This window comes from Narcine bancroftii, chromosome 10 (assembly GCF_036971445.1).
Source record: "Narcine bancroftii isolate sNarBan1 chromosome 10, sNarBan1.hap1, whole genome shotgun sequence".
Classification (NCBI taxonomy): Eukaryota; Metazoa; Chordata; class Chondrichthyes; order Torpediniformes; family Narcinidae; genus Narcine; species Narcine bancroftii.
In genome coordinates this window covers 23,641,252-23,785,430 of record NC_091478.1, presented here as the reverse complement: position 1 = coordinate 23,785,430, position 144,179 = coordinate 23,641,252, and the positions used below count along the sequence as shown (strand labels likewise).

Here is a 144,179-nt window from a genome sequence, read left to right as displayed (position 1 = left end):
CACAGGGACCGTTCCCTCTGTGACTCCCTCGTACACTCATGCTTCCCCACCAATTCTTCCCTCCACCTCTCCCCCCACCCTTGGAACCTTCCCCTGAGGCTACAGGAGGTCCACACTTGCGCCCACACCTCTTTCCTCACTAAATACGGGGCCCCAAATAGGCCTTTCAAATGAAGCAGCACCGTATTTGAGTTTCTGCAGGATTGATTTACTGCATCTAGTGCTCCGTTTGTGGCCTTCTCTACATCGGAGAAACTGGATGCAGACTGGGAGATCTCTTTGTTGAGTACCTTAGCTCTGTCTGCACCCAGTAGCCAACCATTTTAGTTCTGCATCACACTCCCATACTCACATGTCTGCCCAAGACCTGATGTACTATCCCACCTGCAATTTGGAGGTACATCACCTGATTTTCCATCTGGGCACTCTCCAGTCAGATGACATTACTGTAGACTTTTCCGGTTTCTGCTAACCTGCTCACCTCTCCATCACTTCCCTCCCCCCTTCCCTCACTATTCACTTAGTCATCCCTCCTCCCCTTGCTTGCTGCTGTCCCCTCCCTCCCTTCTTCACCTATTACTTCCTGCCTTTGCGTCCACACCATCCCCTAATCTTTCATTTAGACGCTTGCCGACATTTTTCGGGCTCAAGCCCGAAGCATCAGTTATGTATTTTCGCCTGTTTGTCTTGCTGAGTTTTTACTTCAACCACAGTATCTACAGATTTTTGTGTTTTTCTTCAGAGGTAGGGCTTTTCTCTTTGCAGTAATGAAGGATGAGAGGTGTATAAGATCATGAGGGGCTTAGATAGGTGGACAGCCTTTTCCTGTGCCGACAGTAGCAAGTACTAGGACATATGTTTAAAGTGAGTGGGGGAAAGTTTAGGGGAGATGTTAGAGGTAACTTTTCCACGCAGAGAGTGGTTGGTGCATGGAATGCGTTGCCAGGGGTGGCAATGGAGGCTGGTACAATAGGGACATTTAAAAGACTCAGACAGTACATGGATGGGAACAAAATAGAGGGTTAAGGGTGTGAGGTACGAAAGGATTAGATTGTTGTGGAGTGGGTTTACATAGGTCAGCACAACATCATAGGCCGAAAGGCCTGTATACTGTGCTGGAATGTTCTATGTTCTAACATCCACTTTTTGAGAACTGGTTGACAGAGAAAAGAGAATATGAAAGAATGATTCATTTCCATGGCAGCAGGTGGTACCACAGGGATTGGTGCTCGAGCCTCAGTTATTCATATTTATCGGTGATTTGGAAGAAAACCCAAAATGTGTAATTTCAAAGTTTGCCAACAACAGTGAACTGGGTGGGATTGTGAATTGTGAGAAGAGGCTTCAAGGCAACTTCAACTGAGCCAGAGGTGCTAAACTTATAACCATATAACCACTTACAGCACAGAACAGGCCAGTTCAGCCCTACTAGTCCATGCCGTAACAAATCCCCACCCTCCTAGTCCCACTGACCAGCACCCGGTCCATACCCCTCCAGTCCTCTCCTATCCATGTAACCATCTAGTCTTTCCTTAAATGTAACCAATGATCCCGCCTCGACCACGTCTGTCAGAAGCTCATTCCACATCTCCACCACCCTTTGCGTAAAGAAATTTCCCCTCATGTTCCCCTTATAATTTTTCCCCTTCAATCTTAAACCATGCCCTCTAGTTTGAATCTCCCCCACTCTTAATTGAAAAAGCCTATCCACGTTTACTCTGTCTGTCCCTTTTAAAATCTTAAACACCTCTATCAAGTCCCCTCTCAATCTTCTACGCTCCAGAGAAAAAAGCCCCAGTCTGCACAACCTTTCCCTGTAACTCAAACCTTGAAATCCTGTCAACATTCTTGTGAACCTTCTCTGCACTCTCTCTATTTTGTTTATATCTTTCCTATAATTTGGTGACCAAAACTGTACACAGTACTCCAAATTTGGCCTCACCAATGCCTTGTACAATTTCATCATAACCTCCCTACTCTTGAATTCAATACTCCGATTTATGAAGGCCAACATTCCAAATGCCTTCTTCACCACACCATCTACCTGAGTATCAGCCTTGAGGGTATTATTTACCACAACTCCTAAATCCCTCTGTTGCTCTGCACATCTCAATAGCCTACCATTTAATACATATGTCCTATTTAGATTTGCCTTTCCAAAATGTAACACCTCACACTTATCTGTATTAAATTCCATCAGCCATTTCTCAGCCCACACCTCCAGCCTTCCTAAATCACCTTTTAATCTACGGTAATCTTCCTCACTGTCCACAACACCACCAATCTTTGTATCATCCGCAAACTTGCTTATCCAATTCTCCAAACAATAGTGGACCGAGGACCGATCCCTGAGGAACTCCACTAGTCACCGGCCTCCAATTGGACAAACAATTTTCAACCACTACTCTCTGACACCTCCCATCCAACCATTGCTGAATCCATTTCACTACCTCCTCATTTATACCTAATGCCTCCACTTTTTTTCCTAACCTCCTGTGGGGAACTTTGTCAAATAGCGTGGATCTCCCAGTGGCCACCCATTTCAATTCCCCATCCCATTCCCTTGCCAACATATCTATGGTCTCATGCACTGCCAGACTGAGATCACTCGCAATCTGGAGGAACAACACCTCATCTTCTGACTGGGCACCCTCCAACTTGATGCCATGGATATGACTTCTCTGGCTTTCATTAAAACCCCCCCCCTCACTTCTTCCCCCCCCCCGCACCCCCCATCGCCTTCCCCAGCTCTGTCTCTCCTTTCCCTGCCTGCTTTTGTATAGACATGATAAATTCTTACCTTTTCCCTTATCATATCCAATTAACACCTTTGATTCGTCTGGATTTCTCCCCCAGCACATTGTCTGAATTCTGAGATTTTCTGAGATTTCCTACCTCTGGCTCATTCTGCTTATTCCTTGAAGAAGGCCTCAGGCCTGATGGATCAGCAATATATCTGCTTTTTTATGGACACAGAAAAGAGTGCCTGGAGACCTTCTTGTCTCACTTATTAAGAGTGACAATCACAGAGCTTTTGCAGTCATTTCAAGAATATTTTTCACTCTATTATGTGGTACTGCCATTGTGAAAGATGGGCTGTGCTCAGAATAGAGCAGAGAGCTGAAAACTGAACATCTACAGTAATTGCAGTATTCTGCATAACAATACATAACCAATCCTTCTGTCTACGATGATAATTAATCCAGGGGAATCATCCAAGCTGAGTGAGGGAGAGAATGCTTGCATGGTTCGGAATATCTTTCAATCCGTTATGGTAATCAAATAAGGGAATCAATCCAAGTCAGTGATGGAGTGCCGAGGATTGTGTTGGGAGCAGTACCAGATGTAATTAAAATGACATCCCAAACTAGTCAAGCTTACACACAGGATCACATTACAGCCGAACAAGAAAAAGCACCAATCAATTGAGAAAGTCAAGTGATCCCACAACCCAGTGTGGCAACAGCAGTGGTGATCAACTGGATGGACAGCAAGAGAATTGAGGTTCAGACAACATTCTTATCCTCGGGGCCAGCATGTGAGCATCAGAGAGAGTGCTGGATCCTTTACATCAACCTTCAGCTTGTCGTGGCCAGCAGGTGATCTGCGACGCTCTGACAGTGCCAGTGATCTGGCTTTGAATCTGCCGCTCTCCATAAGGAGTTTGCACGTGGATTTCCTCCGGGTCTGCATGGGTTTCCTCCGGGTGCTCTGGTTTCCTCCCACCCTCCAAAATGGAATGGGGTTGTAGTTAAATGGTGCAATGGGGTGGCACAGGTTTCATGGAGTGGATGGGACTTCTATTGTGCTGTATCATTTTAAAAAATGCTGCTGAGATTCCTGCCTTTACAGAAGTCAATCTTAAGCCATTTCAATTTGCTCCACCTGCTATTAAGAAGAGAACACAGGATACAAACAAAGACTGTGACAGCTCCTTGGCTGAAGTACAGAAGATTACCATTCCATAGCCAGCTGCATCTCCAGCCAAACGATTCCAATGCAGAAGCAATACAGGCCTCGTGCGGCAAGGTGGGAAATCACCCTGGTATAGCAATCCCAGAAATAGCAAGTTAAATCCAATTCACTGCACAAAAGTGCTGGAGACACTCAGCAGATCACGCAGCATTAATAGGAAGTAAAGGGTAGGTGATACCTTGTTGAAGGGCTCTGGCCCGAAACATTGGTCATCCTTTACTTCCTATCGATGCCGCGTGACCTGCTGTTTCTCCAGCACCTTTTTGTATTGCACTCAACCCCAGCGTATGCATGTTTCCTTGTTTAACTCTAAGTCCAATCAGTTCATTACTGCCCTATCAGTCTTCTCTTAATCAGCATCAAAGAAAGCAGAACTTACCAATAATCTGCTCACTTACACCCGGTTTTGGGGTTAAAAGGACTATGAAGATCTAAACCTCTTCAGAATTTTGCATGATAAAATGGAACTGAAGAGGTGTAATCTGGAAGGCAGTTCTTATGGAGCGTGATACCAAGTGACACTGATAAAACTGGTTAACGGCAATCAAGGGGAAAATATTCCAATGATTAGAATTATAATTTGCGTAATGAGTATGGTTGTTGAAGTTCATCCGTTACTGTCCCTTGCACTGGAGAGGGTGCAGAGGATGCTGCCTAGATTGAAGCATTTCAGTTATGAAGAGAAATTGGATGGGCTGATGGTGGGAAGGTCATTGAGGAGCGGGCTGATAGAGGTGAACAAGATTATGTGGGAATAGATTTTGTGGGCGGCCCAGTTAGCGTAGCAGTTAGCACAATGCTGTTACAGCACCAGCGATCAGGACTTGGGTTCAAATCCTGCGCTGTCTGTAATTGGTGACAGGGCTGTAAAGGGCTGTATGTCTAAATTTAAGATTTTAAAATTAAAAATTTAAATTTAAAGTTAGATAGTACAGACAGTAAGAAGCTTTTTCCCTTGGTCTGGGTGTCTAAAACTGGAGGACAGCGGTATGAGGAGAGAGTTTGGAGGCTTAGTGGGGATCTGAGGGTTTTTCCCCACACAGACTGGTTGATATGTGCTGACTTATGTAAACCACAACAATTTAATCCTTTCCCATCTCACACGCACAACCCCCTACTCCTCTTACATCTATGTGCCTAAGAGTCATCTCAACGTCCCTATGTACCACTCCACCACCACCCTGGCAATGCAATCCAGGCACCCAACACTCACTGCGTAAAACAATCACCACTGACTTTCCTCCACTCATCTTAAACTGGTATCCTCTGGTATTTGCTGTCGGTGTCCCAGATCTCAAAAATGGCAGTGCTTGTTGGAGGATTGTTTTTAAGAAAATTAATTTCTTTTTTTTAATCAACTTAGGGTAAAATTTGGAATTTCAGCAAATTCTTTACTTGTGTATTATCAAGTTAGAGCATTAGTGAAAGATAATTTTGAAAGAGAAATGAAAATTCCCAAGTTAACAAAATTTGAATTTTTGATTTCTCATTCATCAAATAAGGGTTTTATTTCAGATATGGACACATTGTTGTAAGACATTATGGATAAATAAATTTGGATAAATCTAGGATTAAATGGGAAGGAGATTTCATTTGTGATATTGATCAGGATGATTGGGAGATTATGTGCAATGATGGAGTGACTAAATTGCTTAATGCAAGATATAGTATGGTTCATTATAATTTTTTACATCAGTTGTATCTGACCCCTGAGAAAATGAAGAAATATGGATTTAGTAATTCGGAGATGTGTTTTAGATGTGGATGTTGTATAGGAACATTTTTACATTCAGTTTGGCTTTGTGATAGGGTTCAACCATTTTGGCAAAAAATTAGAGAATTTCTTCAAAAGCTGTTTAAGATTAAATTTTTATTCGATCTGAAAATTTTTTTTGTTGGGTTATATTGTTCTATTTAATGATCTGGGGTTGGATAAGTTTCTTTGCTTAGCATTGGCTGTAGTGCGTAAATGTGTGGTGATTTCTTGGAAGGATGATGTTGAAGTGAATATAGTTCGTTGGCAATATAATGAATTGAGATCCTGTATTTATATGGAAAATAAATATACTTTGTATGATCATTATAATATTTTTTCAGGTGAGGTGGCCTTATTTGAAATGTATGGGTTTAGTAATACCTTAAATCATTGTGTTTTTTACTATGTTTTTTTTATGCTGCCCTTGCGGGGTTTGTTGAGGGTGGGGGTTGGGTGGGTTGGGGTTATTTTTAGTTCCTTTTTGATTTTTATTCTATGTACTTTTTGATACGTATTTTGAAAAATTTTAAATAAAGTTTGAAGAAAAAAAGAATGGCAGCGCTATAATAGCAGCACTGCCACTGGTACAGACCCGCTGAGAGCGGACACCGGAGACATAGCGCCCTCCAGCAGGGCTCAATCGTCCAGTCTGACTGCCAGCGGCTCTGCACAGGTTTTAAATGGCCTGTTAAATGAGCCGACGGTGGTTTTATTTAAAATCTTGCAGCCACGGGGTCTGCACCCAAGATGGGGGCACCTATCATCGGTATCAGCCACGAGAGGCTGCAGACTCCGGGGAAGCAGAGCACTGGCACTGGGCACCAAAAAATGGAGAGACCACTCCCTTCCCCATTTGAGAAGAAGCGGAGTTCGGGAAGCTGATGGTTTGGCCTGGAGTCTGTGTGGCTGCAGAGGCTGAGAGAGTATTGGAGGCGAATTCAGGGACACTCAGTGACTCTGGGGGGAATCTCTTTTGGTTCTCTTTCTCTGACTGTGAGGGGCACCGGGCAATTTTGTGTAGTATTACTCTGTTTTTATTACATGACAATGAAGGAATCTTGAATCTTGGAGAAGGTGCTGGCTCTCTGACAGACTTACAGCCCGCAAAATGAATGTAGAAGACTGGCTGAGCCAGGGGTGACTCTTTTGGGTGATGTCACTGAAGTGAAAAGTAGGATGATGCTAATTTGTGATCCAAAGCCCATCTTGGGGTTTAATATGGCCACGTTTGTGGTTCTAACTTAGGCATCTTCAACAGCACTCCATCCTTCAACTCTGGACGGATCTGCCTAGCATTTCCCGTAAAGATTTGGATAAAGTCACACTGCAAAAGCAGCATGTGAGCATTGACAGGAAGGGTAGCATTGCCTGCAACTTTACTGGGCTTAGCATTCCAAAGATCTGCATTCATGAGTTCAAATCCCATCAAGGCAACTGGGGAATTTAAATTCTTTGGATAATATAAATAATAGCGACCATAAAACTGCTGGATTATCTTGAAAGCCCGTCTGGGGCACTAATGGCCTTCAGGGAAAGAAATCTGTTGCTCTTACCCAGAATGCCACAGTAATGTGGTTAACCTTTAAATGACTTTTGAAATGGCCCAGCATGCTGGACTATTCAAGGGCAGAGAGGGATGGGCAATGAATGCTGGCCTGAGATTTCTCATGGTTACCTTGAAGAAGAGCTCAGGCCTGAAATGTTTTTGCCTCCTATGGATGCTGTGAGACCTGCTAAGCTCCTTCATTATTCCTGTGCTTTTATTTTAATAAATGCTGGCCTTGCCAGCAACAACCACAAGTTTGTGAATGAACACCGCACACGGAAAGAAATCCAGATCCTGTTTAGCAAATGAATGAAGCATCTCCCCTGTATAACATCCCATCAAACCACTCCTTGAGATTGTTTCCACAAAAGGTCAACATCAAGAGGATCAACATCTACTGCTTTGGGGGCAGTGGGAACTGAGTGCACATGGGGACAAGGCTTTGTGTATTTTCCACAAGCCGATTTTCACATTGGACTCTGCATGGTGCCCATGTGACTTGTTTAGTCTACACCTTCGACACAATTTGATGTGATAAGTGAGACTGATTGCTAAAGTAATGTAGCAGTGAACGTCCATTTCAGCTGCTGTTTATCTGCTGTTTTGACATGTAGTTTACTCAAGCATTAACTTTAACAATAACCGCAAAGCTAATGCAGCATTTTGGTCCATTTTGTTTTGCCTCCAATTCCTTCTCCCAGGAAAGAGTCGGGCCACCCTATTAATTGTTTGTAAAGGTGAGAAGCAATGTCAATTGATGGAGTTTTGGACCACCAACTTGCTTGTGGTTACAAATGCTCTTTCTCCATTTCTTCTGACTTTCTCTTTTAACCAAGTCTTACGTTAATGCATTCTACTATAGAAGTAGAAAATAGTTTCCGACCACAAAGACCATTTAGCCAATCAAGTCTCTTCCTGTGAACTCACCAGTTCCAATTCCCTTCCCCCTTCTCCCAATAATTTTTTTCTGTCGTCTTGCAAGGTTTTCCTCACTATTTATATTATCCAATTTCCTCTTGAAGGCCACAATGGAACCTGCCTCCATCCACCTGCAGGCAGTGAATAAAAAGGTGTTACTTCACCTCGTTTTTAATTCTCTTTTGTTGTTGTCAGCTCTCAGCTTTGACCCTTCCACCAGCAGGAACAGCCTCCCACTTTCTTCTCTCTCTCTACCCTTCATCAGTTGATAACGCTGGACAACAATTTTTTTACAAAAAGGTTTGCTTCCTGAAAAAAAATGGGGATTATGATGGACAACTTCAAACTGAACGTAAAGATAATTTCAGATTTGCTGTATCATGTAGGAAATTGGAGAAACATTAAATTTACTTCTATTGAATTTAGCATGTTTAATCGTATAATGATACTGACACATTGCATTAATTCGACTGACATGAAAATATTTGTACTCAGCATCTGATGCCTCTCATGTCAGTGTCTCATAATAGTCAGCCAGGCTTGATGGATTCCAGTTGCCTTGATACCACTTTTCCATCATCACAAATGTTACAGAATGTATTGTAGCTGTTGCAACATTGATGAGACATTTCTGCTGCATTGAATCTTCCTGAAGACAATAAATGCTATTGTTAAGTACACTCATTGTGCTATTACCTGAAGAACATGTGCATCAACAGGTATTCAATCTATATCAATGTAATACACAGCATCTGCACATGAGCTGCATTTATAGCCTGTCTGCGTCTATTCTGACTAAGCATGCCCAGACCTAAGATCACATTTGCATTGCACCTACACTGAGTGCATGTCCAGGCTTGCTTGGATTGACCTAAACAGCTTGCTTTCTGGGTAATATATTAGTAGACTCAAAATATGATAGGGAATCACAAAAACAGGTTATAGATAAAAAACAGTATGTGGTAGGAATATTTCAAGGTGATTTTCATGATCAGCAGCCTAAAAGCCATAAAATACACCCAAAAATATACAAGAAACAAAATCTTTGATGTCCATTGTAATGAGTTTATTCTCATAAACAATGCACAATATACATTAAAATTCTGACAAACAAAAAAACACCCACAAAACAATTAAAAATAACTACATACTAAATTCTTCAATGAGTTAAAAGATAAGACTGCACAAACAAGATAGATAATAAATATGCAGGGTTATCCAAATGCAAAAAAAGTGACAGCAATAGTGCTGACTTTGGAGTGGTCTCTGATAAGGGAAGCAATAAGTTACCTCCTATGGATGCTCCAAGACCAGCTGAGTTCCTCCAGCATTTCGATGTGTTTTTAGTACAATCACAGACAGCATCTGCAGACTTTCATGTTTCAGCAATAAGTTCGAGTTTGATATGTTATACATCTGATCATTTTCTACACTTCTATCAAATCTCCACCCCCCCCCCCCACATCATTCTCCTCTCCAATAAAAAATCAGTCCCAGCCTCTCTCACCCATCATATGTATTGTCATGTACACAAGTACAATGTACAGATGTCTTACTTGCGGCAGTTTCCCAGAAATGTAAAACACTCTAAAAATGTAAGCATATTTAACTCATAGAATGTCACATATAAAAAATAATGATAATAAATACTGCATCATTTATGGAATATGATATTGTTTTGTTTGCTAAGATATTTTAGTCTTAAAGTAATAGAGTCAGAGATAACACACACACAGATACATATACAATACGATCACACATATAAATAAATAAATAGTAGAGCCTTGGAAGGTTTGTATGAGCAGTTTATTGTCATACACGCAAGTACACAGAAATTCTCACTTAAGCACCTCTGTAAACAAAAGATCTACAATAGTATACATTAAATTACCCCAATACAGAAATAGATAATGAATATAAAAGATAGATATATATACACTTTTCCATGAAGAAAAAGAGGTTATGACCAGTGTGATGGAGGTCCTTTATTATGTGGGCAGCCTTCTTAAGCCAGTGCCTCACATCGATGTCGTCAGTGGATGACAGGCACTGCAGAAGTGGATTCAATTAATGTTGTGATTTGTTGTCTGATCCAATAGAGTAGGTCACAAAAGTTGCTAGATTGTTGTGCAAACTGGTTCATGAAATGATTTACAGAGTGAGAAGTCAACTCCTTCTCCCATCCCAGTTTAGAGTGCATATAACTCCAGTGGCACACTGGTTAACACCTATTCCCTCTGTGGCCAAGAACTTGAGTGGTACAAAAATGTGACACATACATACATACATACAGAAATTCAGCATGGTCACAGTCCCTTTCGGCCCTCCAGCCAGTGTTACCCAATTGATCTACAACCCCCGGTACATTTTGAATGGTGGGAGGAAATTGGAGCTCCTGGAGGAGACCCACGCAGACAAACTCCTTACAGATAGTGTGGGATTCAAATGTTGGTCCCAGTCACTGGTGCTGTAACAGCATTAATGCTAATCTCTATTCCAACCGTGCCTCCCTAATTTGAACATTTAATTCCCTCCAAGCTGAACTGAACCCCACTGCATGAAGGGCAGGGTTATAAATCAGCAAGTCCTTTCAAAACAACTCTCACTTACTTCCTGGAGAGTGGTTTCTGCACTCTGTAACTCAGTTGAAACTTGCAAAACCACGTGGAGATCAAAGAAAGTCCAAAACAAGCACTTCGTGGCAGACCCTACATAGAAAGACCTTGGCTTTGCCCTTCTGCAAAGCTCATGGCAACTCCAAACTATACCTACCCAAACCACACTGGATGTGGTGGCTTGATGTACAAATGAAAAGGTAAACATTTTCCAATGTGTGACAGTTATCACCCAGAAAAGATGCACAGAACAACTGAATGTCCAATCCAGTAACAAGAGAGATGCACTCTACCAGACACCTTGTCTGATTCAATCACCTGAATGGTTATAGCTAAAACACAATGCTGGAGAAACTCAACAGGTCAGACACGTCATCAGGTATGGTTAGAATATGAATGTTTGCACCATGACGCTGCCGCAAAACACTGAACTTCATGTCAATAAATTCTGATTTTGATTCTGATTCTGGACAAAAAGTGGGCAGGCATCTGAACAAAGTGATGGGGGGCTGGTGGGTAGGGGAGAAGTTTGGGCCTACAGGAAGGAGGGAATAGGTGGATAAGGGAGGGAGGCCAAAACAATAAATGGGGGGAGAGGGAATGGCTCTGTGAATGGGAAAGGGAGGGGGTGGACATCTTGAGGAAAGGAGACAGACACATAGGGAAAGAGGGAGAATGGGAAGTTGGCTAGCAGAAACCGGAGTGGTGAGGTTGAAAGGGTTGCAAAGGAGATTCACTGTCAGGACTGGCAGGCTTGAGTTATCGGGAGAGGTCTTTATTCCCTAAAGCAGCATTCTCAATGGGGGCCCTATGCCCCTCCCTGGGGGCCTCAGCACATTTAAGTAAAAGCCTTGTTTTCTTTTCACTTCGCATAGCATAAATGTTTTTTATATGTAGTTGGTAGAAGTACGGTAGAAACCAAAACTTGACTGCTTCACGGGGAAAGGGGCCCATAAACTTTGAGCAAATTCCCAAGGAGGCCACAGCCAAATAAAAGTTGAAAATGGCTGCCCTAGAGTGTAGGAGGCTGAGGAGAGACTTTGCAGATATTTATAAAATCAGGGGGAGCATAAACAAAGTGAATGCTTACAGTAATTCTCCCAGGGAAGATAGTTCTGGAACCAGGGGCAAAAGTTTCAGTTGAGAGAGGAGAGGTTTAAGAGGGACCGGGCAGGTAACTTGTTTACACAGAGTGGAATCCACATCCGCAATGAGCTGCTTGAAGAAGCTATAGAAGTGGGTATAATTATGGCATTCAAGGAGCATTTGGACAGATTTTAGATAGGAAGGATTTCGAAGGGTAAGGACCAAATGCAGGGTAATGGGACTAGACCAGAATGTCAACCTGGTCAGCATGAATGAGTTGGGTCGCCCATTTACACCCAATTAACCCACCAATTCCATACATTTTGAAGGGTGGTTTTCGAGAGTAGAGGGAAACTGGAGCACCTGGAGAAGGTGGAGAACCCATGTGGAGAACCCATGCAAGGTCATGGGGATTCCAACCCGAGTCACTGATATTTTAATAGCGTTATGATAACCGCTACAGTCGTATGACTCTATAACTGGCAGCTGAGATTTGGACTATTGATCCTGAGACATGACTTCAAATCCCAACAGAGCGGCTCGCAAATTTAATTAATCTGTAAAAATGTAAAAAAGGACATTTCATGGTAACCGTGAAACCAATGAGATGTTGCAAAAACCTATCTGGTGGGCTAATGCCCATCACAGAAAGAAACCTCTTTCAGCATTCTGAATACAAATGACTCCAGACTAACTGGCATGGTAGACGCTTCAATGCCACCTAAAATCAGGGGAAATGAGGGACAAAGCTGCCCATTGGTTGTTAATAAAATGAAGAGGATGAACTCTGTCTTCAGGAGAAGAAGCAGAGTTCACAGCCCTGACCATTAATATGGCGCTGAACTCGAAATAGGAAATAGCTTTGAGTGCTTAGGAATCAACGTTTCCAATGACCAGACCTGGGACAAGTACCTTGATGTGACAGTCAAGAAAACACACCAATGCCTCTGCTTTCTTCAAAGACTGAAGGAGTTCGCATGTCCTCCTTGTCACTCAACAATTCCTACTGGTGCCTCATCGAAAGCAGGCTTGCTTCATGCATCATGGCATGGGTCAGGAGCTGCTCAATTCAAGATTGAAAGAAGGGTGTAGAAGGTAGTGAATGCAGCTCAGAACATTGCATAAACCTCCCTCCCCTCCATGGACTCCACTTATATCTCCTACTGCATAGAAAAGGCAGCCAACACACTGAAGGACCCATCACACCCCTGTCAAAATCCTTTCTCCCTCCTCTCATCGGGGAGAAGGCTTGAGAGTGTAACATGGCTATATCAACATTAGAGATAACCTTTTAAACTGTTTGCAAAGGATCCTTCTCTCTGCATGAGGTATTTTGTGACCAACAAATTTCAACTTGTAAAAGAAGATTGGTGTCCAAAGCAGGAAATATTAGAGCTCCACTTCAGATATCCATTTGCACCTTATGGTGGCTGAGGTGAGGTCAACCATTTTGTCTTCTCCTTGAGGTCACTGACACAGGGACTGCTGGCAAGGATCATTGACCAACCAGTATTGAATGCCTCCTCTCCACACTGTGGTCCACAGAACTCTCCAGAGTTTCCTTTTGGATGTACGTTCTAAATCTGAAATAGCATTGAGTCAGGGCCCTCCTGATCAGATGCACACATTTTTTGGCCTGGAGGAAAGTAACCCTCATGTTGAGTCAATGAAAGATCAGATGGAAGCCCAATGAGCTGGCACTATCACTGCAACAGTAATGTTACTTTCTTACAAGAACACGTTAAATCAGATAAACATCATCAAGATTTTAATCCGGTTTTTAGACAATAATCAGGGTTCTCAACACTGGCAGATGGTACTGACAGAACAATGGGTTCATTGTTATGAGAAATCCACTGGACATGACCTGGATTGCTGTGGAGTAGTTTGGCAATTGACAATAAAAATGGAAATTCTGGAGAGGGATATTTAGATGAGATCATGGTGGTGGCTATGAGATAAATATTGGCCAAGCCATTGCTGGAAACACCACTGCACTGCTTCATGGGACTGTGGAATCTTCTATGTCAATATGAGAGGGTACATGAGGAGGGGGTGTAATGAGGATAGTCAGGGTCACGTGACTTCTCCATCTGAAACCTGGAAAGTCACATCACCAGTCAATCAAGGTTGGACTCCATCCACTCATTAGTGCATACCTGGTCATTGGCCCCTTTTATTACCCAGTGATTACCTGGGCCAGACTCTCCAGCTCACTATACTATGAAGTCCACCACGTGCAGTAGTGCTTCCTCTTTTGCTCTTTGGAACTGAGACAAATCCTGTTCCACTCCAGGTTGCGAACTGTGGACAACGCTGAAGGAGTTGTTGGGAAGGTGTGCACTACATTGGGATCAGGGCTGTTGAACATTAGTGCTGTAGGTAGCATTGGAGCCGTTCCCACGTTAGACAAATAACGGTGGGTAGCATATTGTAATACTTGGCTGCTGTAAGTCTATACACAGTTGCTAGTATCAGTAGTGTTAAGTCCAATGTGACTGATTATACTGTGTTGTGAGATTGGGAGTACGTGTGTGTGTTATCCCTGCCCCAATCCCCTTGCCTGTGTTTTAATAAAGATGTTCAGCCTGTGTCCAGACTCATTGCTCTTTGAACCCACCTAACTTTTCCATTCCCATACAAGGGTGGGGGGTGGGATCAATTTTAATAGGAAGTCTGAATGAGGACAACTCCAGAAGTGGGTGAGCCACTAATATTCTACTATGGAATGATTCCCCGAAAGAAAACTCTCCTTGAACTATTACCACCCTCCCTGGCTTCACTGAATGTGAATTTGTGGGATAGAAAGAGAGAGGTTACAGTCTTAAACTAGGCTTAAGGTGCTCCAGACACCTTGATTTTCATGTGATTTGATACACTTGATTTAGGATGGAGATGAGGAGGAACTTCTTTTCCCAGAAGGTGGTGAATCTAAGGAATTCAATGCCCATTGAAGCAGTGGAGGCCACTTCAGTAAATATATTTAATACAAGGTCGGATAGATTTTTACATAGTGAGGAAATTAAGAGATAAGGGGGAAAGGCGGTAGGTGGAAATGAGCCTATCATCAGATCAGACATGATCACATTGAAGGCAGAGCAGGTTCAATGGGCCGGATGGCCAACTCCTGCTCCTATTCCTTATGTGAACTGCACACAGGGCAGTGTCAAGGTTGAAAGATCAGGACAAATGTAAGATGCAAATGAACCAGACAACATCATGGAAACTGGATGCAGCACAAAGCCATTTGACCCATCAGGTCTGTGCCAGCTCTTCCAAAGAAAAATCCAGTCAATTCCACTCCTGGCTCTTATATTTTGCTTGCAATTTTTCCTACCATTTTAATCTATTCCAACCAAGGATACTGACTGGTTGCATCCCCATCTGGTTTGGATGTTTCCCAAGGTAGAGGATTCAAGGACAAGAGGGCATAACTTCAGGATAAAAGGGTGTCAATTTAAAACAGAGATATGGAAAAATCCTTGATGAAAAGCTCAAGCCTGAAATGTTAATTATGTATATTTATCTTTGTTTTATAAAAGACACTGTTTGACCTGCTGAGTTTCTCCAGCTTTGTGTTTTAACTTCAACCACAGAGTCTGCAGATTTTCATGTTATACTTCATGCCGAAAAATTTCTTTAGTCAGAGGGTCATGAGTCTGTGGAATTTGTTGCCACATGTGGCTGTGGAAGAGAGGTCATTGTATTTAATGCAGAGATTGATAGGTTTTTGATTAGTCAGTGTGTCAAGGATTACGGGGAGAAAGCCGGGGAGTGGGGCTGAGTGGGAGGATGGATCAGCTATGATTAGACTCGATGGGTCAATGGGCCCACTTATGCTCCTAGATCTTGTAGTTATCGTCATCACCCCATATGGAAGTGAAAGAACCTCTCAATGTGTAAAGAAGATCTGCTTCATTCTACCTTGCCCACCACCCCCGCCCCCCACAATATCTCCACAAATCAGTGAAAACCTGGGCCTTTGATATTGACATTTCAGTCAATGGTAAGACTTTCCCCTTATTTACGTTTCTAAAAAAACCTGTAACATATAAAACAAGGTTGAAAATTTGACAGCAAAATAAATTAAAATTCTTAAAAAATGTTCCCACTGAAACACAAGTCCAGTTAGTGGTCTGGGAAGGGGCGGTAAGGAACGTATGAAAAAATTTGGGTTGTGTTCTGTGGAGCATTAAGCCTGAGGGTCATCATGATTGAAGTTTATACAATTATGAGAAGATTTGATATGGTAGACAATCAGAATCTTTTTTCCAGGGTAAAAATGTCACATGGTCAAGGATATTCATTTAAGGTGGGGTGGGGGAGGGAGAAATTCAAGGGAGGTGTATGGGGCGATTTTTTTCACAGAGGGTGGTGGGTGCCTGGAACAGGTTACCAAGGGTTGTGGTGGAAGTTGATACTGTAGTAGCTTTTTAGAGTGTAACATGAAAGTCTGCAGATGCTGTGATTGTTGTAAAAACACACAGTAAATGCTGGAGGAACTCAGCTGGTCTCATAGCTTCCATCAGAGGTAAAGCTAAATTACTGTCATTTATGGCCTGAGCCTTCTTCAAGGTATAAGCAAAAAGCAGGCATGTGTCTAGGGAGAGAAAGGGGGAATAATGGGAGGGGGTGGAGTCCGGACCAACAGACAAAAGGTATTAAAAGAGGCCTCTAGATCAGCCATTCTCAACAGGGGCCAATCTGGGGGGGGGGGTGCCCACAGAATGAAATCATAAAATATTTTTCATGTAGTCAGTAGAAGAGAAGTACTGATGAAGCCAACTAAAAGACTGCTTCCCAAGGTAGGGGGCCCATAAACTATGAGCAGAATCCTAAGAGGAGGGCATAGCCAAAAAAGGATGAAAATGGCTACTCTAGATAGACACATGAATATGCAAGGATTAGAGGGGTTGGAAACATGTGCAAACAGATTTAGTTTACCTTGGGTGTCATGTTTGGCATGGATATGTGGGTGAAGGACCTGCTCCTGTACTGTACTGTTCTGCCTTCTATGTTCCAGCTTGTCTGCAACCCCAGTAGTGGTCCGAGGGTTTGTTATATGTGATCCGCAGTGAGTAGGCAATGCTTAAGGCTTCTCTTGGCTCTTCTCTGAGACGCTATGACTCAAATAGGAATGGCAGGTATTTCAACTCAGGACAAAACGTGGGTGAGCTTCATCCCACGAATCACCACCACCCCTCCCTCCCCCCCCCCCCCATGGAATCCTTGGTGGGATTGTGCGCAGGTTTCTGCTGATGTGTCAACAGGGGCTCAGTGGGACTAATGGGCACTGAAATAAATTAATCTATCAAGAAGCTAAGCACTGAAGCAACGTCACAAGTAAATTGTGTTTTCAAGTAATTTCAGTTATTTGAGATCAGGTTACTCACAAGTGGTTTGGCTGCACACAATAAATAAAAGTTAAACAGGAAAGTCTGCAGATGCTGTGATCGAAGTGAAGTATACAGAAGTGCCGGAAAAACTTGGCAGGTCATGCAGTGTGTTAAAGGGCTCAGGCCTGAAATGCTGCATGACCTGGTGAGGTCTAGCACCTTTGTGTATTGCACAAAAATTAGAGGGGGGGGGGGTGTAATATCATAAGCAAGGTCAAATTAAACCAGATTCTTAGAAGGGCCACGGAATATTACTTTCAATAACTTTAAATATCAATTGCAGATATTTTTTCACTTAAGTTAGTGTTTAGCTTGCCCATATCCAAATCAATGCCAGCAGAAACCTGAGCGAAATAAAAGCACCTTAAAACAGTGCAATTTATTCCTGGGTCACTGATCGTACTTGGTTGAAATTCTGGGACGACATGCTTCGAATTCAGTGCGATGGGTGGCGTTGAGGGCGAGTCCCATACCTGTACAGGCAGGGTTTTACCCAGGATTAGATGGGGCTATGTCTACACAAAGAGAAGGTAACTGTCCAAGTGAAGAGGGCAAGTAAGGGCTCACCACACGGCTTTGAAAGCACACTGCCTGAGCGGAGAGGAGGAACAGATTCAACCGTGATTTTCAAAGGAGAACAGGTGTACATGCTTTAAAGATAATCCTTCAGATCTGCGGCACAAGCTTAATAAACCTAATGGCTTCCTACGGAGCAATAAAAACCTTTGATTCCATGTTTAATTTCCCCAATAATTTTGCCTGATCTTTTGTTCAGCAAAAAAAAAAGAACTCTGCTGGAGGTACTCAAGGGTGAAGATCTCTCCTTGGGCCTCCATTCAAGAAGAAGCCTCACCAGCGACTATACTTCATAAGGAGTTTGAGGAGATTTGGCATTTCACCAAAGGCTCTTGCAAATTTCTACAGGTGTACCGTGGAGAGCACTCTGACTGATTGCATCACTGTCTGGTAGGAAGTGCCAAAGCACAGGACAGGTAAAGACGACAGAGTTGTGAACTCAGCTGGCACCATACTGAGCACCAGCCTTCTCTCTAAATGCCTTTTCAACAATACTCCTTATGGATGCGGGTTGTCCTGCTGAGTTTCTCCAGCACTTTATGTGCATTTCACTCGAATCCAGCATGTGTAGACTTCCTGGTGCTGCAGGGTTGCCTGCTTATGAGGTACATTTGATTGCTGAGATGAGATTAAGGCTTTTCTTGCCCCCCTCACCTAGCAATGTCACAGAAGCATCCTCCTCTCCCGGTTTTTCCCCAAAGAAGTTGTCACTTAGGAAATATGAACCTACTGGCGGTAGCTGTCAAATCAAAATGAGTTTGTCTTAAGGGGGTGCAAAGGGATTAAAATCAGTGTCAGGCTATTATCAACCCTCCCTCGCCACCTATCAAATCTTCAAATTGACATTCCTCTCGCCCACAAAGACATGCATCAGTGAAGAGTTGTCAACATCATTTCCGCAGGGTTTTTTTTATTGCAAACCCAGTGATCAAGCCCCCAGCACACCTTTCACTATCCCATTCCCTTTTGAGAACTAACAAAGAAAGCCCAGAGGTAAAACAAATGAGTTTTAAAAATAAAAATAAAAACAGACGTAGTTCCCGGTGTACATTAAACTTGCTGTTCTCCCTTTGAGCTAGTGGTTTGGATGCTTTGATTACAACAGAATTCTTCCCTGTCTTCTCTCCCGTTCACGAGCTACGGAAACGAAAGGAGACACGAAGGTGACTTTCTGCAGCCAAGCTATCCACCTCAGCTCTCAGCAGTGGCTGTCAGGCAAAGAAAGGCTTCGGTTTATGAATACAGTGACATTGGAGTTCAGTTCACCCCAAGACTGTATCAGAATCAGAATTTACAGTCATGAACACGTCACGAAATATGTTGTTTTGCAACAGCAACATCAGTGAAAATATTGCTATAACATTTTTTTAAAATAAATAAATTAGTGGTGAGTAGCACAGGTTAGCGTAGCGGTCAGCACAATGCTATTTCACCGCCGGCCACCCGGGTTTCAATCCGGTGCTGTCTGTAAGGAGTTTGTACATTCTCCCCATGTCTGTGTGGGTTTCTCTGGTGCTCCAGTTTCCTCCCACCCTTCAAAATGTACTGGGGTTGCTGGTTAATTGGGATATTTAGGTGGCATGGGTTTGTGAGCTAGAAGGGCCTATTAATGTGCTGTTTGTCTAAATTTAACATTTTAAATTTAGTGCAAAAAGAGGAGGAAGATAGGTAATGTCTGTGATTCATTTTCCATTCAGAAATCTGGTGACGGAGGGGAAAAAGCTGCCCTTGTGCCACTAGATGTTCGTCTTCAGGCTCCTGTACTTCCTTCCTGATGGGAGCAGCATGAAGAGGACATGACCTGGGTGGTGAGGATCCTTACGGATAGAGGCACTGTCTCAGATAAATGTCCTTAATAGAATGAAGACTAATGCCCATGATGGCACTGCTTGAGTTTACAACCCTCTGTAACCTATTCCTGTTGGCATCTCCATACCAGACAGTGATGCAACCAGTCAGAATGCTCTCCAAGGTACAGCTGCATAAATTTGCAAGAGCCTTTGGTGACATACCAAATCTCCTCAAACTCACAAGATCACAAGAAAAAGATACAGAAGCAGGTCATTTGGCCCATCGAATCTGCTCTGTGAAACCTCCCTGAGCTAAAATGTTCTTGCATCTAGTTCCAAGTTCCGGCCTTGTCCCCATATTCCATGATACCCTGACTAATTAGATACCTATCAATTTCCTCCTTAAACTCCCCCAATTATCCTGCCTCAACAGCTATATGTGGCAAAGAATTCCACAAATCCACGACCCTCTGGCTAAAGAAATTTCTCCTCATCTCTGTTGTAAATTAGTACTTTTTAATTCTAAAGTCCATGCCCTCTTGTTCTGGAATCACCCAACAGGGGAAACATCTTATTAACATCTACTCTGTCCAATCCATTCATTATTCAAAATGTTTCTATGAGATCCCCTCTCATTCTATATTCTAATGAATAGAGTCCAAGAGCCACTAAGTGTTCCTCATATGTTAGCCTTCTCATTCCAGGAATCATTTTGGTAAACCTCCTCTGTACTCTCTCCTCATGAAGTATTACTGCTCTGCTCCACCATGGCTAACCTGCAACCCAACTCCAGATATCTGCTTCCTCTCTCAATACATCTATCAACATTAGACTTAAAATGATCGATATTATTTTCCTTTAGTAGAGGAGAGTTACAAATTTCTTCCCTACTCTGCATGCAATATATATGAAAATATGAGGGGCATAGATAAGATCATAGTCTTTTCCCCAGGGTTTTGGGAGCATAAACTGGAGGGGTTGATTTAACATGAGGGTAAAGATTTAAAAGGGACTTGTCAGGCAACATTTTCACTGAGGGTGGTAGGTGTATGGAACAAGCTGCCAGAGGAAGTGGTAGAGACGAGGACTTCTGTATTGTTGAAAAGGCATTTAGATGGGTACATGGAAAGGAAAGATTTGGAGGGCTGTCGGCCAAATGTAGGCATATGGGAGCAACTACGGGAGACCACTTGGTCAGCATGGAGGAGTTGGGCCAGTTGCTCAGCTCAAGTTCTGATGAATCTACAGAAGGTGGTGAATGCAGTTCAGAGCATTGTGCAGACCTCCCTCCCCTCCTTAGACTCCATCTGCCTCTCCCATTGCTTAGGAAAGGTTGCCGACATATTGAAAGATACACCACACCCTGGACACACGCTCTTCTCCCTCCGCTCATGCTGAAAGTATCCACCGACAGGCTTAAAGATAGTTTCTGCCCTGCAGCCATCAGGCTCTTGAATGAACTTCATAACTGTGATCTCATGCTGGATTTGCTTGGTGGTAATTAATCTTCCTTTTCATTGTAATCCTATACTCACTAAATAGAACTCTTTAGATAGGTGTATGAATGTTAGAGAAGCACCCTTCTCACAAAATTAGGTTTTTGGTGACAAATAAACTTAAACTGTTTCCATGCTGATCAACTCTGTGACTATGAGAAGTGCCTCCTTACCACGTTCCTGAAATAAAAGTGGCTCTAATTTTTCAGGTAAGACATTGGTCTTCAAAGTGTATACCAGCCACTTAATGAACTATCCTCGGTGCAGTGTGGGAAAGACCACCATTCATTTATGCTCAAGGTTGTAAAGAAACCAAGATCTGAGAATGGCTATGAGGTTCAATGTTGCCCAGCCAATGAGTGGATGGCCTACACATTGTACTGGCTAAACAAGAAAGTCTGCAGATGCTGGGGTTGAGTGCTATACATAAATATGCTGGAGAAACTCAGCAGGTTACACAACATCTATAGGAAGTAAAGGGCCCAGGCCCTAAACGTTGGTTCCCTATACTTCCTATAGATGTTGCATGACCTGCTGAGCTTTTCCAGCATGTGGGAGTGCTGTCCATTGAATAGTTGCCTCTCTTTCAAGATCCAAGCCACTCCACCAGCCCTCCATGAAAGATAAGGAGGCTTCACTGAAATTGCTGTTAATTGCTCCTTACAACTTCTGGAGACTGCAACATCATAGAAATGTCTGCACAGAAATAGACCACTGAGCTCATAGGGCCAAGGATGGCTCTTCTACCGACAGATCTATTCTAATCCCATTTCCCTCAGGAATGATAATCATTACAGCACAGAAAGAGAACAATTAACTATGCCTATATATTAAAGCTGTTAACTTCAAACATGACAAACCTTTCAAGTTCCTCTTGGAGCTGTCTTTTCTGATGACAAGAATACTTCCCAGGATTGATGAATTAAGTTACAATAATATTTTTTCCCTCCAAGACAGCATTTTCCTTGGAAGATCTTTAAATACTCCTCCTGGACTTAATTAAGTTATGAGCTCCTTCAGGGCTTTTCCTTTGCATGAATCCACCGCATGTGTCTCGACAAGAATGCTTATTTTTTGAAATTATTTAAGTTCTGTTTATTGCATTTCTCCGCTACAAAACATGGTCATCTATGTCCTGTCCAATGTTCATAGGACTGTGAGGTTAAGCCAAATTTTTATATACTCACTTAAGGAAGGATGAAAGATCGTGAGATTGCTTTTCTCAAGCAGAGCAGGGAAGCTCTTCTTGCATCCTAGTATACCTAATATATTTCAAATTTGTTGTTAGATTACATACAACCCTGAGATTATTCTTCCTGTAGACAAGGCAGAATTTCCATTTATTGGTAGTGCAAGAAAAACTGTACACGATTGTACACGTAAACAATTAAAGAAATGTAACCAAACTGACTGTGTAAAACAGGAAGGAAAGAAACAATAATGTGCAAAAAGGGTCCTTAAGTAAGTCCCTGATTGAATTTGTCATTGAGGAATCTGATGGTGGAGGGTTAGCAGCTGTTCCTGAACCTGGTGGTACAAGTCTTGTGGCACCTATACCTCTTTCCTGATGGCAGCAGAGTGTGCTGGGTGGTGTGGAACCTTGATGATTGGTGATGCCCTCTTATTCCTTGTAGATATTCTTGTTAATGGGGAATGTTTTGCCTGTGATGTCCTGGGTTGTGTCCACTACCTTTTGCAGGGCTTTCTGCTCGGGGGTATTGGTGACCCCATACCAGACCATGTTGTAGCTGGTCAGCACACCTTCCACCACACATCCATAGAATTTGCCAAGTATGTACTATACCTGATTAAATGTTGGTTAGTCTTTACTTCTTATGGATGCTGCATGACCTGCTGAGTTTCTTCAGCACCTTTGTGTACTGCACTCAGCCCCTACGACTGCAGACTTCCTTGTTTAACTCTAGTATCCCAGGGTCAATATTTATTAGCGAAACAATATCACTGACATTGGCATGGACAAGTTGGGATGAAAGTCCTGTTCCGTGTTGTATGACTTTATGGTCCTAAGAGGAGCTCACTAAAATGGATGATACAAGACCACGAGTGGACATGTTGCTATGGTTGCGGTGTCTCCATTTCGAAGGCACTTTGTTGTGAAATTATTTAGGGCATCTGAGATTATGAAGGGTGCTATAGAAATGCACCTTTATCAAAGTTGTAAATTAATACAGCAAGGAAACAGGTCTTTCAGCCCACCATGTTCATGCTGGCCTTCAGCCACCATTTTGCAGCAATTACCCCACCACCTTCAATGCCAGGAATTCCACACTTAGATGCTGTGAGTGTGCCTGCCTCCCCACCCAAATCAGGCAGTGCATTCCAGGTTGCAAACTCCCACTGGTTGCAAAAATTCTTTCTCAAGTCCCCTCTAAATCTCCCAGCCCTTACCTTAAAGCCATGCTCTCTGGTTAGAGAATAGTGCTGCAAAGGGCAATCATTTTGCTCTATCTCCCCCTCCATCATTTTGCATACCTCAGTTGCATTGATAACTAGATAGATTCAGGGGGGAGGGGAGGGGAGGGGTGGGTGGGAGGCTGCGAAAGCTCTTCTACCTTTACTGACGTAGTGCTATTCCACACTCCACCATGCCACACCAGCCTCTCAGAGGAAGACCATCCCAAAGACCACAAATGGCATGACCCAGGGGGAACTTGCCCATAATTTCATAGCTTCGTAAAACCTGCCTCATTCTTTCACTTTGCAAAATTTTATGTGTAGGTTTGTGTAGATTGATCTTTAACGATACTGGCCTAACATTGGACAATAGTTCAGTGTTGCTAAAAAAGTAAACACACAGGCAAAAAGGTCCAGGTGTGGTTAGTTTTGGTGGAGCCTCACAAGATGATGGTAAATGTAACAAAATCATAATAATTTCTCTTTCCTTCTGAGTACAGGGTTAATAGTTGGATACTTAACAGTGTGGGGTTCAAATACATATAGTACATCTCTCAAGTTTGCTGTGCAGGTTGATAGGATAGTTAAGAAGGCCTATGAGATGCTGGGCTTCATTAATAGGGAGATTGAGTTCAAAAGTCAAGAGGTCATGTTGCAATTTTACAAATCTCTGCTGAGACCACATTTTGTATTGTGTTCAGTTCTGATCACCTCATTATAGGAAGGATGTGAAAGCTGTGGAGAAGGTGCAGAGGAGATTTACCAGGATGTTGCCTGGATTGGAAAATAAATCTTATGAGGCAAGGATAGCAGAGCTAGGGCTTTTCTCTTTGGAGTGAAGAAGGATGAGAGGAGGCTTGATAGAGGTCTACAAGATTCTGAGAGGCATAGATAAGGTGGACATCCAGTGCCCTTTTCCCAGGGCAGGAATAGCAAACACCAGAGGATGTGTGTACAAAGTGAAGGGAGGGAAGTTTAGGGGAAGCATTGAGAGTAAGTTGTTTTACACAAAGGAATGGGTGCCTGGAATGCCTTGCCAGGGGTGGTGGTGGTGGAGACTGAAAGATTTAAAGGAAAATAGAGGGTTACAAGGAATTTTTTTTTGGTAGGAATAAATAGGTCAGCACAACATCAAAGGATGCAGTGCTGTAGTGTTCTATGTTCTCACCTCCCCCACTGCCATCTGATCATTAATTTCAACAAATGTCTGGGGGGGTTTTGCAAGTATGAGTTCCTCCTATTTCAAGTCCAGGGGCAAATGCATGCATGTAAACTCCAAGCCACCACACAAAAAGAAAATCTTGCCATAAATTCACAGTGCAATTCTCATGTTTCCTAAACCTTAAAGATCCTGTGGGCACAAAGAACAGACTTTTCCAAACATTCAAGCCCACAGGCACAAATAGGATTGGGTTGCTTGAGCTTTGATGGCCAGACTGACAGGTCACAGACCTGTGCTTTGGACACCCTTGCATTGTAGTGTTGTTAATCAAATCTTTGAGCAGCTGTATATCCCGCACACCAACCCCCACCCCCCCCCCACCCCCCCCCCCCCCACCCACCCCACCACTTATTCTCTTGCAAGTGTTCCCCTCCCCTTACACCTGTCAGTCGAATTTATGCTGCACTCCCGTTCCCCAGTGTCAAGACCTCTGGTCTGCTCTGTTTTCCACCTTGCAAAATGATCATTGTTTCTCAACCTGGATTAAAGCATTTTACACCTTAAAGTCTCCCCTGAGAGTCAATTAACTGAAGGTCCTTGTGCCTTCATCACTTCTCTGCATAGTTTACCAGATACAAGGAGAGAATGCATTACATGTTCCTGCTATTTTCTAGATTCCTGCTGTAAGCTCCCACCTGCCAGCGCACAACTCTCACTTACTGTAATTACTAAAATACACACCATTCCACAATATAATCCACATCTCTCATATTACAAGTTGTAATATCCAAATACTGATGCAGGAAAAGGCATGGTGGTTATGTTACTGTATTGGCAGTGCAGAGATTCAGTTCTGAACATGACAGCTGAGGAGAGTTTAAAATCAATAAACTCTGGAATTAGTGTCAGTTGTGCTGGGCATAAAACAGCCCAATTTCCCAAATACACTAATCCTGAACAGAAGAGTGGTCCAGTTAGTGAAGTCATGGCCTCACAGCACCAGAGACTTGAGTTCAAACCTGGCCTTGCTCAGCCAGTCTCGCAGCATCCATAGAAGTTAAAGATATATTACCGACGTTTATGGCCTGAGACTTTCTTCAAGATAAAAGTGGAAACAAAGACAGGCATCTGAAATAAAGATACAAAGAAAGGGGGAAGAATGTGGTGGAGGGGGGAGGGGAGTACAGGGCAATAGACAAAAGGTGTTAATTGGATATGATAAGAGGAAAAAATTGATTTTGGCTCTATGAAAGGAAACAGAGAATAAAAAGAGAGGGAGAGAGATAGACAGACAGAGATCGAGGAAAGGAGGCAGGGGAAGAAGATGGGGAGGGAAGGGATTTCTAATGGAAACTGGAGAAGTCAAAGTAAATGCCATCTGGTGTGGCCACCCATTTCAATTCCCCATCCCATTCCCTTGCTGACATATCTGCCCATGGTCTCATGCACTGCCAGACTGAAACCGCCCACAAATTGGGGGAGACAACACCTCATTTTCTGTCTGGGCACTCTACAACTGGATGGCATTAACATCAACTTCTCCAGTTTCCATTAAACCACCCCCTTCTTCTTCCCCGTCCCCTTTCCGCCAGCTCTCTCTCTCTCTCTTCATCACTCTCTCTCTCCTTTCATAGTCAAAATCAATTCTCACCTTTCCTCTGATCATATCTGGACTCCTCCCTCCGCCAGTCTTCAGTCTTTATTCTGATGCCTTCCCGTTCTTTGCTTATTCCTTGAAGAAGGACTCAGGCCTGAAATGTCATAAATATATCTTTTTTACCTCCTATAGATGCTACGAGACCTGCTGAGTTCCTCCAGCACTTTTGTGTGTTTTTATTAAATGCAATAAACTCTTGGATCTGTGTCCATTGTGTTCTCCATAAAACTGCCCAATTTCCCTAATACCCTAATCCTGAATGGTGAAGTGGTGCTATTAGTAGAGACAGAGCCTCACAGTGCCAAAGACATGGGTTCAATCCTGACTTTGGGCACTGTCGATATGAAGTTGCTTGTTCTGCCTTTGAAGAAGTGGGCTTACTGTTTGACCTCCGGTTTCCTCCAACATCCAAAGTGCACAGTTTTATAAGTTAATTGCCCATTGTAAATTGTCCCCTGGTGTGTTAGTATGTGGTAGATCTGGGAGAAATCAATGGGATTGTAGGGAGAATGTAAGATGTGATTAAAGCAGGATTAGTATAAATAAGAGGTTGATGTTCAGCACTGTCTTGATGGGCTGAAGGGCCTGGTGATACAAGGCTGTGTGACTTCTTTAAAGAAGGCAATGACCAGTTGCATCACAACCTGGTATGGGGACACCAAGACCCCTGAGCGTAAAGCCCTCCAAAAGGTAGTGGACACAGCCCAGGACATCACAGGCAAAACTCTCCCCACTATTGAGTACATCTACAGGGAACGCTGCCGTCAGAGAGCAGCAGCAATCATCAAGGATCCACACCACCCAGCACACGCTCTATTCTCGCTGCTGTCATTAGGAAAGAGGTATAGCTGCGGCAAGACTCGCACCACCAGAACAGCTGCTACCCCTCTACCATCAGACTCCTCAACAATAAACTCAATCGGAGGAGTCACGTGATGGAGTAGTGGCCGGACGGTGAACTCCAGCCCTCTCCAGAAAAGTCGGGAAAAACAAAGGAAAACACAAAGGCACAGAAATAAAAGTTACAGAAAAGTGAGTATAAAGGTGGAAAGAAGATGGTGACAAAAAAAGAAAAATCGAAAGCAACGGTAAGAAGAGAGGAAGAGAAGACAAAGGAGGAAAAAGGTGAAGGCCTTACCTGTCCGAAGAGGCCCGCTGCGGAGAGAGAAACCCGCTCCCTCAGGTCGGTAAATAAGGGACTACAAAAATGGCTCGCAGAGCCGAGTAAAAGTGCGCGATGCGAATGAAAAAAAACACACCGACGGGAGGGGGGACCAGCTGGGGAGTCGATCTCCACAGCCGGCAATGACAGCTGCAGAACACCTGCAGCAAGAAGAGACCACAGAAGACAATAGAAACAAGAAAGAAGAGGAGGAAAGGGCATCAAAGAAACAACAGATGGCCAACCCAGAGGAAGAAGAAGAGGAAGAGGAAGAGGACAGAGAAATGGAAGAAGAAAAGAAAGGCAAGATAAAGGATATACTTTCTCTTATTAAAGGATACATGGAGTCATTTAAAGAATGGCAAACACAGGAATTTAAGGATTTAAGAAAAAGAATAAACAACACAGAAGAGAAAATAAATAAAATAGAGATGACCTTAACAGAAATGGGAAAGAAAATGGACAAGATGGAAGAGCGGGCAGTAGCAGCAGAAATGGAGGTAGAAGACTTAAAAAAGAAATTGGAGGAATCTAATAAAAAAACTAAAGAGACACAAGAACTACTAGCTCAAAAAATAGATACAATGGAAAACCATAACAGAAGAAATAACATAAAGATAGTGGGCCTTAAGGAAGATGAAGAAGGCAAGAATATGAGGGAGTTTATAAAAGAGTGGATCCCTAAGACCCTAGGATGTCCAGAACTACAGCAAGAAATGGAAATAGAAGGGGCACATAGAGTATTGGCCTCTAAACCACAACCACAACAAAAACCAAGATCTATTGTAGTAAAATTCCTAAGATATACTACAAGAAAAAAGGTACTGGAGAAGACAATGGAAAAAGTAAGAGAGGGCAACAAACCACTGGAGTATAAAGGGCAAAAAATCTTCATTTATCCAGATATAAGTTTTGAACTCCTAAAGAAGAGAAAAGAGTTCAATACAGCAAAGGCGATTTTATGGAAGAAAGGGTATAAATTTATACTAAAGCATCCAGCGGTATTGAAAATATTTATTCCAGGACAACAAAACAGACTATTCTTGGATCCAGAAGAAGCACGAAAATTTGCAGAACAATTACAAAAATAGACTGAGGGAGGAAGACGGGTAATGAGAGTTAAAATGATCACGATTGATATGTATGTGGGTAAAGACAAAAATAGACTGAGGGATGAAGACGGGTAATGAGAGTAAAAATGATCACGATTGATATGTATGCGGGTAAAGAGGTATAAGAGTGAATAGAGACAATGTGCATACGTGAATGTATCTGTACTTAGAGGAAAATATAGGTAGTATAGACAAGAATTAATAAGGGAAGGTAATGGAATAGAGAGAATAAGGAGGGAATTAAAAGAGTGACCTTTGTGACATATGAAAAGTGAAATCTTTTCTGGGGGGGGCGGGGTGGGGGGAAATAGCGGTCACTGCAAAATCAGTTGACGCTTGCGAGTGGATTCGCAAATCCAAATGGAGAGGGGAGATGTGGTTGTCCGACAAGGGATAAAGGACAACTCAGGAGGGGAAGGGGAGATTGGGGATAAATAAGATAGAAATAGGAGAATAAGGAAAATGTTGGATGTTGTAGGAATGTTGTCTTATAAAGAGTTGAAAATAAGAAAACAGAAATGGAAAAGGAGGAAAGGTAATGATGGAAAAACGGAAAGAGAAGATAAACAAAATATAAAAGGGCTACGCTGAACTATATGACTTTAAATATTAATGGAATACATAACCAAATTAAAAGGAAGAAACTACTAAATTTAAATGAATAAATGTATTCCATTAGAAAAAAAATAACATATAGGTTAAGAAATAATATTGAAATATTCGAACAAGTATAGGAGCCTTACATTAAATACAATAGCGAAAACCTACCGGGGACAAACATTACCTAAGTTGATGGAAGGAGAAGGAAAGAAAAGAATGGACTCAGTAGAATTTCTGGTGTATTTTTGTTGAATGACAACATTGTCTGACTGGCTTAATGCAACCTAGATTGTACACCCAAAATGGATGAGAGGGGGGGGTGGGGGGGTGGCTTGGGAGGAGGGGGGGGAGAAAAAGTCACTGTATATGTGTGAAAAAGAAATAGTGTATATCATGGCTAATGTGATTTATGGTGTGGAAAAAAAAACAAAAAAAAAACAATAAACTCAATCAGGGACTCATTTAAGGACTTTTACTTTTGCACTTGATTCATTTTTTTCTTCTCTGTATTGCACAGTCAGTTTGTTTACATTTATTTATTTGTTTACAATAAGTAGTAATTCTGCTTCAGCCACAGATAAAAGAATCTCAGGCTTGTATGTGATGTCATGTGTGTACCCTGCCAATAAATCTGAATCTGAAAAATCTGAAATCTGAATTTTATCTGCTTCATCTGAAATCCATTCCAAACATGGAATAATTCGGTTGATTGCAGGCTGCCCCAACATAATCTCACCACGTTCAAGGCGTAAGGCACTTCAACGTTCAAAGTTCAGATTTATTGACAGAGTACATACTCATTTGAAGAAGACTGCAGAGCCCACCTCACTGACAAAAGACAAAGGAGGAAAAACCCAACACCCAACCCCAACCAACCAATTTTCCCTTGCAACCGCTGCAACCGTGCCTGCCTGTCCCGCATCAGACTTGTCAGCCACCAACGAGCCTGCAGCAGACGTGGACATATCTCTCCATAAATCTTCGTCCACGAAGCCAAGCCAAAGAAAGAAAAGAAAAGTACATACATGACATCACATACAAGCCTGAGATTTTTTTCCCTCCGGGTCAGGCAGAATGTCTACTTATTGGTAGTGCAAAACAAAAACTGTACTCAAGAACAGTTATATAGTCAAAAGAGAGAAATGTAAACAAGAAGGAAGAGTAAACAAATTGTGCAATACAGAAAATAATTATTCAATGATAAATTATGTGCCAAGTCAGAGTCTTTAAGTGAGACTCTGAGTAAATCTATTGTTTAGGAGTCTGATGGTGGAGGGTAGCAACTGTTCCTGTGTGCCCTGTGGGAGAGTGCAGTAGAGAAAACACACAAATCCAAGTCGCTGGGTGTTATGGTGGTGGTTGTGATGAGTGGGGGAATGGGAGGACATTCAAGAGCTGTTGGAGAAGTGTCCTGTGGTAAGGGGAGAAGCATTCTATTGTCATGGGTGAAGCAGTGTCAGAGCGGTGTATCAGGAAGGCACTGGGGTTGGGGGGACGTGGAGAATCAGCATCCAGCTGTTAGGGTTAGGGTCAGGGTCACATTCAAATTGCAGAGCATCTACTCAAGTCCAGTTCCTTGCACCAGATTCCATAGGCTGGGACTGACTCCATCAAGTTTCTTTTGTCGAGAAGGCCTGTATGATCCACGGGCAGGTGAATTCTGTAGAAATAGCACCAGGCGTGTGTTGCATCCCAATGGATGTCACTGTGCTGTCAAAGGCATGACACGTACAGGTCACCCGGAAACCAAACTGTTAGCAAAATGGTCTCTCTCTTTCCCTCATCCCTTCATCCAGCTCCCCAACGCTTTCCCTTCCTTCTCCTACCAGAGAGCTATCTCTCCTGGCCCTCTGCCCTCTCCCCCAATCACAACTCAGCTTCTTTCTCTTCTACCCTCCCACCTTTTACCTCTGACCTGTTAGCCTGTGCTCCTCCCTCTTCTCCTCTCCTCCCCCACCTTTTTATTCAGGTGACTACTTGAATTACGAAACTCACAAAAAAAAGGCTTAGGCCCAAAACATTGACTGCCTATTACATCCCACAGATGCTGTATGACCTGCCGAGTTTCTCCACACAGTTGTGTACTGATCTGTTTTGGTGTAACAGGGTTGGCTCTCAAATGAAATGTTATTGCATAAATATTGTGGCATTTAGATTGTTGATGTTGTAGCCAGACCGTCCAGCTTACTGTACTACAAAGTTCACCATGTGCAGTAGCTCTTCAGTCTTGAGACGAACCCTGCACCACTCCAGGTCGCTGCTGGAGGAGTTGTTAGTCAGGTGCGCACTACATCGGGATCAGGGCTGTTAGATAGCATTAGAGCTGTGCCCATGTTAAACAAGGAATGGAGCGCAATGTATTGTAATCCTTGATTGTTATAAGTCTGTACACAGTTGCTAGCATCGGTATTGTTAAGTCTGATGGAACTGGGTTGCACTGTGTTTGTATGAGTGTAAGCAAGATTCAAGATTCATTGTCATGTAATTAAAAACAGTGTCATAATACATGAAATTGCCTTTTGATTTCTTTAAGGCAGACAGATTCACCATCAGCACAAAGTTCCTGAAGTGCCTCTTACAGTCAGAGAAGTTACAGCATTTGTAACTATTGGTGGTGTTAAGTTCGGTGTGACTCATAATACTGTGTTGTGTGATCGAGAACACTAGTGTGTGTTATCCCTGTTGCAATCCCCTTACATGGGTTTTAATAAAGAGCTTTCCTGTGTTCAGCCTGTGTCCAGACTTGTTGATCTTTGAATTTTTCCCTTCCCATACAACAGGGAGCTATCATGAGTTTGACGGGCCAAATGGTCCTTTCCTGTGTCATTGTGAGCTAAACTCAAAAACGGGAGATTGGCCAGCTTGTGCTGATCCTCCCACACGCTGTCAAAGCTTTATAGATTACACGCCTTTCTGCTGCATCTGTTCTGCTTTTTAATCCACCAGGAAGGTTCTCGCAGATTGTCTGTTGATAATCACATTCTCTCAGTACCGCCGCCCTTCATCTATTCCAGGCACCCTGCAGTCTCTCCTGCTGGCTCACGGTATGTTAATAATCAATAACCCTTTCAGCATTCCCCAACACTTGTCAGGCTTCTGCAGGCGATAACATCTACCACTATAAACACCAGCATGGGCATTTCATATAGAGAAGTTCAGACAAGAAAATGTTGACCAAAAAGTGCCTTAACTCTTTACAGACTATAAAAAAAGGAAGAAAACGTGAACTAAATATCAGGGAATGAAATACCTGGTCAATATTATTGGCATATGGACAGATATATCCCAATTTCGGTATCTGTAAAACATTATTAGGTGTCTACTCTCTCTCTTTCTCCCATTATCAAATACACACACATACAATTTCTCTCTCTCTCACATTCACATGCATATAATTTCTCTCTCTTTCTCTCTCTCTCTCACACCCCTCCCTCTCTCTTGCTTGCTCTCTCTTCTCCCCTACACCCCCCCCCCAAACCACATTCCACCACGCACCCCTTCCCAGACCACTGTGATAAAAGGCTGTGACTTCAAGACCTGCTCAAGGGACTTGACTCTGAAAATCTAGTGACTCACAGATACTTTGGGACACAGGCCTGGATCAGCTTTGAGGCTCAGATTTGGATAGGTTTATCCAAATGAAGATCCAAGATGGTGGAATTTGCATTCAATTAATGTTTAATTCATATCCACCCAGAATCGTAGGTATGTTCAAACCAGCCAAGTGTTGAGCAAAACAGAATCTATTTACAAACCATTTTCTGTTCAGTCCAATAAATCTCTCCTTTTTTAACACATACGGAATTTTGGCTGGCGATTTATTTTGTGTATGAGACACAATTTGGCTTCAAATAATATTTTAGCCTTTATCAATCCTGAAATTCAATTGAAATCAGGTCCATTCTATTCACCATCTCATCGTTGATATTAAAATATTTACTGCTTACAAAGTTAAATTGATATTTAGTTATTAAAACAACACAGGTTTTCTATTCCCACTTCCACTAATCCACACTGTGCATTAGATCTTTATGAGGGATTTGAGAATCAGTCTTTATGGGTTTCCAAGCCAAGCTTCTGAAAAATCTAATCAGAATTTCTGTTTGTGTGTCCAACTGTGCCCATTATCTCCACCAGTATCCCAGCCCACAAAGCCTCAGTATTACCAATCTACAGGTTATCTTGTGTGAACACTCATTCAGTGAGTTTTCAAATAGACTGATAAAAGATTTCAACACTATTAAACATACATAGGCTGTCAATGGAGTTTAATTTTCCCTCTCTCCCTCTAGCAGAACCAGGCTCCAGAAAATCACAACACTCGGGGTCCTTTTTACCTATCCAGGGTTCAAAACTTTGGGGATAGCGGAAGAGTGATGAGAGAGATTTTATTTTATTTTAGATAGAGCACAGTAAAAGGCACTTCTGCACTCGAGCCTTCAGACCCAATTACACCCATGTGACCAATTAACTAACTGACCCACGTACATTTTGGAGGGTGGGAGGAAACCAAAGAACTAGGAAAAATCTCACATGGTCATGGGGAGAATGTACAAAGTCCTTATTGACAGCACGGGATTCGAACGCGGGTCGCTGGTTCTGCAAGGTGTCGCAGTAACCACTACGCTAACTGTGCTGCCCTTGATTCCTCGTTCTTTGCTATTGATACCAGGGGCCGAGGGAATGCAATGGAGATCAGGTCTCACGCCATGCCACAGGCAGCCACAGTCTCTGACACCTTCGGATAATTGGGACTAGGTATTGAAGGGGTGCGATGGGAAGCAGGAAGCCAGATTCAAGGAAGCGGCTATATCAAAGGAGGTGGTGAGTTTATTTCTTTTTCTCCTTCATCTTTTCACAAAATGGTGCAAGAGAGCAGAGACCCTTTGGCAATCTTTGAACATGAAAATTTTCATTGTACACACGAAAATAATAAATAAATCAAAATCTATCATCACACTTACAGTTTTGCAGAGGTCTCTTAATCTGCTGGTCGATACATCAGCCTTCTGACTTGGTGGATAGGTCTGAGATCTTCTTCTAACCTGGACCAAACCCTCGAGAAAGAACTATGACAAGAAGTGGGAAAGCAAAGTATTACATATTTTGGAAATCAGATATAAAAGCGCAACATTCCTGAACACTCAGCAAGTCGGACAGCAACTGAAGGGTGAGAAAATGTCAACGTTTTTGATCAATTACCTTTGACTAATCTGAAACATTAATCCAACTTCTCTACAGACGTTGCTTGGGCTGTTGAGTTTTTCCTGCATTATCTGTCAGTTTCAGTTTTGAAAGGTTTACAGTCTGCTGGCTTATGGAGGTCTTGTCAATATGTCGATCTTGTTTCATGGATGTCATCTTGGCCATTATACAGATCTCAACATCACTTAAAGTGGCCACTCCCCTCCCCATTCAGCCAGATCCTTCATATTTTGATCTTTAATTGATGTTAATGAATTATGAGAGTAAATTGTCATATGCACCAGAATTCTTACTTGCTGCAGCCACACAAGTGAGATAGACCAAAAGTCAATTCAAGTTCAAATTTATTGTCAGAGAACATACATTGCATCACATACATCCTCGAGATTCTATTTCCTGTGGACCAGGAAGAATTTTTGCTTATCAGTAACTGTAAACTGTACTCAAATAAAAGATGTGTATACAAGAGAAAGAAATGTAAACAAACTGGCTGTGCGGTTTATTGTATTGTATATGTTGAACGTTTAATGGGTTTGTTGGGGGTGGGAAGGAAGGAGGGAAGGGAGGTGGAAAAAGGGGAGAAAATGACACTGTGTATATTCAAGAGGGAAATGTTTGTGTGTATTTTGGTTAATATGGTTCATAGTGTGAAATTTTTTTTTAATTTTTTAAAAAACAAACTGACTGTGCAAATACATAAAATCATCCTTGATGATTGCTGCTGCTCTCTGACTAAAGTGTTCCAATGTAGATTTTCTCAATGTAGGGAGGGTTTTGCCTGTGATGTACTAAGCTATATCCACTACCTTTTGCAGGACTTCCTGCTCAGAGGTATTGGTGTCCCCATATCAAGCTGTGATGTAACCAGTTAGCACACTTTCCACTACATATCAGTAGGAGGTTTCTGATGTCATACCAAACATCTGCAAACTCTTGAGGAAGTAGAGGTGCTGACGTGCTTTCTTCCCAGTGACATTTCAATGTTGGATCCAAGGAAGGTCCTTCTCCACCTTTGATCCCCCAATGATCAATTGGTGAAATGGTCAAGACCAAAACATTGGGTATGTATCTGTATCTTTGATATATAAAGTACACTCTTTGACCTATTGAGTTTCTCCATCATTGTGTTTTCATTGGATCATACATCTCTGGTTTTTCCTTCCTATAGTCTAAAATCAGTTCTTTGGTTTTGATGGCATTGAGTGAGAAGATGTTAGCACAACAACCGTATAAACTACATAATTATCGTATGCCATGAGACGGAAAAAGAGATAATAAATTTACAAGGATGGAGAAATAAATATTCATAGATGCAATTCCTTTCATGGATTCGTTTGATCAAAAGATAGCAAAACAGGGAAATGAGATGAGATTGTTTTTTGCGGTGAATGGCCTCTTTTATGCTGTGATATTTATGAATCTATAACTGCTAATTGATGTTTACCTATATACTTCTGTCATTTAGGTAAAACAACGAATTGTTTATGCTTGAATTATTACATGGGGTGGCATAGCGCCAGCGATCGGGACCAGGGTTCAAATCTCACACTGTCTGTAAGGAGTTTGTACGCTCTCCCTGTATCTGCATGGATTTTCCCTGGGGGCTCCGGTTTCCTCCCACCGATCGAAACGTACACAGGGGTGTAGGTTAATTGTGGGCCGGAAGGGCCTGTTATTATGCTATATGTCTAATTTTTTAAATGTAACAAAAAGTAACAAGAAACAGGAACATTGGAAGTCTTAATTCCACCTCATTGGGGTACTAAACCTTTTATAAGCTGTTTTGAGGCAGAGAAGATCGTCCTGGCTTTAACGTCCAGCTGAAATGTGACAATAAAGCAATTATACAATCTGTTGACTTCAGAAACATTCCTTGCATATTTGTTTTATTTTTCTCTCTATGACTTCATGTTTATTTATTTTTCTTTGCCATGGTGTTGGCTCCAAGACCCGCTGTTGGCATCGTGTCAACTGTCCAACATTAATCTCTTCCCAGTGTGTGAGATGTGTGTGTTATTTAAACAAAATCGTTTTTAAACCCTCATTCATATTTACACAATGTGCGTGAATGCACCATGAAAGGATTGTATCATTCAAGAGTCTCCTTGGATTTCAAGTCGTGTGTCTTAATCGCCATTTGGGGTGTGGTGAGTGTCAAAATTTGGTTGCTAATGCTCGTGGGAAGCCCCTTGAGATGTTTTACTCTGTTCATTGTGCTTGTTGGGCCTTGTATTTTGAATGGGTCCCAACATGTGGTGGCTGATCTGGAGATTTTGAGAACTACTCTATTTCTCTTCAGCGGATTAAAAGCCCCTGGGCTTATACAGTGATAAGTATTTGCAATATAAAACTGATTGAGACTTTTAAAATAATGAGGGATTACACTGTGTCCAGAGAAATGACTATCTGAATCATTAAGTAAACATGAAATTGTGTGTTAACCAAACATTAAACTTGGTTATATGTCAGGTTGTACTGCTTTAGCAGAAGACCCTTAATCCATGATGGAAGAACAATTCTTCCTTTTGCGTTGATCAATGAGGTCAAGATCCAACTTTTCATACAACAGCAATAGAGAAAAAAATCAACTCCTTGATAGTGACCGAATTCTGCTTCGTGAGGCCCTTTTATAGAGGAAAAAAAGGCGAATGTAAAGACAGAAATTCTCCGTCTTTACATTGCTGCACCTACTTCTATAAAAGGTCCAAAGGTGGATGGACTGCTGGAATACGCTCCAGCTTCCATCCATCTAAGAGGATGCACTTAAAGGTGGTGTAGTCGCTCCACCTTCTTCATAAAAGGAATGCCACTAAAAACGCTGTAAAGGGCAGGCTGATGATACCATCAGCCTGCGATCCAAGTGCTAATTTTAAAGTGCTCAGTGTGTTCAGATACAGGGCAATAGCAACCACAATTTGGTTCTAAAGGATCATTACTCATACGAGTGATGGATAATGTTTTTTGTTCTTTTGGGTGGGAGGGAATATCTTATTAATTTTTCATTTGCTGGCATGTATGTTTGAGGTCACCGTGACAGGCGGCGCTACTGCACCACTTGCCTCGCCTCCCTCAGCTCCGATAGGCGGCTCCCGAGTTTACTCTCCATAAAGGCAACACTGGATCCACATTATAGGCCTTCACCATAAAAGGTAAATTCCTTTTTTTGCCTTTGAGCCGGCTTTAATTCGGAGTTGCACCATAAAAAGGCTTATGCATGATAGGACCAAAGTGGTTCGTATTTAAAACATCCTTAGCCACAGATGAATAGCTGGAGGATGACTAATATTGTTCCAATGTTTAAGAGAGGCCCTAAGAATAATATGGAAAATTATAGGCCAGAGACCCACTAGAATTACGTGGATGACAGGGACTGACTTGAGACCAAATTTGAAGTATTGGGTGCAGTTTTGATCACCTACCTACAGGAAAGAAATCAATAAGGTGAAAAGAGTATAGAGAAAATTCACAAGGATGTTCACTTGAGGAGCTGAATTATAGGGAAAAGGTGACCAGGTTAGGACTTTATTCCTTGGAGCATCTGAGAATTAGGGGAGATTTGATGGAAGTATACAAAATTATGAGGGGTGTAGATAGGATAAAAGCAAACAGGCTTTTGCAACTGAGGTTGGGTGAGACATAAGTTAAGGGTGAAAGGTGAAATATTTAAGGGGAACGTTAGGGAGAACTTCTTCACTCTGAAGGTGTTGAGTGTGAAACAAGCTGCCAGAGGAGGTGGTTATTCAATTTTGACATTTAAAAGATTCAATGGGTACATAGGTTTGAGGGGGTATGGAGGGCTATGGTTGTATATGTCATTGGGAGAAGGTGGCATGAACTAGATGGGTTGAAGGGCTTGTTTCTCTGATGTGTGATTCTATGAGAACTGGAGCCGAGTAGTCCTGGTAAAGATAAACTGATAATTGGTAAACAGGTTAGCATTAAGCAAGCGAGAACCATAAAAATTGCAGTTGCTGAAATCTTGATCAAAGAACTGCTGGAGGAACTCCGCAGGTCAGACAGCATCTGTAGGTAGAAATGGTCAGTCATCGTTTCAGGTTGGGACCCTTTGTCAAGACTAAGATAGAACAGGTGAAATTACATGTATAAAGAGGGGCAAGAAGCTGGGGAGGGGCCCAGAGGTGATAGAGTATGGTGCAGGGGTGGGAAGTTGGTGGAGACAGCTTTGCACCTACATTATCAACATTGAATTCTCTAGTTTTAATCATGTCCTACCCAGGCTAATTCCACTATTCCCATCTCTTCTTTACCTACTCTTGTACTTATTTATTTTCTCTCTCTAACTGTTCTTCCTTCACCCTCTCTCCTCATGGTTTCTCCTTCTATCTGTCTCTCCACTTTTCACAACTGTCCTGCACTCTGGGCTCCTTCACCAGCTTCTACATTTAATTTCACCCAATCCATATTGGTCTCAATAAAGGTTTCAAAGCTGAAATGTTGACTATTTCTACTCATGCATTCTGTCTGACGTGCTAAGTTCCTCCAGCAATTCTTTGTTTGATCATTAAGTATGTGCATCCTGTAACACCATTTGTCACCTTGGTGGTTATTGTGTGTGAATTGATTGGCCAGTGATTAGATTGGAGTTGTATGGTTCAGTGTCCACAGGACATACCGGGACAACCTTCTCTCCACTGATTCTGTTTGACCAACCAAATTCTTCCAGATACTTTTTGTTGCTCCTGATTCCAGCATCTGCTTCCTTTTCTGTCTTCATCAATTGTATAGGGCTGCGGGCTGCTGGAGAATGGTTCATGGGAACTAGGTATCAGAGCTGGGATTCATGAAAGTGTGAGGGCGACAAGGGCTCCTGAAGGGCCTTGGGCACTGAAGGCTTCCTGATGGTGTCAGAGGTTTGGATGTTGAGCTCAGGATGTTGATGGATCGAACAGGAGTCTGTGCGGTTGCAGAGGCTGTAGGAGTGCTGGAAGCGAACCCACGGACACTCAGTGATTCTGACAGGTTGGGAAGATCACCCCCACCCCGACTGAGAAGGTGAAGCGGAAGATACAACCCACAGGACTGTGACCACGGAGGTGGACCAGTGAGGAGGATCTGTGACTGAGGGACCAATGCAAACAGTGGCTGCTGGTAACTCAAGGCGAGGAACCCACGGAAGCTGCGGACTGCTGGAGACCACTGTCGGGGGACTCGCGCAGATTGTTAGAGACTGGCTGGTGGAGTACCAGGTAGCGGAATCAGGATGCGAGGAGGAGCCAAGGGTGCCGAAGGGTCCTTGAAGTTCAGATCTGGAGCTTGGGTTGCCAATGGTTTGGACTAGACTCTGGGTGGTTGCGGAGACTGCGGAAGCGCTGGAGGCAAATCCATGGGCACTTGGTGATACTGCAGGGACTCCCTTTTGCTTCTCTTTCTCTGACTGTAAGAGGTGCTTAAGCAATTTCTGCCAGTGGCAAAATGTCTGCCTTGTACCAGGCAAAAAAGAATTTCATGTATTAGGAGCCTGTTTTAATAGTATGACAACAAATAGTATGACAGCATGACAATAAACTCTCTTTATCATCACTTGAATGACACTGGCATTCTTCACTCCTGCCTTTATTGACTTGCAGCCTGAACTCTGCCATGTCTTTTCCCAAATTCCTCACACCCTTTTTGACCTGGAGATCAACCAACTCTCTGCTCTTCTGAATCCAGTTCACCTATCACCATTACTGCTTCATAATTAATTTCAGATTCAGATCAAATTTATTGTCAGAGTACATACATGACATCATATACAACACTGAGATTCTTTTTCCTGTGAGGGCAAAATTATCACTTATTGACTGTGCAAAAAAAACTGACTCGACATGTAAACAAATAAATAAATGTAAACTAACTGACAGTGCAATACTGAGACAGAGAAAAAAAATGAAAAAAGTTCAAAAGGATCCAGAAATAAGTTCCTGATTGAGTTTTGGATGATGGTGGAGGGGCAGTAACAGTTCCTGAACCTGGTGGTGCAAGTCCTGTGACACCTATACCTCTTTCCTGATGGCAGCAGTGAGAACAGAGCATGTGCCGGGTGGTATGGATTCTTAATAAGTGCTGTTGCTCTCCCACAGCAATGTACCCTGTAGATGATCTCAATGGTGGGGAGAGTTTTACCCATGATGTCCTGGGCTGAAGATGGCGCCAGTGAGCCACAGTAACTTTCTGTTGGCTGCAGAATCGCTGACTAAAATTAAAACTCACATCTGTGACTTTAAAATCAGGACTGCCAGGCTGGGGAATAGCTTCATCCTGCAGGCTCTGAGATTGATAAATAGTATCCTGTGACTTTGGGTTTCTTATAAATGAAACTGAGTAAATTAGGTATACCTATTTATTTTGTATTGTATTGTTATGCATGTATGTGCAACGTGGTCTGGTGAAGTATAGCTTCGTCTGGTTTTATGTTTACAGCTAGAATTGATCAGGTAAGAATGCCAGATAAAATATATAATTCTCGACTTTCCACTACATTCTGCCACCATTTGGTGAAATCACTGCATTCAATTTAAAATCTTCCATGACCTTTTTCCTTCCCAGACTTGGGCACCACCGTGATCCTTTCAACCCTCCAAGTATTATGAGCTCCTCCAGTTCTGTCTGCTTCCACATTCTCAGTTTTCCTCACTCTTCCTCTGCTCACTCCCAGAGTTCCAAGAGCAGGAATTCCTTCCTAAACCCCTTCACCAGTGTCTTCCCTTTTAGAACTCCTTAGATCCATCCTCTGTGACTGATCACCTCGTTTGATGACCCGGCGTTAAATTTTCCTTAGTAAATTTCCTTGGAACATTGAAAATGTTATATAAATATCAGTCAAGATGGGAGAGACCAACCTGAGTGATACTGTGAGCATTGAAATTCCACCTGTTGTAAGCCTCACATTCTTCTGAATATCTCCGAGTCCATGTGGCAAGCTTACAGAGTTGAAAAAAACCTCAGAAGACTAAACTGTTTACAGGCAAGGCCAGTCAGTGCCAAGGCCCTCGACAATAACCTCTGTATCAAGTGTAGGGAGAAAATATGAAAGAAGGAAGTGGGCAACACTGCAGCAAACCACCCAAAGACTCATGGAAAACTGAAATTTATCTTTGCTATATTGATCATTGTCTAACCCCTCTCATATCTCTCTCCCTCTTAAAGATCTTTGGGAACTCGGTGGGTGGGTGGTAGAGAGGGATGAGGATGCAGAATATCCCTCCAAATGCCTGCATTTTAATTGTCACTTACACTGGACAACTAACATTTTTCCTGAACACTTTAGGTTGCATTTTATGGAAAATCACCTTAAAATTTTCCTATCATGTACCTTTTTTTTTAGTTATAACCTATTACTGCAATTTCCTGTCAAATTTTAAGTCTACTTCAATCGTACAAAAGGATGAAGTGCAACATCCCATTGAAAATTCATTTTCTGCATTTGCACTTGGACCTTCCCTGCTGATCTTGATGCAGTCAGTGACGAACATAGTGAGGACATTGCAACCATGGAAAAGCAGTATCATGGCAAATGGAATTCATCAATGCTGGCCGGCTATTATTGAACATTGACATGAGAGGCATCAGATGCTGAGTGCAAACGAAAATCAGCAGCAAAACATTTTTAGATCAGTGTCAGTATTATCATGCGATTAAACAGGCTAAATAAAAGTTCATTAAATATTTCTCCAACTTCCCACATGATTCAAGAAATCTGAATTTTTTTCTGTGTTCAGTTTGAAGTTGTCTATCCTAATCCACAAGTTTTTTTTCAAAACAAAAACCTTTTGGAAAAAAATTGTTGTCCAGTGTAATTGTTGTTACTAGAATGGTGATTTAGGATGGCATTAACATTGAATTCCCCAGTTTCTGCCAACCTACTCTCCCTTCCCTTTCCCTTTTTTCTTCCAGCTTTCCACCCCTTCCCTCTGTATTCCCAGAGCCATACCTCCTCCCCGCTTGCTGATGTGCCCTCCCGCTCTTATCCACCTGCTACCTCCTGCCTTTGGGACCTTACTCCTCCCCCATCCCATTTTGTTCAGGCACCTGCCAACATTTTTCCATACCTTAATGAAGGGGTCAAGCCCAAAACATTGGGCTATATTGCTATATAAAGGGCACTGTTTGATCGGCTGAATTTCTCCAGCATTGTGTTTTCACTTCAACCACAGTGTCTGCAGACTTCCATGTTTTCCTTAGAGTTAAGTCTTTTTAAAGTGATTCATACCCTTTATTGAAGGAAATTACTTTTAATTCAACCATTCAGTCCATTGTACTGAGCTAATTATAATATTGTTGTCATTCAGCTCTCTCTCTTTCTGGAAGAGCATTCTCACTGAAATTATGGAGGGAGCAATTGCAGAGAGAGTGAGAAAAAGGCAGAAGATTGCCAGGTATTTCAGACTAATTTTTAATAACGAGTCCCCACCCAAAACACTGACTGACAATTTCTACCCTTGGATGCTGAGTCCCTCCAGCTCCTCACTGCTTGCTCAAGATTCCAGTATCAGGAGATTTTTTTTTCCTCCCAAGAGGTTTTTTTTTGTCATGTCTGGGTTTTAGATACTGCATACAGAGGAAATGTTGTTTGAAGGAAGTGGAGGTCATGACTAAGCTGGTGATAAATTGTACACAAAAGCAATGTGGGGAATATGTAACAGCATTGACAGCATCCATATGAAGTGAAACATGGAAGTCTGCAGCCACTGTGATTGTAGTAAAAACACACACAGTAAATGCTGGAGGAACTCAGACGGTCCCCCAGTGTCCATAGGAGAAAATGATGTATAACCGATATTTCGGACCCGAGCCCTTTTTCAAGGAATAAGTAAAGAATAGGAAGGCATCAGAATAAAGACAAGGCTGGCTGGGAAGAAGGGAAGAAGGGGGGGGGGCTATATGGAGCATAACACATCTTCTTCATGAATGTAGACTCTTTGAAAGAATAAATCAATAGATAAGGCCCTGAGATGTTCCACTGTGATAAATGTTACCTCTTCATTTTTACAATGCTGCTATTAACTGTTATATCTTTTACTCTCTTGTTTTAAAGCCCCCAAACATAAGCTTCATCACAATCCCTGTGTGCTGAAATTGAGAATTGCTGGTGCATTGCATCTTGTAAACAGGAAATCATAAGACCAGAAAACTTAGGAGTAGCATTAGGCCAGTCAGCCCAACAAGTCTGCTCCACCATTCAAATCATGGCTGATGTTTCTTTTTAAACCTTTCAACCCCTTTTTCCTGCCCTTTGACGTCCTTACTAATCAAGAACCTACCAACCACTACTTTAAACATGCCCAATGACAAGCCTGTGTCTGACTGAAGATGTTTCTCCTCATTTCTGTCCTAAAGGGGCACCTTTTTATTCTGAGGCTGTGCCCACTGGTCCAAGACTCTCACACTTCTGAAGACCTCTTCTCCACATCTACTCCATCTAGTCCTTTCAATATTTGGAATATTTCATTGAGATCCCCCACCTCCCACCCCTCTAATCTCCAGCGAGTAGAGGCCCAGGGCCATCAAAAGCTCCTCAATAACTGTGGGATTATTTATGTAATTTTTTTTTAAATTTAGACATTCTGCACAGTAACAGGCCATTTTGGCCCTTGAGTCTGTGCCACCCAATTTACACCCTATTAACCTACAACCCAGGTATATTTTGAACAATGGGAAGAAACTGGAGTCCACGGGGAAAACCCACACAGACATGGGGAGAATGTACAAACTCCATACAAACCGTGCAGGATTTAAACTCTGGACCCAATCACTGGCACTGTTAAGGCATTGCGCTAACCACTATGCCCATTGTGCTGCTCTTCTCAAAACCCTCAACACCAGCATGTCCTTCCTTAAATACGTGGGTCAAAACTGCTTGCAATACACCAAATATGGTCTGACCATGTAAAGCCTCAGCATTACATCTTTGCTTTTATATTCCAGTCCTCATGAACTGAGAGTTAGCATTGCACTTGCCTTCTTTACTACCAACTCAACATGCAGGTTAATCTTTAAGGAATCCTGCACTATGATTCCCAAGTCCCTCTGCTTTCTTAATTCTCTTCCCATTTAAAAAATTTCCTTTATTCTTCCTTCCAAAGTACATGACCATACATTTTCCCACACTTCATTCCATCTACCAGTTATTTGCCCATTCTCCCAAACCATCTAAGTCACTCTTGCAGACTCCTTGCTACCTCTACATTAACCATCCCTCCACTTATCATTGGTATCATCCGCAAACTTGGCCACAAAGTGATGAATTTTGTCCTCTAAATCAGCCATTCCCAACTTCTTTTTGGCTATTTCCCCCTGAAGACTCTACTCAAAGTTTATGAGCCCCCTTCCCTGGGAGGCAGTCACATTTCGCTGGTTTCTTCCCTACTTCTCTCCGACCAACTACATTTAAAAAAATTTTAAATAGTTTAAGATTTCAGTCTTCCCTTAAATATTTTATGATTTTGGTCCATGGCCTCCCTTAAATGTACTGTGGCCCCCAGGCAGGCTTTACGGCCCCATTGAGAATAGCTGCACCAAATAATTTACTATGTAAAAAGCAGCAGACCCAATACAGTGCAGTGCAGGTCACTGGAAGCCAGCCAAAAAAGGCCCCCCTTTAATCCCACTTATGAACAGGTGGGGAATAGAGGGATCCAGACCATGTGTAGACAGATAGGATTAGTGAGACAGACATGGTGGTTGGTGCAGGCCTGTTCCTGGGCTATCATACTCAATGGCCTGTCTAGGGGGGGCGGGAGTGCTGTCACATTAAGCAAGGATCCAAGGCTCCTTTTGTGTAATCCCTGCTTGCAATGAAGAGCAGCATGGGATACAACTCAATCAACAACATACATGGGCCTTGATCATGAAGAGCTCTCGCCTGAAATGTTGGTTAAGATTCTTTATCTTTGCTATATAAAATACATTGTTTGACCTGCTGAGTTTCTCCAGCATTGTTTTTACTCTCCAGGGCTTTCTTTGCACAAATTGGCTGCTGCTTTTCCAACAGCAACTTAAGTTCAAAGCAACTCATTTGCCTTTGAAGTGTCCATGGAAGGTGTTCCTTTCTCTTTGTTGACATTTGTGGTCTTGAATGCATGGAGAGGGGGTGAGAAGAGCGGGTGTGTGTGGCATGGTGAATCATTTTCTTTTCCAACCGCACATTCCTCATGGGCAGAGGAATCGCCTCAGCCATTCAGTCAATGAGCCTCTCCTAGGAAGACCACCAAGGAAGATTGGCTGTCCACTCCGTCTGTGCCAGCCTTGATCAGATTTTATTCCTGACGCTGATGGAACACCTCCTCCTCCTCAGGTGCGGAGGTAAGAGGAAAGTGGTGTGGAGAGAGTGAATAACCGGGTGCTTCAGGGATGACATCTCCCAAGCTGCTTGCCTCAGGCAACAACTTCTGTTGCCAGCAGTCGACCACAGAAGGCGCACAGTGTCTCCAAACGCCCTGCAGAAATCAGTCAGCGCTGCGCCAAATGCGCAGCTGTGAAGTGCAGTGCCTATTTCGCCTGTCTTTCACTGGCGAGTGAAGAAAAGTGCCTATTAGACATGTACTCTGCGCACTGTAAATAAACCAAAAGCATGTCATTTTCATAAGGAAGTAATATTGACTGTCATCTGCCCTAAACATTGCTCGGTGGGGTGGACGGACAGTGTGTGCTTTTTTTGGCACGCTCCTTTGTGGATATTGCAGAACCCACAAAAACTCCACCAGAGAAACACAAATAATCGAGTTCAAGATGTAGCCTTTGTGCTCAGCTGCCGGCCGACTTGCAGTCTAACACACTGTTTTCTACATTGCAAGAACGCAACACAAAGCCATCTCTTTTCCCCACCCTGAGTTTGTTTGAACAGGTGCACAGCCTCCGTCTGTAATGCAAGGACTCATACCTACAAATTCCCAGTAAAATATCAGTGGCCTGAGACTGACTTTTTTTTTAAACTGAAAGGGGCTGCTTACTTCAACAATAATGAAGGGTTCAAGCCCAAAATGTTGGTTATGTACCTTTATCTTTGCTACATAAAGTACACTGATTGACCAGCTGAGTATCGCCAGCATTGTGTTTTAACTTTGATGTTCCTCAAGCTCAGGTAGGCAAATTTCTTGGTGGTTTCTCTTTGCAAGTTTTATTGAGTTCCAACCTTTGGACCTGAATAAAAGCAAGCCTTCAAGCTGAGCAACCGTTAGCAATCACCCTGTGTCCAAGTGAGCTCCTTGCAAGGAGAGGTCTGTTAATGAGACCTACACGGTCACTTTATTTAGCAACTCCCATACCAGGGCATACAAAGGCAACAACTGTCCACATAAATGATCACACTGTGCGGAGAGCACCTTGCCGCAATAAAAAAAAAGTTGCAGAGGAGATTTGATGGGAGGGTGGGGGTGGAGATCAGGTGCTTCCATTAGTTTAGGCAATGATCCCATACACAATCATGCTGGGGAAACTCAGCCAGTCACGTAGCATCCAATGGAAAGTAAAGGGTAACCAAAGTTTGGGGCTTGGGCCCTTCGTCTTGGCGGCTGCTCATTTACACTGTGGAGCAAGTTCAACTCCGTGCCTTGGATTCAGAATGTTTCAACAAGAACACATTTGCAGGATGCTCCAGCAGGCTGAACCAGTGCCTTGAGGTGATCAAGTCAAGTTCATTGCCATCTGATTGAACAAGTATAACCTGACCATGCTGCATTTTCTGGTCCTCAGTGCAAACCATGCAGACGCAACACACAGAGACAAACAATACATATGAAGGACAAATAAATAATTAAACAAACAATGTTTCACGTATACGAATCTTGGATGGTTGGTGTGAGCTGTTCCTTTGGTCGTTCAACATTCTCACTGCCCATGGGAAGAAGCTGTTCCTCAGCCTGGTGGTGCTGGCTCTGACATTCCTGTATCTCTTCCCTGACGGGAGCAGCAAAGAGATGCTGTGTGAAGGGTGAAAGGGTCTTCAATGATTTTCCATGCCTCTTCAGACAACAATCCCAGTAGATCACGTCGATGGGGATAGGGAGAATTCTGTGATGCTCTCTGCCATTTTTATGGTCCTGTGGATTGACCTCCAATCCATTTCTCTGCAATAACTGTACCATACTATGATGCAACTGGCCAAAATGTCTCGCTAGAGCTCCTGTAGAAGGTTGACATGATGGAGGCCGGGAGGCTTGCCCGCTTCAGTCTTCTCAGGAAGTGCAGTCGCTGTTGCGCCTTCCGACAAGTGATGCAGAATCTCTTCGTCGCTTACTGTCTTATGACTGGAAAGATGATTCATGGCAACAGCTTAGTTGCTAGGACTTGGTAGCTTCCTATCTGTAACAGGTGGTTCCCCTAACCATTGTTCATAGGGATAGGTCTCTTCTTGGCACCCCTATCCCTTTACACACTTTAATTTATAACTTCCTAAAATGCAAAACTTATCCTTCATCCAAGGCCACCACAGATCTTACAAGTACTTGGTGCAACCCCTCAGCATTGTTGAGACCAATGTAAGATTCCATTTGGCTGTCAGGATTACACTCTATCAGAAGAGACTCTATCATACTGGATCGTTGATTTTATTCAATTAAAATTGAGTGACAGCTTTCCCAAACACCTAAGTTCTGTTTGGGGGTCTTCCTGTAGCCAATCACTGCAATTCCTTCCTATTCCTATACACATACCTCTGTCCTTGGCTTCATCCATTACCAGGGTGAGTCTAAATTAAACATGAGGAACATCACATCATTTGCCTCATGGGAAGGGTATGGAAAGATAAGGACTGGGCACAGGTCAGAGGGGCTAGGCATACTGATAGTTTGGCATAGACTAGAAGGGCCAAAGGGCCTATTCTATTGCATGAACAGCCTAATGGCATCAACATAGATTTTGTTAAACCAATTTTAGACAACCCTCAATCTCACCAAACTGGTCCCACTGTTTCCATTTTTTTTTTAAAAATCTCCTCCTGTATTTACTTTTCTCCCTTCCCAGTGATTCTCCTTCCTCCAGTCTTTCCACCCCTCACTGCCTCAGAGCTGCCTCAATGACTACCAGATGCTGGTTGTTGTGGGTGTCTGGAATACATTGCCAGGGGTGGTGGTGGAGGCTGAAACATTAGAGGCATTTAAGAGGCTCATGGATGAAAGAAAGAGGATTACAGGGTAGGAAGGGTTTAATTTTTTTTTGGTAGGAATATATAGGTTGACACAACATCGAAGGCCAAAGGGCCTGTACTGTTGTCTAATGTTTTATGTTCTATGGACTAAAGTCTGGAACTTATAGCTTCAAGAATGGGCAGCCAGCACTCTTTAGCTGAGTCAACAATAGCAAATTCCAAAGGACATCTGTTTAAGGTGAGGGGAGAAAAGTTTTGGGGAGATGTCAGAAGTTTAAAAAAAGTGGTGGGTACTTGAAATGCATTGCCTGGGGTAGTGGTAAAAAGACTCTCAGATAATCACATGGAAGCAAGAAAGAGGGTTATGTATGTAAGGTAGGAAAAAAAAGACTGTTGTGGACTAGTTTACATAGGAGAGCACAACATAGTGGGCTGAAGGGTCTGTAATGTTCTATTCTCTAGGAGCAATTAATCCCCAACAGCCATCAGACTATTGAACGTTTGTGCACTCTCCTAAATCTAATATCACTCCAAGACCAACAAAAGCTCTATCTGCACAAGTAAAATTACAATGTCTTTGCTCTGTACCAACTGATATCACTTTGTGCCTCTGCAGTATTTTATTGCGTCAAATTTGAACTGTGGAGGAGATCCCCCACTGCTGCTTGCAAAACCTCTCGTCACTGCATCTTTAGAACAAGTGACAATAAACTTGAAACACTTTTTTTTAATATACATACAGCAAATCCAGCCACAAATATGTATTTATCTTTCATTCTTATTTTCTTTTTTGCAATGTGGCAGAGAGTGGTGGTTTAATTTATACTATTATTGTTGTTACATTAAGGTGTTGCACTTTGGAAGGACAAAATAAGGCAGAATAGACTCAGTAAATGGTAGGGCACTGAGGAGTGCTGTAGGACAGAGGTATCTGCAAATACAGATGCATAATTCCCTGAAATGGTGTCACAGGTGGATAGGGTTGTTAACAGAGTTTTTGGCATATTGGCCTTCATAAATCAAAGTATTAAGTACAGGAGTTGGAATGTTATGGTAATTGTTCAAGGCATTGTACAAGGAGCATTGTGTTCAGCTTTGGTCACCCTATCTACTGGAAAGATATTAATAAGATTGGAAGAGTGCAGAGATTTACTAGGATGTTGCCCAGACTTCAAGAACTGAGTTACAGGAAAAGATGAAACAGGTTAAGACTTGGAGCATAGAAGAATGAGGGGAGATTTGATCAAGGTATTCAAAATTACATTGGGTATAGATGGAGCAAATGCAAGTAGGCTTTTTCCACTGAGGTAAAGTGAGATTATAAACCAGAGGACATGGGTAAAAGGTTTAGGGGGAGCTTCACACAGAGTACTGGGAGTGTGAAATGAGCTGCCAGCTGAAGGGGTGAATATGGGCTCAATTTTAACATACAGGAAAAATTTGGACAGGTATGTGGCTGGGAGAGGTATCAGAATCAGAATTTATTGTCATGAGCAAGTCATGAAATTCATTGTTTTGCTGCAGCATCACAAAAATTCATATAAATCACCTTATATAAATAATTTTTTTTAAATGCACAAAAAGGAAGTGTTTGGTTCATTGATTATTCAGGAATCAGATGACAGTGGGGAAGATGCTGTTCTTGTGCCTCTGAGTGCTCGTCTTTAGGCTCCTATACATTTTTCCTGATGGTGGCTCCTATACATTTTTCCTGATGGTGGCTCCTATACATTTTTCCTGATGGTGGCTCCTATACATTTTTCCTGATGGTGGCTCCTATACATTTTTCCTGATGGTGGCTCCTATACATTTTTCCTGATGGTGGCTCCTATACATTTTTCCTGATGGTGGCTCCTATACATTTTTCCTGATGGTGGCTCCTATACATTTTTCCTGATGGTGGCTCCTATACATTTTTCCTGATGGTGGCTCCTATACATTTTTCCTGATGGTGGCTCCTATACATTTTTCCTGATGGTGGCTCCTATACATTTTTCCTGATGGTGGCTCCTATACATTTTTCCTGATGGTGGCTCCTATACATTTTTCCTGATGGTGGCTCCTATACATTTTTCCTGATGGTGGCTCCTATACATTTTTCCTGATGGTGGCTCCTATACATTTTTCCTGATGGTGGCTCCTATACATTTTTCCTGATGGTGGCTCCTATACATTTTTCCTGATGGTGGCTCCTATACATTTTTCCTGATGGTGGCTCCTATACATTTTTCCTGATGGTGGCTCCTATACATTTTTCCTGATGGTGGCTCCTATACATTTTTCCTGATGGTGGCTCCTATACATTTTTCCTGATGGTGGCTCCTATACATTTTTCCTGATGGTGGCTCCTATACATTTTTCCTGATGGTGGCTCCTATACATTTTTCCTGATGGTGGCTCCTATACATTTTTCCTGATGGTGGCTCCTATACATTTTTCCTGATGGTGGCTCCTATACATTTTTCCTGATGGTGGCTCCTATACATTTTTCCTGATGGTGGCTCCTATACATTTTTCCTGATGGTGGCTCCTATACATTTTTCCTGATGGTGGCTCCTATACATTTTTCCTGATGGTGGCTCCTATACATTTTTCCTGATGGTGGCTCCTATACATTTTTCCTGATGGTGGCTCCTATACATTTTTCCTGATGGTGGCTCCTATACATTTTTCCTGATGGTGGCTCCTATACATTTTTCCTGATGGTGGCTCCTATACATTTTTCCTGATGGTGGCTCCTATACATTTTTCCTGATGGTGGCTCCTATACATTTTTCCTGATGGTGGCTCCTATACATTTTTCCTGATGGTGGCTCCTATACATTTTTCCTGATGGTGGCTCCTATACATTTTTCCTGATGGTGGCTCCTATACATTTTTCCTGATGGTGGCTCCTATACATTTTTCCTGATGGTGGCTCCTATACATTTTTCCTGATGGTGGCTCCTATACATTTTTCCTGATGGTGGCTCCTATACATTTTTCCTGATGGTGGCTCCTATACATTTTTCCTGATGGTGGCTCCTATACATTTTTCCTGATGGTGGCTCCTATACATTTTTCCTGATGGTGGCTCCTATACATTTTTCCTGATGGTGGCTCCTATACATTTTTCCTGATGGTGGCTCCTATACATTTTTCCTGATGGTGGCTCCTATACATTTTTCCTGATGGTGGCTCCTATACATTTTTCCTGATGGTGGCTCCTATACATTTTTCCTGATGGTGGCTCCTATACATTTTTCCTGATGGTGGCTCCTATACATTTTTCCTGATGGTGGCTCCTATACATTTTTCCTGATGGTGGCTCCTATACATTTTTCCTGATGGTGGCTCCTATACATTTTTCCTGATGGTGGCTCCTATACATTTTTCCTGATGGTGGCTCCTATACATTTTTCCTGATGGTGGCTCCTATACATTTTTCCTGATGGTGGCTCCTATACATTTTTCCTGATGGTGGCTCCTATACATTTTTCCTGATGGTAGCTCCATACATTTTTCCTGATGGTGGCTCCTATACATTTTTCCTGATGGTAGCTCCTATACATTTTTCCTGATGGTAGCTCCATACATTTTTCCTGATGGTAGCTCCATACATTTTTCCTGATGGTAGCTCCTATACATTTTTCCTGATGGTAGCTCCTATACATTTTTCCTGATGGTAGCTCCTATACATTTTTCCTGATGGTAGCTCCTATACATTTTTCCTGATGGTAGCTCCTATACATTTTTCCTGATGGTAGCTCCTATACATTTTTCCTGATGGTAGCTCCTATACATTTTTCCTGATGGTAGCTCCTATACATTTTTCCTGATGGTAGCTCCTATACATTTTTCCTGATGGTAGCTCCTATACATTTTTCCTGATGGTAGCTCCTATACATTTTTCCTGATGGTAGCTCCTATACATTTTTCCTGATGGTAGCTCCTATACATTTTTCCTGATGGTAGCTCCTATACATTTTTCCTGATGGTAGCTCCTATACATTTTTCCTGATGGTAGCTCCTATACATTTTTCCTGATGGTAGCTCCTATACATTTTTCCTGATGGTAGCTCCTATACATTTTTCCTGATGGTAGCTCCTATACATTTTTCCTGATGGTAGCTCCTATACATTTTTCCTGATGGTAGCTCCTATACATTTTTCCTGATGGTAGCTCCTATACATTTTTCCTGATGGTAGCTCCTATACATTTTTCCTGATGGTAGCTCCTATACATTTTTCCTGATGGTAGCTCCTATACATTTTTCCTGATGGTAGCTCCTATACATTTTTCCTGATGGTAGCTCCTATACATTTTTCCTGATGGTAGCTCCTATACATTTTTCCTGATGGTAGCTCCTATACATTTTTCCTGATGGTAGCTCCTATACATTTTTCCTGATGGTAGCTCCTATACATTTTTCCTGATGGTAGCTCCTATACATTTTTCCTGATGGTAGCTCCTATACATTTTTCCTGATGGTAGCTCCTATACATTTTTCCTGATGGTAGCTCCTATACTTTTTTCCTGATGGTAGCTCCTATACTTTTTTCCTGATGGTAGCTCCTATACATTTTTCCTGATGGTAGCTCCTATACATTTTTCCTGATGGTAGCTCCTATACATTTTTCCTGATGGTAGCTCCTATACATTTTTCCTGATGGTAGCTCCTATACATTTTTCCTGATGGTAGCTCCTATACATTTTTCCTGATGGTAGCTCCTATACATTTTTCCTGATGGTAGCTCCTATACATTTTTCCTGATGGTAGCTCCTATACATTTTTCCTGATGGTAGCTCCTATACATTTTTCCTGATGGTAGCTCCTATACATTTTTCCTGATGGTAGCTCCTATACATTTTTCCTGATGGTAGCTCCTATACATTTTTCCTGATGGTAGCTCCTATACATTTTTCCTGATGGTAGCTCCTATACATTTTTCCTGATGGTAGCTCCTATACATTTTTCCTGATGGTAGCTCCTATACATTTTTCCTGATGGTAGCTCCTATACATTTTTCCTGATGGTAGCTCCTATACATTTTTCCTGATGGTAGCTCCTATACATTTTTCCTGATGGTAGCTCCTATACATTTTTCCTGATGGTAGCTCCTATACATTTTTCCTGATGGTAGCTCCTATACATTTTTCCTGATGGTAGCTCCTATACATTTTTCCTGATGGTAGCTCCTATACATTTTTCCTGATGGTAGCTCCTATACATTTTTCCTGATGGTAGCTCCTATACATTTTTCCTGATGGTAGCTCCTATACATTTTTCCTGATGGTAGCTCCTATACATTTTTGCTGATGGTAGCTCCTATACATTTTTCCTGATGGTAGCTCCTATACATTTTTGCTGATGGTAGCTCCTATACATTTTTCCTGATGGTAGCTCCTATACATTTTTCCTGATGGTAGCTCCTATACATTTTTCCTGATGGTAGCTCCTATACATTTTTCCTGATGGTAGCTCCTATACATTTTTCCTGATGGTAGCTCCTATACATTTTTCCTGATGGTAGCTCCTATACATTTTTCCTGATGGTAGCTCCTATACATTTTTCCTGATGGTAGCTCCTATACATTTTTCCTGATGGTAGCTCCTATACATTTTTCCTGATGGTGGCTCCTATACATTTTTCCTGATGGTAGCTCCTATACATTTTTCCTGATGGTAGCTCCTATACATTTTTGCTGATGGTAGCTCCTATACATTTTTCCTGATGGTAGCTCCTATACATTTTTCCTGATGGTAGCTCCTATACATTTTTCCTGATGGTAGCTCCTATACATTTTTCCTGATGGTAGCTCCTATACATTTTTCCTGATGGTAGCTCCTATACATTTTTCCTGATGGTAGCTCCTATACATTTTTCCTGATGGTAGCTCCTATACATTTTTCCTGATGGTAGCTCCTATACATTTTTCCTGATGGTAGCTCCTATACATTTTTCCTGATGGTAGCTCCTATACATTTTTCCTGATGGTAGCTCCTATACATTTTTCCTGATGGTAGCTCCTATACATTTTTCCTGATGGTAGCTCCTATACATTTTTCCTGATGGTAGCAGAGTGAAGAGGTGGTAGGGTCCTTGAGGATAGAAGCTGCTTTCTTAAGACACCACTTCTTATTGATATCTTAAATGGAGTGAAGACTGGTGACTGTGATGTCACAGTCAAGTTAACAACCCTCTGGAGTTTTCTTGTCCTGAGCGTTGGCACCTCCATACCAGATAGTGATGCAACCAGCCATAATCTTCTCTACAGTCCACCTATAGAAGTTTGAGAGTCTTCGGTTACATACCAAATCTCCTCAAGACACCTCACAAAGTTTAGCTGCTGGCGAGCCTTCTTTGTGATTGCATCAACATGGAGCTCCAGGACAGATCCTCGGAGATGTTGACATCCAGGAATTTGAAGGTCTTGACCCTCTCCACTACTGATCCCTCAATGAGGACTGAGTCAAGTTCCCCTGACTTCCTCCTGAAGTCCACAATCACTTCCCTTGGCTTTGCTAATGTTGACTGCAAGGTTGTTGGCGTGACACCACTCAACAAGCTGATCTATATCCCTCCTGTACATTTCCTCATTGCCGCTTGTGATTCTGCTAACAACTGTGCTATCATGGCCACATTTGTATTTAGCGTTGGAATTGTGCCTGACCACACAGTCAAGAGTATATAATGAGCAGAGCAGTGGACTAAGCACACATCCTTGAGGTGCTCCTGTGTTGATAATCAGTGAGGAAGAGACATTGTTTCCAAATCATACTGACTGTGGTCTTCCAATGAGGAAGTCAAGAATCCAGTTGCAGCAGTCCAGGGTTTGTAGCTTCTTGACCAGCACTGAGGGAATAACAGTGTTGAAGGCTGAACTGTAGTCAATGAAGAGGTGATCCAGAGCTGAGTGGAAAGCCAGCTATATTGTGTCTGCTGTGAAGTGATTGTGACGATAGGAGACTTGCAATAGGTCCAAACCTTTGGTTAGGTACATGTTAATCCTGGCCATGATCAGCCTCTCAAAGCATTTTTAATCACAGTAGATGTTAGTGCCGAGTTAAGGAAATGGAGCTGAAGTGGGATGAACTCCAGATCATTCAGGAGGCAGAGAGGGTGATAGACAGGAGTTACAGGGACACTATCACACCTAGGAGGCAGGAAGAAAGTAGATAGGTGACAGTCAGGAGAGGGAAAGGGTACAGGCAGGCAGTGTAGGGCACCCCTGTGGCCATCCCCCTCAATAACAATTATACCATTTTGGATACTGTTGAAGGGGAACAACCTACCAGGGACAAGCCATGGAAATCAGATGCTCTCACTAAGGGAAGGGAGGAGAAGAGGTGAGCTATAGTAATAGGGGATGCCATAGTTAGGGGGACAGATAAGAGGTTTTGTGGAAGAGATTGAGTATCCCAGATGGTATGTTGCCTCCATTGATCTAGGGTCCAAGATATCTCAGATGGAGTTAACGGCATTCTCAGGAGGGAGTGTGAGAAACCAGATGATGTGGTCCATGTAGGGACCAATGACGAGGGTAGGAAGGGTGAGGAGGTCCTGCAGGAATAGTTCAGGGAGTTAGGCTCTAGGGTGAAGGACAGGACCTCCAGGGTAGCAATCTCAGGATTGCTTTCCATGCCAGATGCTAATGAGGTTAGAAATAGGAAGATAATGCAGATCGACATATGGCTAAAACATGGTGCAGGAGGGAGGGATTCAGGTTTCTGGATCATGGGTCTCTCTTCCAGGGAAGGTGGGACCTGTTCCGACAGGACTGTTTGCACCTAAACTGGAAGGGGACTAATATCCTTATGTGAAGGTTTGCTAATGCTGCTCTGGTGGGTTTAAACTATATTTGCAGGGGGAGGGGAACATAAGTGGAAGAAGGAAAATGTTAAAATTGTATTCACTGTTAGAAGTCAACAGGTTGAATATGGTGGAAATGTTCTCAGGTGCATCTTTTTTAATGCAAAGAGTATTGCAGGAAAGGCAGACAACCTTAGAGCATGGATTGACAATTAGAATTAAGACATTGTGGCCATTAGTGAAATTTGGTTGCAGCAAGGACAGGACTAGCAGCTCGATGTTCAGCCTTCCGTTGCTTTAGACATGATAGAATTTGGGGGGGGGGGGGGGGGGGGAGGGGCTGGAAGAGGAGGAGATGAAAGAGGGAGGTGTGACATTGCTTGTCAAGGAAAATATCACAGGTGTGCTCAGGCAGGACAGATCAGAGGGCTCGTTTACTGAAGCTATATGGGTAGAGCTGAGGAACAGGAAAGGTATGACCACACTCATGAGGTTGTATTATAGACTGCCCAATAATCAGCCAGAATTGGAGGAGCAAAACTGTAGAGATAGCAGACAACTGCAGGAAACACAAGGTTGTAATAGTAGGATTTTAACTTTCCACATATTGACTGGGACTCTCAATTTTTTTTAAAAAAGGCTGGATGGCTTAAAGTTTGTCAAATGTGTTCAGGGAAGTTTTTTTTTAAAATATCTTATTTATGATTTTCCAGTCTTAAACTCTAACAGTTATCAATATTGTCAATGTTAACATTAACAATATCAATGCCAGTTGCAATTTACAATTGTGTTCAGGAAAGTTTTCTAAATCAATATATAGAGGTATCAACTAGAGAGAGTGCAATACTGGATCTCCTATTTGGTAAAGAGACAGGAGAGCTGACAGAAGAATGTGTAGGGTAACATGTTGGGTCCAGTGATTATTATGCCATTAGTTTCAAGTTAATTATGGATAAAGATAGGTCTGGGCCTTGGGTTGAGATTCTAAATTGGAAGAAGACCAATTTTGAGGAAATGAGAAAGGATCTAAAATGCATGGATTGGGATAAATGGTTTTCGGGCAAGGATGTGTGATGCAAGTGGAGGACAAGGATGTGTGATGCAAGTGGAGGACCTTCAAAGGTGAAAATCTGAGAATACAGAGTTTGTATGTTCCAGTTAGGATCAAAGGCAAGGTTAGAAGGCATAGGGAACCTTGGTTTTTAAGGGATATTGAGGATCTGGTTCAGAAGGAGAGAAATACAACAGGTATAGGCAACAGAGAGCAAATGCAGAGTATAAAAAATGCAAGAAAAATCTCGAGAAAGAAATCAGGAAAGTTAAAAGACACAAGGTTGCTTTGGCAGAAAATGTGAAGGAAAAATCCTATGGGTTTCTACAGGTATATTAAGAGCAAAAGGATAGTAAGGGACAAAATTGGTCCCCTTGAAGATCAGTGGTCAGCTTTGCATTGAGCCAAAAGAGATGGGAGAGGTTGAATTTTTTTTTAATCATCAGTATTCACTCAGGAAAATGGCACAGAATTGTGAGAAGAAAGGAAAATAAGTAGTGAGGTTGTGGAACCTATACAGATTAAAGAGGAGGGTAAATAAGGGTGGATAAATCCCCAGAGCCTGACAAGATATTCCCTCGGTCCTTGAGGGAGGCTAGTGTAGAAATTGCAGGGGGTCTGGCAGAAATATTTAAAATGTTCTCAGCCATGGGCGTGGTGGTAGAGGATTGGAAGGAAGCTCACATTGTTCTGTTGTTTTAAAAAGGTTCCAAAAATCACCCTGGAAACTACAGACCGGTGACCTGATGTCAGTAATAGGTAAATTATTTGAAGGTGTTCTAAGAGATTGGATATACAATTATTTGGCTAGCCATGGTCTGATTAGTGATAGTCAACATGACTGTGCATGGTAGGTCATGTTTAACCAATCTTGTAGAGTTTTGAGGAGGTTACAGGAAAGTTGACAAAGACTGTGGATGATATCTACCTGGACTTTAGTAAGGCCTTTGACAAGGTCCTGCATGGGAGGTTAGTCAGGAAGGTTCAGACACTAGGTATTCATGGTGAAATAGTGAAATGGATTCGACAATGGCTGGATGGGAGAAGACAGAGAGTAGTAGTGGATGATTGCTTCTCAGACTGAAGACCCATGACTAGTGCCTCAGGGCTCAGTGCTGAAACCATTATTTTCCATCTACATCAATGATTTTGTATGATAATTGGATCAGCAAGTTTATAGATGACACTAATACTGGGGGAGTTGAGGACAGTGAAGGTTTTCAAAGCTTGCAGAGGGATCTGGAGCAGCTGGAAAAATGGTCTTTAAAATAGCAGATGGAATTTATTGCAGACAAGTGTGAGGTGCTGCATTTCGGAAGGAGAAACCAAGAAAGGACAATCACAGTAAATGGTAGGGCACTATGGGGTGCGGTAGAACAGAGGGATCTGGGATTAAAGATACTCAATTCCCTAAAAGTGGCATCACAGGTGGATAGGATTGAAGAGCACTTTTGGCACATTGCCCTTCATAAATCAAAGTATTGAGTATATGATTTGGGATGTGATGTTAAAGTTGTATAAGACATTAGTGAGGCCAAATTTCGAGTATTGTGTGCAGCTTTGGTCACCTGACTTCAGGAAAGATCAATAAGATAGAAAGAGTGCAGCAAAGATTTACTAGGATGTTGCTCTGACTTCAGGAACAGAGTTACAGGGAATGGATAAATAGGTTAAGACTATTCCCTGGAGCATAGAAAAATAAAGCAAGATTTTATGGAGGTATTTTTTTAAAAATCGAGGGGGATAGAGAAAGTAAATGTAGATGGGCATTTTCCATTGAGGCTAGATGAAATACAAAGCAGAGGACATGGGTTGAGTGAAAGGGGAAAAGTTTTGGGGATCCTCTTCATAAAGAGTGATGGGAGTGTGGAAAAAGCTTCCAGCTGAAGTGGTGAATGTGGGCTCAATATTAACATTAAAGAATTTGGCCAGGTTCATGGATGGGAGAGGTATGGAGGGCTGTGGACTGGGTGCAGGTCAGCAAGACAAGGCAAAGAAAAATGGTTCGGCATGGACTAGAAAGGCCGGAGGCCTGTTACTGTGTATAATGTTTTATGGTTCTAAAGGAGACAGAGGGAAAAGGGAGAGAGCACGCTCACTGGAGGAAAGGACATCAGGTGTCAGCAATGGGGGCAGGGTTTGAACAGAAACCAGAGTGGTCACTGTTAATGTCATCTGGTTGGAAGGTGCCCAGACAGAATTTGTAGATGGTCTCAGCCTGGCAGTGCATTAGACCATGCACAAATGTTATCATGGCAATGGGGAATTGAAATGAATGGCCACTGGGAGATCCACGCTATGGCGGCACTGTTGTAAATTACTAACATTTGTCATCAAAATGTTAGAATTATTTATTTCTAAATAAAGAGTCCAATCACCTACCTGGCATTAAATGGCATTATAATTGCTATGCGCCGCCCCCCCCCCCCCCATACATGGACCGGAAACTCAACTCCGCCAATCCATAAATAACATTGCTAAAAGATCAGATCATACAATTAAGTATTCTACAAAGAACTCACAATTTCCCAAGGCCTTCCCACCACCTAGAAAATAATTCTGGTAAAGAGGATACTCTCAATTTGTCTGGATCAATGCAGCACCAACAATTCTCAACATCTAGGATAAAACCGCTGCTTAAGTGGCTCCTAAACACTCATCCTGCCCACCACCAATAGACAGTGGCTAATGTCCACAAAATGCACCGCACTCACCCAGGTTTCACCCACAGCACCTCTAAAACCCATGACACCAAGGGCAAGGACAGCAGCTGCATGGGAAACATACCACTATCTGCAGGTTCCTCCAATTTGTTTGCCATATTGATTTGAAAATGTATACTGGCCTTTTGTCAGTGCTGTGTCTAAATCCCTGAACTCCCTACTCAAGAGGAGTACCCTCATCAGAAGAACTGGCACCATTTCAAGGAGGTGGCTCATCACCTCTATCATGGCAACATCCAGATCCTGAGAATAATTTTTTTTAATTCCTTGCATGAATTTCCACTCCCCAAATAGCATTTACACAGAATTCATTTTGTTATGGACTCTTTGTTGATCCTGAGAATGCAATTTAAATACACATCCTCCTTTATCACTGACTGACAATGAAAGATGCATAGCAGTTAAGGAAATCCAAAGAATCAAACTGTGTGGACAAGATGAAAATGTGTCTACAGCAGAGTGTCTGTTGCCTGTCCGAATACACTGTCAGGAGGGCTGTCAGTGCTCAGTAATGAGTGGCATTCATTCCCAGCTTATTATATGACTGAGGCCAGAGGTTACACATGCACCTGTACCAGGGACCAAACAATGCCACTCTCACTAGAGATCAAACAAGTTGAAAATTAAACACTCAACAAGGCGAAATGCCCATAAACATGCTTTACTTTGCTTGCAGGATCAAGCACAAATATTCCTTTTGAAATCATTCTCTGGCAATCCAGCCAGCTGGCTCTTAACTTCACCTTTTCTAACACCCATGTGAGGTTTGTTTTCTCCAACTACACAGTAGGCAATCTGAAGCTGCTTGAGTTACACCATACGGGTCACCAGAAGGAGGTATCTGCAATCTGTAAGCGCCATCTCCTGTCTGATAGCTTCATGTGCTTTTGATTCAAATAGGTGAGGCAGGATACACAGGTATTTTTAAAATTTATTTTTAAATTTAGACATACAGCACAGCAACAGGCCATTTTGGTCCATGAGCCCATGTCATCTAAAGAACCTAAAATTCTTGGTAAGATTTGAATAGTGGGAGGAAACTGGAGCACCCAAAGGAAACCCATGCAGGCACAGGGAGAATGTACAAACTCCTTACAGACAGCAAGGGATTCAAACCTTGGTCCCCATTGCTGCCGCTCTGTACAGTGTAAAATAATTCTAGATAACATTCTCCCCCAACCTGAAAAAAAATTAGGATTAAGAAAGACAAGACAGAGATTTCAGATTTGCTGCATCTCATAGGAAGTTGGAGAAACATCAAATTAACATTTATTGAATGTAGTGTTTAATTTATTGATGCTGACACATTGCATTAGTTCAGCTGACCTAAAAATGTCTTGCCGCTGATTTGCACTTGTAGTCAGTATCTAATGACTCTCATGTAAATGCCCAAAAATAGTTGGCCAGCAATGATGGATTCCAGTTGCCTTGATACTACTTTTCCATGTTCATATCCTGGTTAAATCTTTCATCATTTTTGACACTGACTACACCAAGATCAGCAGGGAAGAAGTCCAAGTGCAAATGCAGAAAATGAATTTTCAATAACATGTTGAAATTCATGGTTTTTGTATGCTTGAAGACTTAGTGTCAGGAAATCACAATAGGTTATATCTTAAAAAAAAGGTAAGTGATGGGAAAAGTTGTGATATTTGTGAACAGCCAAAAATCTATAAAATACCCCCAACAGTGTTCAGGAAGCAAAATCTTAAGTGCCCAGTGTAATTGGACCAATGGGATCTCCATTTTCCTTATGGAGTTCACATTAAAGATTTTAAAAGCAATAGAAAATGAGGCAATCGTTTCTAGTGACACCTGGGTAGTGGCTGGAAGAGAAAGATCCAAAGACACTCTGGTGACAAGAGTCCTCCAAAGTGTCCTGATCAATTCTCCCTCAAGTTTATTTCTGATATCTCAATCACTTGAGGGACCTTGCTCTTCAAATAGTCTTGCAGAGGCATTTTAAAAAGTCGGATTTAATTATTTTCCAATGAATGAAGATTAGTTAAAAAGGTGTGTACTTGTTCTTACCAAAAGTGAGATTGGATATAAAACACCAAAATGTTGAAGGAACTCAGCTGGTCTTTTCAGCATCTATACAAGACAGATATATTGCCAATGTTTTAGGCCTCAGCCTTCTTTTTAAAAAAAGGCTCAGACCAAAAGATCAGCAAAAAAAATTTTCTTTATCTCGCATAGATGCTGAGTTCCTCCTGTAGCGAGCTGCACTGATCTGGAAGCAAACCAGGATCCAGAGGTGCAGGCTCGCACTGGGCTGACATCACAGGGGGGGGGGGGGGGGGAGGAGAGACGACACGACAAAGGATCATGGGATTGTGCTGATAATCTCTCAGAGTCAGCTCACTTAGCGCTTCCATGTCGATTTTCTTTCAATCGCTGCGCAGCACACCAACCACAGTCCAGCATTTCTGTGTTTACTACAATCACAGCGTCTGCAGCCTATCGTGTTTCAAACTGGATATAAAGCAGAGGCACTTCAGAAACAATACCAACTGATTAAAAAAAAGCATTCATTTCAAGAGGAATAGAATACAAGAGCAGGGATGCAATGTTGAGGCTTTGTAAGGCACTGTTGATGACTCAGGAAGTATTGAGTTTTGGGCTCCTCATTTAAGAAAGGATATGCTGTTTGAGTGCTCAGAAGGGGTTCACAAAGATGAATCCAGGAATGAAAGGGTCATCACTCGAGGAGCATTTGACGGCTCTGGGCCTGTACTCACCTGAATTTAGCAGGATGAGGGGGATCTCATGGAAACGTTTTGAATGTTGAAAGGCAAGAATGGAGTATAGAATGTTTCCCATGGTGGGAGAGTCTAGGACAAGTGTGCACAACTCCAAGAATGTAGGGTTTTCAATTAGAAGAATTTCTTTCGCCAGCCTCAGTGAAAAAAGCTCAATTTCATTTACCCTCAATTTTGCATACCTCCACCAAATCTCAACTTTATTCCAACAAAGGAATAAAGTCCTAACCTATTCTACTTTCCCATATAATTCAGATAGCATCATCCTGCAATTTTTCTCTGCAGTCCTTCAACCTTATTGACATCTTTCCTTTTCTTATAGAACTGTAACATATCCCCTCCTATATTTAATATTTTGATTTATGAAGCCAAAGTGTCAAAATTTCTTTTACATTATCTGCCTGTTATGCCATTTTCAAGGAATTGTGTACCAGATCCCTCCGTTCTTCCACTTAGTGGCACATTCTATCCTGGTTTGTCCTCCCAAACACCTGGACGCATTAACTCCCATCTGCCATTCTGCAGCCCTTTTTTTTGCTAGTCTAGATCTCAATACACTTTGAAAGCTTTCCTTGCTATCCACTACATCCCCAATCTTAGTGTCATCTCCAAATGTGCTGATCTAATTTACCACATTCCTATGCCCATCTGATTCAAGTTCCAGCTGCAATCTTTGGCAACTGACTATCTACAATACAGACATTTTAGTGTCATCCATAAGTTTGCAAATTCTGCATGTAAATCCTTTCAGCTAAATCTCTATTGACAACAAACAATGGCCAACTAGTCACAGGACTTCAGTCTGAAAAACAACCTCTAATCATCACCCTCTGTTTTCTACCATGAAGCCAATTTTCCATCCATTCTGCTATTGCATTTTGAATGTTGATATAGATGACAAACAATGGTCTTAGGTACATCATGAATCACATGCCTCCAGTTAGAGAGGCAATCATCTACTACCACTCTCGGACTTCTCCCACAAAGCTAATGCTCAATCCAATAACTACCTCATCTGAATATTGACCAACAGAACCTTCTTGACCAATCTCCTATGTGGGACCCTATCAAAATGCTTACTAAAGTCCTCGTTGATAACATCCACTCCATTTCTTTATCAATTTTCTTGGTAACCTCAAAAAATTGGTTAGACATGACCCATTATGCAAAGACACATTGACTATCCCAAATCAGTCTATAAAGTGTCAAGAGTACCTTCCAATAACTTACTCATCAATGATGATAGGTTCATTGGCCTATAATTTCCTGATTATTCTTGCATCCTTTCTCCACAGAAATTTTGCTATCCACCCATTTTCATGCATCTCATCTCTGGCCAAGGACATTTTTAAATACTTCTGCTAGAGCCCTTGCAATTCTGCACTAGCTTCACTTAAACTGTAAGGGAACATCTTGTCAACCCTTGGGACATATCCACCCTTACTTGACTGAAGACAGGAAGCATCTCCTCTGTTATCAGTGCAGGATCCATGACCTTAGTGTTGTTTGGCCTCACTTTTATAAACTCTGCATCCTTCTCCAGAGTAAATACAGGTGCAAACAAAAAATCCATTTAAGATTTTCCTCATCACTTTGCAATGGGTACTTTGTGCACTTTGGGTCACATTAAAATAAAAATAGGTCATTTCATCAGAAAGTGCATGTAGATTAAGGATGATGCTGCCAGGACTGTATAAATTCAACAGTGAGCAAAAATTGAATTATGAGAGGTTGTTTTCTTAGTAATAACGGAGTATGAGAAGTTAAACTTAAGTGCATATTGCTGAGATCAAAAGCAGGAAGTAGAAAGGAACAATTTCTCTTAGAGGATTCAAAATCAATGGAGCATAGTTTTGAAGTAGTTTATACAATTAGAAGCAAAATGAGGGATTTTTTCCCACCATACCAAAATGGTTGGGGGTGAACACACTTTTAGTATGGTGTGCCTTTAAATTTCAATATGCAGGAGCGCAGACCTACAGGTGAAATGCTGGGATTGGGCTACTTTACATCATTCTTGGGTTGCACAGGTACAACCACCCAAATGGCTTCATTTTATGGTGCAAATTTTCAGTGAATTTTCATGAGCATGAGGGGCAGGGAAAGAACTGCTTACCCCAAAATATATTTCATCACTTATTTCCCCATGGTGATTAAACATCGAGCAACCCAGTATAATTCTTGCTCTGTGCCCTATTGACTATTAAGAGAGGAATTAGGAAACTATTAATTTACTTCAGAAATAAATATGCCCAACAGTCTCCAGGATCAACTTGTAACAATGGAAGGTGACAAATGTTGTGCCTCAATTCAAGAAAGGCTGCAGGGAAAAACCTGGAAACTACAGGACAGCCCAGCATCTGTGGTTGGAAAGTTACTGGAGTGTATTCTGAGGAAGATATACATAGGTTTGGATTGACATGGGATAATCAGAAAGATTTTATAACTGGGAGATCATGTCCCACAAATCTAAGGGTGTGACCAAGGTTGATGAGGGCAGAGTTGTATGTATGGATTTCAGCAAGAAATTCAATAAGGTTCTGCACAATAGGTTGCTCTGGAAGAACAGATCAACATTAAACTTGCAATAGCAGAATGGATGGAAAATTGGCTTCATGGTAGAAAACGGTGATGATTGGAGGTTGTTTTTCAGACTGAAGTTGTGACTAGTGGGTTAATTGGGGCCATTGTTCGTTGTCAATAAAGATTTAGATGAAAATATACACACAGAATTAGTAAACTTATGGATGACACTAAAGTGTCTGTATTGCAGATAGTTGCCAAAGATTGCAGCAAAATCTTGAATCAGTTGGGCATAGAAATGTTTGATGGAATTTAATGGAAAAATGTGACATGTTCCATTTTTGGAGGTCACGTCTCCAGAATGGAGGACCATCGCCTTCCCAAGATCGTGTTATATGGCGAGCTCTCCACTGGCCACCGTGACAGAGGTGCACCAAAGAAAAGGTACAAGGACTGCCTAAAGAAATCTCTTGGTGCCTGCCACATTGACCACTGCCAGTGGGCTGACATCGCCTCAAACCGTGCATCTTGGCGCCTCACAGTTCGGCGGGCAGCAACCTCCTTTGAAGAAGACCGCAGAGCCCACCTCACTGACAAAAGGCAAAGGAGGAAAAACCCAACACCCAACCCCAACCAACCAATTTTCCCCTGCAACCGCGTCTGCCTGTCCCGCATCGGACTTGTCAGCTACAAACGAGCCTGCAGCTGATGTGGACATTTACCCCCTCCATAAATCTTCGTCCGCGAAGCCAAGCCAAAGAAGAAAGAACATGCAAAATCTACACAGTGAATGTTAGGATCTGAGGGATATTGTAGAGCAAAGGGATCTTGCAGTTCATGTACATAGTACCTTGAAAGTGATGCCACAGCTGGACAGGATGGTCAAAAAGACTTGACACATTGCCCTTCATCAGCTAATATTGAATGCAGTTGATATATTATAGGAAAGAGGTCAATAAACTGCAAAGAGTGCAGAGGTTTATGAGGATGTTGACAGGGCTTGGGGACCTGAGCTATAGTTGAGGTTGATAAGGCTGGGTCTTTATTCCTTGGAGCACATGATGAGGGGTGTACAAAAATAATGACAGGAATATATCAGGTGAAATCTTTTGCCCCCAACAGGAAATTGGTGGTTTTGACTAGTTGGTGAGACTAGAATTAGAGGACAGACCTCAAAATTCAGGGAGTATTTTTTTTATTAAATGTATTCATTTTATTAAATTTAGACATTTTGGCTCAAGAGTCCGTGCTGCCCAATTAATGTTTCAAATGGTGGGAGGAAAGTGGAGTCCCTGGGGAGAACCCATGCAGACATGGAGAATGTACAAACTCCTTACAGACAGCAAGGGATTTGAACCCCAGTCCTGATCGCTGATAAAGGGAATGTTATCATTTTAATGGGTTGAATATGATTGACATTAAGCCAAGATATTGAGTTGTTGATTTACTGTACCAGCATTTTTACATCTGTTGCCTTAGTCCTTCATTTTAATGGGGACAATATGCTTCAAAGGAATGTTAAACAAGCTTCTGCATTTGCTGCAATACATTTTATAAAGGGTGGACCCTCCAGTCCACAAGTGAATACTTCATGTAGGGCCTCAATCTTTTGAGTTTGTGTTTTGGAACCATATTCATCATGAAGAAGAATACCTTGTTGGAGATGGATATTGTGTACGATTTGGGTATTTCAGATCTTGAACCCAGAAAGTATAGGCTGCTTCAATGTAAGGAAAATAGTATGTATTTGAACACTAAAACAAGTGAACCTCCTGTCTCCAACATGAAAAGGCAGATTACAAGTGCTACCTGGTAAAACTCCTGCAACATTAGGTTGACACTGAAATGATTGAGTTCCAACAATCAATCTTTCCCATCTATGAATCCAGCCAAATGAGACATTTCCTTCAATGGCTTTCATTTTAATAAGTCTCGTAGATGCTACATTCAGTGCAATAGTCCTGAAGTCAAGAAAAGTCATTTTAACTTCATGGTTGAAATGCTGGTTATTTGGCCAAGCATAGACTATAGCCATAACATGGGCAGGTTTGAAGCAGTAAACATCAACTATTCTTAGCATGTTATCAATAATCAAGTACGACTTATGTATTAGCTTTATTGGACTTAACTTTTGCAAGAACATGCTTGAAGAACAATATTGCTGGGTAGAAACTGGGCTTTACTGGCAAGATAACAAGGTAATTTCAAGTTCTAGACACCATTTAACATGAAAATTAAGGAAAGTAAAATATGGCGACAAATGACGATGAGACAATTAAGATTTCAAGTCAAAGAACAAAAAGAATTAGAAAAATAAAACATTAAGGTACAGCGAGCAGAAAGGTGTAAAGCTCAAAGGTCAGAAGTTATGAAATGAGATAAAGGTTGATGACACATTTTCTGTAGTTATTCAATCCAATTGGTTTGATGCAAAATATTTTAGGAAAGTTAGCATCTCCACTTCAATGACCCAGGTTCAATTTTGACATATCATGGTGTGTTTTGAGTTTGCACATTCTCAATGTCACCATGTGGGTTTCTTTTAAGTACCCCAGTTTTCTGACATTGTGAAGATGAGTGAACTAGTAACTGTAAATTGCTCTGAGCCTATGGGGGAGTGTAGATTTTGGGCGCAGATGTGGTGGGCTGATGGGCATAATCCATACTGTATGTTTAAATTGTAACCTAGAGCTTTCAAGTCTCCCTCATTGTAATTTCTGCAACAAATGTAGGCTGTCTATCTGCACAGTAGTAATAATTGCACTATTCCAGGTGAAATATACAATATATACCCATGTACTGGTTTCCATGTCAAGATGTGAAACATCTAGACCAAAATCTATTGCTCATTATCAATCTGAAGAATGGATGGACCTTCTATTACATCACTTAGATGATAATGACAACTACATTGTATGGAGAAGGATGTACATGTAGACAGAGATGGGTAGAAGTCACCTTTCCTTCATAGCATTATAAAGACGTAATCAATCATTCAATGTTATTTTTCCATCCACCACCCCTCCTCCTCCCTCCTCTCCCCCCCCCCCCCCATAATTACAAATATCTCGTTATAACACGTAGAAAATGAAAGGCGAGATTTGAATTTACAATTTTACAATGGTGGCAAAGCTTTCTTTGGGGAAATGAGGAACACCATTTTGTTCAAATGTTATTAACAAATCTGGATTTCATGTATCAAAAAAAACTATCATTTTTTCCAGTCTGGTTTGAGCATAATAATCTTTGACTAGTATGCTCATTCCTGATAAACTGGTCTTTAAGTTATAGACTGAATAAATATGTGACGAAAAAATTTGCCTTCAGAACATACAGATGAAATGGAGAACTGAAAAAAAAATTACCTTAAACAACACTTACCCATCTATAGCACCTTTGAATATCTCTAATGGCTTCACTGGTTGCAAGATCTTTTGATTTGCTCTGTCATCCTACAAGTGTGTAAAATCCAAGCTTAAATTGATCTTTGAACCACATTCTAAAATAACCTGTCATATATTCATTTAAATTTTAAAAGCACAAGTATACTTCACTACCAGTAAAACTGATAATCCACACACTTGGGAGTCAGATGGTACCAGATTTTGAGGTACCAGACTATTCTTACTATCCAAACCCATTTTTAATTTACTTCTTAATGGATGTTGCAGCACAATATATTTTCCAGTGAACTTCAGGGGAATCAGAGAAACCACGGTGAACCAGTGCCGATTGAGGTTTCTAAACAGCAGATTATCAAAGCATTTTATTGGGGGGGGGGGGGGGGAAATCACCTTTCGGATCAAATCTTTCAATGGTTTAACCTTGGGATTTCTGCAAGAGTTGAGAATGTTAAAAGAGAATTCTTGGCACTGTTGTTGCACCATTCAATTTCATTGCACACGAGTAAATAAAATTCCAAAATTAAGGCACCAAATGGTGAACACGCAAGGACTTCATGATCAAAAATGTGAGTTTCACAATAGACCTTCCACAAATTCACGAAAGGAAACATTTCGAAACGAATGAGAAATGACAACAATGCAACGTTTATCTTATTGTTTAATCATCTTCCTTGTGAAAACCCTTTTCTACAACAGCAAATAAATTTGCTGGATAAAGTAACTCCAGAATAATATTCCAGTGAATATAAAGGGCTCCATTTCAATTATTTAGCTGTGTTGCTGATGCAAATGTAGGCATGAAAAAGCTTGATGTAGTACAAAGAGTGCAGTGAAATACAGTTGAAAAACAGTATTTGCCTTCTATGCTAAGCTGTCTGGATGCCTACCTTGACAGTAGTTTACATACTCTGTACTACCTTGATACAGTACACCTACACTGGTGCAACACTTGGCTAAACATGTAAACCTGTATGTGCTTTTATTTTAAAAAATCTTTTAAACCAGCCCAGCAAACTGGAGGGAAAAAAGTACCCAAAAGGAAAAATCTTAAAACAATGGCCAACACCTTCATTTTGTGTGCCAGCAGCAAATACCTGTGCGTTTTACTTAGCGACAACAGCCAAGTCTACCTGGGCTTCTTCAGGTGTTACAACAAATACACAAACTTTGGTTTGACATTATTTGTCAGGAGACAATGGTTATAGTTTTACTCAATTAAAGAGTGCGACTTGGATCAGATTTACTGCCAGTTTCCTTCAGTAGCAAGGATGTAACAGTGGAAAATAGTAGTATTGTTTTTTGTGGCATCAGCGCTGGCTTTATTGGACTTCAGTAAGTTGACCTCCTTTCACGGTGATGTTTACTAATGAAATACTTGAAAAACTCGTACACAGACCAGGCAATAGCTGTCGATGGCATCTGGTAGATAACCCTGGCCTGAACTCCCTTAAAATATGCTGGGATACCACCCAGACGGTAAACCGTCCTGAAGGCATTTGCCATGCCGGAAAGATGTCCGCTGATGTTGAGGGAGTTCAGAGCCAAGGATTCCTGTGTGTTTAGTAGTGTTTTGCAAACGTCCAGTGGTGTCGTTACTGCTGCTGATACAGCCCCTGCCATCGCACCAGAGAGAACGTGCGAGGAGGGGTTATACTGTCTATGAGGATTCAACTTTTCCTGCAAGAACTCGTAAGTCATGAAATGAACAGCTTGGAAGGGGATGTTCATAGTCAGTTGGGTAGTGTAGCTCCGGTAGAATGCTCCAGCCCCTTCATTTTTCCACACTGTCCTCATACAGTCCAACACGTGCTTGTAGGGAGAGTTGTACATCTGCATCCTCTGCTTCACTACTGCACAGGTTAACACGGAGGTTCCAGTCCAAAGGAAAGGGAAGTGGAGACAGGGTTTCCAGGCCATTCCAGGTCACAAGTGCAGGTCATGTCAAAGAGAGATGGGTTAGAGCAACAAAAATAAAACATTAAATGGGAGAGAACAGGAAACAAGTTAGTGAAACTGTCGGCAACTTCCCAACTCAGTGAAATTATTTCATTTCCCCAGCAGAAGACTACATTTGCTTTAACCAAAAGCAAAACATTGTCACCCTGGCAAACCACTATGTGTACTCCAAGTAGGCTATATTCGAAAGCTTGAAATTTCTGACCAACTGCTTTAAAATCTGTGCTTAACAGGCACAAGGTCAAAATCAAATTCCCAATAGTTCAATAGCAACTCACAAGTTGATCAAAGAAAATGTGTGAAGAGTGAAAATTTCACTGTTCTTAACATGAAAATTTTGCATCCAAATTGCACACTTCTTGCAAATCCAAACATTTTCCATCTCTATCTTCCCCACCATATATACACAAGTTTCAATACTGCAATGTCACATATAAAGTTGTACCTTTCCCTTTTTGTCCTTCTTGATTAACTTGAACCTTTGTGTAGGCTTCAGGAAAAATGAACTGAATAAAATTTTCCAACTGAAATAATGACAGTCAATACCTTACTGCCAACTTTGGTCAGAATGAAAATAAAGGTCTGAAAAGAAAATAAAATCAACCTTGCTTGGGTGATGACTGGATCATCTGTTTTAGTTACAGATAAGCAACATAAGTTATAGATAAGTACATTGAAAGCTTATTCGTTGAAATAATTCACCCACTCAAAAGAGACTGATCAATTATTGAATCCTACCCAAAATAGGATTCCTTTTAAAAAAAGCAAAGATATGCTGGTTAATTGTGAACAAAAGGCTGAAAAATCTTATGGATTTTGAAAAAGTTCCAGGGGAGGGGAGAGATAGAACAAACTGAATACATGCTCAGTTTCTGAAAAACCAAGTAGTAGACTTTACTCATATTGCCAAAAGAATGAGTAGCTTGTCATCCACTTCCACCCCATTTGTCTCTAGGCCATGCAACTGAAATTATCTTTTAAATTCTACGACATCCCTAAAACAGAAAGTTAGCTGAAATACAAGGTTTGCCAAATTAAGTGAGAAGGAGAGGAATCCTGGACAAGATTTAATACCTCAAAATCCAAATGAAGCCTGAACTTTCTGAAAAAAGTCCAGGTTGGTAAGGGAATGCCAGCCTCAAAATCCAAATGAAGGTGAACTTTCTGAAAAAAGTCCAGGTTGGTAAGGGAATGCCAGCTATCCATACAAACTAAAAGGATTTCAGCACCTTCAAAAGCAACAAACAGTTGATTCACTTGGAGTTGAGTCTCTGGTGTTTTGCATTCCTATGGAATAATTTATCCAATTACTTATTTTTAAACATGAAGTGCCTAGACTTCCATACAATTTAAAGCAAGTGCTGAAATTCTAACATTTGCCTCAACACATAGCTGACCAAGTACTGCTGGATTCACAAGCCGAACAGATGAGTGTTTATAAACAAACTATTTCAGCAAGGAATTTGACCATGAGGCTTCCCACCAAAGCCCAATTTCTAGTTTTACCACTACTTCTAACACTTTCCAAATAATTACTTTAAAAACAACCAGATTTTTTTTAAAAATTCTTTTAACCCCACTCACCAACCAATATACTGAGGCCACTTAGAATGATATTTAAAATTAAGTTATCTACATAAACTTCAAACGCTGGCAATTAAAACAAGCAGTAATGTGACAAAAATGGACTAATTCCTCACTGAAAACATTAGCGGTCTTAACCCAATTCTATTTTAAAATGTAAAATTCTAGTTGTAAAGTTATTTTCCAAAATGCATCATATCCACAGCAATGTTTTAGCATAATTAAATCCATGTTCCTGTTAAATTGTTTGGTTAGCATCTGAATGGGGTGCCATTTGTTGACCTGATTGGACTACAAATCTAAAGCAGATTTTTCTTGCATCCATGTGCCTGTCCAAGAGCCTTTTAATGTCCTATTGGACCAGTCTCCACCACCATCCATACAAAAAAAAAACCCCACTCCTGACATCTCCTCTGAACTTTCCTCCCCTCTCCTTATGCAGATGTCCTCTGGTATTTGCTACTGTCACCCTGTGGAAAAAGAAGCTGTCTGTCCCTATGCTCTTGCAGCCCTCTATTCAGGCATCTCTCCTCTTTCATCACTCCAAAGAGAAAAGCCTCAACAATCTCTAGTGCAACATCCTGGTGAATCTCCTGTGTGCCCTCTCCAAAGCTTCTACATCCTTCCTTTAATGATGTTACTCGAACTGAACACACGATTTCAAGTCTTACCTAACAAAGAGTTTTATAGAGCTGAACTCTTGAACTCAATCCCCCAACTACTGAAGGCCAGCACACCATAAGCCTTCTTAAATACCCTATCAACCTACACAGCAAACTTAAGATCTCGGAGATATTATCTCTCCTTCACATTAGTCTATGTCTAATCTTTCCTTGGCACTAATGTTATATTCCATACTGCCCAGATATTGCTCCATGCAGGCATAGATTTTCCTCCTGGGTAGATCATTACAGATGGAATGATCCAATAAGAAATCATCTCCATAACCTCGTTTCAATATTTTGCATTACATTACACCACACCTAATGAAAGATGAAGAAACATTTCAAAACCAAAAGTTTTAAAAGTAAGCCACAAACTAGTCCAACATAATTAATTCACAAATAAGAGCAGTTACTACAGCAGTGAATCGTGAATATATACATTTAGCGCTTCCAGTCAAACCACTAAGATAAAAATTGTAAATGCCTGTTCCAGTGGGTCAGAACTTGGGCTTATTTTAAATAATTTACTTTCATTGTCATTATACAATGAGCAAAGATCCGTGTCCACATTCCTGAAAAATAAATTTGAGGAAGAAACACTGGAACAACAGATATTTCCGATGTCAAGGTAGATGTGTGCCAAACTAAATCTCTTCTGCCTGCCCAATTCACTTCCACCCTGGACTGAATACTCAAGACTAACTCTCCAACATTTAGTCAACATGTACAAAATTGATGATTGAAGGGGTTATTGGGAAGATGGGGTGTGAGGGGAGAGCAAGCAGTGCAAAAAAGTGTTGAGGGTAAATTAACAAAAGTGGGGGGAAACCCAAAGCAATACATGCAACCAAAATTAATAGCCTTCAACATTTGAAACATGGCAGCTGCAATTATTCTGTTTGCCTATCAAGAGAATATTGCTGATAAATGTGGGAATAGTCGTTATTTTGGCAATATGGGCAATGAAAGTAAACGCAATAGAAAATATGTAGATCCTGGGAAACCAGTCAACTCTCACTGCACCTGCTGGATACCAGAAGCTGCCTTCCTCATCCTTGAAAACAATGCTTCAAATGCCCTCAAACTCATGACCTTGCTTTTCCCAGTTGCATATTCCCTTCAGAAGGTGACACTAATTAAGCTATTAAAAAGACAGTTTTCCTTTTTCCAGAAAGCTTTGTAACCTTCTGCTACTTATCAATCATCAATTGCAATGTTGTTTGAAGAGCTCCTGTTTATTTCCTTGAACTTCTACATTTCATCATTTTGAACCCAAACAAATAAATTCATTTAAGAAATTGAAAAAGCTGAAGGTTGAAATGCAGCAAAGATTCAAGATGCTCAGGTCAAGAGTGTTGTCTGCTTGAATACAACTACACTATTTGGATGAGATATCAGGTTTTAGACTGCGTGCACTTCTGAACTGTAGAGGCAGAGAATCAAGCAGTCATACAAAATCCATCAACTAAATTCTCCTGGCATGAGGTCAGAAACTCAAACTATTTGTCAATTTGGTGGAGAGCTGAACATTGGAAAAAAAGGCAAAGCAAGCACAACTCTGCATTCAAATTCCAATGATGCACTCTAATTATCAATTCTTGTGCACTTGATCTCACTTTTCCAAAGCAAAGACCAACATTTAAGCTTTAACATGCAGAGTCTAAAATCTATACTGTCACAATTAAATCCATATTGAGCAAGTCTGCTCATGATTACATTATTGCTGCACAAAGCCTGCTTTCAATTTTTTGGGGTTGTCACTTACAAGTAGAGCACAAACTGATTTATTGAAGCCCACTACTTCAGAGAAAAAGAGGAATTAAAGAGACTTTTTTTCTTAAGTTCCAGTTCTTCTGAGACACAGAACTAGAGGGTCTACAAAATACAATTAGTCAAATTTTCTTCTGCCAAAACAGGAACTAAGTTGCCAAGTTAAAATTTACCTCAAGCTCTATTGACATGTCAGGGGAAGAGGGAATAAAACAACTTCTTCCAACTTTGGAAAGCAGCTATCCTCACAAAACCACAGGCGTTACATTCAGATTAGCATGGAGCAAGATTGAAATAGCTCAATGTTAAACACTATTACATGAAGCGGCCAATACACATTAATAAGTACATTTCACAATACTTACACTAGGCATGACGACAAAAGCTAAAATACAACTATTTGAACCTCAGGGTGCTGAAATAATGCAAATGTGGGGGAAGCAATGAGAGTCATTCTTTGAATGAAAGAAATATTCATTCTTTTCTCTTCCACCAAAAACTGCAAATATTCAAAAAGTCATGGTATTTCTCAAAATGTGTACCAAAGAATCCACGAGTATGGTTCATAAAGCAAATACCAGATGCTATACACAATTTGATTAGCTTCGATTAAAATTTCATAAAATGACAAGAGCATAAAAACAATAAAACTCAATAACAGTGATCAGATTTCAGACTTATTGTTAGAGTATATACATGTCATCACATACAACCTTTAGATTTTATTTTCCTGCGGGCGAGGCAAATTACCACCTCAATCAGAGATGGGGTTTAATTTGAGGGGACACTAATCAAACATTGTAATGCTTGAAACTAAATTACATGTGCTCACCACAGAGCTAATGGGGGCAGGGATTACAGAATCAAAATAAATCATCAAGAAAAATTCAATTCACCCATGTTAAGCAGAATAGATTTGCTGGAAATATTTTGCAGATAAGCCATGAAATTATTGAATAGTGGAGCAAGTTAGACAATGCTTCCATTTCTTAGGTTCCTATAAATGGAGAAGGGATGGGGATGGTGGGAAGGTTGGAGAGAAATTAAAGCTACAAAAACAAAAAAAGCAAAGATGTCATTAAGCTGAAGGGGGGCAAAAAAGATTCACAAAGATGTTATTACAAGATTGAAGCTTTTGAGTTAAAAGGAGAAGCTGGATAGGCTAAGACTCGTCAAGTATAGTAGGCTGAAATGTGACCTTGTAGAGGTAGGTATACATCATCATGAGTGACATAGATAAGATAAATAGTAACAGCCTTTTTGTCCTCAGGCTGGGGAAGAGGTCATAGATTTAAGGTGAGAAGGAAAAGATTTAAAAAGAGACCAAAAGGGGAAACTTATTCAGATACAAGGTAGTAGGTATATGGAAGGAACTGCCGGAGTTACAATTGCAATGTTCAAAATACATTTTGACAAAAACATGGATAGGGATGATTTAGAGGGAAATGGGCCAAATGCAGGTAAATGGGACAAGCTTGGTAGACAACGGTTGGCATGGACAAGTGGGACCAAAGGACCTGTTCTGCGTCATAAAGCGCTCAACTCTAAACACTCAACTCTCAACAGGTCAGCTCACCTCTGGAACAAGAATTTTAGTTTGGAAACCATCGTCAGAACTGAAAATTAGACAAAAAGGTCATAAAGCTGTAGGTAGGGATGTCTGATGGGGTAAAAACAGGCAAACTTAAGCTGTTAACACAATTAACAATTGTCAATGAGTGAATGGGGGATGCGAAAGTTGTGAAATGCAGAGCAGAGTACAAGCCCAGCCATGTTCAACATAGCCTCCATTCCAAGATCACAGGTTTGCCATGTGATCACCCTGGTTTTACCCAGAGACAACCCTTCTCCTCCAGCATCACTGCAGCTTTACAGGTTGCTTTTGTCTTATTTTTAGTTCTGAAATGACTTGATTTTCCCACAATATTTCTGGCATTTTCTGTTTTTGTCATAGATTTCCAGTACCTGCATTTTTTGAGTTTACAGAAAGAGGGAAAATTTTGAAATTAAAAATCTGAACCACTATCATTATGAACAAAGGAATAAAAATGCATCAATTTCACATTTCAACAGTAAACAACCACACATTTGTTTCAATGGTTTGACATGGGAGATGAAAGTGAAGGGAATGCAAGAACATGGTTTTTTTTTTTTAAAAAAACTTCTGATACCATTCCCAAGTTTTGAAGTGCTAAGCATTTTACAAGTAGGTAATGAGAAAGCAGGCAATTCCTGGGACATGTTATTCTTTTCGTATGTACTCTGACAATAAATCTGAAATCTAAAATCTAATTGTAAAAAAGGATATCATAATCTAAATTACAGATGCTCCTCAACTTGTATGCAAACCCATCAAAAAAAATTTAATTGTTACTTTGAAGAATACACCTACCATGTTTAATAATTAAATTTTGAATACCTTTATACAACACTAAAAAAACCCTTAACATATGCAGCTGAAAGCACACTGAGCATCAATGTTTGAAGCACTGAACTAAAATTAATTGCTGGATGGTGAGGATGCTGAAGCAACAGGGTTATCAATTTAACTCTCTTCTGATGATGCTCGTAGAATGCACTGGGTTGTTTAAATACAGTGCATTCATTCGTATGATCACTACAGGACTGCGAGTGTGGTTGAGTCAGCATCACGAAAGAGTACGCTGTACAATATTTTCGTGCAATGCTACCATCGCCCAGCATCGTGAGAGAATAGTGTACCGCACATCACAAGCAGGGGAACAGATTGGAATTCAAAATTGAAAGCACTGATTTGAACCATTGAACCAAAGTAGGGGAGCACCTGTAATTTACATTGGCAAATAATGTTCAGAGCAACTTTAAATAAATTTGCCTTGAACAGGACAAAGTGCTACACATTAATACCAGCCAACTAGTTAAATTGTGAATTAATTTTCTCAGTGATGGGAGTATTATTAACCAGTCTTTCGTTAAAATATATTCAAATGAGGTCAAATACAAATTCTTCAATACAGTAATGATAAAGGCCTCCAGATTACAATTTGCTCTATTTGAAAATATAAAAATTCCATTTAGTATATTACTTCGATACAAATGACTTTCGCTTGTATACTATTGATCATTCTAAAGCATTTTTTTCTGTTAAGATTTTTTAATGTGTAATTGCTCCTGTATGAAATGTATTATCCAATTCTCTTTTAAATACCAGGTCATTATTACATTCTTTGAGAGCAGAGGAATTTTTATTTTTATTTTTTTTTAAAGATCACTGGGATAACTATTTTTGAGGAAAGGCAATTTTTAAAGTCAGAAAATGTCAGAGCAAGCTGCCCAGTCCTGCGTCACAAGTTCACTGAAATGCCAACAGATGGCAATAGTTTTAAGGAAAATTTACAAAAAAAGTTCCAAAATGAAAACAAGAGTAAGGTTGAACAAATACTCCAATAACATCCATGATTCAGGAGCAGAACAGTCAAATATATTAGAGACCAGGAATCACATGCTCTTCAAAAGAGCAGAGCAGATCCAAATTTATAGGCCAAATATAGTGGTCCCCGCCATATCTGCGGTTTCGCTTTCCATGGTTTCAGTTACCAGTGGTCCAAGGTATGCCCTGCTTAACATCCATTCAGGCATATACATCCATGGTTCCATAATTATTCAGTTACCATGAGCAAGTCTGCAGCAATTTAGAAAAAGTGATCGCTAGCTATATAGGAAATTGTACACCCAAACTGTGCCCACAGCCCCATTCTCTCCCCCCACAGCCCCGTGTCAGTTCCCATACTAATCTCTACTTACAAATAAAAGTTAAGCTGGGGTGGCCAACCTTTTAATTTTTAATTTAGACTCCCACAAGTACATACCAGGGGTGTGGTTCTTTGGGCGGCACAGATTCATGGGTCGAAATGGCCTGTCACCATGCTGTATGTCTAAATTAAAAGGTTGGCTACCCCTGGTTTACAGGTACACTAAATAAACCCATGTGTTCACACATCATCCAAATCGATTAACGCCCAATTTCACAGAAAGTATCATGGACATTAAGCAGTACATTCCTGTATTCTGATTGACTGTTGCAGTATAACAGTGCTAATGTTCAAGTATTTTTTTTTTTTTTTTAAATATTGTTATAATTGTTCCATTTTATAATTTTTGTTAATTTCTTATTGTGCCTAATTTATAAATTAAACTTTATTGTGGGTGTCAGTACAATCTGCTGTTTCAGGCATCCACTGGAGGTCTTGGAACATATCCTCGCAGATAAGAGGGGGCAAACTACTGTTCTTTGTTTTGGTTACTTACACATTTTCAAGCACAACAATTATTAAAAAAAGGGCAGCTACCATATTTTTATGCATATAACATGCATAATTTGCGTATTTACAAACCAGGTTTTCTGCCTCCCGCCCCCCCCACCCCCACCACCACCAGTGCATTATTTGAAAATATTTTTTACATATTGAAAGAACGCATACAATTTATAGCGGTCGTGGGAAATTCGTACTGGCAATTTATAGCAAGCATGGAATGTAATAGTGAGCGCAAGTATGTACTAGTTGCATTGAAAGAACATACACATCCAATCTATAGTGGGCATGGGAAATTTTTATCTCGGGAATATTTTAGGCCTGAGTGCCATGGCATTCTGAGAAATAGGATATTCTGGATAGGGAACTGCACCTTATCACTGTTAATTGCCCAAACCTGTCCTCTGAGGGAGGAGATTAACATGCCTGTTAATCTCTGTTCTGAAACAACATTAGGATGATTCTGTCCGATGGCATCAGTTTAATCATCCTCATTAATCAAACCTTGAAGTGCTAATTGCACACTATTTTAAACAAGATAGGTTTTAAAGAAAGGCTTTTTAAATCATGACAGAATTAAAATTCCACTCAACTCTGAAGCATGTCTTCAATCTATTTAATTGATTCCTCTCCAAAGCTTGTTAAATGTGTTGCAGAAGGATATCATCTATATAATGGATAATTGACACCTCTGGGGGAAGGTGAATGGGTGTTAATTATGGGAGATTAACTGTGGCATATACTGAAAAAATGGTATGTATATTATCTCATGTCCCAATTAAATGCAAATTGCTTTTGTCAGTCGGAATTTAGAATACCTGCGCAGTATGTGTGTGCGCGTTATACAATTTTTTTAAAAAAAAATACAATTTATGATTTTCTGTGCATTATATGCATGTACGAATGAGTGAAAATATGGTAAATCCTTAACACAATTAACATTACCTTCAGCAGGGTTCATGGCTGCATCATGAAACAAAGTCGCCACACATCCTGCTGCACCTGCAAAAGAAACTCCATACATGAATATAGGTAACTATCCAGAGCTACCAATTCTACTGAGGTAACTATCCCCAAAGTCAAGAGTTCAAAATATCTATAACGTTAACTGTAATGATCCAAAAGCAGAGCATTCAGAGTTCAATGCAGATAGCCTGAGGAATTAGCACAATTTTCATCAGACTGGCCATATCATTTTGTTTTGATAACCATCCATTTATGAAGATTGTGTTACAAATTAATTCCTGTGAAGTTGGCCCACACATCTATCTTGGTAGATGAAACAGAAGCCCAAAAAAAACTGGTTAAAAAGTTGGCTTCATTTCATAGCTGCCTTTACATTACAATACACTCTATCAAGCAAAGCAACATGAACTCTGGCTTGCCAAAGTCTGCTGAGGTTAGAATACAAAAACAAGATGGAATTAAGCCCAAACTGAAGACTTAAAAACCAGGAAGGTGTCAAATGTAATCATCAGACTAAGCAATTGGCTACTTTCACCCATGTGCCAAACTGCAGTGCCTGCAGTGTTTGTTTGAGAGATGGTTGTGGGGAGATGGAGAAACAGAAATAGATATACCAAAGACTAGAATGGTCCCAGTCACTGTCCATCAACTTTTGGGCATACGTTAAGTGTGAACAGGATCAGCTTATCTTGTATGTAAAACAGCCAAAATTAATATCATGACACTCAACACCCATGATAACTTTCAACAGAGTTAGCCAAGCATTGAGATGAGAAGAGAGAAAGATGATATCTGCATCTATGGTTTAAAAGATTTAGTATCTTGTTTAGATTTGCAACATAGCATTCAAAATAAATGTTACAATGTTTTGTAAAGCATTACACTTTTCAACATTAGAATTTTTGCTTCTGAGGTAGATTCCAACCCAGATCATTCACTCTCAACATTTGTTAATGGCCCCCAAGTACATTAATTCTGTCTATCTGCAGTTTCCACGGCAAGAAATTCAAAATGTGTCAGTAATTCAGCAACCAAAGATTGTGCTGAACCAAAAGATCTGACTAGTTCATTTTATTTTTTGTTTAAAAATTCAATACATCAAATTGATTATTTCTTTTAACAATATGCAAGGCAAAATCTTACTGGTGAGTTCAAATGTCTCTTTTCAACTTAACATTTGAGAAAATAGCATTCAAATTAATCTACAGGAACACAATTTTGAAAGCAAAGGCCAAAACAAACCAATAATTTTACTTACCAAGCTTCAAGACCTGCAAAATGAAACAGGGTCTAGGAGAAGGGTTAAAGAAACTAAACTAAAAATACAAGTGTATTTAGACTGCAAGATTACCAGGTTTTAAGCAAATATTATGTATTAATGCTAAACAGAATTTCACAATTAATTTTGAGATACAAGATTATAAACTTAATGGGAATTGATAAGAATTCTAATATGGTCAGTTAAACAAAGTGGATAGAGAATTTAACTGAATGGTATTCAAGTGAAAAATTTGGACAATAAAGTCAATTAGATAGTAAATTATAATGAAAAATAGTAAAAAATCTTTTCGTTGGATAACATTCAATAAAATTCGTCACAATTTTCATGCACATCTTGTATCTATCCCTCTGTTAAAATTTGAAAGTTTTACTGTAAAATGTTATGTTTGTGTGTTGGAAAAGGGGCCTGGGGAGAAAAAGATGATACATACCTAAAAAATACAAATCAAAATCACATCAAGCTCAGGGGCAAAAACTGGCCAGCTGAATGAACAAAGGCAAACTAAATCTCAATGGAAGCACATTAAGTGGCAGCCACAATCCAAAAAGTCAAAATAAAAAAGGACAAAAGGATTTTGGAAGTAGTACCACCAGATGGAGCACAGCTCAAAGAAAATTTGTAGAACTGGTTCAAACTCCCAAAACAAGAAATTCAGAGCAACAGAAGAGTGAGAAATGTTTAACTTGTATCTGTAATTAAATACCACAAATTAAAGTCTAATTGAAGGTCAAAATAATAATTGTACTTAAAAAGTTCATAGTTAAAAGCATTAGAAAATAATGCACTAAAGGTAATAGAATGAAATCAACTAGTAAACCATACTTAGTAAAATGACAATTGTGGAGAACTATAGTTATCGATCATTAAAACTACATATTATAATAGTAGGAGGACAAATTTGAGTTTTCTAATTTTGTCATTTGTTACTAAACTCCCAAAATTCAGAGCCTTTCAACTTCAGAAACCATAACAAAGTTCACAAATGAACTTTTCTTTAAAATTTCAGTTAAAAAAAATTACCTTTTCTTATATTCTGAGTGTTGAGACATTTGTTTAAATTCATTTGTCAATCCCTGACAAGGCTAGCATTTATTTAGAGAAGTGGTGGGCTTTGATTCATTAATCTAGACCTCTGGGTTCCTAGTCCATCAACACATACTGCAAAATGAACACGAGACGCAAAGAGGCTTTTAGCAACAATGTCAATTACAAGTAAATGAAATTTTCAGCACAGAATCACTCTTTTTCACGCAATTGGTTTACTGAAATGATTATGCTCCACGTAAATTACCTAGCAACCAATTTGGTATCACCTAATAAACATTTTCTGTCTTTAATCTAGCATTCATTTCTTTCACACCCTCAATACTTTACTCAATACCTCAAGTACTTAAGTTGTAGCAAATTCAATAGTATTGTGCATTTCTACAAAAATATATTCTACAAGCTAAATGCTAGTGGGGAAAAATCCACACAAGCTTCTTATAGCTGTTGTCAGGTAGTAGATGTCCAATGCATTTTCTCTCTTCGTAATACTTCACAAGTTGAATTAAGTACTACTTATATCTATGACAAATAGAAAACATGCGTAAAGATTTAGGCCTTCCAGAGATATGGGATTAGTGTAGAAAAGTATTAGAGATTTTAAAATGAGACATTCTTCCCAAGTCTAGCATCCCACCAAACTGCTCAGGATGGACCTCGGTGCAGCATTTGATTGAGTAGGTCCATATTAGGTCCTGGGGTGTGTTCTCTGGTTACCAACAAAGCATAAAACTAAGTTACATCACAGCAATGAATGGAAAAAGGACCAATGCTAGAAAAAGACCAACATGCTTACAGGAAGGCAGATTAGTACATTTTAAAACCAGGACAAAGTAGTTTTCAGCACAAGGTGAACACTCTGGTCAAGATACCTGTACAGAGCATTAAGAGAGTACATGAAATCAACAAATGGGAAGATGAGGTACAAGGGTAAAAAAAGAATCAGTGAAGTTATTAATACCATTAGCTATGTGACTATTACCACCCGGATGGATGGTATCACTCAATGTCTTTTTAATCTTTTCATAGCACGCAAAATAGAGGGCATGTGCTGGACCGGCACCAGTGGCAGTCACATTTAATCCCCTCATTGGCCTCCAAAAACCTTCTGTACGGACAATCCTCTTCAGGGCATCCATTACATTCCTGTACCGGGCAGCAGGGTCTGGCTGCAGGCTCTGCATTCGTGTCTGAAATCGAAGAACAGGAAAGCCATTTAAAGAACAAAACATTTACTTGTTGTTTACTCATTGGAATTTGCACAAATAACTGAACATTAGGTCCATTTATCAACCTTTATAGCACCACACTATAGCCAGTTAATGAACAAAAGTTCAGACTTGAGTATAGGTTGACCCAAAATATACAACTATTTTGCAAAGGGAAAAATTATCATCTGGAGTTAGTTTGACCACATTGATGTACCAGTGCATTGGTATTAGCAAGTTTCATTTTAAATCTCACCCAGATTTTTCCCTTTGTCATTCGCCATTTTACAAAAAAAATTAAAACTCAAGTTTAAAAATAATTTGAATCTTTCAAACAAGCCAAAATGTATACATTTACAGATGATCTCTTCTAACCATTTTTCATCCAAATATACTGCCTGATTTTCAAACACCTTCAGCATGTTAGTCCATCTTTTCATTCCTCTTCCCTGCCCTACTTAATAGTCTAAAATAATATTTTCTGCTCACTGAAAATCCTTCAACATTTCAAAAGCAAACATTACAAATATGCACTTTAAAAAACCTCCATTTTTATGTTATACAATTGCATTAGGACAGCTAATCTTTCCAATCATAATATTTCAAATGGCAATACCTTTATCTTAGAAATAACATACAACTGACATGTAAAAATCTAGTTGAGATTAAATCTGTGCAGTTCACAGTTGAGTTATGGCTGACAGACTTGCAAGTGGTTAACCCTCAATTCAATCTTTAAATACCAAGTGTGTATCAAAATGAACAAAAAAGAGAAACACGGAAAGAAAGCACCTACAAAACTGCCTAGTTAAATTGAAATATACCATTTAACTTGGGCACAGTGTTTGCTGCAGAAACATTGGCCAGAAGGTCTGCTCCTGTGCAGTACTGTTCTATTCTACGTTCAGTTTGTAATTGAGGTTTTGCTTTTCCACACCATGTTTGTAACATAAAAACCAAGCCAATTTTGCCAGCAAAAATACTTCCCTCTGAATTACCAACACTGGACCTTTCTCATCACTGTCAAAGTTAGTCAACTTAAAACATTTTTGTTTTCATTTCATACACCATAAGGGAGCCCCTTTTATACCAGAAAATGGGTACTTGGCACAGGCACACTCATTAGTACTATTAATACGAGTCAAGATTAAGATCAGAAGATCAATTCTGGTTTAGCAAAAGCATTCATCATTCAATCAAGACTATTACCATTCAGTATTTGGAAGTGCTGACTTTACAGATGTGACGGACGCAGAGGACCCCAAAACCTAGCAGCAATAGAAATGCACCTAGCACAAATGGTTACTGAAATAAAAGTTACTTTTAATTTTCTTTAAACATGAAAACAGGGTCAAACTTTAACTTATTACTACAGTATTAACTTAACCCCCTCCTAATTCTAAGCACATGTATGTAATGTGTGTACAAGTTCAGAAAAGTTCTTGTGATTCACAAAGCAATCTCACTTCTCACTCCTCCAAGTTCACCGGTCTGTATCAGGCAATTCTTATACTGTGCACAGAATTTAACATTTAGGAATTTCACTAGGGTTTGGTGCTTGAAGGGGTAAATGGTTACCACTCAGGAAGGTTCTTGTTAGTTTTCAGAGAGAGATTTGTTGCTTGTTGGGACACACAAGTCGATTCCTTCCGATCAGCCACTTCAGTATCTTGAAGAAACTTGACCTATCAGTTTTCCAGATGATAATCTCTTTCTTTCAGATCACCAGAGTTCCTTTTCTGTTTCCCTTATCTCAGGCTGAACATTATATAGCCAGCCATCTCCTCTTGTATGGACTTCAAGGGCTTTGAACAGGGTGAACTCAGAACTCACAACCAGTCTTCAAAATGAGGTTTCAAACAAGCTTCCAAAAGCCAATCAAGAAAACCAGCAGTCTCTCTGTCACACTGTAGGCTTTTTCAGGTGCATTCTACGCTAAGAATGCGCCTGAAGAAGCAGCCCTTTAAAGCGCAATGCTGGCCACCTGAAGGACACAGCTGTACAGGATGCGGCTCCGAGCACATTCAGGCTCCTGCCCAGTGTCAGCTGTGATCAGCAGTCTGACCCTTTAACATCCATTTTCAGCCAGCTGAATTCAGGTGGCTGGGGGAGCCACTGAGCTGATTATCCCTCTCGGAGGAGGGTTATGTAGCTCACCTCAAGAGCGCCTCCTGCACATTCAGGTGGCCTCAAAACAGCCACATATTGCCTAAACATGCGGCTTTATGTGCGGGGCAATTGGCCACCTGAAAATGTCTTTAGAGAAAATCAGAGTGTCTGCTTACAAATCCACATGACCTTCCTAAAACAGCACATCCCACCAAAACAAATTATTCCCGAGATCGGTTTTGAAGTGTTTGTATCTGTGCTGTGACCTAATTAAAACCCTACAATCCATCTTCCAAAAACATACAAAATATAAAATGTCACACATATAACATTCCAAGCGGTAATGGGATTTTTAAAAAAAACAAGACAAATCTGGACATTTTCTTCTATGCTTTTTGGAAAATTTTCTTAAGATAACAGAAGCAGTTCATCTGTACATTAAATTTCAAATCCTATTCAAGGTTTGTTAAGTACTTGGCTTAATTCAGTCTCAAAATAAGCAGCAGGTTGCATCAGTGTTTCAAATGTATTGAATTGTTTATTGCCACATATACAGAATCACCGTGAAATGCTTAGTTTGCATGCCATACAGACAACTCAAAAAGTCGAACTCTTCTCATTTTGGGTCCACAAAAACAGTTCACTAAAAACTAGAAAAATATTAATCAGGATGTGGTAGCATTTAACATTAGAAGTAACACAACAGGCAAATCAAATTTCAATTAAAAAAAAAACAGCAGCTTCCTGATGGGAATCTGGCATGACCATGGCCCCAGTCATATCCAGTGGCCGCCCTGGCTCCAGTTAGGTCACCTCTCATTGTCAGCCTGTGTTGCCAAAGCCAGTCCAGTCACTCTCAGCAATCACCACCATCTCCTCCACAGCACACTCAATGTGGCTCCCCGGATGGACTATTTTGGCCTCAAGCATCGTAACAGAATCAGAATTGTCCCTTTATGGTTCCAACCATGGTGCCCTGGCCAAATCGCCACACTAGGACAGCTGTAGTCATAAGCCATTCACATTTTAGTGAGGCCACTGGCCTCAATCTGCTCAGTACCATTCAATCATCTCTCATTATCTTCAAACTCAGGGTCCAATTTTCTGCAAGGAGAGCCATTTCTTTTTGTGGAAGAGCTTCAGCATTTGATGTGACACGTTAAACATGAGAAAACAAACCATATTGAAGGGGGAAGAAACTTTGCAACTTGCACACAGAACACTACAGAATAGAAAAAAGCTCTTCATTCACCTGTCTTGGGTAAACTTATACCTCTCATTTTGTTCGTTTTAGATTGGTCACAGTGTTTGAGCTACCGCAAGAAAATAGACACACACACTGAGAGCAGTTCAGTTTATACAAATGTTTATTAGAAATTCAAAAGCCGATTTCAAACGACAATATGCAAGTCCTTCCCAACTCTACTTATCATCGCTTGGACTGGTCCCAACTGCCGAAGCGAGGCACTTGTATTAGGTTGTCAGGGCGCCAGTAGCAGCTTCTCCACCTCCCCTGACCGGGATGTTGGTTGGACTCTAGAAGTTCTTCTTCTTGCTGAAAGATGCGACCACCTCTCGGAGAGTCTCAAACTTCAGCAGCGGGACCATGGCTTATATTACCCAAAAACTGCTTACCCAAGCACCTATTCCCAGTACCCCACCTAGTACCCAATCTGGAAGAATGCTCTACCTCATCAATTCTGCATAGTCTTCTGCCAATCAAGGTGGTCCACGATATCAGCTCAAGCTAATAAAATGACCAGTTAGTCAATGCAGAGATAAACCCTATAAGAAAGTCACAAGAAAACCTCCAAAAAAATTCATACAATTAGCTGAAGATGGGATTTTAGTGAGTATGGGACACCAGGGTTAGTGTAGCATTAGTTTACTGCTGTTACAGCACCAGAGTCTGGACTGTAAAGAGTTTGCACGTTCTCCCTATATCTGGATGGATTTCCTCTGCAAGCTCAGATTTTCCATCACCCTTCAAAACGTACCAGGGTTTTAAGTCAATCGAGTATAATTAGGCAGCACTGGCTTGTGGGCCAAAGGACCTGCTACTGTGCTGTATGTCTAAGTTTAACATTAAAATTTTCCTCAAACCAATGAAACAGTAGTAAAAATGTAAACTTAATGAGACAAACCAAATGGGAACAAGGCCAACCTTAATAAAGTGAATTCAAATGGAATCAAATCAACTTTACTCATTCTGCCAAAATCAGCATTAACCAGGCGTCTTCCATTCGAACCAAACCCATTCTCACCCAAAAAACATAATTGACCTTGTTCTCCAACCCAAAACATCGACTTTTCCCTGATGTTGTTTGACATGCAGTTCCTTAAGCAGATAGCTTTCTGCCCCAGATTCCAGCATCTGCAGTCTCAAATCTTCCACACATTCTGGTTAAAACACTATTTTTCTAGAAAATATCTACCATCAATTCCTCTTTATATGTCATCATCCCTTTCAATTTAATGGTAACCATGTCCCAACGATAGCTATTCTCAAAATGTGTTAATTCACTCCAAGCTTCATTCTATAACTACTTTCAACTAAGGCTTCTCTTTTGCAAAGTCCACTACATCAAAAGTTATGTTTTTGAACTTTCAGTCTTTGTAGGTTTCTTTTAATCATTAAATTATGACTGCTATGCTTGCATAGAAATAGGATCAATACAGCACATGATCAAACTCTTTAGCCCATGCATCTGTGCTGAACATTCATGCCCAAAAACTAAAATCTGCTGCTTGCACCTGATATACCTCTATCCCCTTCACATTTTTGTGCCTTGTAGTACCTTTAAATTCTCTTTAGAAAATTCTAGCTAAGACACAAGAACTACTAGCTCAAAAAATAGATACAATGGAAAACCATAACAGAAGAAATAACATAAAGATAGTGGGCCTTAAGGAAGATGAAGAAGGCAAGAATATGAGGGAGTTTATAAAAGAGTGGATCCCTAAGACCCTAGGATGTCCAGAACTACAGCATGAAATGGAAATAGAAAGGGCACATAGAGTATTGGCCTCTAAACCACAACCACAACAAAAACCAAGATCTATTGTAGTAAAATTCCTAAGATATACTACAAGAGAAAAGGTACTGGAGAAGACAATGGAAAAAGTAAGAGAGGGCAACAAACCACTGGAGTATAAAGGGCAAAAAATCTTCATTTATCCAGATATAAGTTTTGAACTCCTAAAGAAGAGAAAAGAGTTCAATACAGCAAAGGCGATTTTATGGAAGAAAGGGTATAAATTTATACTAAAGCATCCAGCGGTATTGAAAATATTTATTCCAGGACAACAAAACAGACTATTCTCGGATCCAGAAGAAGCACGAAAATTTGCAGAACAATTACAAAAATAGACTGAGGGAGGAAGACGGGTAATGAGAGTTAAAATGATCACGACTGATATGTATGTGGGTAAAGACAAAAATAGACTGAGGGATGAAGACGGGTAATGAGAGTAAAAATGATCACGATTGAAATGTATGCAGGTAAAGAGGTATAAGAGTGAATAGAGACAATGAGCATACATGAATGTATCTGTACTTAGAGGAAAATATAGATAGTATAGACAAGAATTAATAAGGGAAGGTAATGGAATAGAGAGAATAAGGAGGGAATTAAAAGAGGGACCTTTGTGACATATGAAAAGTGAAATCTTTTCTGGGGGAGGCGGGGTGGGGGGAAATAGCGGTCACTGCACAATCAGTTGACGCTTGCGAGTGGATTCGCAAATCCAAATGGAGAGGGGAGATGTGGTTGTCCGACAAGGGATAAAGGACAACTCAGGAGGTGAAGGGGAGATTGGGGATAAATAAGATAGAAATAGGAGAATAAGGAAAATGTTAGATGTTGTAGGAATGTTGTCTTATGAAGAGTTGAAAATAAGAAAACAGAAATGGAAAAGGAGGAAAGGTAATGATGGAAAAACGGAAAGAGAAGATAAACAAAATATAAAAGGGCTACGCTGAACTATATGTCTTTAAATATTAATGGAATACATAACCAAATTAAAAGGAAGAAACTACCAAATTTAAATGAATAAATGTATTCCATTAGAAAAAAATAACATATTGGTTAAGAAATAATATTGTAATATTCGAACAAGTATAGGAGCCTTACATTAAATACAATAGCGAAAACCTACCGGGGACAAACATTACCTAAGTTGATGGAAGGAGAAGGAAAGAAAAGAATGGACTCAGTAGAATTTCTGGTGTAATTTTGTTGAATGACAACATTGTCTGACTGGATTAATGCAACCTAGATTGTATACCTAAAATGGATGAGAGGGGGGGGTGGGGGGGTGGTTTGGGAGGAAAGGGGGGGGGGGGGAGAAAAAGTCACTGTATATGTGTGAAAAGAAATAGTGTATATCATGGCTAATGTGATTTATGGTGTGAAAAATAAAAAAATTTAAAAAAAAAATAAAAAAAAAAAAAAAAAAGAAAAAAGAAAATTCCAGCTATAGTGTAAAAATTATCTTGCCAAGCAGTGAAAGCCTTTTTGCCAGGTGCTGCCATGATACTTCAAATGCAACTGCCAGGAAGGCAAAAACAATGGAGGCTTTTTTTTTTAATCCATGCTCTCCTGCACCTTGCAATTCTCTCTTTCCATTCCCCCCCACCCCCCCCCTCCATATGATTTATTCTACATACAAAGCAATACCTAAAACTATTCTTTTTTTCTTTGGCTTGGCTTCGCGGACGAAGATTTATGGAGGGGGTAAAAAGTCCACGTCAGCTGCAGGCTCGTTTGTGGCTGACAAGTCCGATGCGGGACTGTAGATGTCGAATCACAAAGGAAAATAACTATACCGCATCTAAATTTTCATCAAACTGAAGAACTGTTCTTTTAATTTTTAAAAAGTCTCAAGATGAGATTTTCCAATAGTAAAAAATATCAGCTTAACTTAGCAGGGGCATCACAGATAAGTCAAGTGGTGAGGTTCCATTTCACAGTTTAAACAATAGGATTCAGGATATCACTTCACTGCAATATCCAGAGTACTGCTTCATTGCTGGGGTAATTTTTGTTTAAGCCAGATCTTAAGGATTTGATATCAGTTGAAAAGCAGGAAGCTCTTCCAAGATTGCTTCCTTAACCACTGTTCAAAATACATTACTGACAATGGGATCATAGTTAAAAAGGGTTCTGATGCAAAGTCATTATCAAGAACAGAAGGATATTAACAATAGAAATAAAGTCTCCAATAAAAGTATATCATTTCAACCACAGATAACATGGAACTCTGCCTTCTCATTTAAATTGCACAATTTTTCAGATCACGACCTCTGTATAGCACTGTAATGGCGTCGGATTATCAGACTTGTATAGGGATCTCTAAATAGTCTCATTAACAGACTACAGACCAAAATCTGTACAAACATGAATAAAAGTTAATGTTTTTGTTTACAATGACCATGGAAATCCACTTTAAACAAGAGTCTGAAAGGCCATATCCTCCCACTGGAAGGGAAATTATACTGAAAGTCTCTGATAAGGCCTTGGAATTTGTCCACTCTAAATTTAGTGGTTCCTAAAAAAAACTTCAGGCTTACATGAATGCAATTTTATCCAAACTAATTTGTCAATAACTCCTTTCATAATTGGAGTTTTAAACAAAGCTTTTCTGATTTTACTTCATGATAAGAAACTGCAAAAGGATTCTGCAATTATCAAATGATTTCATTACTGACCATTCTCTCCAACTAATCTCAACTATTGTCGCTTAATTTTTATAGAAAAACAATTTATTGAAAGTTACTATGAAAGGTCAAAATACAACCAATGGGCTAACAAGTCACTTATATTGATCACGTTAAAATACTTGAATGGGTTTATAAAGCATACAAATAAATGTTATTTCTCCCCCCCCCCCCCATCCACTTTAAATGCCACAAGATATGATTGAAGTCAGTTGTGACCCACATAAGGCAAAATCAACCACTGAAAATCAAACTAGCCACCAACATGACAGAATCCAAATGATCAAACAAACAGGCAATTTAAAGGACATGGGGGCATGGATTTAAAGTGAACTGTAAAATAGGGATACCTTTAAAATACCTAAAAGCTTAAAATTGCAGAGGTGTTAACCCAGAATTCAATGTCTATTAAAGTAATGTGGAAATAGTGAATTAAGATGATCAAATATATCAAAAAAGCAAAGGAAAATAAACTTGGAGACCATGAGGAAACATTTGAATGGAATTGTTCAAGAACGAACGATAATTAGAAGGGCTAAATGGTCTTTAAATTTGCTAAAAACATTTTATAATTGGAATGTAAACATTTAAGTTGGATTAAAAAATTGCAATGAATCAATGTCAAAATGGCTCATTAATTTAAAAAAGATGTATGCAAAGTGCTACAGTATTTCTGTTAATTTTCACATCAATTTTTTTTTCATCTATGTAACAACACATTTTTTTGACCTGTTAAAAGACCAGATTCTTCATTGGCATTAGCAACATTTTCACGCACATGTGCATTTGTTTTGGAACAGATAAGATACAATTTTGAGCAATGTAAATAAGATAAGAGCTTGTTAGTTTGAAAAATGAACTCCCAACTTGCAGTCTTTAAAGGCAAGAGTTACAAATTCAAGTGATATCACTTTGTGTTGTTCCATTTCGATTTAATCATAGGTCAAATAATAACATCTAGCATTAATAAAGAGCTCTAATCTTTATCACAATTTACAAGGAGGGTAGCTATAAACACCAACTCCTGACCTTCAGTTTCATACAGCTGCCAAATGAATCTCACATCATACCTGTCAAAATAGAGGGAAAAGAGCGACAGCACAGAGTTTTCTTTTAAAACATTGCTACAGCTGAGCAGAGCCTTGAACAGAACAATTCTGGGATAAATGATAGAAGTGGTAGAAGCAACATCAAGTGGTGAATTGGCACAATATCAATATATGCGAGTATGAAATGTTCTCAATACACGAAGAGACATCGAGTTACAAAGAAGAAAACTACCACTTCATGAAAGTGGTCAGTAGTTCAACCAGAAGTAGAAATCTCCTTTTGTGGGGTTTGTAAACCACTGTGACATTTGCCAGCTAATTTCTTTCTATACTCGAAACTTGTTCCATTCTAGTCTTTCCAAACTAGAACTGAGGATACAGTCTCTAGAATCAGGGGAATAGATTTAAGACAGATGAAGAATAACTGCTTCTCTCAGTAGTGAATGTATGAAATTGTCTGCCCAACGTAGCAGTAGAGGCTGCCTCATTGAATACATGCAAGACACATTGTGAAAACGGGAATTAAAGTGAACAGGAAGTGGAGCTTAAGTCCACAATCAGATCAGCCAAGAATTTAATGAATAGCGGAGCAATCTCGTCAGCCCACATGGCCTACTCCTGCTCCTATTTATGTTATTTAATTTCAGATTCTGGATCCTGGCTTGAAAAGCAAGGGGGAAAGTGGCAGATTAACATGGCTTCAATCAATCATCAGTTTTCAACTTCTCTCACACTTTTCGCATTGATCAGCAAGACCAATTAGACAGTTGTTCTCTCCACCCAGTAAAACTTTTTCAGTTGTGCGCTGATTCTCAGAAATAAGCAACTAAAAACTACTGCAGCATCAAAAGTATAATATTCACTAAGATCATCCACCATCTGATGAAACTTGCCAGCAGTAATTAAGACCAAATTCCACTGACAGCAAAGTTAAACTAAAGTCAACAATTGCCACTGGAATTTGAAATAGTCATCACAGGTCAGATTGCATTAACCCACAAACTGCTGGCTACTGCACGCTTACAAGACTGCTCGACTCAAAACATGGAATTTACAAGTTGTGAACATGGCACTTCTATTGGGAATTCTAGTGGTTTAACTGGGGCAATTGAGTTTGTGGATCTTGGGTAGGCAGTACAACTGGGCAGTGCAGGGTTGGGAAGCAATGAGGTTAGGTACTGTGCAAGAGAGATTATTGGAAGTGAGGAGGTAAGAGATGATGGGATCCTCTCATAAGAGACCTTTCTGTAGTCTGGTCTTGGCACGGTAGAAGACAGTGAGACATAGCATTGAGATTCATAAAAGTAGAATATGAAAGATGAAAAGGAGGAGTTTTTCTCCAGAGTATTGAATCTGTGGAATTCTCTGTCTAAAGCAAGAGTAGAGGCTGCCTCATTATATTTAAGACACAGCTAGACAGATTTTTAAAAATTTTTTTATATAAACACTGCTGGGAAATTAAGGGTTATAGATAAAGATAGGTAGGTGGAGCCAAGTCCATGGCAGATGAGCCATGATCTTAATGAATGGCAGGACAGTTTCAATAGGCCAGATGGACTACCTCTGCTCCTATTTATGTTCTTATCAAGAAAAAAAGTACAATCTGGGCCAGTAAATTATGTTAGAAAATGCCAAAGCAACACCAATAGAAAGTTAGAAAAGCAAATGGTATAGAAAAAGTTTATTCACAAATGTATCCATTTCTTGTAAAAAAAAATGCAGAAATTTTGTAAAGGAGAAAGGAAAACTTTCACAATTTCCCGGAATCAATTATTTAGTTTCAGTGTGATATCAAAGGAATTTAATACTAGGGCCAGATGGCAGATTTCACAAAGTTAACTACCGGTAATAGTCATTTATAAAAACAGTAAACATGTGCAATACAGTGTAGTGCTTAACAAAACTTGACTAGTTTTCTGAACAATGATTTTATTTTTGAACCTCGTCAAGCCTGGGGTTTAACCACTGTTTACTGGCATATTTAATAGAATCAGATTATCAAGCAGCAGTTCCATACTTTTTTTGAAGTAGATAATTTAGTATCACTGTTGCTGGAATTGACCCAGAGAAAAAACACGGGGTTTCTTGGTTAATGGGTGTATTTGGGCTGCACCAGCTCATGGGTCAGAAAGGCCTGTTACTTTGCTGTACCTCAAATTAAAGAACAGCACCAGAGAAGATCATAAGGGGTTACCTATTCAGAATAGAAATAAAAATAATTTCTTCTCTGGAAAATGCATCTTCAATTGCTGAGGCTGAATTACTGAACATCAAGGCTGATTTCCTCTCTATTCAGCATCCAAAAGCAATGAGGACAAGGCAAGAAAGGAAGTAGGTCAAGATCAATTGGCAGAGCAGGATTAAGGGACCACATTGTCAGCAACACAGTTGATGTATATTTCAACTTAAGTTTAGCAAGTGATCTGCAAAAATTGAAGCCATACAAAAATTGATTACAAAGAAAATTGAGAAATTGTGAACAGGTGCTTGTAGTTCTCAGACTAAATGCTGATGTACACCCGGGATTGGTCTCAGAGACAATTTTGTTCTAGATTTGGACATGGGGTAACAACGTTACCAGATGTATTATCTTGCTCTAGGGTCAAATTTTCCCTTTTTCTAATTAGTCCTATAAAACTACAAATTTTATTTTCTCAAAATAAAAAGTTCCTGTAAATTGCTTTTAGTCCAGTTCTCTCATTCTTACAGGTAATGCATCCCGATTTACCAACATCTCTTAAATTTGCGTATTATATAAAGCTCCCTTTTCTCCGACACTTCAGGTTGATTTGCCTTGGATGATAACTCAGAAATGGACTTGCAGGGTACAAAGAAAACTTCTCTTTTTAAAAAGCATTGGACTGGCTTTCTAAAAGCTATGGGGACATACTCTGCATTCACCACCCCCAGTCCTACAGTGAAGAGCAAGTTTGGACTATATATCTCATTATATCATGGCCTGAATTCACAATAGACTTGTACGTGGAAAAAGACAATTCAATCAAATCTGTCATATACCCATCTAAGAATTTTAAGTGCAGTATTCTTGCAAAGAGTTGAAGAACTGAGCATTAATTGAAGAGTAAAGACGACATTTGACAGATCAGAGGTTTCACTTTGGTGAGATAATTCAAAAACAGCTTAAAACAAAGTATATATTTGAAGTCATTTAGAACTCACTTTTACAAAGTTAGTTGGGCACCAACCAGGGTGCTAGTTTTTAAAATCGCTTTTTCCATGAGCTGCAAAAATATTGGTATCAAATTGTGATCTTAACTAATCTCCCTTGGTTTCATACAGAATTCTGCTCCTCTATTACATTAGATTTTTTTGGCCTACCTTTATTATATTATTATTGAAACGGTCTGTTGCTTTATTTAACCACCAGTACTACATTTTTGTTTCCTTTGCATCACAGACTACTGCCAGGATTTGGTTGTCATAAGCAAGTGGGGCAAAGGAACAGATATGTACTTTGAAAGCCAACTTCAAAATAGTGGGATGAACAGCCTGCTGGTGGCACAAAATGCTTTTACTTAAAAAAACAAACTATTTATTTGAAGAATTATTAATAGTAAAACAAAGTACATTCCATAAAGAAAATTTTATGAATATACTTTAAAAATAAATTTAAAAATTTTTAAAAACAAAATAAAAAAATTAATCCCCACCCCATCAGCCAACTCTCTTAAGGAGAGCTAAAAATATAAACAGAAACTAAGATATAATAAATCAAAATATATCTAAATGCATATATTCCAAATATGGCAACAACTTATTAACAAAAAAAGAATAATTGTCATGTAGATTATACATACGTTTTTCGATAACAATACAAGCTTTCAATTCATTATGCCATCGCAATATATTAATCACTATATTATCTTTCCATGTACTTGCTACACATATGAGCTAGACAATGCTAAATATATAAATGCAATTTGAAATTTATCCAACCCTAATCTCCTTAAAAGAATCATATAACCCATTAAAAAAAATAGATGGATCTAACAGTAACTTAAAATTATACAATTTTTCCAAAATTAACTTAATTTCATCCCAGAATGGTTGTACATACATACAAGACCAGACAGCATGTAAAAAAGTTCCAGTACATACACCACATCTAAAACAAGAATCCAAATTACTAAAACCATATTTTTTCAATTTCTCTGGTATTAAATGCAATTGATGTAAAAAATTATAATTAACCATTCCATACTGTACATCCGTCAATTTAGTAACACTATCATGACACGTATCTGCCCAGTAGTCTTCAGGAAAAACAAAAGCTAAATCATTTTCCCATTTAAGCTTAGATTTCCTCCATTCCGACTTATCCATACTGTCTTATAATACTTGATACATAACAGAAATATAACCCCTTTTTGGTATAGAAGAAATCAAAGACTCAACTTCCATCAATACAGGTAAAATCATCTCTATTATACATATTTTTCACTAAAGATTGAAGTTGATAATAAACAAATAAAGAATTTTCAGCAATATCAAAACGCTCTTTTAATTGAGTAAAAAAAACTGACCTTGTACAAAACAATCCTGTGATGTTTTTATACCTTTAAAATCCCAACTCTTTAAATAACTATTAAACATTGAAAAAGAAATAAGTTGATTATTATATAATGGCGTTAAGATTTTAGGATCAAAAGGTAAATTGTCAATTTTTTTTAATCCATAATTTTAATAAATGTTTTAATATCGGCATATTATATTTCTTCAACAAATTTACATTCCATCGAAATACAAATTGATACACCTCAACTTCAGGAATACAGGCCATCTCAACTTTAGCCCCAACTAGGCTGCTTCATAATAATTCTGAAAATTATTTAATTGAAGCCCACCTAACACATACTTCCAAGTGAGTTTATTTAATGCTACCTGTGGTAATTTACCTTTCCATAAAAATTCTCTCGTATCTTTATTTAAATCCTGAAAGAAATTCTTTGTAAGAGAACACGGTATTGAATGAAATAAATATTGAATAAGAGGAAAAACATTAATCTTAATACAATTAACTAGACCAATTAAAGTTAACGGAAGATCTTTCCACAATTAGATCTGCTTAAATTATGTTCCATTATTAAAAAATCTCCATCTATGAGCGTACCACTTCTGAACTTGCATAAGAAAAAATATAAAGAATGATCTGAGATAACCCTGCTTTTATATTCTGCCTGTGATACCCTTCCTTGTAAATGTGCCGATACTAAAAAAAAAATCTATTCTAGAAAATGAATCATGTCGAGACGAATAAAAAGAAAAAGCCTTCTCTGTAGGATTAATTAACCCTTCTCCAAATATCCACTAAATTTAAATCCTTCATCAAGGCCCCAATTTGTATCATCATCTTTGATTTCTTTATATACTTTTTGGGATTCTGTCCAACAAAGCCACATTAGGTGCATAAATATTAAGCAAAGTCCAAAATTCAGTAAAGATTTTACAATTCACCTTTAAAACCCTTCCATAGTATGCAACTCAAAAGACAAATTCTTATAAATTAGAATTGCTACACCCTTTGCCTTAGAATTAAATTTAAAAAAAAAACACAAATGCCCAACCCAATCTCTCTTCAATTTCAAGTGTTCTTTTTCAGTCAAATGTGTTTCTTGTAAAAAAAATAAACTTGACTTGATTTCTTAATACAAGCTAAAACTCGCTTTCTCTTAATCGTATTATTCAACCCCTGAACATTAAAAGTTGCAAATTTCAAACTAGACATCTTTACAAACTAACAATGTAGTCACTTACTACAAAATATCACTCCCCTTCTAATAAATGAAAACCACTCTCCCTCCCCTAAATATATATTTTTTTTTAAAAAAGAGAGATTATTCCCCCAAAAAAAACACTACCCAAAGGTAGTAACGCCCTAAAAAAAAAAACTGGGTGTGGTAAACCCCACTAGTGGCAGATAACTATCCAAGATTTCAGTGCCATCCACCACCTCCCCAAACCAGAAATACATCATTCATATTAATACAATTCAATACTGTAAATATATTCAACCCAATGACTCCATTCCCAATGATTGTTCCGGGTCTTCAATGTCAATAAGATTGTGTTAAAACCTCTTTCTTTCCATTTTTCCCCATTCTGCCCATTTCCATTTGCCCTCTTTTTAGACAACTATGGCAAAACTCTTCCTTGTCAACATAAATCTGGTAATGAATTAGCAAAAACTAATGCATCATGATCATTCTCAAAAAATTGAGATTGAAAGTTACCATAAAAGACCTTTAACACAGCAAGATATCGAAAAGCAAATTTATAACCCTTCCGCCACAGCACTTTTTTAGCCAAATTAAACTCCCGTCATCGCCTAATAATTTCTTGACTCAAATCTGCATTAAAAAATACTATTATGTTGAGTTATCATTGGAGATTGACTTTGTCTTGCCTTCTGTACCACCAACCATAGTATAATTTCTCTGTCTTGATAGTTTGGTGCCTGAACTAAGACCACTCGTGGTGGTTGTCCCGGTAATGGTTTCTTTCATAATGCTCTATGTGCCCTCTCCAAATCTATATCTCCCGAGAAAAACTCTTTACCTAACACCTCGGGGATCCAACTCTTAAAAAATTTTTATTGGATCAGATCCTTTAATGTCTTCTGGAAGACCCACAATTTTCACATTATTTCTCAGACTTTGATTTTCCAATGAGTCCATTTTTTTTTCCAGTAAGTCTTTCTTCTGGATTCCCCAATCCACAAACGAATCTTCCACTTTCTCTATTTTTTCCATATTACGTACAACTTGATCTTTACATTCAGAAAAGGCTGTTTCAATTTTTTTTATTTTCTTGCACTGTATCCACCGATTTAATACATTTATTGACATCCTTCTTAAGTGTAGACATATCTTCAGACATATTAGATATTTTAGTTGTCACTTCCAAAAATCCTTGTCATTTGTTTAGATATATTATCCATATGATAAGCAATCCCTCCAAAACTACACAGACTCCATTCCAGTTCCACATCTTGAGGCCTACCTTCTCTAGACTCCATCTCCAATTGTTCCTGTGAACTGCTCGTTAAAGGTAAGTCCTCTTCTTCCAACGTTGTCGGGCCCTTCCCGGTGTGGCCGCTTGGGTCCCCCCACAGCCCACACACAGTCCAATAGTTCACGGACCCGGGATGCACCGTGCATGCCTGGCAAGGTCAGGAACCGCACAGAGGCAGTTTCCGACGCCATTCTGCGCGTCCCTGCGTGGGCTGGGTTGCCGTCAGCTCGCAATCCCCTCTCCCTCCATGACCCCCTCAAGGCAGGGGCGGCAGCCAGCGTGGGGGCTGTGACAGCCTTACCAGGCTGCTTCAGGGTAGAGAATAGGAATAATAAGGGAGAAATCACTGGTGGGAGACATCTAAAGGCCACCAATAACATTAGTGGTACAAGCAACAAGTAAGTAATTGACACATGCAAGAATGGAATAGCAGTTGTTATAAGGGGGAAATGGGGCTGATAACCCACACAGCGATTAGTAAAATCAAGTCTATCGAGGCCGCAATTTTCTCAAAGTATGCTGTCTTAGATCTGTCCTGTGTAATGACACACAAAATTAATGACCTTACAGTTAGGGATCCTCTAGGAAAGAATGATCAGAGCATCATTCAATTTCAGATAAATATGGTGGGTGAGAAAGCTATAAACAAAGGAGACCACAATGAGAAAAGGGAGGAGTTGGGTTACAGATTGGAAAAACAAGCTACATTGTGGGACTGTTGAAGACTTGAGCTTTTTTAGTGCTCAAAAGTATATTCCAGTTAAAAACAAGTATAATAAGAGCAGGGATAGCCAAGGAAATAAAGGAAAGCAAAGAATTCAAAGTGGCCAAGAGTGGTAGGAAACCAGTTTAGCAAAACTTCAAAAAGCAACAAAAACATGAAAGCAATAAAGATAGATACATTATGAATGTGAACTAGTACAGAACATTAAAACATAGTAAAAGTTTTTCTAAATATATAGTGAAAGAGGGAATCTAAGTAAACAAGCCCCTAAGACGAGAAGGGAGAATGCCAGGTAATGCAGACAGACAAGGCACTGAACAGCTATTTTGTCAGTCTTCACTATGGAAGACACAGGAAACATGACAAAGATTGATATTAAGGAGGTGATGGGAGACAAGAGCCCAATCACTAGCACTGAAGAGCTAGGGTTTGTCACATTAGCTCAACAAAAAGGGTTCTTCTCCATAGGATTTTTCCAACATTCGCAGAGTAATACAAAGACCACAAGTCAGATGACTGTATAGGGTTACAATGAAGAGATCAATTGCAAGGGCAGCACAAGAACACTATTGTAGGGTTTGTTCAGGAGTGTGATGGCTGCAGGGAAAAAATGTGTAAGCCTGTTGGTGCATGCTTTTTCACTCTAGCTTTCTCCACAACTAGATGTGGGGGGGGGGGAGGGGGGGCGGGTAAGGGAGAAGAATGTGCTGAGAAATCTAAATCGGTCAAAGGTAGACATGTACCCTGGTTCTGATGGAATGCATTCTGGGTTACTAAAAGAAATGACAGCAATAATAAACATATAATTTACCAAAATATGTGGACATGCCCAACAAGATAGCAAATGCAACTCCAGCTTAAAAAAGCTAAAAAGGCAAGTAAGGATACTAGTTGGGAAAATTCTTAATAGTGAGGCACATGACTAGAGATTATTCCATCAAGCAGACATAGCATGGATTCAGGAAGAGGATCCAGGCTTTATTTACTGGGCTTCTTTAGAATACAAAAAATCCAGTGGATAGATGGGAATTGGTGGATGTCATATGCTTTGACCTGCACAAGAGAACGATGCTTGCATGGAATTAACAGTAATGCACTGCCAATGACAGGAGGGAGGATAGGTTAGCTCAGACACTCAACAGGGGCCTTAAACGCACACCCCTATAGGGGCCACAGAACAAGTAAGCCAAGTTTTCTTTTCATCTCTCAAAAAAACTGCGACCGAAGTACAGAAGAAACTAAAACTTGACTGCTTCACAGGGAAGAAAGCCCATAAACTTTGGGCAGACCTCTAGGGGCCATAGCTGAAAAAAGGCTGAAAATGGCTGGGTTATCCAATAAAAGCAGAAAATTGGGACAAATGAATGTTTCGCTGGTTGGTAGCAGTTAGTGAGTTAATGCTGCAAGATCAGTGCTGAGCACGCAACTGTTAACAATACACACAAGTGATTTGCAGAAGGGGCCCAAGTACATTCCATTTGAGTTTGCTGATGACACCAAAGGCAAATTGTAGAGGTCACAATCATAGGGTTAAAGGAGTGGGCAAGTGGAGTACCAACTCACGAAATGCAAGGCCATCCACAAACAGATCAAACTATTTAAGTGGTAATAATAGTCCAGAGTTTTTGCCTTACCTACCAATAGAAACAACTTATCCATACCCTTCAGAACTTTTCTTTCGATCCCTCTTTCCAAATTCCAGCAAGTACAGTCCCACGCCTTTCAATCTCTTCTCAGAGACCAAATCCCTCATCTCTGAATCAACTTGAACCACCTCTTCACGGTCTCTAAATACATCTTAGAGACCAGAACTACAGAGATGCAGCCTCATCAGTATGCTGAATGGCTGCAGCAGTATCTCCAGCTCTTAAATTCAGTTCTCAAAGCAATGATGGACAGCATCCTATTTGTCTTCCTTTTTCTCCAAACTTTTGGAATTCCCTGACTCAACAGTATACTGCAATTTTTCACCATTTAAATAATCTGATCTTCTAATTTTCCCTTCTAAAGCAGAAGGCTGCACATTTACCAACAATGTACTCCATCTGTCAGACCCTTCCTTGCTCATTCTCTTAACCCATCCATTTCTCTGCACAATTTGCTTTTCCACTTAATTGAGCACATCAGCAAAATGATATTGTCCCCTCTTCCAAATAGTTGATGCACCGCTCACCAACTATAGAAATGCACATTTAACCAAAGTCTCTGCTTCTATTGGTTAACCATTGCATACTCTATCCAACCTCCACAGGTGCACTGTGGAAAATATAATGACAGGTTGCATCGCAACCTAGTTTCAGAATTCAACCATCGGGGAACACAGAAGGGTCAAGAAATCAAGTCAAGTTTATTGCCATCTGATTGGACAAGCACAACCTGACAAAACAGTATTCTCCAGTCGTCGGTGCAAAACATACAGAGAACCTGGCATAACACATACAGACAAGCAATACATCCGTACAAACTATTTATTTATTTTTATTAATTTTTTTTTAAAAACATGAGAGTATCAGATGGTTAGTGTGAGCATTTCCTTTGGTCATTCAGCATTCTCACTGCCCCTGGAAAGAAGCGGTTCCTCAGCCTGGTGATGGTGCCCCTGATACTCCTGTATCTCTTCCCTGAAAGAGACTGTGGGCAGGGTGGAAGGGGTCCTCAATAATTTGCACACCCTCTTCAGACAATTATCCTGGTAGATCATGTCGATGTGGTGGGGGGGGGGGGGAAGAGGGAGACTCCAGTGATGTTCTCTCTGCCATTCTTGTGGTCCTACGAATTATATTACAGCACAGAAACAGCCTTTTCAAGCTTTTTAGTCTGTGCCTAAAATTTTTTTTACTAATCCTTTAATTTGGAGGAAATGCGATGAGTTGAAGGGGAAGTTATCTAGGGTGAAAACAAGTTCTGCAGGCAGAGGAGGATGGTGGTAGAGGGTGAATGGTTAGGTCTTTGGTCCAGGAAGAAGTAGAGTGCTTTTGTGTGCGGGATAGAGGTATACTCAATACTTTCATTTATGAAGGCCAATATGCCAAAAGATCTCTTTACAACCCTACATACCTCTTATGCCACTTTCAGGGAATTGTATATCTGTATTCCCATATCCCTCTGTCCTACAGCACTCCTCAGTGCCCCACCATTTACCATGCATGTCCATTCTTGGTCAGTCCTCCCAAAATGCAACACCTCACATTTGTCTGCATTAAATTCCATTTGCTATTTTTCAGCTGGTCCAGATCCCTCTGCAAAGTTTGAAAACCTTTTTCACTGTCCACATCTCCAATCTTAGTGCCATCTGCAAACTTGCTGATCCAATTTACCACATCGTCATTCAGATCACGGATGCAGATGACAAACAAAGGTCCCACCACCAATCCTTGAGGCACACCACTAGTCACAGGCCTCTAATCTGAGAAGCACTCATCCACCACGACTCACTCCCATCCAGCCATTGTCAAATCCAGTTCACTATTTCACCAAGAATGCCTAGTGTCTGAACTTTCCTGACTAACCTCTCATGCAGGACCTTGTCAAAGGCCTTACTAAAGTTCATGTAGACAACATCTTTACTTTGTCATCTTTCCCGGTAAATGCCTCAAAAAGCTAAGATTGAGGAAACACGACCTTCCACGCACTAAGCCATGTTGACTATCCCTAATCAGTTCATGGTAGTGGCAGATTAACTACCACCTGGGCCCCTCATCTGAGCTTTAATAATCCTCCCCCTGACCTTGCCCCCATGCCCCTCCCTTTGTTGAAAAGAATTAAAATGACATTACATTAAATATCTAGTATTAGGGATCTCCAAGGTGATAGATATCGACCCTTGGGGGTCAATGGGACTATCCAAGGGGTCATAAAATTCCAGGGGGTCAATAAACACCGGAGGAGGGGAAAAATATTCGATTGAAAATTTTGGAGTCAAAAGAATCTCATAGCCCACTATCCCTGCTCCCACCCAGGAGCCTTGTGTCCCCACTCCTGCCCAGGAGCCCCTCCCTTCTGGGCCCCTAGATTTAAGCCTATTCAACCTAATGGCAAATCCTCCACTGGCCCATGGCTATCTGGACAGTCTGTGGTCTTTCCATTAGAAAGTCCAGGATCCAGTTACAGAGAGGAGTGTTGAGTCCCAGCGAAGACATCTTCTCCACCAGACTCTGGGGAACGATCGTATTAAACACCAAGCTGAAACAGTAGCCTGGCATGAGGCATAGTTCTCCAGGTGGACCAGTATAGAGTGAAGCAAGGCTATAATATCATTTGTGGAATGATTTATTCTATAAGCAAATTGAAATGGGTCCAGCATATCTGGAAGGTGTGCTTTGATGTGTTCCCATCACCAGACGCTTGAAGCATTTCATGATGGTGGTGGTCAGTACCACAGAAAGCTAACAAACATCACAGGCTCCAATTCCCATTCATTAAATACATGTGAGGCGCTGCCTCAAAGCCAGCCAACATGATAAAAGACCCCCATCTCCCTAGTCACTTATTTTGCACTAGGTTAACTGTGAATATTTATTACATTTTTTAAATTTATTGCTTGTTTAATTCAATTAAGTACATTTTTACAGGTTTTTTAAAAAAATAAGTTAACAGCTACAGCAGAAACTTTGGTGCACATGTACATTTACACAATGCGCATAATTTACATTATTGGCCAATCTTCTCCTCATGCTATTTACATTATTCCCAATTCCATACATGATTATTTATGGGCGTCTTTTACACAGCACCTTATAGAAATCCTAGTATACTGCATCCAGCTGTTTCCCTCAACCCACTGTGCTCATTACATCTTCAAAGAACTCCAGTAAATTTGTCAAACACTACTGCTCTTCCTAAATGCATGCTGCATCAACCTTGTGGAACAATTTCACTTTAGCCACCTTTTTTGATTTATACAATTAATAACATTGGTTTTCTTTCTATTTTAACTACTGCATATTTCGGTGTACATCGACCCCCATTTTCAGCCCAATTTTAAGGCTTTTATGGTATATCCGGCATACAAATAAACCCCCATTTTTCGGGCTACCAAGCCTCCCAGGAACAACCCAATTCTTTTTTTTTAAAAAAACACCCCAATTGCAAGTAACAAAGCTGTAAACAAGTTTTTAAAATAACATATCAGCCTATCAGACAGCAACACGCCCCTGAGATGGAACGCCAACATTGTGTTCCAGAAGGAGCAGAAACCTCAGCCAACCAGGCAGGAACAGCAACCTCAGGATGTCAGGTAGGAGCAGATATGGTGGCGTCCAGCAGTGAGGTGTCAGGGAGCAGTGCCGAATTGACGTCAATCTAGTTTTTCTTTTCGGTGAATTTAAGGTCTCAAATATATATCCAGAGTACAAGTCAACCTCCCTTTAGAGAAATTTTTTAGGGTTTCCCAACTCAATTTGTACACTGAAACATACAGTAGTTTACTTCCTTGTTTAGTGGTTCTTTATCTCCTGATATTCCAGTTTCCACCATGCAAAAACTACAGAGAAAAACAAACCACAAGAAACTGCAACATGGTAGGGAGAGAATCTCATCCTGTTGCTCAGAAAATAAGAACACTTTAGCTATCCTTTTTTTTTTGAAACTTTATTTAAAGATTTTATCACTTGAGCTATCCTAACAAAACTCCTGGTCAAGTAGGATCAGAGAAACAATTAAGATCAGGAGTTACAAGGGAAAGATTAAACAGACTAGGACTTTATTTCTTGGAGTGTAGAAGAATGAGGGGAGGTTTGATAGAGGGTTACAAAATTATGAGGGGTATAAACTGAGTAAATGCAAGTAAGCTCTTACCACTTAGATTAGGAGAGATAAATACAAGAGGACGTGGCTTTGAGGTGAAAGGAGAAATGTTTAGGGGGAACATTAGAGGGAACTTCTTCACTCAGAGAGGTGGGAGTGTGGATGTGGTACATACAGACTCACTTAAATTTTAAGAATAAATTAGATACATGGATGGGGAGGTCGAGAGGATTGTGGAATGGGTGTTGGTCAGTGGGACTAGTGGAATGATGTTTCGGCACAGCTTAGAAGGACCAAATGGTCTGTTTGTGCCGTCATGTTCTATGGGTTTATGCAAGGAAGATTTCAAATCAAGCTTCCATGAAAACTACAAGACTTAAAACAGGAGTGTTTTAATTTGCAAAGGGGTAAAGAGAATAGGGGAAGCATCTGAGTGGAGGAGAGACCAAGAGAAAGTGAATGAGTTTAGTGTCAAGTGAAAATGTGAGGGTTTGATAACAGCATCCAAATTTATTGGATGGCTTAAACAAACTTCCACTTACTGTACGCTTCAGTACATTTGGCAAATTTGAAGGTGAAATAGAGGGATTACAGGAAAATGGGAAAATAAATACTTCATATAAATACTTGAGTTGTAGAACACAGCAGTTCATGAAATTTCAAAAGGAGAAAGCTGGCAACAGAGGGTCAAATAGTTATGTTTTTAAAAAAAACTTTTGCTAACATTTGGGCCCCCTGCTCCAAAATTGCCAATTGTCACACTTACCTTCCAAAATAGCCATTCACACGGAAACAACCAAAACTCCAATTGTCCATATAACAGTGCATGCTTAGACAGAATACAAGAAGTGCAGTAATTGATGAGGCTGGACTTGCAATACTGCTGCAGCAATATCCATTTCAATGTCTGATCTACATGGGATGTACAGCGCCACAGTAACAATGTCAAGTATGACGTTAACCACGCATCATCCTTTGTTCACGGAATGCCTGCAGGCATTCCAGTAAATTTACTAGAGATTGAGGAGGTAAAAAAAAAAAATCAGAATGGGAATGACTCCTTATTCTCATTCCACCCTTTTTACAAAGACTGTGTTCTAGGAAAATGGCAATAATGGCAAGGGGGGGGGGGGGGGGGAATCATCAACAAAACAAATATTGGAAAATGCTCAATATTCCAGGAAACAACCATAGAAATTGCAAACACATCCCAGTGAATCAGAAACACATCTTGCTGCCCATCCTACAAGTACAGTGGAACCCCATTATAACATAATAATTGGGGTCCAAAAAAGTCACATTGTAAAAAAGTGGGGTCACGTTAAATTGGGGTTTAAATAAATTGTAGTTAGTTGAATTAAAACAAATTAATTTTTAGTAAACACTACCCTGGCAGTCCCCGGCAAATGACATCATGCTATATCTAGATTTGCGTTAAATTGGAGTTCTATACTGTATCGCTTGAGCCTCCAAGCACCCCAGCATCCTGCTTTTACATACAACTAACCAGCTCTGTTACAAACTGGTAAGGCTGATTGAACTGAAATTATTGAATGCAGTACCAAGGGCTCAACCAGACTTTCCAGTTTCTGTCAGAACTAGCCATTTTTTTGTGTAATCAGAAATATTAGAGACATCTGGAAGTTGAATGACATTAGAGGAAGGTTTCTATTGAATCCTGTGTTTTTTGTTTTGGATTTTCTAATCTCTGCAGTTCTTCACTTTACAATTTCTGGCCCATTTTACCCAAGTGTCAACTTCTATACATACCAGAGGGAAACATGGGTCGTCTGCAATTTCAGGAATGCATTGTAATGCATCCAAGCAGAAAGATCAATTAAAAGAAAATTCTTAGACTGAAATCACACTTCTCTGTTGTAGTCATTAAGCACTTTTACACAGCCACTAAAAAGCAGAAAACTTTCGCTGGTAGTATAAAATGCCGAGATGAAATTTATTATTATGCAAATTCCATCCCGCAAGTTTTCACCAGGATCCCTACACATTTTTCAGAGCAGCTGCAGTCCAAATTGACCACAATCACCTTGCTCCTTGCCCTAGCAGGCAACAACACCCCCCCCCCCCCCACAACTCCAGACAGAGCAACAGGGGTGTTATACTACCAAGCCCAGAGTTCACCTAAGTGCCACACCAGCTTGCAGCGGCTCAATGCGGGAGCAATGAGCACTTTCCTTACCCATAATCTGTTACACAGCTGGATCCACTCTGCCAGAGCCAGGGATACTCAGAGAAGTTCCAGCTGCGTGGGGTATCATAGGTAAGGAAGACAGTCATTGATCCCGCGTTGTGCCAGCCACCGCCTGCTTCTCTCCCACTGGGTGTTGCAAGTCATCTTTCCACCGAATGCACTCCCACCTCAAACATCCAGCCTCCAAAAACATTGCAGCTTTGAAATCAACACATCTGCAGTGTAAACCTCCTGTCTGTGTGAACGGCCATTCCAAAGGCAAGTATGCTCATTTTCTTTTCGATATTTCTCCTTTACTTGTGTAAAAATGCCAACTAATGTGATATGGAACATGACGGATGAGGCTTTTCAATCACAAATGATTGTTTTGACAAAACTCTGGTTAGAACATGCTTTGAATATTGTGTTCTTGTCTGGTTGCCTCATTACATGAAGGATGTGGAAGCTATGGAGAGGACACAGAGGAGATTTACCAGGATGTCATCTGTATTGGAGAACGTGTCACACAAGATAAAGGAACAGAAGCAGGCCATTAGGCCCATTAAATCTGTTTCTGTGACTCTACACTAAGCTGAACTATGCTCACACCTAGATCCAATTTCCAGCCTTTTCCCCATATCCCTTGATACCCTTACTAATGAGCTACTTAGCCATTTCCTGTTTAAATACTCCCAGTGATCTGGCTTCCACTGCTTTGTGCGGCAGTGAGTTCCACAGATCCACGACCCTCTGACTAAAGTTCTTCCTCCATTGTTTTAATTGGATAACTTCTAATTTTAAGACTATGACCCTTTGTCCTCAATTCTCCCATCAAGGGAAACATTTTATCCACATTCACTGTCAAAACCTTTCAATATTCAAAATGTCTCTGAGATCTCCCCTCATTCTCCTATACTCCAACGAATACAACCCAAGGGGTGTTAAATGCTCCCCATACGCCAGTCCCTGCATTCCAGCAATCATCCTAGTAAATCTCTGCACCCTCTCTAACAACATCTTTTCTAAAATAGGGGGACCAAAACTGTACACAGTACTCTAAATGGAGTCACACCAGTGTCCCATAGAGTCTCATTAACATCTCTCTACTCTTATACACTATACTTCTTGAAATTAATGCTAGCATTCACCTTCACTACCCATCCTACCTGGGCATCAACTTTTAAGTTACGCTGCACAAGGACATCCAAGTCTTATTGGGCAAGGTTAGCAGAGCTGGGACTTCTCTCTTTGGAGAAGAGGATGAGAGGTGACTGAATAGAAATCTACAAGATTATGAGAGGCATAGATATGGACAGCCAGCACCTTTATCCTGGGGTGAGAGTAGCAAACACCAGAGGACATCTGTACAAGGCAAGGTGAGGAGAGGAATGTTTAGGGGGAGACAACAGAGCTATGATTTTTTAAAAAGATGCCTAGAACACATTGCCGGAATGGTGGTGGAGGCTAATACAATGGGGACATTTAAAAAAACTCCTAGAGAGGAACATGGATGCAAGAAAGAGGGTTATGGGTGAGATAGGGAAGGTTTAGTTTGTTGGGTAGGTTTATAGAGGTCAGTACAACATTGTGGGCCGAAGGGCTTGTAATGTGCTGTAATGTTTTATGTTCTAAAATGTGGAACTGCTTTAAGGTGAAAGGACATTCATCTGTTGATGCAAAGAAAACACAAGTGGGTGACAAGTCCTTTGAGAAAGTTGAAAATCAAATAACTGGGAGGTATAAAAGTGAAAATTATTCTAATGTTTTATTAAGTCTTCTATAGCAGACTTATTATCACATCTTTTGGGAAGAAAATCCAACCTCCAAACTGTAATGAAAATTACTAAGCTCTAATAATGTATCCTTGAACACAAGGCAATTACACAACAATCATTTTATTTTAAAGTCAATTGTTTATCAAACAAATTACAGTCCATGCAAAGTGTATGAGCAATCAAATGCAAACAGAAAGACTACTTTTCCAGCTGATTCACAGAAACATGCTCATCATGTCCATGTTAAAAAATCAGAAGGGTGCAAATTACTTGTTACTGAAATCCACCCACAGGGAAGACAACAGCAATGCACCAACCAACAGTAACCAAGACCTCTCCTTTAAGGCAAGTCTCATTCTCAAATGCTGCAGCACCAGGCCCAAAATGTTGATTATAGCTTTACCTCCTATGGAGGCTAAGCAACCTGTTAAGTTCTTCCAATAATTTTGTTATTACCTACACCATCATCCAGCATCTCCTGTAGCCATCTGTAGATCCAAGACAGGATGCTTCAGCCACCTCCAATCTCCAGTAGAAGAAAATTACATTTCACCCCAAAGTGGCTGAAAGGATAAAACTTTGAAGTCACTATACAGCTCATTGTTGCATCTCATTTGATTGGTCTCAATATTTCCACAATTATAAATATGTACAAAAGTTTACATGAAAAAAGATTAAGCAAAAAAAAGCTTTCTTTCTCAGACTCCCTTCAGACAAAGAAAAGGGACAGGCCATTTGGCCCAAGTTAGTTCAACCATTTACATGCTCCTATTAATACTTTTTAATTTCCCGCCATATTCTTATCGACTCAGTTCACAATTTTTCCAATCGTGTGGTAATGGATTAACAGTGAGAATATACAAAATATATATTAACCCTTTGGACTTCGTGTCCCGGTTTTCAGGGATTACCAACAAGTAAATATACAGTGTCCAAGCTTTCTATGTCTGGTTTCATAACCAAACACTGGTGGTTATAACCAACATACTGGTGTTAGTACTGTAGTTAACCCATGGGCCCAGTCCAAAGCATACATTATGAAAGGTTGAAAATGACCACCGAGTCCAAAGGGTTAAAGATTGAACCCAAGTGTCTCATGTTGAAGTAGCATCTCTTAGTATCTGGAACACTGGTATTTTTGAAGCTTTTAATCCATTGTCCTACAAGTATCAGGCTAAGTCAGGCTTACACATGTTACATCCTGCCCACCACAACTGATTGAACACAATCAAAACTTTGCTGAAGAGTTTGACCATGAAAAAGGCAAGAAAACAAAAAATTCTCAATCTACTGGAGGGCAATGATGGGTGAACCTTCTCTGGTGCTTTTGAAATGCCAAACACAGATTGCTCAGAGCCAAAGGACATGGGAAATTGAGTACTGCTGCTCAGTATATCGAGAACATGGCCAGATACAAGTAAAAATTGAATAAAATGCTGGTCTTTCGGCATCCATAAAAGACAAATATTATTGCCTGCGCTACGGGCCTGATCCCTTCAAGAAATAAACAGAATGATCCAAAAGCAGGAAATCTCAGAATTCAGACAATGCTGGCTGGGGGAAGAATCCAGAGTAACAAAAGTTAACTGGATATGATAAGGGGAGAGGTGAAAATTGATCATGTCTATTCAAAAGGAGACAGGGAAGGGAGAGAGAGCAGGGGAAGGCAACAGGGAAGAAGTGTGGGAATTTAATGAAAGCTAGAGAAGTCAATATTAATGCCATCTAGTTGGCAGGTACCCAGAAAGAAGATTAGGTGTTTTTTCTCCAATTTTCAGGTGGTCTCCATTTGGGAGTGCACAAGGCCATGGAATGGGTTAAGGAACTGAAATAGGTGACCGCTGTGAGAGCCACGCCATTGCAGTAGAGTCAAAGTGCTGAACAGCAATCTTCCAGTCTGCACCCAGACTCTCTGATGTAGAGGAGACCACAATGGGAGCACTGCATGCAATAGATGACCCCTGCAGATTCAGAGGTGAAACTTTACTTCACTTGGAAAAAAAACTGTTTGGTGCCCTGAATGGTGGTGAGGAGAAAGCTGTGGGCGCAAGTGGAGCATCTCTTGAGGTCAATGGGATAGGTGCCAAGGGGACAATTGGTGGGGAGGGAGGAGTGAATAAGTGAGACATGGAGGGAGCAATCCCTGCAGAAGGTGGAGAGGGGAATGTGTCTAGTGGTGGGACCACATAGCAGGAGATGGACATGACAGGAGTAAGATGTGCTGGATGCAGAGCCTGGTGGGTTGGTAAGTAAAGGCAAGAAGAATCCTGACCAGCTGAGTTCCTCCAGCATTTCAGTTTGGTTTTTTTTAACTACAATCATCTGCAAGCTTTTGTGTTTCACTCATGGCCAGATGCAAGATCTTGGAACGAACAACTGAAGGTTGTATTGATGCAGTAAATTTCATTATCAATGTTTACATGCAAGGCGGATCCCAAAACAAAAATATTTTTCTTTTTGAATGAATCCATGCAGTGGGGCAAGATCTTAGAGGTCTCCCTTCTACATGATTAACACAATCTCTGTTGTTTTTAATGTTTCACCAAAGGAATAAAAGCTTGGATTAAAGCAGAGGTTCTCAACCTTTTTCTTTCCACTCTCATACCAGAGCATCTATGCCATAGGTGCTCTGACTAGTAAGGTGATATGTGTGGAAAGAAAAAGGATGAGAACCACTGGTTTATAGTCTCCAAAATGTAGACACAAGGAACTTTCAGGTGGCCAAAATCCCCCATATATAGCCCCATATTATGCCCATATGCGGCTGTCGGGAGGCCACTTGAAAGCACAGGAGGCATATGCGAGGTGAACTTTGTAACCCTCCTCTGGGAGAGATAATCAACGGAGCACTGAGTTCCCCCCAGCACCTGAATGCAACCACCTGAAAGCGGCTGCTAAGGGGATGACAATCAGCCGGCAAGCAGCTGACAGCCCCCCTCCCAGCTGCCCCTGGGACATCCTGGGTCAGCCAGCACAGGCTGTCCCCATACTAATCCCACTTCCCCACAGCCCTGTATCAGTCCCCACCCTGTGGGGCGGCCGGCGCGGGCTGTCAGTGTGGGGAGAGATTGGGAAACTGACAGCCCACGCCAGCTGTCCCAGCTCTGGCAGCCAACCATCCCAACCCTGACAGCCCAAAGGGACAGGAGCCCGAATGCGCTCTGAGGCGCCTCCCATGAAGCTGTCCCTTTCAGATGGCCAGCACTGCGCTTTCAGCATTGCCACCTGAACAACCATTCCACAGGTCTGAATCCGCTTCAGCAGGCGCATTCTTGGCAGAGAATGCACCTGAAGAAGCCTATACAAACAATATACAAATCAAATGACAATGACTGCATTGTGCCATTCCCTCCACACATGCTATTTAGTTAGTCTATATAAAGTATAGACTTTATATCCATAATCCAATTGTACCATTGCTGTCTGCACAGATTAGTTATTTAGCTGCTGTAAAACCAAAGAACTTCAGACGATAAAGTAGAAGAGAACGAGATATCCATTTTAGACAAAACTTTGCTTCCTTGTCCCAAACATCTTTCAGTCCATGGTCCAGACATTTTACATCATTGTCCTTGTTTATAGTTTGTTATTGTGCAGTAAAAGTGCCCACAGTAAATTAAACAAATGAAACGGATGGTTTCCCCAGTAATAATAAGTTCATGCAAGCTAATTACCCTACACTGAACAAGATGTTATTCAAGGCATCAGACAACACCCTTGGCTATTAGAAAACTGCAAGTCATGATGAGTCTTCTGACCAAGTCACCACGTCAGTTGATCATTACTTCTATGTTAGAGACAGAGTACATGTTTTTCTAAAAAAGACAAATCCCCCACCAGGAGACTAAAGTGAGATTTCGCCCAATATAGAAAGAAAGAAAAACTGTCACTACACAATTGCCTACAGCAGACTCTGGCTAAGAACACCTTAAATATCTTTCCATCCATTTTACCCCTTACCTTTAAAGTGTAGTATTAGTATCAATTCCAGAAGACTTCTATTCATTGCTCCTCAAACAGAAGATCTCCCCCAAAAGTTAAATAAATGGGACCCAACATTATCAGATAGATGTTTTCGCTGTAAGGTGGAAATGGGAACAACAGTACATGCAATTTGGGCATGTGAGAAAGTGAAAAAGTTTTGGGAAGATCTAAATCAGGTATTAAATAAAATCACAAAAAGCAACATACCAAAAAATCCAGAGATCTTTCTTCCAAGTAATATAAGAAGTTAAGAATTAGACCTCAAACTGGATGAAGCACAAAAAAGATTTATTATGATAGCCTTAGCTGTAGCAAAAAAAATGTATAATGTCAACTTGGAAATCAGAAGAGAGCCTGAGAGTAGTACAGCAATGGTACATGGAAATGAATAAATGTATTCCATTTGGAAAAAATAACATATAATTTAAAAAATAACGTCACAGTATTCGAACAAATTTGGGAACCGTACATGGAACACAACAGAGAGGGCCTACCGCAGTTCTCCACCCCCTAAAATGATAGAATGAGAAGATGACAAAATGACCTGATCCAGTGCGTAAAAGTATATAATACAATAAAACCATCACACGTGACTCAATTTTCTTGTTTATTTTCATTGAGTGATGACATTGTTTAATGGTTTTATTGTATTCTATATGTTAAAGTTTTAATGTGTTTGGAGGGGGGTGGGAAGGAAGGGGGGGAAAAAGGGGACACCACTGTGTATATTCAAGAGGGAAATGTTTGTGTGTATTTGATTGATAGGGTTCATAGCGTGAAAAATCTTTTAAAAATTAAAAAAACACAAGATCTCAAAGCACTTCACAGCTATTGAAGTACTCTTCAATTAGGCATTATTGTAACTTGGGTAACTCCGAAATCAATTTTAATTGTTACAAAAAATAAACATTTTACAAATGTTGGGTAATCAATATGGGCCTGGTCACTGGATTTCATTTCTAATTAGCATGTTTGTGTACATCCGAAATTCAAAATTCAGTACAAACTAATTATAGTCCAGCAATCAATAACTATCATGCACATTTGTTCAAAAGTTGTATTTTTGCAACTGGATTGTACTACCCATTCCCAACTTGTAACCCTGCTATCTTTTAAACACTTGTTGATTCACTTTATTCACTGCAGAAGACTCTTTTTCTGCACAATATAGTAGAGTTTCCTTCAGTTAGTTGACTGGCTAACACGTGCTCCCTTGCTCCTCAATTAGTGGGAACAGTAATTTTGTGGCATTAACTTGGTATGGATAATGTCAATTTTAAAAACGAATAGGCCATGAGATTTCTTGAACAGTTTCTTCCAGCATGGAACTGTTTCCATGGCTGCCCCTTTTAAATACCACAGAAAGCAGGGTATTCAACTCATTCACTGCACCCCACCGCCCAATTTCCTCTCTCAAATGGGAGAATGTTGTTGGATAATTAAAATCAATGCCATTTCTCTCACAGGATTGTTTTTTTCTTTAAATTCATTCTTTCTGGACATACTTGGTCAAAATGATTTTCTGAAGTCTTTTTGGATCAGGTACAACACAGATTTGCATTGCTGCTTTAAACAGATGAGCATTACTATAATTACAAGGAGAAAGGCAGACAGAATTAGACCAAATTCTGCCTTCAATGCATTTCATTTGAAGGGGCTGAATTAAGATTCTGAATGCCCTGGAAATCCTTGATGACTTAAATGATTTAGATCTATCCAAAGCTAATTTGCTTGTTATATAGTCATGTGTTGAAGTGCAAGAGCACATAATAAATAGGTCTCCCTTAACTGCCTTGCACAAATAGACTAGAAAATTTGTGTATAAAAACAAAGTTCATAAAAGTCCCAACATCCATCTTGAATTCAGTCTGGGCTTCAAAAAGTTGGTCACTGACCAGAATTAACTGGAATATTCCATAAATGCCTCTATCGAGGCACAGCACCAAATGAAAGATCTTGAATTGCAAGATCACCCCACAGCCAACCTAGTTTGAGCATAATAGGCACAAGGACAAAATGTACTATCTTGTCACATCAGTTAACAGAAACAAAGCTATCTATATTCATACCTGAAACTTATCTTGTGCAACTCAAAGTACAAGTATTAATGTTAGCTATTAAAACAGATGCACATCACCAACAATCTACTTTAGCAGGATTATCCTCAACAAAATGGAGGCTAATGTCCATTTTCACAGTCAAGGCCTTCATAAAAGCTTCGAGAAGCAATACATTGTCAAAACAATATTTAAAATTGATGTACATTGCTACAAAAAGGGACATCCCACTATCAAATGTCTGAGGTGTCTGAGTAGATTTGCTAAGTCACTAGGCCCTTTCAAACTGCTCTCCAAAATGGGGTTAACTGGGCAATTTGCCTGGTTAGCGCCCCACTCACACAGCAGGTTGAAAGGGTCCGACCTGCTTAGGGTCATCCCAATTCAACCAGGTCCCTGCCCGACCTCGGAGGTAGTCAGGGAACTCAGTAATATTCACCTAAGTCATGTCCTCCTGCAATTTGAGACAGAAAATGGCCGACCCGGTTGTTCTGGGGACGTCAGTGCTTATGTGCTGGCGTCAGGGAAAACCTAGTGAAGTGCCAGCCACGATCGGGAAGGGACGAAGTCGGCTGCCGCAGGGAAGGGGAAGCGCGATTGACAGTGGGAAGGAGATTAACAGCTGGTGGGGGGGAAAGACTAGTTTGCATGACGCATCACTTACCTTGTCATTGCGGGGGCAGGATCCCCCTTAAAGGTGTGGGAGGCACTTTTGACCCACTAATCACACCTGGGTCCCAGGAGGGCAATCGGGTGCCAGAGTTTAAAACTCTGAAAACTCTCCAGCCTCTACAGGTATTCTGGCTGGTTGCCTGATATCGAGGCACCAACTCTAAGGACAAGGATAAGGATAAACTCCAGAGGGTTGTTGACTCGACCTGCAACATTACAGGCACTGGACTTCACTCCATCAAGGACATTTACACTAGGCGGTGTCTTTAAAAAAAACAGCCTCTAACGTCAAAGACACCCCCCCCCCCCCCAAACACTCAGGCCATGCTCCCTTCACTTGGGAGCATTGGGAAAAAGGTACAGGAACCTAAAGACAAGCACTCAGCGGCACAAGGACAATTTCTTCCCCACTGCCATCAGATTCCTGAATAATCAATGGACCAAAAACACTCTTACTTTTCGTGTGATATTTTAATTTTTTTTTAAATATAATGTCATAAGATGGTTATAATATGAATATTTTCACTGTGATGCTGCCACAAAACACCAAATCTCATGATTTGTTCATAACAATAAATTCTGATTCTGAATCCAATTCAGGTCTGTACAAATTAAATAAGCCAAGGCAGTCTCTTTTCTACAAATAACAAGTTGAATTGTAAACCAATGGCAAACATATCCCATCCCGAAAACTGGTTCACCCATGCTGCTAGTAAAAACACAGTGCTGGAGAAACTCAGCAGGTCAAATAGTGCATTTTAGAGCCAATATAGATACATGTCCAACATTTTGAGCTTGAGCCCTTTACCAAGATAATTGATTGCAAATACAATAGATACCTTGATGAAGGGCTTAAGCTTAAAATGTTGGTTATGTATCTTTCTTTGCTCTATAAATTACACTGTTTGACCTGCTAAGTTCTTCAACCACAGTGCCTGCACTTTCGGGTTTTACTTCCCATGCACGCTGCTATCTGCTTTGCCCCTAAAAATAGGGACAATTTAATGGTAAGCTTCTGCATAAGCACAAATTCTGTTCCTGCAAGGTGAACAACAAAATTCAAGTAATCCTTTTCAAAATAACTACCTATGAAAACTACTTTAAACCTTGTTGAATGCATGCATTGAAATTTTAACTTGCAATAATCTTTATGGCAAAAATCACGCTGAGGAAATTTGCACCCACCCCTGGGACTAGAGTCCCAATACAGTGGCTATCTGCTATTATTTTAGCTCTACACACACACACAAAGAAACTCAGCTGCATGTTAACTTATGCCTTCTAGATGCAATTTTCTCTTCTATAAAATACAATTTGCTGAAGAATCTGATCTTTAGTCTAATTTTCAAAAATTATCTGGTGTTAGCTTCAGTTTCCACCCCCCCCCCACTACAAACATGAATTTGTGTTCCGATAGCTTCCAAAACATTTGCCTCACCTTTTCTAACAAAATTCTCTAAAAACAGTAATAGGTGAAATACATCCTGAAGTACAAATTAGTAACATTCGTGGACTAAGAGGCTGCAACAGCTGTCAGACCTGATGGCTGAGATGACCTCTTCCTACTGTAAAAGAGCCAGAAACAACCATTGTTTCCAAGAATTGCAAATACAACAACTAATGAGCTAATGCCAGTACAAAGTGCAAGCACTTGGCTGCAAATTAACCAAAAATACTTCTGGGAGGATTTAACATTTTCCCACTACTCAGACTAATATCAATTTTAAATTATTTAATTTGGGGTGTGCGAGTTTACCCCTCAACTTTTAGCCATCTAATGAAATACTGTCAAAATATTCATTCTGGAACTCTTTTTCCTTCTCGAAAAAGATATTCCCAACTGCAACTATTAGTTCTATTCTCTGATCCAGAGAATCAAATGCGAAACACACATGAGGAACAGTACAAGTGCCAGGACGCTGAAATTCTGACTTCCACAAAGTAAACCAAGCTTTCTTTCCTCCCCCCCCCCCCCCCAACCTTTGCAATTTAAGAGGTGAAGCGCACAAACATGCGTGGATCTCGAGGTAGTAAAACACGAAAGTCTGCAGTCACAGTGGATGAAGTAAAAACACAATGCTGGAGAAACTCAGCAGGTACTTTATGGAGCAAGGATAAAGATGCTTCGGGCTTGAACCCTTCAAGGTAGCTCTTCCAGCCTTTGACGAAAGGCTCAAGCCGTTCTGCATCTTTTACCTTTGCTTTTTTTTTGCCTATTCCTTGAAGGGCTCAGGCCCGAAATGTCAGCAATACATTGATCGCCCATGGACGCTGAAAGACCGGTTAAGCTCGTCCAGCATTTCGGGGCGCTTTTATAATGATTTGATCTGCTGAGTTTCTCCAGTATGGTGGCTTCACTTGATATTGCTGCAAAGACTAGGCCAGCCACCGAAAATTCCTCTCGTCTATCGGGCACAACTTTTTTTTTGGTGGTGGTGGGGGGGGGGGGGAGGCAGATTTTGACACTCGAGCCTCACACCCATCCCAACTCGAGAAAGAGCAGAGCATTGCAATCCTAAAACTCCTGGGAAAGAGGAAACTTGCTCAGCATTCGTGCAACTCTGGATGCGAGCATTTCCAAAGGCTTGGGCTGTCAGACGGTGAATTTGCCAGTGCTCGGTTCTCTCGCTCTCTCTCCCCCACCCCCCCCCCCCCTTCTCGTCGATACCTTGACGCAGTCGATGGGGTACATCACGCAATGCTCCAGGACCCCGGCCACGGCTCCGGCGATCATGTGTGTGGAGGTGGAAGCGGTCTCGGGGAGGCTCTCGTATTCTGGCTCGCTGCTGCTGTTGTTCTCATCCGAGAAATTGTCCATAATACACAACAAGCGGCTGGCTGGGTTCGGCGGGCTCACCAAGATGTCGAATAAAGGAGGCGGCGTGGCGCCGGCCGCCGGCGGTGACTTGCGGGCGAGGGCCACCGAGCCACCCGCGGTACCCTTCCCGCTGCTGGCACTGCCGCTCCCGCTGCTGATCGCTTCGGCCCGCTCCGGTACTTTGATCCTCACCCCTTCATGTTCAAATTCCATCGGGGAAAAACTTGGCGGCGAAGCCTGGGCTCTCTGCTCCTTTCCTCTCCTCCCCCCTCCTTCCCTGGTATTTGCACACCTTCCCCGCACTAATTTCGTTCACGTTCAGCTCCGTTCGACGCCCCGGCCTTTTATAAAGAGCCCCCCACACCTCCTGGCCCCGCCATCCTCCTCCTGGCCTTAACTTGCGGCGGGCAGGGGGGGGCAAAATGAGGGCCGCTCGCCGTGACGTACCTCAATTTCCCAACCCTTCCGCCGGCCGAGGGCGGGAACACCGTCAAAGACCCGCCCCCCACGCTTCAACCGGCGTGGATTGCTCCGTCGTTATAATTGACGTGGTCGTTTTTTTACACGCCCTCTCCTACGATTGGCTGAACACCCCGTCCATCAATGCAGGCCCCCTTCTCTCCGGTGCGCTTGCACGCCTTCGAGGGCCATGTTTTGACGTTCAACCGAACTTGATGGCCCTGATGTCCCGCCCCCCTCTCCGATTATAATTGGTCGCCCCTCCGTGGTGGTCCCGCCTCCTCTTTGGCTTCGCGCTCTGGTTGATTGCTTGCTGCGTCATTCAAGGTTGGGTTGCGAGAGAGCGAGGCATGGTCGGCCGTGAATGTTCACGAGGAAGGTATTCCTATCAGTGGCGGCGGGAAGCCCTGTCACGTGCTGCAATGGACCTGCTGCTGGAAGAACCGTGAACATTGCCAGCAAGGACAGAGACAGAAAGGTTATGTATTCCACTTCCCTTAAAGTGCAATCACACATAGAAGTGGTGCAATTCATTCGAAACATACTAGTATGTGCAACACTTTGCAATGACGTGGGAACAATGAGCTCACGTTTAAAGTAGATTTCATTTCACGCTTTCAAAAAAAAAACCTCCCAATTGCATCAGGCCAATTCCGTAATCACTTCAGGATGTCGAAATCAGGGAAATGTTGGAATGTTAACAGTAATATCATTTTTTTCCCGGAAAATTAATATCACAGTTTCAGGGAAAGGCTAAACAGGTTAGGACTTTTTTTTTAGTAAACACACCGAAATGCTGGGAGAACCCTGCTGGTCTGAGCATCTAAAGAAGACAAAGATATATCGCTGGCCTTTTGGGCCTGAGCCCTTCTTCAAGGAAAAACCAGAAAATGCAGAAGTATATATCAGAAAGTCTCAGAAGTCAGGCAAGGGGGGAGGAATCCAGACCAACCAAAGGTTGTAGTGTAGATGTGATGAGGGTCCAGGTGAGAATTTATCAGGTCTGTGTGAAAGGAGAGATGATGGGGGGGGGAGGGTAATGAAAGCCAGAAAAGCTGATGTTAATGCCATCCGGTTAGAGGAAATTAACGGGTGGTCTCAGCCTAGCAGTGCATGAGACCATGGACAGACATGTCGGCAAGGGAATGGAATTGAGAATTGAAATGGGTGGTCACTGGGAGAGCCACACTGTTGGGGCGGAAGGAGCTGAGGTGCTCAACAAGGCGATCTCTTCACACAGAAATGATAAATTCTCACATTGTCCCTTATCATATCCTTTTGTTGGTCTGGACTCCTCCCCCGTTGTTTGAATTCTGAGACATTCTGATATATCCCGCTTCTGCCTTTTCTGATTTTTTGCCCAGTTACCTGAACTCCATTTTGTCTCCCCAGTCCAATCCCTTCCCAGCTACCTGCGTGATTCTTCAATTCAACAACTATCAGTTCCCTGAACTTGAAGTTCAGTCTGACTGCCAGTTATGGACGAGCTCACCTTCTTGGCCGTTTATGTCGAGGAGACAGAGACCTGCATGGACGTCAAACACACATTTGGAATCTGAACTAGCAAATGCCAAGTGAAGGTTAAGTTGAGAGATAAAATCAAAAGGGCTTTCATCCATCCCCATCCCACATTAGTATTTGCCATGGGTACTTGGTCTATGCTGTGGACAGCCCAGGGTGTGCAAGAACCTCAACAAACCTGGACAGTGGTGGTCCAGTGCAGTTCAGTTCTCTGCAAGTACTGTAAGCAGGAAGGCCACCAGACCAAGGACAAAGAGCAAGTGCTGCAACTTGTGTGGGGAAGGAGGCCACCTCTACAGTGCCTGCCCAAAACAGGTAGCACTAACTGCGACAGAGACCCTCGTAGAGACCGGGACCAGGGGGAGTGAGAAGATCTAAGGACATCCACCTCCAAACCTCAATTTAATGGAGGAGAGAGCTGTGGAGGAAAAATGACAGATGATGAAAAAGAGAAATGAACCCAAAATGCCCTATGGAAGAAATGAGCAAATGACACTGCAAGCAGGTGAAAGAAGAGGGTCGTAGCGCAAACAGAAGCCAGAACCTTTTGTTGTCTGAGGTTGGAGCCAGCATGAGCACTAGAAGCACCAAGTCGGAGGTGAAAGGAAGAAGGACAATGGTTACAAGAAAGCCCAACCGTGGAATATACAGCACCCAGTGACCCCACCCACCCAGCTCTGGGAGACCAGGTACAGTGTATAAGCCATTGACCCCCACCTCACTCCAGCTCCAGGAGCCAGTGTAGAAGCTTTTGCTCCCTTCCTCCAGCTCCAGGAGACCGGGAGCAGTGTAGAGATGATTGTCCCACGCTCCAGGAAACCGGGAGCAGTGCAGAGGTGGTCATCTTCCCAACTTCAGGATAAGCAGAATACAAGACATCCACAAGGCCACATCTCCCCCAGCCCCCAGCAACACCACTAGCTTTGCCCGAGGAGACCTCACTCCCAGAGGAAGATCACCCCCTGCTCTTGAGTCCAAAATCAGTGCTGCAGTTCACCAAAGCATGTGGGCTCAGGCTGATTGACACTGGAAAGGATTGCAGACTGTTGACAATAAACAACAATGGAGAATAAAATAATAACCCTCGACATGCACAGTGTCAAATGCACTATGCTATGTGTAAACGGCTTGCAATACCAGGCCAAAGTCGAGGCAGATATGACTTTCATATAGGAGTGTGAGCTACCACACATCAGGAACTATAGGAGGTGGTTGCAATCGGTTGTATGGTTGGGGGAGCACGATTGTCACACCTCTGTTCTGGGTATCTTCCTGTGGCAAGGCAACTTTGTAATCGTCGCGGTTAAGGAGGTGGTTGGGGGCGTCCCCTCATGATGGATCTGAAGTGCAGCTACACCCCACTCCAACTGATCAACGTGTATGCCTCGCCCATGTGGAGTGAGAGGCTGGCTGTCTTCCAGCAGCTCCCACCAGTCCAGCCTAGTTTTTATGGCCGGTGACTTCAACTTCATCATCGATGCAGCTGGACGATTTGGTGGGGCCAACAGCAGATTGGGCAGCTCTTCCAGACTCCTGATGGCAATAGTAAAGGACGCACAGCTGTGCAATGCTTCCAGCAACCTTGCAGGTGGAGCAGAACCGCAGCCCACCTGGTCGAGATCAGACGGCTCAACCTGGTCCAGGTTACACTTCGTCTTCTAATGAAGACTGTCTCGGTCAGAACCACCGACATCACGCCAGTGTTTTTCTCTGACCACTGCTCCTTCAAGCCTCCTGTCAACTACAGGAGGACAAGAGGTAGACAGGGGAATGTGGAAGCTGTACGTGAAGTTGTTGACCCAGGAGAACATAGATCAACTAAAGGAGGAGTATGAAACCCTTCTTTGACTCCTCAGTGAACTGGTGGGAAATGGCCTAGGAGAACATCAAGAGGTTCTTTATCCTCAAGGGTATTCGGAGAGCAAGACAAAGGCAGAGGGAACCAACCCAACTCTGGAATGAACTGGTGAAGAGCCAACAAGCGCTCCATTCATCTCTGAGCCCTCCAAGATAATTTTCTGATCTGGAGTCTGCGTGGAGCAAGATGTGACGTGCTCATGCTTCTTGTTCCAAAAGGTTCACAACAGGAGCTCTGTGATCCATAGCCTTGAGGAAAAGGATGGCTCAGTTACATCCTCATAGAAGGGCATACAGAGGTTCAACAGATCCTTTTATGCCAAACTGTATGACCGACAGAATGGCCTCCCAAAACATCCTGTTCACTATTACAGAGGTCTGAGTTGACACAAAGTGGGAGAGTCTGGACCAGGCAATAACCCTGGGGAGCTGATAGACTCAATCCATTCCATTGGGTAAAGTAAGACTTCCAGAAGTGACTGCATACTGGCTGAGTTGTACAGCGCTCTGTGGGACTGGGTGGGCCCAGACCTGCTGGAAATGGCAGGCAGCATGTCAGATTCCATGAGGAAGGGCCATCATCACCACCCTGATATTCAAACAGAAGAGGGAAAAGGAGGATATCAGGAATTGGAGAATCATATAATAGAACTGGAACACTACAGTACAGTGCAGGCCCTTCATCCCTTGGTGTTGTGTCATATATTCCTTTTTTAAAAAGTGCTAAACATACCCTACCTCATAACTCTCTATTTTATTTCAACCATGTGCCTGTCCAAGAGTCTCTTAAATGCCCCTAATGTTTCAGCCTCCACCAGCATCCCTGGCAAGGCATTCCAGGCACCCACAACACTCTGCGTAAAAGACTTACCCTTGATGTCTCCCCTCAACTTCCCTCCCTTAACTTTGTACATTTGTCCTCTGGTGTTTGCTATTTCTGCCCTGGGTCACAGGTGCTGGCTTTCCACCCAATCTATGCTTCTCATATTCTTGTTGACCATTCCTCGTTCTATGCTCCAAAGAGAAAAATCCCAGCTCTGCTAACCTTGCCTCAAAAGACTTGTTTTCCATTCCAGGCAACATCCGGGTAAATCTCCTCCACACCTTTTCCATAGCTTCCACGTCCTTCCTATAATGAGGTGACCAGAACTGAACACAATACTATCAGTGTGGTCTTACCAGAGATTTGTAGAGTTGCAACATGATCTCTTTACTCCTGTATTCAATCCCCTTATTAATGAAGTCCAGCATCTCATAGGCCTTCTTAACTATCCTATTAACCAGTGCGGCGATCTTGAGGGATGTATGGATTTGAACCCCAAGGTAGGCTGAGTAGGCTTACGTCTAGGGGCCCAGAGGGGAGAGGGGCCTGGCAGGAATGAGGACCTTGGACTCTACAATTCCTTCAACCCCAAAAGTTTGATCGATCCCCCGGGATTTATTGACCCCCCCCCCCACCCTTTCAACCCCATGGCATTTTTTTGGCCCCTTGGATAGTCCCATTGAGCAAGGTAAGGGTAAGTTTTACTAAAGCTCAGCCGAGGAGACAGGTGGTAGTTAATTGACCACTGTTCATCCACTCTCTTAAGTAACCGACCATTAACCCGATACTCAGCCTTCTGGTTTGTCCTTCCAAAATGGACTTAACTGGTTGAACTCCATCTGCCACTTTTCTGCTCATCCCTTATTATTGACTACAAAATCCTGTCTGATCCAACCAGACCAAACCTGCATGGTTCTGGGCAGGAATATCTTTGACAGCTTCATGCTGCTCAGATATACCATTGCCTACATGCAGGACAGGAGGGTGAACACCTGCCTGGTCAGCTTAGAACCGGGAGAAGGCTTTTGTGCTCATGTAATTGGGGGGGGGGGGTTGAATATCAGCTTTTGACTGGATGTCATCCATGATGGATGTGCTCTCCAAAACGGGATTTGGGGAGGGAATCTGAAATTGGATTAAACTGCTCTAGGACATCCATTGCACAGTCTAAATCAATGGGTGGGAAACAGATAGCTTCCCCATCCAGACTCTTTCCATTCTTATTTGTATGCTGTATGCTGCATCGAGCCCTTTGCTGAATCCATCAGGAAGGATGAGGGGGGAGGAGTCACGTGATGGAGTAGTGGCTGGACGGTGAACTCCAGCCCTCTCCAGAAAAGTCCGGAAAAACAAAGGAAAACACAAAGGCACAGAAATAAAAGTTACAGAAAAGTGAGTATAAAGGTGGAAAGAAGATGGCGACAAAAAAAGAAAAATCGAAAGCAACGGTAAGAAGAGAGGAAGAGAAGACAAAGGAGGAAAAAGGTGAAGGCCTTACCTGTCCGAAGAGGCCCGCTGCGGAGAGAGAAACCCGCTCCCTCAGGTCGGTAAATAATGGACTACAAAAATGGCTCGCAGAGCCGAGTAAACGTGCGCAACCGCGCATGCGCGATACTTCGCGCATGCGCGATGCGAATGAAAAAAAACACACCGACGGGAGGGGGGACCAGCTGGGGAGTCGATCTCCACAGCCGGCAACGACAGCTGCAGAACACCTGCAGCAAGAAGAGACCACAGAAGACAATAGAAACAAGAAAGAAGAGGAGGAAAGGGCACCAAAGAAACAACAGATGGTCAACCCAGAGGAAGAAGAAGAGGAAGAGTACAGAGAAATAGAAGAAGAAAAGAAAGGCAAGGTAAAGGATATACTTGCTCTTATTAAAGGATACATGGAGTCATTTAAAGAATGGCAAACACAGGAATTTAAGGATTTAAGAAAAAGAATAAACAACACAGAAGAGAAAATAAATAAAATAGAGATGACCTTAACAGAAATGGGAAAGAAAATGGACAAGATGGAAGAGCGGGCAGTAGCAGCAGAAATGGAGGTAGAAGACTTAAAAAAGAAATTGGAGAAATCTAATAAAAAAACTAAAGAGACACAAGAACTACTAGCTCAAAAAATAGATACAATGGAAAACCATAACAGAAGAAATAACATAAAGATAGTGGGCCTTAAGGAAGATGAAGAAGGCAAGAATATGAGGGAGTTTATAAAAGAGTGGATCCCTAAGACCCTAGGATGTCCAGAACTACAACAAGAAATGGAAATAGAAAGGGCACATAGAGTATTGGCCTCTAAACCACAACCACAACAAAAACCAAGGTCTATTGTAGTAAAATTCCTAAGATATACTACAAGAGAAAAGGTACTGGAGAAGACAATGGAAAAAGTAAGAGAGGGCAACAAACCACTGGAGTATAAAGGGCAAAAAATCTTCATTTATCCAGATATAAGTTTTGAACTCCTAAAGAAGAGAAAAGAGTTCAATACAGCAAAGGCGATTTTATGGAAGAAAGGGTATAAATTTATACTAAAGCATCCAGCGGTATTGAAAATATTTATTCCAGGACAACAAAACAGACTATTCTCGGATCCAGAAGAAGCACGAAAATTTGCAGAACAATTACAAAAATAGACTGAGGGAGGAAGACGGGTAATGAGAGTTAAAATGATCACGATTGATATGTATGTGGGTAAAGACAAAAATAGACTGAGGGATGAAGACGAGTAATGAGAGTAAAAATGATCACGATTGATATGTATGTGGGTAAAGACAAAAATAGACTGAGGGATGAAGACGGGTAATGAGAGTAAAAATGATCACGATTGATATGTATGCGGGTAAAGAGGTATAAGAGTGAATAGAGACAATGAGCATACGTGAATGTATCTGTACTTAGAGGAAAATATAGATAGTATAGACAAGAATTAATAAGGGAAGGTAATGGAATAGAGAGAATAAGGAGGGAATTAAAAGAGTGACCTTTGTGACATATGAAAAGTGAAATCTTTTCTGGGGGGGCGGGGTGGGGGGAAATAGCAGTCACTGCAAAATCAGTTGACGCTTGCGAGTGGATTCGCAAATCCAAATGGAGAGGGGAGATGTGGTTGTCCGACAAGGGATAAAGGACAACTCAGGAGGTGAAGGGGAGATTGGGGATAAATAAGATAGAAATAGGAGAATAAGGAAAATGTTGGATGTTGTAGGAATGTTGTCTTATAAAGAGTTGAAAATAAGAAAACAGAAATGGAAAAGGAGGAAAGGTAATGATGGAAAAACGGAAAGAGAAGATAAACAAAATATAAAAGGGCTACGCTGAACTATATGTCTTTAAATATTAATGGAATACATAACCAAATTAAAAGGAAGAAACTACTAAATTTAAATGAATAAATGTATTCCATTAGAAAAAATAACATATAGGTTAAGAAATAATATTGAAATATTCGAACAAGTATAGGAGCCTTACATTAAATACAATAGCGAAAACCTACCGGGGACAAACATTACCTAAGTTGATGGAAGGAGAAGGAAAGAAAAGAATGGACTCAGTAGAATTTCTGGTGTAATTTTGTTGAATGACAACATTGTCTGACTGGCTTAATGCAACCTAGATTGTATACCTAAAATGGATGAGAGGGGGGGGTGGGGGGGTGGTTTGGGAGGAAAGGGGGGGGGAAGAAAAAGTCACTGTATATGTGTGAAAAAGAAATAGTGTATATCATGGCTAATGTGATTTATGGTGTGAAAAATAAAATAAAAAAAAAAGGAAGGATGAGGGCATGAGAAGAGTGACGTTGCCAGGCAGTGAACGTACTCAGTCGTGTTGCCATCTTCTGTTTCAGTATATGATCGGTCCATAGACTGATCAGCATCTGTGGCCATTTTGAATCTGCACCGAGTGCCAGGGTAAACCAGAAGAAGAGCAAGGCAATGCTCTTCGGTAACTGGCTTGACCAGTCCAGCAATCCCTTCACAGTGAGTTCTGACTACTTGAAGGTGTCGGGATCTGATTTAGAGAGGCCGAGGCGGGCAACAAAAAATTGGTTGGAGTGGGTTTGACACGTCTCTTAATAACAGGTCATCAGGTGTGAGGTTCTCTCAGTACTGTTTTATGTGGTGCAGGTATGGTCCATTTATCACACCTCCACCCTGGTGGTCACCAGAGCAGTCTTCCAGTTCATATGGGGATGAAAAATGGAAAGAGTCTGAGGGGTTGTCAGGCAAAGGAGGTAGGTGCATACCAAACCTGGTCCTTCTTGATGATCACCTTTGTGTCGGCTGCTTTAGGCTATGCATGTAAGCAAATTATGATGGCACCATATGCTGCTTTGAGCTGATGTTTTACCTGTCCCAGGTGTTGCAAAAGACGGCCCTGGCCCTGTTGCCATGCAATGTCCCAGTCAGCTGGACTTTGCTGCACACCTATCTTTGTGCAAAGCTTTTTCCAGATGAACACCTTTGACCACAAGGCATCAGACAGTGATCTGCAAGGAAGATCCTGCAGACATGGAGAGACGAGGACTCAATGGACACTATGGGGGGTGATTCCCAGGGCAGACTGTCCAGATCTTCTGATAGAATGCCTCATCACTAGTGGTGACAAACAAGCACCAGGACTTGGTCTGGATGGCGGTGAGAGGAACCCTCCCAAAATTACTCCCCATACACAATGTCCCCGAGATGACTACAGTGGAGTGGAGACAGTTGCCCATCTCTATGCAGATTCACAAAGAGTGCATAGAGGAGGATGCAAGGGTTCTTTTCATGGTTCATCCCCAGCAGTAGCTTAACAGAGGATGCTGATTTACTGGCTGTTCTCAGGGACACACATGGAGTCAAACATCGGGAACTGCTGAAAGACTCTATGAAAGAGGCACTTTGGTCAGCCCAAACCTTTTGGTCTTTCGGTACATGGACATATCGGTGCAGAAATGCTGCTGACCAGCACATTCCAGGCTGCAGGAGTATATGCTGAAGGACGTTCTGAGGCTTGGAGCAGCTAACTTGAGGGCACTGTGGGAAAGAACCACAATCCAGAGTCCTTCCATACTATACATTGAAGGGCTGAGACCAAGGGGTAACCAACTAAACAACAGAGTGGGAAGCAATGACAAGATGTGGTAAGGTTTAATTAGAAATGAATGTAACAATGTACAGTGATGGAAATTTATAGATACGAAACTAAGGGTGGGAAGAGGCTTTGACCAGTTCTTTTATAAATAATTTGTTATGAATAAAGTATATTTTTAGTTTAATAAAATATCTTTATCTCCTATGGACATTGCGAATCCTGCTGAGTTCTTCCAGCATTTTTGTGTTTTTACTACAATCATGTCTGCAAACTTTCATGTTTCACTACAGGGAAAGGTTAAGCAAGTCAGGGAGCGTAGAAGAATGAAGGGAGGTTGATAGAGGTATGCAAAATTATGAGGCTTGTAGATAGAGTAAATGCAAGCAGGCTTTTCCCACTGAGATTAGGAGAGTCAAGAACTAGAGCACAAGGACTGGGGATGAAATGTTTAAAGGGAACATTAGAGGAAACTTCTTTTCGGATTTCAGAGTGGTAGGAGTGTGGAACGAGCTACCAGCTGAAATGGAAAATATGGACTCAATTTTGACCTTTGAGAAAAGATTGGATAGATTCATGGATAGGAAAGGTACTAAGGGTTATGGTCCAGGTGCAGATCATTGGGACTAGGCAGAATAATAGCTCAACAATTACTAAATGGGACAAAGGGCCTGTTTCTGTGCTGTAGTATTCAATGGTTCTATCACAGACACACTTTCTTCCCCCTCCTCCTATTGGAAGAAGGTTCAAGAGTGTGAAATTGAGCACCATCATACTTCTTCCCCACAGCCATCAGGTTCCTGAATGAACCCCACAAATGAGTGCAAGTTGATCTTTTTTTCATTGTAGATCTACACTCTGTATCTGTGCTTTTTTTAAAACTTCATACAGCTGTAGGGTTAAGAGTCAGAGTTAATGTCTGCTCAGCGAAGACCGCTCACTATAATAGGTATAATGTGGATGTTTTATTGGAGATGCTATGTAAGTTGTTGTAAACTTGTGGCCAACATGAACGAGGAAGTTATCTCAAGTATTTATAATTCTCTGTTCAGGCCAGAGTTGAAAACTGAGTCCAGAACTGAGAAAAAGGTTTGAAGCAATGTGTGATTTTCTGGAATTACACAAACGACATATGTGGGCAAAGAAGTCACAAAACAATTGACAAATGATTTGGTGTGGAAGTGAAACTTGCTTAAAGTGCTGTTATATCCAAAAGGAAAGTGAAAGCAATTTTAATGGTCACTTCCAAAAAGGAATTGGCTTATATTTCAAGGAAATTGCATCTACAGTGCCCTAGGGATAGATGAGTGTCATTGAACTAGCTGAACCAGTGGCCACCTTCTGTGCTTGTAAGATTCCCTGCTGTATGATCCAGCACACCACAGAAATGCTGTTTCAACTGATCATTACAAAATGTTCTGCATTCTTCAGTGGGTGCGGACTCTGGCTCTCCACAAACCTGGAGTGGTTCACTCTGAGTCATTCTTTTAAATGAAACCTACAACAGTGCTCTCATGCTGCCCTTGCTTTGTGTTAAATGATCTTTTTATTGTAATCCTGTTCTCCAAATATAGCTCTGTTCATAACCTGTTGCTCTGTTTGCAGAAGAACCCTTCTTACCTTCATCTTTGCAGATTTGCTATATAAAGGACTTGCTGAGTTTCTTCAGCATTGTTTTTACTTCAACCACGGTGTTTGCAGACTTTTAACCCTTCTCATTGTATTAGGTATTTCATGACAAATAAAGAGAGAAATCTTTAAAAAAAAACATCTAAATGAACAAGCTGTATCGGTTTATTGGAAATGTTCAGGTAATGAAATACACTTTCCACTCTTAACCACTCTTGTTCTGCAGACTTGTTTATCAGTCAGGTAGTTGGCCTACTTCTCTGAACATTCCATATGCTGTCTTGAGTTCAGCAACTTCTCCACCTCCAAGAGAGACAACTGTGTCAATCTCCAGTGTTTTGGTGTCTGGTTGGCCAGAAATCAACCCAGCCTTTTTTTTCTTGGCCAATCAAATGACAATGTTTGTCACCCTGACCTCGCCTCGCATGTAGAAGAGGAGAAACAAGGAAGTGAAGGAAGAGAATCTTCTATACATTGTATTCTTTAAAGTATACTTGACTTTATGCAAAACTGAATACATTTGCAGGAAAAGAGTAAATTGCAGGGAAAATAACTATGATAGAAGGGGCAGAAGATGTTAGAGTTCAAAAAGAGGCTGAAAATGCTGCAGATACACCTTTGAAAACTTACATAAAAATGTGAGTTAAGGTACCAGTGGAGACCTTGAGTGCAAGGATTATGAACATGGGGTTGGATATCTTCCTTGAGGTTTTATCAGGAACTTTTCTGCTTCCTGATCAAACTCTGTGCCCCCTCCCCATTGTACCCCATGTCCCTGCCTTGTCAACTCTGGATACAAAGTCATGAAAATGTACACATTTTCTGTATTCTTGGAGAAGGAGGCCATTCAGCCCATTACATTTATTCTGGACATAAAAGAGATCTCCAGCTTAATCCCACTTTGCAGTTCTTAATCGTTTCCCCATAGGTTTATTTCAGCTCATTAAATGCTCATTCAAATACTTCTGGAAATATACTGCAGGTTTCTGGCTCAAAGTTAAGATTTATTGTCAGAGTACATACATGACATCACATACAACCCTGAAATTCTTTTTCCTGAGGGTGAGGCAGAATTACCTCTTATAGGTAATGCAAAAATAATTGTTCTCAAAGCACACATGTAAACAAATAAAGAAATGTAAACAAACTGCAATACAGAGAGAATTTTAAAAATCAATAAAGTGCAAAATTAAGATCCTTAAATGAGTTCCTGATTGAGTTGGTAGTTGAGGAGTCTGATGGTGGAGGGGGAGCAGCTGTTCCTAACCTGGTGGTCCGAGTCTTGTGGCAGCCAGAATAGAGTGTGTGCTGGGTGGTGTGGATCCTTAATGATTGCTGCTGCTCTCCAACAACAGTGTTCCGTGTAGATGTTCTCAATGGTGGGGAAGGTTTTGCCTGTGATGTTCTGGTCTGTGTCCATTACCTTTTGCTGGGCTTTCCACTCAGGGGTATTGGTGTTTCCATACGAGTTCACGACAGAGCTGGTCAGCACACTTTCCACCACACATCTGTAGAATAAGGCTCATCCTCTTCCAGAGAGAGTTTTCCAGACATTCACCACCACTGTGTGAAAAGGCATTTCTATCTCATCTGTGTCCCAGTTAGAGGCTTCTCTGAGAAGGGAAAATGGGCTTCCTGATCAATTTTTTTATCCACATCTTTCATTCTTTTATTAACTTTGACTAAATTTCATGTTAAAGAACCGTCCTGGCCTGGACACATTTTTTCTTTTTTTTTAATTTTTTTATTTTTCACACTATAAATCATATTGACCAAGATACATACAGACATTTTTTCTCTTGAATATATACAGTGTCATTTTCTCCCCCTTTTTCTCCCCTCCCTTCCCTCCCTCCCTCACCCCCTTTCCCATTTATTTGAAGTTCAATCTATAAGATACATTAAACCCGTTAAATAATGTTGTCACTTAATAAAAATAAACAAGAAATTTTACTGAGTCAGTTCTTTTCGTTGTCTTCCATGGTAGGATTTCTCTATTGTATTTCATGTATGGCTCCCATATTTGTTCGAATATTGTGATGTTATTTCTTAAATTATATGTTATTTCTTCTAATAGAATACATTTATTCATTTCTATGTACCATTGTTGTATTCTCAAGTTGTCTTCTAATTTCCAGGTTGACATAATACATTTTTTTGCTACAGCTAGGGCTATCATAACAAATCTTTTGACAGATTTCTTCTTTGAGGAAACATGTTACTGCAGATGTAAAAAAAACAATCTGCTGGAGGAACTCAGCAGGTAGAGCAGCGTCATTGGGAGAAAGAGAATGGTTGGAATTCTTCATCAAGACCATTTTTTGCTGTTGCAGGTTTAGTCCCCACCTCTAATTTAAATTCCATATGGAATATTTTGTATGATCAAGAACCAAGAACCAGCCCAGAGAAAGGAAATGGCCAATATCAGATGGCTTTTTTATAGTCAGAAAAGTTCATAAAATGCCCGGAAATTTAAAATGATGATAAATAGTCCAGAGACCTGAAAGGTATCTCTTTTTCTTTCAACAGATACTGTCTGAACATTTCCAACATTTGTTGTTTGTTATCTTAGGAAAAACATAAAATTGTCCTTTAACATTCTCCTGACACTCCTGTGACCACCCAAGCACCCAAGAGGCCTCTGAATTCTGCATCAGCGAGGATGTAAAGCCACTACAGTGATAGAGGTGGTTAGAAATCCTGTGGAAACCTCCATGGCAAAGAGTTCAAGAGCCTACCAGATGAACTTGGACTGTGCTCCTGAATACCAGAGATTTGCATTGGTTCTAAGAGACAAAGCAAGAACCACCGGTTTGTCAAGGATGAACCCTTCGACCTTTGTGATATAGCCAAAAAAAAGAATAAGCTTTTCTCATAGATAAAATTCTCCAATCTTAGCAATAAATGTGTAATCCTCTTAAAGGGACCATGCAAGATACCAATTTGTTTACAGTTCCCAGAAACCAGGAAGCCATGAGAAGACAGGCTGCAGTGTGAATAATTCAAGATGGAGAAGAAGTCTCGTCGAGCTAAAGACCTTGAGCAAACAGGTCCTCTGAAAGAACTGTTTGATCGTGAGTTGAGCCAGCATGGCGAACTGACAATGCTGGGCAGGAGATTGGAGCCAGCCACCATTGAAGAAGTGGCTTCAACTACCAAGCAAGAAGAAGACTTCGATAAGGCATTGAATGCCTCATTAGCTGACTTAAAGGTTAGCGGAACTGAAACAGATGAATGTATGTTGTAAAACCCTAGTGGTGCTGTACAGAGTGAAATGCTGAAGACAGAGACTATAAATAAATGACTAATTTGTGATATATGCAGTTTAACACATCCCAATTTACTGCATACTCAACGAAGTAAAGTTGAGAAGGAATCAAACAATCTGAATCCAAGACTAAAGACACAGTCAAAGAGATTGCCTCAGCTTCAGTTCAAACAGTCTTACTGGGGCCAGTGACAAAGCTCTCTCAATATATCCTGTGCAGGTTAAAGCTAAAAAAGGAAGTTTCATACTGAAGACTTATGCATTTCTTGATCCAGAAAGTACCGCATTGTTTTGTACTGTTGAATAAACTTAATCTTTATGCTACAAGATCACAAATCTTTTTGAAGACAATGAATGATGAAAGGAACATTAAAACTAATATAGTTTCATGTTTACAGATTGCTGTATTGAATAGCAATAAATTTTGCTATCTTACAAGTGTATATACTCAGAAGCCTATGCCTGTGAATAAGGAGAATATTCCCAATCAGGATGATATCAAACAGTGGGATCATCTAAAAGATGTTTGCTTACCCAAGATTGATGCTAAGATCAAGTTGTTAATTGGATTAGATGTACCAAAAGCTCTCAAACCTCTAAAAGTAACAAAGAGTTAAAATGATGGATCTTATGCTGTGAGAACATTGCTTGGATGGACAATAAATGGACCATTAGGAGGAAAAATTAATAATGATCAGGAGTTGTCGAATGTAAATGTCCACAGAATTTCAGTTGTCAAACTTAATGATCTTTGGGAACCACAGTTTAAAATTGATTTCCCTGAATGTTGCAAAGATATTCAAGAACCTTCGAAGGAAGACAAGCAGTTTCTGGATTTATTTTTAAATTCTGTATATACATGTAATGGTCATTACTGTACAGCTTTACCTTTGAAGAAAATGGAAATTTGTATGGCAGATAATAAAATAATTGCAGGACTGTGTATGCTGAATTTGAAGACAAAATTCAAAAGAAATTCTTCCTTTCATTTGGAATATACCAATGTCATGTTGGATATGATAACCAAGGGTTATTTGGTAAAGGTATCAGAAGATATCTTGGAACATAAAGATGGTAGGAAATAATATTTACCTCATCATGGAGTTATACATCCACAAAAGGAAAAACTGCTCAGTATTTGATTGTGGAGCATCATTTTACAAAGTCCAGACTTAACCAGTACTTTAATAGACATTTTGAATTGATAAGATATTGTAAAGCACCTATTGTGATTACTGCAGATATTGAAGCGATGTTTCATCAAGTGAAAGTACTATCAGAAGATTGTGATTTTCTACGATTGTTATAGTGGCCTAATGGTGATTACAGTAAAGATATTGAATACAGAATGACAGTTCATTTATTTGGAGCAACTTTGTCACCGAGTTGGGCAAATTTTGCTCTCAGGAAATGTGCTGAAGATAATGAAGAACAATTTAGTTCTCAAGCTATAAGCATCATCAGAAATAATTTCTGTGTTGATGATTGTCTTACTTTAGTGGTTTCAGAAAAAGAAGCAATAAATCTTTATCATGAGTTAAAAGAAATCTGTAATAAAGGAGGTTTCTTCCTTATGAAATGGATTAGCAGCAGTTGAGATATGTTGCCTGTTATTCCTGAGATAGAAAGAGCAAAGGAGATAAAACATCTTGACTTGGAGTGTGACGTTCTATCTGTCGAAAAACTTCTAAGAGTGTAATGGTGTGTCCAATCTGATGTTTTCAAATTCAAACTTGTTTTGAAAGAGCGACCTTTGACAAGTAGAGGTATTCTTTCAATTGTAAGTTCAATATACGGTCCTTTGGGAATATTGGCACCAGTAATGTTAATTGCCAAGAAAATTCTGCAAGAATTATGAAGAATAAAATTTTGATGGAATGAAACAATACCAGATTCCATCGCACAAGATTGGAAAGTTTTAAAGTCAACAGATGTTTTAAACCTACAGACTTTGGAATTGTCACATTTGCTCAGTTACACCTTTTTACTGTGGCAAGCGAAGGTGGTTATGGTACTGTCAGTTATTTAGTACTGCAAAATAATCAAGAGTGAATACATTGTGGATTTGTAATGGGAAAAGCCAGTCACCATACCTCAAATGGAATCGACTATGGCGAGCAAAATGGACACTGTTAAGAAGAGAATTACAGATGAAATTAGCAGATTCTATGTTTTGGTCTGATAGTACATCAGTGCTTAAATGCATAAATAACAAAACCATGAAGTTTTGTACCTTTGTGATTGACAGAATTAATGAGATCGAGAAGGCTTCGCATGCTAATTAATGGAGATATGTTAAAACAGTGGATATGATGATATGGTTTCATGAGGATCAAAAATTCAATTGTTTCTGAAAAGAGATAACACTTGGGTGTTCGGTCCTCAATTTCTTTTGCAATCTCAAGAAGATTGCCCTCAAAATCCAGAAGAGTTAAAAGAATTTTCAATGGAGGATCCAGAAATCCAAAACACTAATGTGAATACTATTCAATTATCTAATGAGAATTATCCAATTATTCAATTAATTTGCTATTACTCTTCAAGGTTTCATTTGAAAAAGGGTTTAGCATAGATTCTTAGGTTAAAGACTATGTTTTTACATCATATCAAAAAAGAGAATCTGAAGTCTAGTAATAGCTGTTACTTGACAGTTGAGTTGGTGAATGCTGAATTGGAGATCATTTGTTTTTGTCAGAAAAAGGCATTTGATAATGAGATATCAAAATTGAAGAAGAATCTGAATGTTACAAAGGCAAGTCGTGATTACAAGCAAAATCCTATTCACTGAAGAAGTGAAACATCCAATTATATTAGCTAAGGAATTTCATATTTTTGAATTGATTGTTCGATATATACATGAAAAAACAGGTCATGGTGGTTGTAATAATTTGTTGCCAAAATTACTCCAGAAATATTGGATACTTGGTGCTTCAACATTGATCAAAAGAATTATATCAAAATGTGTTAAATGTCGACGTGCGAATGCTAAACCTGGACAACAACAAATGGCAGATTTACCACAAGACAGAGTTTCACCTGATGATTCCCCATTTATATATGTGGAGTTGATTACAGGTAAAACAAGGAAGAAGTGTTGAAAAACGATATGGAGCTATTTTTACTTGTTTGACTACAGGAGCAATTCATATTGAAGTAGGGTCATCACTTGATACAGACTCTTTTATCAATGTTCTTTGATGTTTTATCACCAGACGTGATCAAGTAAAAGAATTACATTTTGATAATGGACATAATTTTACAGGAGCTCAATTAGAATTACAAAAGCAATTCAAAATTGGAATCAACATCAAATTCATGATGCATTACTTCAAAAGGAAATTAGTTGGATATTTAACCCACCCACAGGATCACATAATGGAGGTGTGTGGGAAAGAATGATTAGTTCATTCAAGAAAATTCTTAATTCCATTTTGAATGATCAAATAGTGAATGATGACAATCTTCAGATAGTATTGTGTGAGACTGAAGATATTTTAAATAGTCATCCAATAACAAAAATTTCTGTTGATTCAAATGACATCTAGGCACTTACACCGAATTATCTCTTACTTTTTACATCTAAATCTTTAATGCCTCCAGGTCAATTTTAGAAAGAAGATATTTATGCAAGACGCAAATGGAGACAAGTACTGTTTATTGTCAATTTATTTTGGAAAAGATGGATTGAGCAATATCTTTCCTTATTACAAGAAAGCCAAAAATGTTCTAAAGCTAAATGCAATTTTGTACGTGGAGACATTGTAATTATCATGGATGATTCTGCACCAAGAAATTCTTGGTTGCTGGGGAAAATCATAAATACAGTTCCGGACAAAAAGGGTTTTGTTCGGCAAGTGTGGATTAAAACCAAGACTGGTTACTTAAGTCAGCCTTTTACTAAAATCTGTCTTTTACAAGAAGCAGAAAGTTTTGATTTCTAATCCTATATTTACCATATTTACTTTGTATCTGTAATAGTAATTATTATATATTAGTCATTAATGTCTATCGTAATAATTAGGGGTCAGAATGTAAAAGTTAAAACTGTGTGTTTTTCATTTTTGTTAATTTTGTGCCTATACCTTTAAGAAAAAATGTTTGTAGGGTTACCATAGTTACTATGATGTCATATGTTGTAATATCCGAGTGGACTGAGAGTTTGAATCTCATTCTTTGAAGAATCATGACAGAGATGTAAGCTTGAGATACTTTTCTTTGAATTCATCTTAATTTCATCTTAATTCATCTTATTTTGTTTATTTCTTTTATATCTGTTTAAAGTTAAATATTGTTATCATTATACAGTTTGCTTTATTTACTTATCATTGTGAAAATATCAGTGTGAAGTTATGTAAAAGTTTATTAATTTTCATCAGTGAATTAAAGCTACTTAAAGTTGCAACTATGAAGTTTGATTTATTGAATTAATAAGATAGTAATTCAGAATATTGTCACTTATGTTTCTTTGAAAATGGCACATTTTAAAATTGGGAAATACTAGAACTTGGGAAGTGTCATCTACATCAGGAACAGTTGCTACTCTTCCACCATCAGACTCCTCAACAATAAACTCATTCATAGACTCCTTTAAGGATTCTTATTTTTGCATTATTGTTTTCTTTCCTCTCTGTATTGCACAGTTCATTTACATTTCTTTATTTACATGTGTACATTTTGTACAGTTTTTTTTGCACTACTAATAAATGGTAATTCTGCTACACCCACAGGAAAATGAATCTCAGGATTGCATATGTTCTCATATATGTACTCTGACAATAAATCTGATTGAGGCATGGCACACTGTAGTATGTTGTAGTGACCTGGAGTTCACACCAAAATCACAGAGCCCTGATCATTTATAAATTACTGAAGGTTCAATGAGTAGCCTGCAGTTCTTCCTGGAATGTATTTTAGTTATTCACTGACAGGATACCAACACAACTACTTTCAGTGACGGTATTCATTGTCCTTCTCTTGGAATCTCACTGTTTGAAAAGCTGCTCAAAGAAAATGAGAAACACATTTTTAATGGCTTTGTCATTTTTCATCATGAGCTGGCAGCCAATTTATAACCTCTGATTCCTGGAAACTCCGGGAGAATTGGCAAACATTCCGAAATTAGAAAAGGAAGTCATGAGAACTGAGGGGAAAACATAAAGCACAAATTGGTAGAGGGGCAAACATTTGCCAGGTTGACAATCTAGTAATAAATCTGTTTGCACATGGAAACAAAGTTATATAAAATGAGTTAAACAATTTCCAACTGAAATCCAATACTTTGCTTTTCCAACCATTTTCCCTAGAAACAGCATTAGTGTAACAGCATAGTCAACAGGATCACCCGTCATCAACATCCTGGCATTATCAGTGACCAGAAATCAACTTGACCAGCAGCATAAATATTGTGGTAAGATATCTGGAGTTAGATATTCTGTAGTGAATGACTCCCTTCCTTTTCTTTTGAAAACTTTATTTATAATTTTAGAATACATATATTTAAAAAACAAACAAAACCACCCCCCACCCTCCCCAACAGACCTCTCAAGGGGAGCAAAAAAAAAACAGTTAATTACATACACTGAGTGATGTGTCAAACTTACAGTAAAAAAAATAAGATATTTTCAAACCCATAAATTTCCAATAAGGTAACCACATCTGGACAAAAAAAGAATAATTATCATGCAAATTATACATTGTTTTCTCCATATAAATACAGGATCTTAACTTATTATGCCAATGAGCTATATTTAAATCCACATTATCTTTCCATGTAGTTGCAATACATTTCCATGCTCCCGCTAATGCCAAACGAACAAATGCCATCTGAAACTTGTCCAGCCCTAAACCAGTAGCCAAAGATACAATGTAACCCAACAAAAAAATTAGTGGATCCAATGGTAATTTAATTTTAAATAATTCTTCCAAAATTTTTTTTTCATAAATGGGTGAACTTTATCACAAGACCAAACTGTATTTAAAAACGTTCCAGTGTGGATTCCACATCTAAAACATAAATCTGAATTACTAAAACCATATCTTTTTTACTTTTCAGGAGTCAACTATAGCTGATGTAAAAAATTAAAATTAACTCAACTATATCTTACATTCATTAATTTAGTCACACTATCTTAATACATAACTTCCCATTCCTCCTGAGATATATCAAAAGATAAATCTTCTTCTCATTTAATTCTGGATTTACTTAAATCTGGTTTATTTATCTTATCTTGTAACAAAGCATACATTTCTGAAATAAATCCCTTTTTTAATGTTTCCAAAATTAAAAGCTCAAACTTAGTTAATTTAGGTAGCATAATTTCTCTTCCAAAATTATCTATCACCAAAGCTCGCACTTGATAAAATACAAATAGAAAATTAGATGGTATCCCAAACTTCTCCCTAAGTCTAATAAAAGAAAGGGGAGGAGTCACGTGATGGAGTAGTGGCTGGTAGGAGAATACCAGCTCTCTCCAGAAAAGAAGGAAAAAAGTGAAGAAAAAGCAAAGCCCCAGACACACATCACAATAAATAAAAAGATAAATGGCACCTCAGAAAGAAAAGCCAAAAACAACGGGAAGAAAAGAAGAAAGAAAGACGCTGGAAGAGAAAAAAAGCAGGGTCCTGCCGTGGAAAGAGGAGCCCACTCCCCAAGGTTAGTGGAGACCCCGCAGGGTTGCGACCCACTAACCTCAGGACTGCAAAAATGGCTCATGGAGCCAAACAGAGGTGCGCAACTGCGCATATGTGAGAAATCGTGCATGCACGATGCGCACGACAAAGACAACACCGACGGGAGGGGGGACCAGCTGTGGAGTGAAACTCCACAGCACAAACAGCTGAAAGAGACCCGACAGCAGGGCTCCCAGATAGAAGATAAAGAAAACAAAGGGAATGGGTGGGGTGAGAATGAAAAAAGGAAACTAGGGACACCACAGATAACCAACCCAGAAGAAGAGGACCAACATCAAGACACCATGGGAAAAAAAAATCCAAACAACTGAGACAAGCAGCTCAACAAGAAAGTCAGAAGAGACACAGATACAAGGAAGAGAAATAGAAGACACAAACCCAAGAGCAGACACAGAAGAAGAAGCAGAACAGCAAGCTTTGCACAGAGGAATAGGAGGTGAAATGAATGGACAGTACATAGATTTTTAAAATTTTCAAGAACATATGAAAGCACTAAAAGAATGGCTGACACTAGAATTTAGTGAAATGAAAAGAAAAATGGAAAGTACAGGAGAAAAAGTGAGTAGAATAGAGCTGGTCATAACAGATGTAGGGGAAAGATTAGAAAATGTGGAAGAACGTGTAATGGCAGTAGATATGGAAGTGAACGACTTAAAAAGTAAATTGGAAGAAACTGATAAAAAAGTTAAAGAAACACAGGAGTTGTTAGCTCAGAAGATGGATATAATGGAAAACTATAGTAAGCGAAACAATATAAAGATTGTGGGCCTAAAGGAAGATGAAGGCAAAGGTATGAAAGAATTTATAAATGAATGGATCCCAAAGGTCATGGGAATGCCAGAAATGCAGGAAGGAATGGAAATAGAAAGGGTACACAGAACATTAGCCCCAAAACCACAGTCACAACAAAAACCAAGATCCGTTGTAGTAAAATTCCTGAGATACACGACAAGAGAAAATATATTGGAGAAGGCAATGAATAAAATGAGAGAAGACAAAAAAACACTGGAATACAAAGGTCAAAAATTTTTTTTCTACCCAGACATAACTTTTGAGCTCCTGAAGAAGGAGTTTAACGCAGCAAAATCAATCCTATGGAAGAAAGGCTATAAATTTATGTTAAGATATCCAGCGGTGCTTAAAATAGTTATCCCAGGGCAGCAAAACAGAGTGTTCTCGGATCCGGAGAAAGCACGAGAATTTGCAGAACGCCTGCAAGACAGAAAGAGAGATGAAGAGATGTAACAAGAACAAAGAACGACAACAAACTACATATAAAGAAGTAAAAATAATGTATAAGTAAGAACTAAAGGAGGGAAGAAAAGGGAGGTAAGGGAGAAGGGGGAAAATAAGAGGAGGGGTTAATAAAAATTTTTTAAAACTAATAACATAAATAAAACATAAAAAGAAAAAGAGAAGAAATGAGGGGGAGCTTTGTTGTAATGGGAAGATAAAAATCTTTTCTGGAGGGGGTTGGGTGGGAGAGAATAACAGTCACTGTGAAATCAGTTGACACTTGCAAGTGGAGAGGGGAGTTGTGGTTGCTCAGCAAGGGACAAGGGGCGACTCAGAGAGGGTGGGGGAAACATTTGGGGTTAAAGGAATTTTAGATGTGGGAATGGTTGAAATATATTTTTTTAATTTTTTTATTTTTCACACCATAAATCACATTAGCCATGATATACACTATTTCTTTTTCACACATATACAGTGACTTTTTCTCCCCCCCCCTCCTCCCAAGCCACCCCCCCACCCCCCCCTCTCATCCATTTTAGGTATACAATCTAGGTTGCATTAAGCCAGTCAGACAATGTTGTCATTCAACAAAAATACACCAGAAATTCTACTGAGTCCATTCTTTTCTTTCCTTCTCCTTCCATCAACTTAGGTAATGTTTGTCCCCGGTAGGTTTTCGCTATTGTATTTAATGTAAGGCTCCTATACTTGTTCGAATATTTCAATATTATTTCTTAACCTATATGTTATTTTTTCTAATGGAATACATTTATTCATTTAAATTTAGTAGTTTCTTCCTTTTAATTTGGTTATGTATTCCATTAATATTTAAAGTCATATAGTTCAGCGTAGCCCTTTTATATTTTGTTTATCTTCTCTTTCCGTTTTTTCATCATTACCTTTCCTCCTTTTCCATTTCTGTTTTCTTATTTTCAACTCTTTATAAGACAACATTCCTACAACATCCAACATTTTCCTTATTCTCCTATTTCTATCTTATTTATCCCCAATCTCCCCTTCCCCTCCTGAGTTGTCCTTTATCCCTTGTCGGACAACCACATCTCCCCTCTCCATTTGGATTTGCGAATCCACTCGCAAGCGTCAACTGATTTTGCAGTGACCGCTATTTCCCCCCACCCCGCCCCTCCCAGAAAAGATTTCACTTTTCATATGTCACAAAGGTCACTCTTTTAATTCCCTCCTTATTCTCTCTATTCCATTAGGAATGGTTGAAATATTTTATGTTTTAGAAGTGTTATCATACAGTGCGTTGAAAAAAAGAAAACTGAGAAATGGAAATGGGAAAAAGGGGAAAGGTGGTGGTGAGGAAGCGGAAATGAGATGTAAACAAAGTATGCAATGGCCATGTTGAACTATATGACTATAAATATTCATGGAATATATAACCAAATCAAAAAGAAAAGGCTATTAAATTTACTGAAAAAAGAAAACAATTGATATAGCATTCGTGCAGGAAACGCATCTAACTGAAGTGGAACACAAGAAATTAAGGAGAGACTGGGTAGGGCACGTAACAGCAGCATCATATAACTCAAAAGCCAGAGGTGCAGCTATATTAATCAAAAAGAATGTACCAAAATAGAGGAGGAAATAATAGATCCAGCAGGGAGGTATGTAATGATAAAGTGTCAGACATATTCAGAATTTTGGAATTTGCTCAATATATATGCACCTAATGAAGATGTATTGTATTGAAGTTTCAATTTAGTCAATGATGCTTTTTTATCTTCAGTAGAATTCCTTTGAAAATCTCTTTCTAAAACTAATATTTCCTTTTCCAAAGTCATGCTCTCCGCCAAAAATTGTTTCTTAATTCTTGCAGAGTAACTAGTAATTTGACCTCTCAAATATGCCTTCAAAGCAACCCATAAAACAAAATTTACTCTGTACCAAATTAGTATTTGTCTGTAAAAAGGATACAATATGTTCCTTAATATAGCTAATGAATGCAGGTTGTTTTAATAACATTGCATTAAATCTCCATCAATAGGTCGTCTCCATAGCTTCAGAACCAACACAAGATATAAATAGCATAGAATGATCGGACACAATCCTACTCTTATATTCAGCCTTAATAATCCGAGCCTGAAGATGTACCGATACTAAAAACAAATCAATTCTAGAAAAAGAATCGTGTCGAGATGAATAAA

The 144,179-nt window shown here is 40.4% G+C and overlaps 1 protein-coding gene across 6 annotated transcripts; it reads right to left on the bottom strand.

Moving 5' to 3' along the window:
- Positions 1 to 69,450: 69,450 nt before the first annotated feature.
- Positions 69,451 to 119,920, bottom strand: LOC138744301 (mitoferrin-2-like). Of its 6 annotated transcripts, none has more exons than XM_069900207.1 (4): positions 119,897 to 119,920; positions 83,331 to 83,559; positions 80,023 to 80,079; positions 69,451 to 70,660 (listed from the first exon to the last, which is right to left on the bottom strand). In XM_069900207.1, exons 2-4 carry the CDS (start codon positions 83,551 to 83,553, stop codon positions 70,140 to 70,142), a joined length of 801 nt encoding a protein of 266 aa, XP_069756308.1. In that variant the 5' UTR covers positions 83,554 to 83,559; positions 119,897 to 119,920; the 3' UTR covers positions 69,451 to 70,139. The 6 variants fall into 6 exon arrangements, with proteins under 6 accessions (XP_069756308.1, XP_069756304.1, XP_069756305.1 ...); XM_069900203.1 differs by lacking the exon at positions 119,897 to 119,920 and adding an exon at positions 119,300 to 119,890; XM_069900204.1 differs by lacking the exon at positions 119,897 to 119,920 and adding an exon at positions 110,379 to 110,464.
- Positions 119,921 to 144,179: the final 24,259 nt, after the last annotated feature.

What these genes read in the sequence shown, in the direction of transcription:
- LOC138744301 (XM_069900203.1), bottom strand. Translation starts at nt 119,662, where the DNA reads ATGGAATTTGAACATGAAGGGGTGAGGATCAAAGTACCGGAGCGGGCC. An exon ending in TAATAGTCACATAGCTAATG is followed by an intron (nt 80,080 to 83,330) that starts GTATTAATAACT and finishes TTTCTTTTGCAG; the next exon opens with GTGCAGCAGGATGTGTGGCG. An exon ending in AGCCATGAACCCTGCTGAAG is followed by an intron (nt 70,661 to 80,022) that starts GTAATGTTAATT and finishes TAACCTGTGCAG; the next exon opens with TAGTGAAGCAGAGGATGCAG.